Source organism: Mytilus californianus, unplaced genomic scaffold, assembly GCF_021869535.1.
Source record: "Mytilus californianus isolate M0D057914Y unplaced genomic scaffold, xbMytCali1.0.p SCAF_6, whole genome shotgun sequence".
In the NCBI taxonomy this organism is placed as follows: domain Eukaryota; kingdom Metazoa; phylum Mollusca; class Bivalvia; order Mytilida; family Mytilidae; genus Mytilus; species Mytilus californianus.
Window position 1 is genome coordinate 82,076,016 of NW_026262712.1, and position 122,708 is coordinate 82,198,723.

Genomic DNA, 122,708 nt, shown 5'->3' on the forward strand with positions numbered 1-122,708 from the left:
GTTAGGTGTACCAGAAAATCCTAATTTACCTAGCAAACGGAATGGTTCCAATTAATTCATGAATGGCAATAAAAATAGTCTTAGGTTGGGGCAGGTTTCAGAACTTACAATAATGTTAGATCTCACTACATTTAAGCCAGTCCCAAACCAAAAACCTGTAATCCAGTGGTTGTCGTTGGTTAATGTCTGCCATATTTGTTTTTGCGTTAATTGTTGAAGTATAAATAAGGTCGTTGTTTTTTTTTTTATTTTAAATATTTTCACTTTCTGTCATAACCAACACACAAGCAAACAGACACCCCATTTTGCAAGGGTTTTACTGACGGTCGTGACTTAGTAATCATAATAATTATATTCCCAAATCACTCTTGGCGTGTTCATATCTTGAATATGTTTGTTATTTGTCAACGTGAAATTATGAAATTCAAAAGATAAGCATGCTTATATCAAAATAGGAAGATGTGGTATGACTGCCAATGAGCCAACGCTCCACCAGAGACCAAATGACGAAGACGTTAACAACTATAGGTCACCGTACAGCCTTCAACAATGTGCAAAACCCATACCGCATAGTAAGCTCAATAAGGCCCTGAAATGACACATGTAAAACAATTTAATGAAAAAACAAACGGTCTGATTTATGTATAAAACAATAAACGAAAACCTTACATAATATACAGCAAAAAGCGACACCCACTGAATCACAACTCCTGACTTGGGACTGGCACATACAGAATCTGGCGAGGTTGAACATATTTGATGGTGGCAAACCTCCTCCTTATCTAGGACAGTGGTGTAACAGTACAACATATTAAGATCAATAATAATAATAAAAATCAGTTGAAAAGGGCTAAACTAATCAGATCGATACACAGCAAACAAAAAACATAAAAAAACAATACGAAACATAAAAGACACAAAGTACAGATCTGAGGGTACTCACAATTACTGACAGCTAGTTCAAAGTTAATAACAACTGATAAAAAATCTTTTATCTAATAGTAAAATCTATTAATTCAAATTTACATCATTCAGGAAAACGTTCAGTCACACGAAAAAGTGTTGAATTGATTACATGTAAATAAGAGGAGAAACGTCTAGCTGCCATCGAAACAAATTCCAACTACACAATGTCAAAGTCAACATACGTTTATTAACAAAAGACAAGTTTCTATATCCTATGTCGAACCTTAAATAGCAAAAATTCAACGGTTATAAATTAATTTTAAATGAGATTACCAAAGATATATGATCATAAACTAAAACTATCTTACGTGATAGCAACAAAAATAGCCATTGTATAGATTCCACACTAGAGACAGACCAATTAACATGTATCATTGTAATTTAGAGATTCCTGTAAGGCAATATTGTTTAACTTGTATCTTCGTAAAAATAAGGAAAGTGGTATGATTGCCAATTAGACAACAATCCTTTAGAGTCGTAATGGCGTGGATGTAAGCAAACTACTGTGAAGCTAGCTGGCGATAACTATAAGTCATCGTACGACCTTCAACAGTTTTAGAGGAAGAACAGATTTAACAACCTCAATCGTTAAAATTTTCATTTTAACCAATTTAAATGAACGTTTTCTTACAAGATATTCAACACACTAGGAAAATATGTCAACATATCTTTTGCATAAACATAAATCAGGGTTTTTGATTTAATAAATCACCGTTGAATTTCACGACAATAACCATGCGTGATTCTTGATATTAAAAACAAATGCACTACTATTCTACGTTCAAATGTGTTTCTAATACAACTATCTAAAAGGCTAAACATACAAATCGAATAAACGTATATTTTACAAAGTTCTCATTCCATTTTTTTAAATATAGCAATACCAGTTCTTGTTATATATAAAAGAAAGGGGGAGAAGATACCAGGAGTGATCGTAAACTATAAGACGAAAAAAAACAGCACTGTTACCAAAATATAAAAGATGGAAAACAAACAGCAATTCACGAGCAACAATAGATAAACTGAGGTGAACTCACCTGTTGGAAGTTAAAAAGAAGCAATTCGAAATAAGGACAGAAATGTCAAATATATTTCACAGTTAAATGAGTTAGTTATGGTCTGCAATAAACTCGTAACTTTCATAAAAAAAATACTAAATTGTTCACCATAAAACGTTTTGTTTAACGGCAGCAGCGATTCCAAAATCTTACCACTGCCATCATAATTTAAATTAATCATGCTGTGTTTGTAGACTGTTGTTGATCTTTTTGGTCATTTTGAGTTATTTTACACGGCATTGTCAGTCCTTTTTTCTACTTATCAGTTTGACTACCATGTTGCTATCTTTGGCCTTTCTCTGATTCTAAGTTTTTCATAATCAACAAATAGATTGTACTAAAAGTAATGTGTCAACTCCCGAAAGCAAAATAAAAGTAGCCTGTTTGTGCAGTTTTGTTAATGTCGTTTCGACTTTGTTGCTTTACCTGGAGGTGATTTGAAAAGGTACGGTAATTCAAAACTTGTTTTGCAATTCTTGTTTTCAAATAACGAATGAAATTCAAAAACCAATTTGTCAGTGCGCTCAACATTTGTTGCTACCCCCTCCCATACAACCAACACCACTACTATCACACTCTTAAATGTATGTACATACCGACGATTTCAGAGACACAATATTTACAGATGTTTTTCTTTGTCGTCAAAAATTACAAACAAAACACAAAATCGACTAAATTTACGCTTGATCAATATATGAAACTTGTAATACAAAGTATCTTGTCTTCTGGATAATTATAAATAATATCAGAAAATATATCAAATGAATTTTACAATGTCCTTATCTATATTTATTACTCATCATTTGCCGAAAGACAAAGGAACGCCGATCAGAGATAATTACTACACTTTAAGTATATTAAGATATAAACCTGAGGGAGCTAGCCCGACATAGTATACATCTAATTTTGAAGATAAATGCAAAATGATAGTTTTTAATAATTGAGACACGTTTCTTCTGGGGAAAAAAGTAAAATAACAAAAAAACAAAACTCCAAGGGAAATGCAAAACGGAAAGTCCTTTATAAAATGACAAAATCAAAAGCTCAAACACATCAAACGAATGGAAAAGAACTGGCATATTCCTGACTTGGAACAGGGATTGCAGGCATTCAGGAATATGACCTTATTTTACGTGGAATCATGCTAAATGCAGGATAAATACGGAATATCCAATGAGTACTAGTATGTAGGTTTGAATGAAGGTTTGGCATTTTATCAATAATATTATTCTATGCTAATCAGCATGTACTTCCTACTAAAATACTACACCTAGTATCAAGCTAGAGCTACAAAAAAAAAGTAAAATCACAAAAAATACCGAACTCTGAGGAAAATTCAATCGGAAAGTCCCTAATCACATGGCAAAATCAAATGACAAAACACATCAAACGAATGGACAACAACTGTCATATTCCTGACTTGGTACAGGCATTTTCAAATGTAGAAAATGGTGGATTGAACCTGGTTTTATAGCGCTAAACCTCTCACTTGTACGACAGTCTCATCAAATTCCGTTATATTTACAACGATGCGTGAACAAAACAGACATTATAAATAAAATAGTCAAAATATGGGCACAGCAGTCATCACTGTGTTACAATACCAAAACAAACAATTATTTACAACACAGACACAACAATGTTGTTGACATAGTACACAATCAACAGTTTCTTCTTTTTCCTATTCTTATCATTCTTCACAAAGTAAGTGTCCGTGTATAGCAATTTCGTTTATAACGAAACTATATGCCCTATAACAGATTCATATGTCGTTATATCCTTGAAAAATGTGTTTGATACATAAGTGAATGTATGAATAAATTATGAAAAATCTAACAATTTTGCTATGTTTAATTATTTCATATATTTAGGTTTTATATTTCGAGAGGAAAAAGACAGAAAATATACATTTCCACAATTTTTACAACTTTATCTTCCGGTTGTTCTGATCATGTTTGTTTTTCCAAATATATAAGAAATTGTTAGACAAAACACTAATTCATCGTTGTATGTCACTTTTCACGCATTGAATAATCTTTTGGGTTTGGGGGTATTTTTTTTTTTTTTTTATGTCTTAATCTATTTTCATTATCAAACTCTTTAGTCAGTTTATCGTGAGATTGGTTTGTATCTAGTCGTGACTACATGGTAGAAATGTATTTAAAAGATTGTTTTTGTAGAGAGTTTATCGGATTTTATAAATAGTTTAATTAATACTTCGATAATTAGGCTAGCAAAATTATCTTATGTCACGAATCTGAGTCTAAAAGGAAAAGGAAAGTCTGATTTTATATTTGAAGCTTTCTATCAAACGAAAAAAATCTCTGGAATTACACATTTTCATTTATTTAATATTTCAAATTCTGTTTTAAGATAGAAAAAAAACTCTTTCACCAAAATGACAATTGGTTAAAATTTCATGGTTGAACGAAATGTGCTTTACCTTATATCGTCATAAAAATGTGCTAACGAGTAAATATTGAAGACAGCTCTCCTTCAGGGCTGTAATTACAAAATATTAGTTTTTTTTTGTTTTAGGTCAACTTTGCTAATATAAATTTTCAATATATCCATATACTAGCAATTTAATCAAAAATATGTTCAGTGAAAAATCCCGCCGTACCTGATAGATAAACCACAACCTCCTGTCATTTAGTGTACTGATACTTCCAAACCACTTAAATGTTTTGTTCCTATCAACTGCAAACATTACTTGGACTTCGTTGATAACAGTGCTACAAAAATTGACATACATTGTGAGCAAGTTAGCGGAATAAGAAGACATTTTGTCTGAAATGGCAATAAGGTAAGCTTTAGTCGAAGACGAATCAATATGTTATCAAATGATTCGAGCAGTCAGAAGGTTCAGATATGTTAAATGTTGTAATTTTACATTTTTGAAATCTCGGATGATTTAAATAGGACATACATATAATTTTTGTTTTTGATATTTAGAAAATTAAGTGTGGTGTAGATCTTTGGTTGTTTTTGTTTTGTTTATTCACGTTTTTTTTTTTATAGACTCTGGCGGAGAATTAGAGCTTGACATACTATACAAACAACTGTCTGTTTAATGTTGGACTGAATAATCACCTCTAGTAGATGTTAGTAAGACAGTGTTTATGTCGTTGGATACTTTGTCTCATTGACGTATACCTCATATCGCTTTGTTAGACGTTAACCCCATATCGCTTTGTTAGACGTTAACCCCATATCTCTTTGTTAGACGTTAACCCCATATCTCTTTTTATTCATATTAATTCCAGTACAAACTGATTTTTTAAGAGTGGACAGGGTACTCATATTAAACGTAGGTCTCTTAAACGCTTTCAGAAACGTACGAGCAACAGCAGGAGTAGAAAGTTGAGTCTAAGTACCTAACTTAAATTTTGTACTAAACAACTGGTCTCACTTGTAAAACTATGGACTGTGCAAAAATCGTTTGTTTTTCAATTTGTAAGGTAAAAGACTAGATTTGTTGAATAAAAACCGGGAAAGTGTTCTCAATTACAATAGACATCGAAGGATTTTAAAATTTGAAAATCCCTCAGTTGAAATGGTCGAAAAATTTTGAGTTTTAAAAATAATTCATAGAGTTTCCAAGGGAGATATGGCAATTATAGCAAATTAAATTGTATTTAAAGGCAGTACATTTGTATTATGCCTTACAACCACATAATGGGACATCCTTCTCTTCACAAGTACATGAGTGTACAAATACCGTCTATTTGATATATTTAAAGTTTCATTGCAATTATTGCCTATCAAGACTAGTGTTAACCATGCTTACCCACCATTGATTATTGATGTAGCGATGCTAAATGACAAGGTAATGTGAGTTTCTGTCTTAAAATCTCATAAATGTTCCCTGTTGAGAAATCAGTTGTTCTGTTATTATTCTGAAGGATACTCGGTTGTTAACTTTACCACAGAACACATGTACTTAATTTTGAAAGAATATATACTTCTTTGTTAACGGTATTCTGTTCATTTGTCCAAACTGTGTAAAAAAAATCCCTCTTCCGTTGTGTTTTTTTTTTTTATTCGTTTTTTTTTCATGTTTTAAAGACTACAAAATGCCTGATTTAATAAATCAACGTTCACCCAGAAAAGATAGCTTATTGCGATTACGAATTATAGATACTGAACACACTTCATTAAAAACCTCTGATTATTTCTGCAATTGAAAAGAAGTAGGCCCGGAAAGACCCTTTTTTGCCCCAAAATATAGCAGTTTTACAAAATTGTTAAAATGTAACCTTTTAGCTATTTATTGGAAAGTAGAATATTTCTTCTACATAAATATAGGCAGTTTTTGACAATACAATGCATATATATCGGATACTAGCATCATTAAGTCATGCTAAATTACTGAAATCTTCACAATTTTAGCATTTGAGTTAAATTTTAGACGGTTTCCGTCTTAAATGGAAGTGTCCGCATTTGTGTTTATTCTTAGTATTTCAATGCAAGTTGTATTTGATGATAATACATAACATATATAAAGGTTGAGAGTGAACACGGATGCGGCAACTTTTATTTTTGACAAAAACCATCTAAAAAGTGACATATTATGGCATATTTTATAGATTTTTCATATTTAAGCTTGAACCTGAGCGTCTTTAATGATAAAATCAGTTCAAATCTGTCACATAAACTAATTGAATCGACTGAAGTATACACTTTAGTGTTTAAAAAGTGACCAAAATCTTTCATCAGATGAACCTGAAATTTGAGGCCAAAATCGGCCCTTACCGGACCTACTCCTTTCAATCAGTTTTTAATAACTTTCTTCTAAATATTTAATTTCATACAATTGGTAATGTTATACATTTAAAACATAATTTCAAACATTTCGAATAGAACCACGGGCTTTTTATTAACTTTCTAATTTGATAGTTTACGAAAAGTTCATGCTAAGAAGAAGTCATGAAGGTATATACTTCAAAATAAATGTTGTCTTCGAAATATATGAAAAAAATATAAAATCTACAACTTCTACAACAATCAATGTATAAATCACAATTATATGTTTTCTTTGAATCCATATTCAAGATATTTTTATCTAATAAATGGATCTATAGAAAACATAAAGAAGATAAAGAAGGTTTTAAATCTTATATAGAGTTCCACTGACTCCTGAACTCATGAACCTTTTAATGTTTTATTTTCATATATACACATGTTCAAAACATTTATTCCATTGATATTCCAAATATATCGAGAGAGAAAAGAAGACTAAAGACTAAAGAAAACCGCCGACAGATTAATAATTTAATAGTGATTTTTACAGCACTGGGTCGATACCTCTGCTAGTGGACTATCAGTCCCCGAGAATATCATCAGCTCAGTAGCCAGTACTTCGGTACAGACATGATTTATAACAAACCTTTCGAAAATTGTCCGATTATAGATTTTGAAATTTTAAAGAAACTGAGGTTTCAACTCCCTTAGTCAAAGTTGACTTTAGATGGATTTTGCTATTTTTACGAACCTTTTGGTCATATAGCTCTTTAATTGTTTCGGTTCTTAAACAGCATCGGCTTTCAAATATTCGGCTTTGAACGTTCCTGATGAAGGTAAATCCATAAAAGTGCAACGGACGCATGAAATAATAACATGATGTTCTTCTTTTTTACAGGATTGGGTCGATACCTCTGCTGGTGGACTATCAGTCACCGACGGTATCATTATTTCAGTAGTCAGTACTTTGGTGCTGACATGATTTATGTCAAACCTTTCTAAAATTGTCCGTTGATAAATTTTTAAATCATAAAGAAACTAAGGTTCAACTCCCTTAGCTTAGGCAAGGTTGACCTTAAATGGATTTGGCTATTTTTTAGGAACTTTTTGGTCATATAGCTTTTCAACTGTTTCGGTTCTTATACATCCTCGGCTTCCAAATATTCGGGTTTGAGCGTTCTTGATAAAGGCATTTTTTAGCATTTCTTTGTTGTTGATGGCTCTGTTAGAATTTAATTAGACGTTCCAGATGAATTTGTGTGAAATTCAATACATATTTGATAAAAGATTTGAAAAACCCGAAAACTCGATAGCTAGTGTACGTGTATGAGTTTTATCATTTTTTTCTACGTTTCCATGTCACAAAGGGAAACTATTCATACAATTTACATTTGATACTATGTATAGACGTTTAAGCTTAATTTACACGAAATTCCAAACATATCTTAACATATATTCTAAAACTAAATTACAATAGAACACTGTTTGTAACGTTCATTTTGATTGTTTATCTGAAATTGTGGGCGCAAACGCAACGTCAGGTAAAGGATGTTAAAATATAAGACTGAAACCGGATTTTGTTTAGTTGCATTAGAATAGTGATGACAATACTGTATTTTAAAACTTTGCAAATATCAGGTGAGGTGCTGAGCTAACCCGACGAACGTAAACTCAATTTACGAGTATCAAATAGCCAACTGATGTGAGGAAATCTTCAAACAATACTTTATTTTCTTATTATTTGAGTTAATCAATTGCTGACGAAACTGATGAATGATTATAAGTTGCTAGGTAATGCATTTATTGCTTAGTTAAGCCAGAAAACAAAACATGACAAAACAGAAAACCAAATATCCATAACAAATTAGCTGATGCATAATTCAAATTGATAACGTGTGGTATTACTATCGTAGGCAATCGTTACAAACGAGAGTGACATTTATTAAATATTGATTTTTTTTATGTTAAAAGGATTTGAATATAGCACCATTATTGTTTGGTCTGAAAAATATTAAATGATATGTAATGAGGAATATGATGATGCTTGTATTCTCATCTATCATTTGGGTCAATATCCCTAATGCGCCTCGAAATGAGGAACTCAAAAGTTGTGTGTGAACAAAAAATCTCTGTGTAGTGATATTGGACATGTTTCTATTTTTTACAAATGACTGAGCTTAACCATTTGTGGTGATTAGGAAAGTAGAGGAACATAGAACAAATGTGTAAAAACTATGGAGCTATTAAATGTGTTCAAAGTATTAAATTTTCAAAGAACTTATTGTGTTAAAAAAGGGAATTTTTACCACGAGGAGCCGCATCACGAAAGGATGTTCGGGGTATGCTAATTTACGGGAAAAGTAATCTCACTTCGTACCCCGAAAATTTAACCACATATGTGAAAATGACACAGCTTCGAAACGAGCTATCATACATATCCAAGTTTACGATATGGACTGAGCTACAGGAAAAAACGTTACCATTACCGCCTATGGAAAAGATATTGACCCATTCAGCAGATTTAGTTTTACATTAAAAATATATTGATAGTAGTTGGCTGCTTATATCTTTTAATTACTACGTTTTCTTCGTTAGCTCATTTTCTTCTGGGTAACAACATTATCATGCTTGAAACTTCATCAACATGTCCTCATATAATATCAAATTCGTCCGACTTTTCAGTGTTAACAAAGTTAGAAAACAACCCCTAAACATGTGTCTGTCCGAGGACTAGAACCTCAACAGTTGGCGTTATTATTTATATCTCGGTTTTTTTATCGGGTTCTTGTTTTTATTTGCTTATCATGTTATCATAGGAATTTGAAGTTGATGGAAAGTTTTTGATAGTTTTTGTTAAATGTATTCGCCCCTTTCCTATATATACTAGAGCTGATTATCAGATTGAGATACATGTATTGCATGACAAATAATTAATTCCTGAAAACCGTATCTATGCTAACATCAAGATTTCTTGTTATGTTTCGTTAGGATGCTACCTCAGTGACGTATCATTTATTCGTATTTTAGATCTTCTCGAAAAGGAATCGTGTCTTCCTTTAATCTTAAGTCGACCGTTGTTCCTCTGAGTAGATTTTATCTAAACACAGTGTTCAAAATAATAGTATGCACAAAATTAGAGTTCCATCAAAAAAACGAAATAAATGTAACATGGTTGTCCTGTTTCACATTCGATATAAATCAGACCAAAATGTACGCGATAATAGAACAAAAGTGGTTTCATTTAATTCTATAACAACTATTGGGATATTGTGCGAATGTATTATTCCGTTAGAGGGCTTTTTATAAAAATTAGTATTACACCCACTATGTACCTTGCTGTTTTATGCAAAGCAAACGAGTTTATAAATCGCCTTCAAATCTTTTGTTCGTCCTGAAGATGCATAAAACATTTCCCACTAGAAATAAGCTTGCAAAAATCAATGAGCCAATCATTGTTTCATCATTATTGTTTTGTTTTGTTTTTTGTTTTTTTTCTGGGGGGGGGGGTCCATTTTCTAAATAGCAGTACCAGTTCTTCTTAAATATGAATACAATGGGGGAGCTACTAGGAACGATCATGAACTATAATTCGAACAAAAAACTGACAACAACATTACCAAAATTTACAAAAAAGACGAAAAGACAAACAGCACTTTACGAACCACTACTAATAAACATGGCGTGATCTCAGCTGTTCTGTATGTTGAAAAAGACGTCATTCCAAATATAGACATCAAGGTAAAATACATTACGTTTTATCATTATGTGTGAAATTCGATTCATATTGAGCAAAAGCTTTTCAACAAGACCGAAAACAATTGGATATATAATGTTACAGTTTAAAAGTTCTCAAATTACGTATCCATTAGGACAAGCAAAATGGATATTTTTCAAACATTTTAAATTGAATACTACCAATTAATCACACAGACATTTTGTTTATTATTCAGTAAATTCCACGACATTCTTTTACCTTATATATGCTTTATCTGAAATTGTGGGGGCAAGCGTAAACGTCGTGTAAATAATGTTGAAATATATAATTCAACGATGATTTCTTTCAGTTGCATAATAGTTGTAATGATGCTACTGTATTTTTAAAATTTACAAACATCATTTTTGTATCTAATACTGTGGATTCATTATTATTCGTTGGATAATAATTTTCGCGGATTTCGTGAGTACAGACGAACCACGAAATCAAATCTTCAACGAATAACACGTTTTCAACAGATTTGTATGCAGATTTCGGAAAATCCACGAAATTAAATATCCACGAAATGAAAGTTTTCTTTAATCCACGAAAATTGGTCTCCACGAAAATAAATGAATCCACAGTAGTTGCAAGTATCCGGTTACTGGCTTTCCCAATTTATGAGCAGCATATCGCCTATTGATGCCCACAAATCTTCAAATAGAATTCTTTTATTTTGTCATTAATTGAATTAAGCAATTGCTGACGAAACCGATGATGAAATCATTTTAACTCACTAGATAATCCTTTCGTGACTAAGATAAGCGGGAAAACAAAAACAAGAGAAAACAGAAAAGCAAGAGAAAATAAACAAATATCCAAAACAAATTAGCTAAAACAGAACCATCATTTAATCTAAATTCAAGAGGTGCAATATCACTATCGCAGGCAAAAGTTACAAAAATAGAGCGACATTTGTTTAATATTGATTATTGAGATTTAAAAAGAATATGAATATCACACCATTATTGCTTAGTCTGAAAAATATCAAATGATATGTATCGAAATATTTAGGTTGCCTGTATTCTCATTTTTCATTTGAATATTTGTTACCTAAATAATACAGAAATAGCAATTTGATAATACAATGCCTTACAAATCTTTAAACCGACAATTAACTTTTGTCTGGGACATGCCATTTATATTAGGTCAGTTATTATTCCCATATATCAAGTAATATTGACTAATGAGAAATTGGAACAACTATCTAGAGACAACATAGCTATATATGAAAAGCAATATATATTTTTAAGTGTTATATTGATAGAAAATGTTGAGCCTCCAAATATGTTTGTATCAACTTGTACTAATGATCTTGCAGGAACGTTTTTGTCGTTATGAAGTAAACATAACAGTAAAAATACCAGAACGGCAATCAAAGATACATGTTATTTCCAATGTCAAAAGTTTTTTTTCTAAAGTTTCCTACTTTAACTAAATTCATTCTGAGTAACAACAAGTTATTATGATTTAAACATGTTTTCAACATTTCCTCGTTTGTAATATCAAATTCTTCCGAGTTTACAGTGTCAGCAGGCGTAAGCACACATATCATATTAGATTAATTTATACTCCCAAACATTAACACACACAATAAAATATACAAGTTATTTTCAATGTTAGAAGTGTTTTATACCTAAATTTATTCTTGGTTACAACAATTAACATGATTGGAAACTCGTTTGTAATATAAATTTTTACGATTTTCAACGTTAACAGGCGTACATGTAAGCACACAAATCATATTAGATTAATTTATACTCACAAACATTAACACATTCTTGTCTACATCAAACTTTTGTTTAATGGTCAAAATTATAAAGGTTGACGGAAGCGTCTCTCAAATGATTGTAGTCCTTTTACGTACTACTAGTTTTTATTTAATTATCCTTGTAGTCAAAAAGGTTAATTTGTTGATCAATAATAAATAAATTGGAAAATAATATATGATGATACTTGCTTTGTGAGGACTATATCAAGCTTTCATGTCTACTGTTATCATATCGAGGGTATCACCAGCCCAGTAGCCAGTAATTTGGTACTGGCATGAAAATACGAATTTTGTGTTATTCAAATTTGCTGTTACAACATTTTGGAAATTATTTTAAATCTATGAATATATCTCAGGCAAATTTCTGATTCCTTGCCCGATTATGGTAATACTTTTTTGTCCTTTTTGGTTTATAAGCCCTTCATTTGTAAATCATTTGGCCTCGAGCATCACTGTAAAAACATTTATTGTCAAAATGTGCAACTGGTGTAGAACAATTTGTACCGTCAATGTTAAAAAGGACTTGCCATAAGAAGGTTACTTAAATCCTGCATTTTTACTCAATATATTTTACTTACTTATTTATCTTAACTGTTCCTGCATTTTGATTTTGCTTTTTTACATGTGGTATGATTGCCAATGAAATAATGCTCCACTAGAAACCTGTTGACGTAGAAGTTAACAACTATAGGTCGCCATACGGCCTTCGAAAATGTGCAAAACCCATACCGAATAGTAAGCTACATAAGGCCCCGAAATGACACATGTAAAACAATTAGAATGAGAAAACTAACGGTCTGATTTATGTACAAACAATAAACGAAAAACTAATGTTATATACAGCAACAAGCAACAACCACTGAATTGCAGGCTCCTGACTTGGGACAGGCACATACAGAATGTGGTGGGGTTGAACATATTAGCTGGTGCCAAACGTCCCACTTATCTCGGACAGTGGTGTAACAATACAACATATTAAGAACAAACTATAAAAAGTTGAAAAGGACTTACCTAATCAGATCGATACAAAGCACACAAAAAAAAATTACAAAACACAAAAGACACAGAGTACTCATATTTACTAAAAGCTAGTTCAAAGTCAATAACAACTGATAAAAATCTTTTTATCTCAGAGTAAAATCTATAAATGTAAATTTACATCATTAACGAAGACGTTCAATTACACGAAAAGTTTTGAATTTATTACATGTAAATAAGAGGAGATACGTCTAGCTGCCATCGCATCAGATTCCAACTACACAATGTCAAAGTCAACATACGTTTATTAACAAAAGATAAATTTCTATATCCTATGTCGAGCCCTAAATCGCCTAGATTCAACATGTCATAAATTAATTTTAAATGAGATTACCAGAGATATATGATCATTAACTAAAGCTATCTTACGTGATAGCAACAAAAATAGCCATTGTAGAGGTTCCACACTAGAGACAGACCAATTAAAATGTAACATTGTAATTTAGAGATTCCTGTAAGGCAATATTGTTTTACTTGTATCTTCATAAAAATAAGGAAAGTGGTATGATTGCCAATTAGACAACAATCCTTTAGAGTCGTAATGGCGTGGATGTAAGCAAACTACTGTGAAGCTAGCTGGCGATAACTATAAGTCATCGTACGACCTTCAACAGTTTTAAGAAAAAGAACAGATTTAACAACCTCAATCGGTAAAGTTTTCTTCGTTACCAATTTACATAAACATTTTATTACAAGATATTTAACACACTAGGGAAATATGTCAACATATCTTTTGCTTAAAACATAAGTCAGGGTTTTTGATTTAATAAATCACCGTTGACTTCCACGACAATAACCATGCGTGATTCTTGATATTAAAAACAAATGCACTACTATTCTACGTTCAAATGTGTTTCTAATACAACTATTTAAAAGGCTAAACATATAAATCGAATAAACGTATATTTTACAAAGTTCTCATTCCATTATTTTTAAATATAGCAATACCAGTTCTTGTTATATATAAATGAAAGGGAGAGAGGATACCAGGAGTGATCGTAAACTATAAGTCGAAGAAAAACAGCACTATTACCAAAATAAAAAAGATGGAAAGACAAACAACAGTTCACGAGCAAAAAAAGATAAACTGAGGTGAACTCACCTGTTGGAAGTTAAAAAGAAGCAATTCGAAATAAGGACAGAAATGTCAAATATATTTCACAGTTAAATTAGTTCTTTATGGTATGCAATAAACTCGTAACTTTCATAAAAAAAAATACTAAATTGTTCACCATATAATGTTTTGTTTAACGGCTGCAGCGATTACAAAATCTTACCACTGCCGCTATTATCATAATTTAAATTAATCATGCTGTGTTTGTAGACTGTTGTTGATCTTTTTGGTCATTTTGAGTTATTTAACACAGCATTGCAGTCCTTTTTTCTACTTATCAGTTTGACTACCCTGTTGCTATCTTTGGCCTTTCTCTGATTCTAAGTTTTTCATAATCAACAATTAGATTGTACTAAAAGTAATGTGTCAATTCCCGAAAGCAAAATAAAAGTAGCCTGTTTATGCAGTTTTGTTAATGTCGTTTCGACTTTGGTGCTTTTGCTGGAGGTGATTTGAAAAGGTACGGTAACTCAAAACTTGTTTTGCAATTCTTGTTTTCAAATAACGAATGAAATTCAAAAACCAATTTGTCAGGACGCTCAACATTTGTTGCTACCCCTCCCATACAACCAACATCACTACTATCACACTCTTAAATGTATGTACATACTGACGATAACAATATTTACAGATGTTTTTCTTTGTCGTGAAAAAATAACAAACAAAACACAAAATCGACTAACTGTACGCTTGATCAATATATGAAACTTGTAATACAAAGTATTTTGTCTTCTGGGTAATTATAAATAATATCAGAAAATATATCAAATGAATTTTACAATGTCCTTATCTATATTTCTTACTCATCATTTGCCGAAAGACAAAGGAACGCCGATCAGAGATAATTACTACACATTAAGTATATTAAGATATAAACCTGAGGGAGCTAATCCAACATAGTATACATCTAATTTTGAAGATGAATGCAAAATGATAGTTTTTAATAATTGAGACACGTTTCTTCTGGGAAAAAAGTAAAATAACAGAAATACAGAACTCCAAGGGAAATGCAAAGCGGAAAGTCCTTTATAAAATGACAAAATCAAAAGCTCAAACACATCAAACGAATGGAAAAGAACTGGCATATTCCTGACTTGGAACAGGGATTGCAGGAATGCAGGAATGTGACCTTATTTTACGTGGAATCATGCTAAATGCAGGATAAATACGGGATATCTAATGAGTATGTAGGTTTGAATGAAGGTTTGACATTTTATGAATAATAATATTCTATGCTAATCAGTATGTACTTCCTACTAAAATAATACAACTAGTATCAAGCTAGAGCTACAACACAGTCACAAAAATGTTGTTGACATAGTACACAATCAACAGTTTCTTCTTTTCCCTATTCTTATTATTCTTCACAAAGTAAGTGTCCTTGTATAGCAATTTCGTTTATAATGAAACTATATGCCTTACAACAGATTCATATGTCGTTATTTTCTTACAAAATGTGTTTGCTACATAAGAACATGTTTGAATAAATTACGAAAAAATAACATTTGTGCTATGTTTAATTGAAATTTCATATATTTAGGTTTTTTATTTCGAGAGGAAAAATACAGAAAATATACATTTCCACAATTTTTACAACTTTATCTTCCGGTTGTTCTGATCATGTTTGTTTTTCCAAAATATATAAGAAATCGTTAAACAAAACACTAATTCATCGTTGTATGTCACTTTTCACGCATTGAATAATCTTTTGGGTTTGGGAGAATTTTTTTAATTTTTTTTTTGTCTTAATCTATTTTCATTATCAAACTCATTAGTCAGTTTATCGTGAGATTTGTGTGTATCTGGTCGTGACTACATGGTAGAAATGTATTTAAAAGATTGTTTTTGTAGAGAGTTTATCGGATTTTAAAAATAGTTTAATTATTACTTCCATAATAAGGCTGGCAAAATTATCTTATGTCACGAATCTGAGTCTAAAAGGAAAAAAAGAAAATCTAATTTTATATTTGAAGCTTTCTATGAAACGAACAAATCTCTGGAATTACACATTTTCATTTATTTAATATTTCAAATTCTGTTAAGTGAGAAAAAAAAACTCTTTCTGCAAAATGACAATTGGTTAAAATTGCATGGCTGAACGAAATGTGCTTTACCTTATATCGTCGTAAAAAAGTGCTAATGAGTAAATATTGGAGACAGCTCTCCTTCAGGGCTGTAATTATAAAATATATTTTTTTTCTTTTATATCCATATACTAGCAATTTAATCAAAAATATGTTCAGTGAAAAATCCCACTGTACCTGATAGATAAACCACAACCTCCTGTCATTTAGTGTACTGATACTTCCAAACCACTCAAATGTTTTGTTCCTATCAACTTCAAACATTACTTGGACTTCGTTGATAACAGTGCTACAAAAATTGACATACATTGTGAGCGAAATAAGAAAGCATTTTGTCTGAAATGGCAATAAAGTTAGCTTTTAAATTAGTCGAAGTCGAATCAATATGTTAACAAATGATTTAAGCAGTCAGAAGGTTTTTGATATATAGAAAATTAAGTGTAGTGCAGATCTTTGGTTGATTTTTTTTATTCATGTTTTTAATAGACTCTGGCGGAGATTTAGAGCTTGACATACTATACAAACAACTGTCTGTCTAATGTTGAAGACTGAATGATCACCTCTAGTAGATATTTTGTCTCATTGACGTATACCTCATATCGCTTTGTTAGACGTATACCCTGTATCTCTTTTTATTCATATTAATTCCAGTACAAACTGATTTTTAAGAGTTGACAGGGTACTTAAATTGAAGGTAGGTCCCTTAAACGCTTTCAGAAACGTACGAGCAACAGTAGGAGTAGAAAGCTGAGTCTACGTACCTAACTTAAATTTTGTACTAAACTGCTGATCTCACTTGTAAAACCGAGGACTGTGAAAAAATCGTTTGTTTTTCAATTTGTAAGGTAAAAGACTAGATTTGTTGAATAAAAACCGGGAAAGTGTTCTCAAATTACAATAGACATCGAAGGATTTTAAAATTTGAAAATCCCTCAGTTAAAATGGTCGAAAAATATAGAGTTATCAAAATAATTCATAGAGTTTCCAAGGAAGATATGACAATTCCTAAAAATTAAATTGTATTTAAAGGCAGTACATTTGTATTATGCCTTACAACCACATAATGGGACATCCTTCTCTTCACAACTACATGAGTGTACAAATACCGTCTATTCAATATATTTAAAGTTTCATTGCGATTATTGCCTATAAAGACTAGTGTTAACCATGCTTACCGACCATTGATTATTGAATACAATTCAAAGCTCACCAAAATGTGCCCAAATTTATAAACATAACTGCTAAACTTTAATGTAGTGATGCTAAATGACAAGGTAATGTGAGTTTCTGTCTTAAAATCTCATAAATGTTCCCTGTTGAGAAATCAGTTGTTCTGTTATTATTCTGAAGGATACTCGGTTGTTAACTTTACCACAGAACACATTTCGATGTACTTAATTTTGAAAGAATATATATTTCTTTGTTAACGGTATTCTGTTCATTTGTCCAAACTGTGTAATGAAAAAATCCCTCTTCCCGTTGTGTTTTTTTTTTTTTATTCATTTTTTTTTCATGTTTTAAAGACTACAAAATGCCTGATTTAATAAATCAATTTTCACTCAGAAAAGATAGCTCATTGCGATTACAAATTTTAGATACTGAACACACTTCATTAAAAACCTCTGATTATTTCCGCAATTTGAAATCGAAAATTTCAATCAGTTTTTAATATTTTTTTTTCAACATTTAATTCCATACAATTGCTAATGTTATACATTCAAAACATAATTTCAAACATTTTGAATAGAACCAAGGGCTTTTTATTAACTTTCTAATTTGATAGTTTACGAAAAGTTCATGCGAAGAAGAAGTCATGAAGGTATATACTTCAAAATAAATGTTGTCTTCGAAATATATGAAAAAAAATAAAGATCTACAAATTCTACAACAATCAATGTATGAATCACAATTATATGTATTCTTTAAATCCATATTTAAGATATTTTTATCTAATAAAAAGTAAAATCACAAAAATACTGAACTCCGAGGAAAATTCAAAAGAAAAGTCCTTAATTAAATGGCAAAATCAAATGATAAAACACATCAAACGAATTGACAAAAACTGTCATATTCCTGACTTGGTACAGGCATTTTCAAAAGGAGAAAATAGTGAATTGAACCTGGTTTTATAGCGCTAAACCTCTCACTTGTATAACAGTCGCATCAAATTCCGTTATAATTACAACGATGCGTGAACAAAACAGACATAATAGGTAACATTGTCAAAATATGGGTACAGCAGTCATCACTGTGTCACAATCTCAAAACAAACTACCATTTAACAAAGAAGCACAAAAAGCATCTATCAAACCTAACAACCACATTCATTGCTTACGTATATATGTATTTTAAATCAACCCATAAAGGATTGAAATATATTAAGTCCTGTGACTGCATTCACATCTACTCTTAGTGTAGAGTCGCGTGTTTGACGCCAGAAAATGTAAACGTCACACAGGAAGAAATATAAAATAATTTTGTCGTTCAAAGTATTTTCAAAATTATAATTTCACATGGGGAATGGTGGTATACAGGTTTGAAAAATCAAAAGTTCTTGTTAGAACTATTTTTCAGAAAAAGACCGAAAATGGATCTGTAGAACACATAAAGAAGATGTAATAGTACCCAAATAAATCAGGATTACGAATTTAACTACTGCATTGCAATTAAATTATGTTTACGTTCCATAGAAGCTGATTCTACACATGTACCGTCACTTATTTATAAGAATTGTCAACTAGAAGGGGAAAAGATGCACAAAAAAGCTGCAAACATGAAATCCTTGATTAAAATCTTATATAGAGTTCCACTGAATCCTGAACTTTGTAATATTTTATTTTCATATATAAACATGTTCAAAACAACTTTTATTCCATTGATATTCCAAATATATCGAGAGAAAAAGAACACTAAAGACTAAAGAAATCCGCCGACAGATTAATAATTTAATAGTGATTTTTTTACAGCACTGGGTCGATACCTCTGCTAGTGGACTATCAGTCCCCGAGGATATCATCAGCTCAGTAGCCAGTACTTCGGTACAGACATGATTTATAACAAACATTTCGAAAATTGTCCGTTTATAGATTTTGAAATTTTAAAGAAACTGAGGTTTCAACTCCCTTAGTCAAAGTTGACCTTAGATGGATTTGGCTATTTTACGAACTTTTTGGTCATATAGCTCTTTAATTGTTTCGGTTCTTAAACATCATCGACTTTCAAATATTCGGCTTTGAACGTTCCTGATGAAGGTAAATCCATAAAAGCGCCACAGACGCATGAAATTAATAACATGATGTTCTTCTTTTTTACAGTATTGGGTCGATACCTCTGCTGGTGGACTATCAGTCACCGAGGTTAACATCATTTCAGTAGTAAGTACTTTGGTGCTGACATGATTTATGTCAAACTTTTCTAAAATTGTCCGTTTATAGATTTTGAAATTATAAAGAAACTAAGGTTCAACTCCCTGAGGCAAGGTTGACCTTAGATGGATTTGGCTATTTTTTAGGAACTTTTTGGTCATATAGCTTTTCAACTGTTTCGGTTCTTATACATCCTCGGCTTCCAAATATTCGAGTTTGAGCGTTCTTGATAAAGGTAAATCCAGAAAAGCGAAATTAATTACGATTTGTTTTCATTTTGTTTAGCATTTCTTTGTTGTTGGTGGCTTTGTTAGAATTTAATTAGAAGTTCAAGATGAATTTGTGTGAAATTCAATACATATTTAACAAAAGCTTTGAAAAACCCGAAACTCGATAGCTAGTGTACATGTATGAGTTTTATCATTTTTGTCTTCGTTTCCAAGTCACAAAGGGAAACATTTATTCATACAATTTACATTTGATACTATGCATTGATCACACAGACGTTTAAGTTTAATTTACACGAAATTCCAAATATATCTTATGACTTAACATATATTCTAAAACTAAATTACAATAAAACTCTGTTTGTAACGTTAATTTTGATTGTTTATCTGAAATTGCTGGCGCAAACGCAACGTCATGTAAAGGATGTTAAAATATAAGATTGAAACGGGATTTTGTTTAGTTGCATTAGAATAGCGATGACAATACTGTATTTTAAAATTTTGCAAATATCAGGTGAGGTGCTGAGCTAACGCGACGAACGTAAACTCAATTTACGAGTATCAAATATCCAACTGATGTGAGGAAATCTTCAAACAATACTTTATTTTCTTATTATTTGAGTTAATCAATTGCTGACGAAACTGATGAATGATTATAAATTGCTAGGTAATGCATTCATTGCTTAGTTAAGCCAGAAAACAAAACAAGACAAAACAGAAAACCAAATATCCATAACAAATTAGCTAATGCATCATCCAAATTGATAACGTGTGGTATTACTATCGTAGGCAATCGTTACAAAACGAGAGTGACATTTATTAAGTATTGATTATTTTCATGTTAAGAGGATTTGAATATAGCACCATTACTGTTTGGTCTGATAAATTTTAAATGATATGTATTGAGAAATATGATGATGCTTGTATTCTCATCTATCATTTAGCAGATTTATTTTTACATTAAAAATATATTAATAGTAGTTGGCTGCTTATATCTTTTAATTACTACGTTTTCTTCGTTAGCTCATTTTATTCTGGGTAAAACATTATCATGATTAAAACTTTATCAACATGTCCTCATTTGTAATATCAAATTCGTTCGACTTTTCAGTGTTAACAGAGTTAGAAAAAAGAAATGAAAACAACCCCTAAACATGTGTCTGTCCGAGGACTAGAACCTCAACAGTTGGCGTAATTATTTATATCTCGTTTTTTTTCTCGGGTTCTTGTTTTTATTTGCTTATCATGTTATTATGGGAATTTGAAGTTGATGGAAAGTCTTTGATAGTTTTTGTTAAATGTATTCGCCCCTTTCCTATATATACTAGAGTTGATTAACAGATTGAGATACATGTATTGCATGACAACTAATTAATTGCTGAAAACCGTATCTGTGCTAACAACAAGATTTCTTGTTATGTTTCGTTAGGATGCTACCTCAGTGACGTATTATATATTCGTATTTTAGATCTTCTGGAAAAGGAATCGTGTCTTCCTTTAATCTTAAGTCGACCGTTGTTCCTATGAGTAGATTTTATCTAAACACAGTGTTCAAAATAAAAGTATGCACAAAATTAGAGTTCCATTAAAAAAAAAATAATAAATGTAACATGGTTGTCCTGTTTCACATTCGATATGAATCAGACAAAAAAAAAATGCGCGATAATAGCACAAAAGTGATTTAATTTAATTCTATAACAACTATTGGGATATTGTGCGAATGTATTATTCAGTTAGAGGGATTTTCATAAAAAGTAGTATTACACCCACCATGTAAATTGCTGTTGTATACAAAGCAAACGAGTTTATAAATCGCCTTCAAATCTTTTATTCCTCCTGAAGATGCATAAAATATTTCTCACTAGAAATAAAGCTTGCAAAAATCAATGAATCAATCATTGTTTTATTATCATTTTTTTTTTTTTTTTTTTTTTTGAAAAGGGGGGGGGGGGGGGGCGTTTCATAATCTAAATAGCAATACCATTTTTTCTTAAATATGAATAAGATAGGGGAGATACCAGTAACAATCATGAACTATAATTCGAACAAAAAACAGACAACAACATGATCAAAATAAAAAAAAAGAAAGGACAAACAGCAGTTTACAAACCACTACTAATAAACATGGCGTGATCTCAGCTGTTCTGCATGTTGAAAAAGATGCCATTCCAAATATAGACATAAATGTAAAATACATCCAGTTTTATCATTATGTGTGAAATTCGATTCATATTGAGCAAAAGCTTTTGAACAAGACCGAAAACAGTTGGATATCTAATGTTACAGTTTAAAAGTTCTCAAATTACGTATCCATTAGGACAAGCAAAATGGATATTTTTCAAACATTTTAAATTGAATACTACCAATTAATCACACAGACGTTTTGTTTATTATTCAGTAAATTCCACGACATTCTTTTACCTTATATATGCTTTATCTGAAATTGTGGGAGCAAGTGTAAACGTCGTGTAAATAATGTTGAAATATATAATTCAACGATGATTTCTTTCAGTTGCATAGTAGTTGTGATGATGCTCCTGTATTTTTAAAATTTACAAACATCATTTTTTTATTCAATAGTTGCAAGTATCCGGTTACTGGCTTTCTCAGTTTATGAGCAGTATATCGCCTATTGATGCCCACAAATCTTCAAATAGAATTCTTTTATTTTATCAATAGTTGAATTAAGCAATTGCTGACAAAACCGATGATGAAATAATTTTAACTCACTAGATAATCCTTTCGTGACTAAGATAAGCGGGAAAACAAAAACAAGAGAAAACATAAAAGCAATAGAAAACAAACAAATATCAAAAACAAATTAGCTAATGCAGAACCATCATTTAATCTAAATTAAAGAAGTGCAGTATTACTATTGCAGGCAAAAAGAGAGCAAAGTTTGTTTAAGATTGATTATTGAGTTTTAAAAGGATATGAATATCACACCATTATTGCTTAGTCTGAAAAATATCAAATGATATGTATCGAGAATTATAACGTTGCCTGTATTCTCATTTCTTATTTGAATATTTTTACATAAATAATACAGAAATAGCATTTTAATAATACAATGCCTTACAAATCTTTAAACCGACAATTAACTTTTGTCTGGGACATGCCATTTATATTAGGTCAGTTATTATTCCCATATATCAAGTAATATTGACTAATGAGAAATTGGAACAACTATCTAGAGACAACTTGGCTATATATAAAAAACAGTGTATATTTCTTTTATCTTATATCTTAATCAACATTTCTTCGTTTGTAATATCAAATTCTTCAGAGTTTACAGTGTTGGCAGGCGTAAGCAAACATATCATATTATATTAACTTATACTCATAAACATTAACACACACTATAAAAAATACAAGTTATTTTCAATGTCAAAAGTGTTTTATAACTAAATTTATTCTGGGTTCAACAATTAACATGATTGAAAACTCGTTTGTAAAATATTTTTTTACGATTTTCAACGTTAACAGGTGTAAGCACACAAATCATATTAGATTAATTTATACTCACAAACATTAACTCATTATTGTCTACATCAAACTTTTGTTTCATGGTCAAAATTATAAATGCTGACGGAAGCGCCTCTCAAATGATTGTAGTCCTTCTACGCACTACTAATTTTCATTTAATTATCCTTGTAGTCAAACAGGTTAATTTGTTGATCAATTTGAAAAATAGATATGATGATGCTTGCTTTGTGAGGAAGATGTCAAGCTTTCATGTCTACCGTTATCATATCGAGGGTATCACCAGCCCAGTAGCCAGTAATTTGGTACTGGCATAAAAATACAGATTTTGTGTTATTCAAATTTGCTGTTATAAAATTTTGGAAATAATTTTAAATCAAGAAATACATCTCAGGCAAATTTCTGATTCCTTGCCCGATAATGGTAATACTTTTCTGTCCATTTTGTTTTATAAGCCCTTCATTTTTTGGATTTGTACCGTCAATGTAAAACAGGACTTCCCATAAGAAGGTTACTCTAATCCTGCATTTTTACTCATTATTTTTTACTTGCGTATTTATCTTAACTGTTCCTGCATTTTGATTTTGCTTTTATACATGTGGTATGATTGCCAATGAAACAATGCTCCACTAGAGACCAGTTGACGTAGAAGTTAACAACTATAGGTCGCCATACGGCCTTCGAAAATGTGCAAAACCCATACCGCATAGTAAGCTACATAAGGCCCCGAAATGACACATGTAAAACAATTAGAATGAGAAAACTAATGGTCTGATTTATGTACAAAACAATAAACGAAAAACTAATGTTATATACAGCAACAAGCAACAACCACTGAATTACAGGCTCCTGACTTAGGACAGGCACATACAGAATGTGGTGGGGTTGAACATATTAGCTGGTGCCAAACGTCCCCCTTATCTGGGACAGTGGTGTAACAATACAACATATTAAGAACAAACTATAAAAAGTTGAAAAGGACTTACCTAATCAGATCGATACAAAGCACACAAAAAAAACATTACAAACACAAAAGACACAAAGTACAGATCTGAGAGTACTCATATTTACTAAAAGCTAATTCAAAGTCAATTACAACTGATAAAAATCTTTTATCTCAGAGGAAAATCTATTAATGCAAATTTAGATCATTCAAGATGAAGTTCAATCACACGAAAAGTGTTAAATTTATTACATATGAATAAGAAGAGATACGTCTAGATATCATTGAAACAAATTCCAACTACACAATGTCAAAGTCAACATACGTATATTAACAAAAGACACATTTCTATATCCTATGTCGAGCCCTAAATCGCCTAGATTCAACAGGTTATAAATCAATTTTAAATGAGATTACCAGAGATATATGATCATTAACTAAAGCTATCTTACGTGATAGCAACACAAATAGCCGTTATAGAGGTTCCACACTAGAGAAAGACCAATTAACATGTGACATTGTAATATAGAGATTTTTGTAAGAAGCCCGTAGTATTTTTTGACACTGTATAACGCAATATTGTTTTACTTGTATCTTCCTGAAAATAAGGAGACATGGTATGATTGCCAATTAGACAACAATCCTTTAGAGTCAAAATGGCGTAGATGTAAGCAAACTACTGTGAAGCTAGCCGACGATAACTTTACGTTACCGAACGACCTTCAACAGTTTTAGAGAAAGAACAGATTTAACAACCTCAATTGTTAAGATTTTCTTCGTTACCAATTTACATAAACGTTTTATTACAAGATATTCAACACACTAGGGAAATATGTGAACACATCTTTTACATAAAACATAAGTCGGGGTTTATGATTTAATAAATCACCGTTGAATTTCACGACAATAATGATGCGTGATTCTTGATATCGAAACCAAATGCACTACTATTCTATGTTCAAAAGTGTTTCTAATACAACTATTTAAAAGGCTAAGCATATAAATCCAATAAACGTATATCTTACATAGTTCTCATTTAATTTTTTTTTTTTTTAATTATTGCAAAACCATTTCTTGTTATATATTAAGAAAGGGGGGAAGATACCAGAAGTGATCATAAACTATAAGTCGAAGAAAACCAACACTATGACCAAAATAAAAAAGATGGAAAGACAAACAGCAGTTCACGAACAACAATAGATAAACCGAGGTGAAATCACCTGTTGGAAGTTAAAAAGAAGAAATTCGAAATAAGGAAAGAAATGTAAAAAATTTTTCACTGTTAATTTAGTTAGTTATAGTCTGCAATAAACTCGTAACTTTCATAAAAAATGATAAATTGTTCACTATAAAATGTTTTGTTTAACGGCTGCAGCGATTACAAAATCTTACCACTGTCGCTATTATCATAATTTAAATTACCCATGTTGTGTTTGTAGACTGTTGCTGCTCTTTTTGGTCGTTTTGAGTTATTTGCCATGGCATTGTCGGTCCTTTTTTCGACTTCTCAGTTTGACTACCCTGTTGCTATAATTGGCCTCTCTTTCTGATTCTAAGTTTTTCATAATTAACAATTAGATTGTACTAAAAGTAATGTGTCAACTCCCGAAAGCAAAATTCATTTTAGTAAAAGTAGCCCGTTTGTGCAGTTCTGTTAATGCCCTTTCGACTTTGGTGCTTCAACTGGAGGTGACTTGATGAATATTATTCACCCTTAAAGGTATGGTAACTCAAAACTTTGCAATTCTTGCTTTCAAAAAAACGACTGAAATTCTAAAACCAATTTGTCAGGACTCTCAACATTTGTTGCTACCTCTCCCATACAACCAATACCACTACTACCACACTCTTAGATGTATGTACGTACCGACGGTCTGGGAGACACTATATGTACAGATGTTTTTCTTTGTCATGAAAAAATAACAAACAAAACAAAAATAAACTAACTGTACGCGTGATCAATATTTGCAACTTTTAATACAAAGTATCTAGTCTTTTGGATAATTATAAATAATATCAGAAAATATATCAAATGAATTTTACAATGTCCTTATCTATACTTCTAACTCATAATTTGATGAAAGAAAAAAGAAACGCCAGTCAGAGATAATTACTACACATTAAGTATATTAAGATATAAACCTGAAGGAACTAGCCCGATATAGTACACAACTAATTTTGAAGATAAATGCAAAATGATAGTTTTTAATAAATGCAGAATATCCAATGATCATGTAGTTATCAATGAAGGAATTCTTCGAAGGCATTTTGACATTTTATCAATAAGTATATTCTATGCTAATCATCATGTACAACTAAAATACTATACCTCTAATCAAGCTAGAGCTACAACACAGTCACAACAATGTTGTTGACATGGTACACAATCAACAGTTTCTTCTTTTTCCTATTTTTATTATTCTTCACAAAGGAAGCGTCCTTGTTTAGCAATTTCGTTTATAAATGAAACTTACAACAGATTTATATGTCGTTCTTTCCGTTAAAATATGTTTGATACGTAAGTACAGATATGAATAAATTATGAAAAGAATAACAATAAGTCTTTATATCTAGATATTTTTTTATTTGACGATAATACATGACATATACAAATGTTGAGACTGAACACGAATGCGGCCACTTTCATTTTAGACGAAAACCATCTGAAAATTGACGTTTTATGGCATATTTGATAGATTTTTCATATTTAAGCTTGCATTTGAGCGTCTTTAATGACCAAATCAGTAAAAACCTTTTATATAAACTAATTGAATCGACTGAAGTAGACACTTGAGTGTTTAACAAATGTCAAAGATCTTTCATCCAATGTATTTCGAGTTTTAGGCAGAAATCAGCCCTTACCGGACCTTCTCCTTTATTAGAAATCGTAAGACAAAACATTAATCCATCATTGTATGTCACTTTTCACGCATTGAATATTCTTTCAGGTGTGTGGGTATTTTTTTTTTTTTTTTTTTAATTGTCTTAATCTATTTTCGTAACCAAACTCATTAGTCAGTTTATCGCGATATTGTTGTGTATCTGATCGTGACTACATTGTTGAAATGTATTTAGATTAGCTTTTATAGAGAGTTTATCGGATTTTTAAAGTTGTTAAATTAATACTTCGATCATAAGGCAAGCAAAATTATCTTATGTCACGAATCTGAGTCTAAAATGAAAAGGAAAGTCTAATTTTATATTTGAAGCTTTCTATAAAACGAAAACATCTCTGGAATCATACAATTTCCTTTTCAATATTTTTAATTCTGTTAAGTGAGAAAAAACTCTTTCTGCAAAATAATAATTGGTTAGAATTGCATGGTTGAACGATATGTTCTCTACCTTATATAGTCGTAAAAAGGTACTAATGAGTAAAGGAATTGAAGACAGCTCTCGTTCAGGGCTGCAATTACAAAATGTTAGGTTTTTTTTTTGTTTTAAGTCAACTTTTCTATATATCCATATACTAGCATTTTTATAAAAAAAAATATGTTCAGTGAAAAATCCCGCCGCACCTGATAGTTTAACCACAACCTCCTGTCATTTAGTGTACTGATACTTCCAAACCACCTGAATGTTTTTGTTCCTATCAACTGCAAACATTACTTGGACTTCGTTGATGACAGTGCTACAAACATTTAGATAAATTGTGACCTAGTTAGCGAAATAAGAAGACATTTTGTATGAAATGGCAGTAACATTAGCTTTAGTCGAAGACAAATCAATATGTTATCAAATGATTAAAACAGTGCAGAAGGTTCAGATATGTTAAATGTTGTACGTGATGTAATTTTAAATTTTTGAAATCTCGGATGATTTAAATAGGACATACATATAATTTTTGTTTTTGATATTTCGAAAATTAAGTGTGGTGCAGATCTTTGGTTGTTTTGGTTTTGTTTATTCACGTTTTTATAGACTCTGGCGGAGAATTAGAGCTTGACATACTATACAAACAACTGTCTGTCTAATGTTGAAGACTGAATGATCACCTCTAGTAGATGTTAATAAGACAGTGTTTATGTCGTTGGATACTTTGTCTCATTGACGTATACCCCATATCGCTTTGTTAGACGTATACCCCATATCTCTTTGTTAGACGTATACCTCATATCGCTTTGTTAGACGTATACCTCATATCGCTTTGTTAGACGTATACCTCATATCGCTTTGTTAGACGTATACCCCATATCTCTTTTTATTCATATTAATTCCAGTACAAACTGATTTTTTAGAGTGAACAGGGTACCTTACATTGAAGATAGGTCTCTTTAAAGTTTTCAGAAACGTACGAGCAACAGCAGGAGTAGAAAATTGAAACTAAGTACCTAACTTAGATTTTGAGCTTAACTGGTTTCACTAAGATTTCCATTTCTTTTTGTTAAGGCTTACTGGTCTCACCAAGATAACCCTTTTCCGTTCACATTGTTAAGGATAACTGGTCTCAGTAAGAAAACCCTTTACCTTTCACTTTGTAAGGTCTCACTAAATTTTTCTTTACAATTCACTTTGTAAGACCATGGACTGGTTTCAGTAAAATAATCATTTGTTTTTCAATTTGTTAGGTAATAGACTAGATTTGTTGAATAAAAACCCAAAAAAGTGTTATTAAATTACATAAGACATCGGAGGATTTTAAAGTTTGAAAATCATGCAGTTGAATTGGTAGACAAATTTGGAGTTTTCAAGGAAGATCTGAAAGTTCCAGAAATGTAAAGGCAGTACAGTTTCAAAGTTTACTTGCAAAAAGAGGGACGAAAGAAACCAGAGGGACAGTCAAACTCATAGATCGAAAACAAACTGACAACGTCATGGCCAAAAATAAAAAGACAAACAGACAAATAATAGTACAGATGACACAACATAGAAAACTAAAGACTAAGCAACACGAACCATTGGCTATCAAGACGAGTGTTTACCATGCTCATCCGCCATTGATTATTGAATACAATAAAAAAAATAACTTATCAAATGTGCCTAAAATTAAAAACATTATAGTAAAACTTAAGGTAAAGTGAGTTCCTGTCTTCAAACTTGAAAATGTTACCTGTTGAGAAATCCGTTCTTCTGGTTTTCCGTTGAAGTTTTCATTCAAAAATAAAAATTTCTAACATGTATCTTAATGTTAACGGTATACACATGAAAATCGGTTGTTAACTTTACCACAGAACATATTTCGATGTATTTAATATTTGAAAGAATATATTCTTTTCTTTTTCACTTGTTTTGTATATGCTTTACAGACTACAAATATTCATGATTTCCTTAATGAATTTTCTACCAGAATAGCTAACTGATTGTGATAATAAGTTGTATATATTTGACAAACTTGATTTGACACCCTTTATTATTTTCGTAATTTGAAATCTAAATTTTCAATCAGTTTTCTATTGAATTCCTTTTCAATATTTGGTTTCACACAATCGCTAATGTTATACATTGAAAACATCATTTCTATCATTTTAACTAGAACCACAGGCTGTTTGATGTGTCAACACCTTTCCAATTTGATAGCATTAGAAAAAGCATAATTCAAATGACGAAGGTAAAAGAGAGGCAAAAGATACCAAAAGGATATTCAAACTCATAAGTCGAAATAAAACTGACAACGAAAGAAAAAAGAAAAAGACAAACAGTACACAAAACTACACGAAAAAGTACACAAAACACAACATAGAAAGCTAAAGACTGAGCAACACAAACCTCACAACCAAAATCTGGGGGTAATCTCAGGTGCTCAGGAAGGGTAAGCAGATCCTGCTCCACATGTAACACCCGTGGTGTTGCTCATGTTAGTACAAACCCGGTGATAAGTCTAATGCGGAAGGTCCATTCGGGAAAAAGGCGATAATTGGAATCTAACCGTTGTCCCCTGTGAAACGGATATTCCAAAACGGTCAACCAACTCGTGATAGCGTCAGTAAAATGTACCAAGGAATAATTTTAACTTCACCGATTGAAACTCTTGGTCTAATAGCTTCTTTGTGAGCAGCAACCCTCAAAGAAATCATGATCAGGAAATACAAGCCCTGGAATATTGTATCATCTGGGAGATATATACTCCGTATGCAGGCGCTGCTGGAATGTTGCTATAAAAAATGGAAAGTTCACAATTGGGTAGCTGAAATCATCTCTTTTGTCGTAAAGTTTTGTTTTCAACCGACCCTCATTGTCAATTTCTAGATGTAAGTCAAGATATAAGGCATACTGTATATGTTGTATCCTCTATTCGATGAGATTAGATGCGTTCAACATAGTCACCAAATTTTAGATTATTTAGTGAGAAAACATTATCTTTATAGCGGAAAGTGAAGTTAAAGGATACTGATAACTTCTTTTCTTTCTTCCTAAGAAGTTTCTGTATGAAGTCAGCCTCATATGAATAAAGGAACAAGTGGACAAGAAGATGGGTACAGTTGGTTCCCATGTAAAAGTACCAAAATAAATTAGGAATACGTATTTAACTACTGAAATGCAAATAAATTATTTTTACATTCCATGGAAGCTGTTTCTACATATGCGATGGCTATTATTTATGACAATTGTAAACTAGAAGTGGAAAGGGTAAGCATTAAATTACAAATATGAAATCCTTTAGTAATAGTTTAGATAGAGTTCCACTGAATCCTATAGCTTGTCATGTTTTAATTCCATATATACACATGTTTCTTTAGAAACAGTGGTTTCATTGATATCCAAGAAATTACCGTAAAAAAATAGAAAGAACAAAAGACTAAAGAAAACTGGCAAAAGAAAATAACTTTTGAATTTATAATAATTTGATCATATCTTTGTTGTTGATTGCTTTGTTGGAATTTTTGTGAATTTCAATTCATATTTGGGAACAGCATTTGAAAAACCCGAATCCAATTAGATAGCTTATGTTAGAGTTTAATAATTCAAATTTACGTATCCAAAAAGACACAGAAAATGGACATTGTTTTTAACCGTAACATTAAATACTATATATTGATCACACAGTGGTTTTCATTTTAACAACTTAAATTCCACTCATGTCTTATGACTTCACATATCCTTCATTTTTATTGTTTATTTGAAATTGTAGGCTCAGGCGTAACGTCATGGAAATGATACTAGAATATAATTTGGATTGAAAGGTGATTTCTTTCAGTTGCATTAGCATTCTGATTACAGTACTGTATTTCAAAATTTGCCATAATTTTTTTTCTTTTTTTAATGTTTGCAAATATCCGGTTAGTGGCTAAGCTAAAGCGACGTAAATAAACTTAAATTACGAGCAGCTAATCGCCAATTGATTATATTTAAATCTTCTAATAATATACATTCCTGAGGGAGATATGAAGATTTGTTCACTCAATATGATTCATATTTCCAGAAGGCATTGATCTTGAAATATGATTTTTCGAGGGTACACTTATCTTCATATCTCCCTAAGCCAAGGGAAATAATTGTTTTATTCTCCTTTCTATACTTTTTTACTTCTGGAATACAAAATATTTAATTTACATACACTTTTCTGACCGGCTTGCTTTGATTTCTAAACTCAAAATAACATTTATAAACAGAACCGATATGTACATTTACCGCGCGTAACGTCGCACGAGGTAGTCCATGCCGATGTTCAGAGGAGATTAAATACTCAAAAGGGGAATATAAAGTTTTGTTCAATGTCACGTGGGATTGTCTGAACCAATTATTTGTTTATTTCGCTATCAATATTTACATACAGTGGAGTAAAGTACTTTTATTTTCTTATTATTTGAGTTAAGCAATTGCTGACGAAACCGACAATAAAGGAAATATAAATTGATAGGCAATGCATACATGGCTTAGTTAAGTCGGAAAACAAAAACAAGACAAAGCCAAAAAAATAAAGAAAACGAACCAAAAATCCATAACAAATTCGCTAATACAAAACCATCATTTGATTCAAATTAATGAGGTGTGATGTCACTATCGTAGGCAATGGTTACGAAACGAAAATGACATTTATTTAATATTGATTATTTAATGTTAAAAGGATTTGAATATAACACCATTATTTTTTGTCTGAAAAATATCAAATGATATCTTATGAGAAATATAACATTGCCTGTATTCTCATTTTACTTTTATCAGATTAAATTACATAACAATACAGTAATAGTAGTTGGCTGCTTATATCTTTGCAACTTCGATAAACCATGTCTATAAATCTTTACACCAACTATTAACTTTTGTCTGGGACATGCCATTTATATAAGGTCAATTATTATTCCCAGAGATCAAGTAATCTTGACTAATGAGTAATTGGAACAACTATCTAGGGATAACATGGCTATACATGATTTTTAATGTACGATTATTTTAAATCTTTTATTAATACATAATGTAGAGCCACTAAATACATTTTTGTTAACTTGTACTAATGAACTTGCAGGAAAGAATTGTCGTTTTGAAGCGATACATTGGTCAAATATAACAGTTAAAATTAAAGAAAGACAATTGAATATACATTTTATTTCCAATGTCAAAAGTTGGTTTATTAAGTTTTCTTCGTTAACTCAATTTGTTCTGGGTAACAACAATTATCATGATTGGAAACTTTATCAACATGTCCTCATTTGTAATATAAAATTCGTCCGACCTTTCAGTGTATACAGAGTTAGAAAAAAGAGATGAAAACAACCCCAAAATAATTTCTAGATCTTCAACTGGGGGCGTAATTATTTATGTGTCAGTGTTTTTAGCGGGTTCTTTTATTTCATCATGTTTTGGGAATCTGATCATGAAGTTGATGGAAAGTCTTTGATCGTTAAACTTGTTCACCCCTTTCTATATATACTATAGTTGATTTACAGATTGACATACATGTATTGCATTACAATTTATTTCTTATTGACGACCGTATCTATGTTGACATCAAGATTTCGTGTTATGTGTCGTTGTGATGCTGCCTCAGTGACCTTTCATTTATTCGTACATATCTACTGGAGAAGGAATGATGTCTTCTTTTATGATTAAGACGACCGTTGTTCTACCGAGTAGATTTTAGATAACACAATGATCAAAATAATAGTGTGCACAAAATTAAAATTCCATTTCAATAAAACGAAACAAAATTGAGCTGCGTCGGATAGAAATCGACCTTATGTCGGGTTGAAAGAAATCTCTATGCAAAGTCTGTAACTGTTTGAAAACTGAGGCGAAATTTATAAGAACCCTACAAAACAGACTAACATTTATCTTTTACTAGTATTTCGTATTTGAATTTTTCAAAATCAATCAAAGTCTTATCAATGTACATGGATACGTGTACTTACATAAGGTCGATTTCTATCCGACGCAGCTCATTAATGTTAAATGCTAGTCCTGTTTCACATTCAATATAAGTAAGACAAAATACAATACGCGATAACATCACAAAAGTAGTTTAATATAATTGTATTACGTGTATTGAGACATTGTGCGAAGGTAGAATCCATTAGCGGGAGTTCCATACAAAGTGTTATTACACCCATCATTTAAATTTAAAATCTATAAAGCAAACTAGTTTACAATTCTCCTTCAAATTTTTCGTCCGTCCTGAACATGTATGCAATATTTGCCAGTAGACGTTAAGCTAACAAAAATACGTAAATCAATCCAGTCTTTTTTTTTTTTTGGCTTAATAGACCTACTAATGATGTTATGGCCAATTTGTAATATCTGTATCCTTATTGTAAAAGATATAGTGAAATAGAAATTAAAAAACATTGATCTCTCGCATGAATATAATCCATATCTATCCAAATATTTAAAAAATATTATCCGTTTAATAGTATTTACAACTGAATCGTTAAAGTTTTCTTCGTTACAAATTTCCATTTTTTATCACAAGTTATTTTTTACATAAGGGAAATACGTTAACACATCTTTTGCATTAAAACATAAGTAAGAGTTTATGATATGATAAATCCCTGTTCAATTGCACTGTTGTTTACGACGATGAGCATGAGTGGTTCTTGATATATCAGGCGGCAGGTTATAAACAAATGTATTACTACTTTATGTTCAAATGTGTTACTAATACAATTATTTTTAAGTCAAAACATACAAACTTAATAAACGTATATTTGAAATGGTTTCCATTCCATTTTTCAAATAGCAATACCAGTTTTTCTTGAATATGAAAATGGGGGGACATACCAGGAACGATCATCAACTATAATATGAGGAAAAACAGACAACAACAAAACCAAAATAAAAAACAATTCAATAAAGACAAAGAACAGTTTACGAACCACTACAGACAAACCTGATGTGAACTCACCTGTTCTGGAAGTTGAAAAAGAGGTCATTTGAAACATTGACAGAAATATAAAATGCATTCAGTTATATTAGTATGTGTGAAATTCAATTGGGAAATCGAAGAAGAAGTAATTTTAAATCCCTTGGTAATGCCTTCGTGAATAAGATAAGCGGGAAACAAAAACTATAGAAAAACAAAAAAGCAAGAGAAAATAAACATAATATCCAAAATCAATTAGCTTATACAGAAACATAACTAAATCCAAATTAAGGAAGTGTGATATTACTCTGGCAGGCAAACGTTACAAAATGATAGCGGCATTTATTTAAAATTGGTTATTTTGTGTTAAAATGATATAAATATAATGCCATTAATGTTGGTCTGAAAATATTAAATTGTATGTATTGAGAAATATAACGTTGCCTGTATATACTGTATTTTTTCTTTTATAAGATTAAATGACATAAAAATACAATAATAGTAATTGGCTGCTAATATCTCTGAACTCTATTATATTATATATTAGGTTTAGGTCAGTTATTATTCCTAGAGACTTATGAGTAATCAGTACGTCTTTCTAAAGTGAAATGGCTATATATGTATAATAATGTATACCTGTTTTAATCTTTTAGTAATATACAATGTTGAACCACTAAATCTTTAAACTTATAACTAATGAACTTGCAAGAAAGTTGTTGTCGTTGTGAAGCGATATACTTGTTAAAAGATATAGAATGACAAACGAATATAGATGTTCTTTCCAATGTCAAAAGAATTTTTTCTAAAATGTCTCACGTTAAAATAATTTAATCTGGGTAACAACAATTATCGTGATTGAAACTTTTTTCAACTTTTCCTTATTTGTAATATTAAACTCGTCCGATTTTTCAGTGTTTACAGAGATAAAGACAACCCCGAAATATTTCAATGTGTCTGTCCGATGTCTGGAACCTCAACAGTGGGAAGACGCAATATTTACAGATGATTTTTATGTCGTAAAAAAGTAACAAACAAAACACAAAATAGACTAGGTGTACGCATAGTCAATATCTAAAACTTTTCATATACATTTGTGTCTGGTCTTCTGGGTAATTATAATTAATATCAGAAAATATATCAAATGAATTTTACAATGTCATTATCTATACTTCTGACTCATCATTTACTGAAAGAAAAAGGAATGGCGATCAGAGATAATTGCTAAAAATTAAGTATATTAAGATATAAACCTGAGGGAGTTAGCGCAAAATAGTATCTATTTTTGAAGATAAATGCAAAATGAAAGCTTTTAGTAATTTAGACATGTTCCTTCTGGGAATGTGACCTTATTCTAGGTGAAAACATGATAAATGAAGGATATCTTATGAACATGTAGTTTGGGATAACCGGAAGGAATTCTTCACAAGTATTTTGATATGTTATCAATGATTATTTTCTATGCTAAGCAGTGTATATTACTGATATACTACGCCTCTAAGCTAAATCTTTAACACAGTCACCTTACAGATGTTCACATAGTACACAATCAACAGTTTCTTCTTTTGCCAACCTGATTATTATTCGTCTTGGAACAGATTTTTGTGTCATTATTTCCCTAAAAATTCGTTTAATACATAATAAGTATGTTAAACTATGAAAAAATAACCCTTGTGTTAAAGCATATGTTAAATTTAATTTCAGGGATTTTAGGGATATTATTTCGAAAAGAAAAGACAAAGACTATATACATTTCCCCATCTTTGCAACTTTATCTTCCCGATGTTCTGATCATCCTTTGCCATAAAACATACGTATATAATAAAACGTTGACAGAATACCCATCCAACATTTTGTCACTTTCTTGTTTTTGTGTTTTGTTTGTTTGTTTGTTTGTTTGTTTTTGTTTTTGTTTTTGTCTTTATCTTTTTTCATAGCCTGACATACTCGCCAATTCTCCTCTTTGCGTCAGTACGAGCAATGAACCAGAATCTCAGGCTATCTATTTTCATAGCCACATTCATTAATCAGTTTATCGAGACGTTATTTTTATCTGATCGTGACTAGATGGTAGACATGTAAATTTATTTAGAAGTTTGCTTTTGTAGAGAGTTTATCAGATTTTTAAAATAGTTTTATTAATGCTTCGATCATAAGGCTAGCAAAATTATGTTATGTCACGAATCTGAATCTAAAAGGAAATTTTAATTTCATATTTAAAGCTCTCTATAAAACGAAGTGAGATGAATCTAACCCTGTCATTTATTGTAGCGACACTTTACATAGCGTTAATCCAAACCACCTGCATGTTCTTGTTCATCGTCTAAACATAAATATAGGCCTGTTGTGTATAATTCTAACATGCCCATAGACTGCAAAAATTGCTTGGACTTCGTTGAGGACTACGCTATAAAAATTGAAAACAAGCTAGTTAGCGAAAGTACGAGACATGTTGTCTAATTATCTTTATTCGAAGACAAATCCATATATTAAATGGTTCGATCAGTGCCTAATGTTCGGACATCTTAAATGCTATTCACGCTGTTTCATAAATATGTTGCTGATAACGTCTTTAACAATATTACTTATCTATCCAAAAATCAGTTCATCGAATTTTTCGATAAAGAACTTTAAATCAAAAATAGCATCTGGATATTTAATTGTATACATCTACATGTATAGCCAACTAAGGCTGAAATTTTAATAAATCTGTTATTTTCTCCTTTAGTAGATTTATTATAAAACATGATATAGGTCTTCCTTCAATCTATTGCATTCTTACATTGTATAAAATTACGCAAGAATCCATATAAAGAATCCTACGTTTTGGCATTTTCTAGATATGTCAGACTAAACCTATCTCCATTAAAAATAAAAGACAGTGTGGGGTATATGTCAAAAAGACAAAAACCAAAAAACACTAAATCAAAAGACTTTTAGAGGTCAAAATCCTATCTTAAAAAAAAATTATACTTTTTTCAGTACTTGTGTGATTTTGATTGGACATAAAAGAGTGGCGAAAGTTACCAAAGGGATATTCAAACTCATAAGTCAAAAACAAACTGACAACGCCATGGCTAAAAAAGAAAAGACAAACAGACAAACAACAGTTCACAAAACACAACATAGAAAAGACAAAAGACTGAGCATCACGAATCCCACCATAAACTTGGGGTGATCTCAGGTGCTCAGGAAGGGTCAGTAGATCCTGCTCTACATGTGGCACCCGTCGTGTTGCTCAGGTAGCAATACACAGTTAGGAGTGTGGTTTCGCATTTTGGCCCCTGTGGATTTTTCAAATATGAGAGTTATTGTGCAATAAAATTAATTTTTAGACAGCTGAGTACTAATTTAGCCTTCAAAGGAGGTTTATAAGAACATCAAGAGTACTTTTTACATGTTTTATGGGCTATTTTCTGTTTGACTGTCCGTATTTTCATAGCTAGACCGGCCGTAGGTCCAGAAATAGTGTAATGTTTACAAACACTTTTTTTCTACACGAAGTTTTTGACGCAATTTTACAAACAAATGAGAGTAAAGAAATATGATTTTTATTTGATTTCCTGATAGATATATGTCACCAGTTTCAGAAAAGGTATCACTCCAAGGGATTGAAATTCTACTTCTGGCCAAATTTTGGGGAAATATGTGACATCTTTACCCCCCTTTTTGCATTATTTTATAGAAAATAAATGCAGATTGTTGCCATGGATACACCAAAAAAGAAATTATATTTTACCATTTTAACTACTGGATATCAAATCTATAGAAGATACTGATTACAAACATATGCAAATGTATGACACAAACAGTAAGCTTAATTTGTAAGAAAGCAAGGAAAAGGGGATGGTAAAATTTATGAGAGTAAATTTTTAAATTGTTTCCTAACTGTGTATTGCTACCTTATGGCATACTAACAAAGCTCAGAATTGAATAATTTAAGACTTTTCATACCACAAATCTATTGATATTTAGATTCTAAATCAACTACTTAGGGGACAAAGTGTTTAAGAATGACAATACATGTTAATTTATTGTTTACAGTCCTTAGCAACCAAAACTAGACATTTTGACACAAAGCTTATATTTGTACTCTATTGGCTTAACCCTTGCTTCTGAAGGATTGCGCTGTATATAGTAGCCTAAGTATTGAAAGCTTTGTATTTTTTCTTGGGAATATATCAAATTATTATTTTTATCAAGATTTCATGTTACATTTTGGCATATATTAAATGTATAGTTGATTCAGCTGTTAGAAAACGATTCCCTATTTCCAAGTTTTTTAATTAAGGCTTTGGTATGCCACACATAAAGATTAACATTTTCATGCTTTAAATTGCTAAATTTTGTACAATTTTGCATCTTCAGAGATCTAATTAAGATTTTCAACATTGAAAAACTTACACAAGAGGTATAGTTTTTAAAATTTTACCAAAAATTGAGGTAGAAATGAGATTTAACACTTTTGACTTGGCACCTTTCTTTAAATCAGTTTTTGTCGCATTTCAGTGTCAACTGCTAGCCTTCATAAAATATTAATTACTCAACCAATTTTCAAAAATAAAAGGCCATTTTACTCGTTTGAGCAAGCAGAACATAGAAAATTATTTAAAAGGGAGAATTTGAAAAAAATATTTACTATTAAGGTAGCAATACACAGTTAGGAGTGTGGTTTCGCATTTTGGCCCCTGTGGATTTTTCAAATATGAAAGTTATTGTGCAATAAAATTCATTTTTAGACAGCTGAGTGCTAATTTAGCCTTCAAAGGAGGTTTATAAGAACATCAAGAGTACTTTTTACATGTTTTATGGGCTATTTGCTGTTTGACTGTCCGTATTTTCATAGCTAGACCGGCCGTAGGTCCAGAAATTAGTGTAATGTTTACAAACACTTTTTTTCACCACGAAGTTTTTGACGCAATCTTGCAAAAAAATGAGAGTAAAGACATATGATTTTTATTTGATTTCCTGATAGATATATGTCACCAGTTTCAGAAAAGGTATCACTCCAAAGGATTGAAATTCTACTTCTGGCCAAATTTTGGGGAAATATGTGACATCTTTACCCCCCTTTTTGCATTATTTTATAGAAAATAAATGCAGATTGTTGCCATGGATACACCAAAAAGAAATTATATTTTACCATTTTAACTACTGGATATCAAATCTATAGAAGATACTTATTACAAACATATGCACATGTATGACACAAACAGTAAGCTTAATTTGTAAGAAAGCAAGGAAAAGGGGATGGTAAAATTTATGAGAGTAAATTTTTAATTTTTTTCCTAACTGTGTATTGCTACCTCATGTTATTACAAACTCGGTAATAAGTCTTATTCGGGGAAAAAAGGGGGGACGGGATTGTAGTTACGACAATTGGAACATATTTGCTGTCATCTGTGAAACTGATATTCCATAACGTTCAACCAACTCGTGATGGCGTCCGTAAAATTTAAGAAGGGATCATTTCAACTTCTCCACCTGGAATTCTTGATTTAATAGCTTCCTTGTGAGCAGCAACCCTCTATCAAGGAAATCATAATAGGAAATACAAGCCCTGGAATATCGTATCAACTGGGAGATCTATACACCGTATACAGGCGCTGATGGAATGTTGCTACATAGAAATGGAAAGTTCACAATTGGTAAGCTGAAATCATCTCTCTTGTCGTAAAGTTTTGTTTTCAACCGATCCGCATTGTTAATTTCTAGATGTAATTCAAAATGTGAGACAGACTTAACTGTATCTGCTGTATCCTTTATCTCAAGATCGATGGGATTGATGCGTTCAACATAGTCGCCAAAGAGGTAGGACCAATTTCCCCTGAATTTTTTTCACAGAAGAGCCAATTTCAAAAAGTGCTGAAAGAATAAAATTTACGATAAAATCAGGGCATTTACAAACAAAATAAATATTGGTTTTGATAAACAAAAAAAAATCAATAGTCTTGGCCATGATTATTGTAGGAATACCTTTTCAAGGTATGAAAATAGATGATGTGACGTGTTTTCGTATACTATAATTAGTATCTATCGGGCTATTTAAAAACATGATTTACCTAGCTAATCAAATGAAGAAAAAAAATCACGGGAAAATGGCCCTACCTCTTTTAAATTATTTAATGAGAGAGCATTATTTATATAGGGGAAAGTAAAGTTAAAAGGATAATGTTAACTTCTTTTCTTTCTTCCTAAGAAGTTCCTGTATGAAGTCATCAGCCTCATATGAATAAAGGAACAAGTTGGCAAGAAGAGGAGCACAGTTGGTTCCCATGGGAATGCCGAAATTGATGTTTTTGTTATGTGTTGATGGCACATTTTTTATTCAAATCAAATCAAATCAAATCAAATAGTTTATTGTCGTATAAACTTTACAGTTTGTGACCAACATGTATTAACACAATAATAAAATTGAGAATGGAAATGGGGAATGTGTCAAAGAGACAACAACCCGACCATAGAGCAGACAACAGCAGAAGGCCACCAATGGGTCTTCAATACAGCGAGAAACTTCCGCAACCGGAGGCATCCTTCAGCTGGCCCCTAAACAAATATGTATACATATATACAAACATATCAAACATACACAATAAAAACAGCATCAAAATTTATAAAAACAAACAAGCTGTTAAGAGTCCCCTGCCCTCAGTTCTAATGACTTTTTCAAGAAGAATCCTAACTTATTTGTTTGTAACGGCGTTGATGGATTTAGTAAATAATGATTTTTTTCTTCTTCATTTAAATTATTAAAGTTATTATTTTCAGTACATATGTGTTCAAAAAAGGCATTTCTTAGTGTCTTATTATAATCACAATAGAGTAAAAATGTTTCTCATCCTCTAATATTTTACATTTATTGTTTCTGTTTGATTTATTCACAACATGTATAGACTCTGGTCGATTAAGAGTTTGTCATATTGTATAAACACCGATCAATTATTGAAGACTGCATATTGCACGCTAGATGTCTTTTAGTGTTTGTGTCGTCGGATACTTTGTTAAATTTCCATATACCCCACATCTCTTGTATTCATATTAATTCCAAAACGAACTGATTTCTATAGTGGATGGGGTTTCTCCATTGATCATAGGTCTCTTTAAACGTATATGACCATCAGTAGCAGTAGAAAGTTAAGTCGAAGTTCCTTAATTTTTCCATTAGTCCATTGATTTTGGATGTTTTAAATGGTTGTTACTTGTTTGATTCCTCTCGATCTCGTCTGATATTTAATACAGCTTTTTTTGTGTCGTATTGTAGGTGGTGATTTGTAACACCTCAATAAGTATAAAAAATACACATTTACAAATCAAAATGTTTATATCAAAATAAGAAGATGTGGTATGATCGCCAATGAGACAACTCTCCATAAGAGACCAAATGACACAGAAATTATGCACATTTTCGTTTAAATGTGGAAATACTTTTTTTATTATTATTAAAGTGTAAAATATAAATTAAGTTATTAAAATGTGTAGCAAAAAAATGCTTCCTGAGAACGATTTATTGATTGGATAATATCTATATATCTAATTTTGTAGATTTATATATTATATATTTCTGTTATATTTGTGTATATTACTAGTAAGCTGTAAATTGGAAGTAAGAAATAATAAAAAAAAAAAAAGTTAACAAAAATTGTATTTGCATCTGTTTGACTTAAACGATACATTTATAAATAATGGCATACATGTTATGTTGAATGATTGTACGTAAACAAGTATTATATAAGTCACAATAGGTGTAATTGTGTAAGTAATCATGGATACTAAAACTTGTTGAAAGCAGCAAAATGGATCATACACAAGTGCATCGTACCTATGAAGTCTTCTCCTGGATACTATTTTAACAATGATAATTATATTTGAGCATACACATGTGTATGCATACATTACATCGATATTTGATGAAACAACATTTAAAAAAAGAGTTTAGCCTCTTTAAAAAAACAATTTCAGGCATTCCCTTGTCACCATCTTATGGTGTTTATATGTCTCAACTTGTTCGATTCGCTCGTGTATGTAACAACGTATTTGATTTCAACGAAAGAAATCTCTCAGACTGTATTACTGAAAAATTATTACACCAGGGTTTTCGATATCACAAACTAATCAAAACATTTACTAAATTTTATCATCGGTACAAGGACATCATTCGTAAATATAAACCAACATGCAGACATCTTATACGTTCAGGTATTTCACATCCAATATTTTATGGTAATATTCTTTAAAAAGCACAAAAAAGTCGGCATTCACCTCAAAAGCTAACCAAACCTTTAAACAGACTTATTCGGAAAGGATAAAGTTACGATACTGTTGTCAGGTCATTAAGGATTGCATATTTTGGTATTAATATTGATTCACTCATAGGGTCTTTGCATCGGAAATAAACACATTTATTCTAATACCAGTTGTTGGCACGATACGGGTTATGTTCTTCTCATATATTTTATGATGGTATGATACTAAACCCATAACGGGAGGGATTGTACTTGATTTTCATATGATGAAGACATAATCTTTCAATCAGCTTAATTGAGGTCTGGAGCTGGCATGTCAGTAACTGCTAGTAGTCCTTTGTTAATTTATGTATCATTGTCATTTTGCTTAGTTTCTTTTGTTACCTATTCTGACATCGGACTCGGACTTCTTTTGAACTGAGTTTTACTGTGCGTATTGCTATGTGTTTCTTTATTCTACATTGGCTAGAGGTATGGGGGGAGGGGGGAGATCTCACAAAACATGTTTAACCCCGCCGCATTTTTGCGCCTGTCCCAAGTCAGGAGCCTCTGGCCTTTGTTAATTTTGTATGTTTTTTTAATTTTAGTTCATTTATATGTTTTGGAGTTTAGTGTGACGTCCATTTTCACTGAACTAGTACACAATTTTTATTTAGGGGCCAGCTGAGGACCACCTCCGGGTGCTGGATTTTCTCGATGCGTTGAAGACCCATTGGTGGCCTTCGGCTGTTGTCTGCTCTTTGGTGGGGTTGTTGTCTCTTTGACAAATTCCCCATTTCAATTCTCAATTTTATTACTTTTAAAAAAATAATCAGTTACTTTCATCTAAGTCATTTGGTCACTTGTGGATAGTTGTCTCATTGGCAATCACAACACATTTTTTTCCATTTTTTCATATTGAAGGAGGCGGATTGTACACAAGCACTTGTCTCTGAAAAAATATTAAGGTATATATGTATTGTTTTCAGAGACACAGATTGTACTAGAGTTTACTGCCCATAAATTCTCCCATATATAAAAGTCCTGTCGTACTATGATTTATCTGTATGAATCTTAGGCAAAAGCAAACAAGTACTTTAAGTTACAAGACTTATTATTCTGAATTCTATCAAATCTTAGAAAAGTGCCCCGCTATAATATCAATTGCATGAGTGGAAGAGAAAACGTATTGAAATTTGAATTTAAAATTAATGAATTTAACAACGTTCAACCTGTCATAGATGATATATAACGAAGTGTTGTTTGCAACGTACGTACACAGAGTTTGTAATTACCCCAGCACTTGACTTGGAATTAACTTCCGGACTTTGACCACACGTGGCTGTGTATTTATACATCCACCACAGTTAAACGAAATTCTCTTTATCAGAGAATGTTGTAAACTATGGTACTTTCACACAAAGAGACTGGAAAACTCTCTTATTATAGTTAACATCACCGGTTATACTGGGGATAAAATATATTCTTACATCCATGCGGGATCCTTTTTTTAGCTCCATTGTCATTGTGTGTTTACTTGACGGTTTTAATTCATTTCATTTGACTGAGTCTGATAGTTCTACACCAGATAAATGACAATTTGAAGCACTTTCAAGGTTGTGATCTATCATTCTACGGTCGAAAATTAAGGTGCCAGATATAATTATAAGGCATGTTGCTAGATGGAAGATAATCTGCCTTTGTCAGGACAATTTTATAATTTGGATACGTAACGTTCATAATGATCTGAGGACCATGTCTTGATCGTACACCTGTATTATTAGTGCACGGTTTAATCAATGTTATAGTATCATGTGCACGCACTCGCTGTTTACTAGTCTTTAGTCAAAGCACTGAAATTACAACGTTACCAATATTTCCGTAGACCCTAATCTTACTTAAGGGTCCCTGGTGTGGTATTGTGTCAAATGCTTTGGTAATATCTACCAAAAGCTTATCAAGAGGACCACTGATCTGACAACTGATTGTATTGTGCAAATCGGTATACAGTTTGCTTGTTGCTGTCTCTAATCCTCGTTAGATTACTAGTATATGTTCTCAAAATTTCAAAAATTCACGTTTTATAAATAATTGAGGCGTCAATGGCGATATATTGTGGTGTTCAGAAATTGAAACAATTAAGAATTTTGCTTTGAATAGTTGATTGAAAGAAAGTGTGCCTACTTTCGAGATGATTGACACATGTTGTCATTGGCTATATTGATAAAATAACCACTATTTAATTACCTCTACATGCTCTATGTATATTGAAAATTTACACTTCAAACAGGATTAATTAAATATTCAAATACAGAACAGAGACACCTTAGTTCGGTGATGGAATACATGACTTGTATGTAAATGACTGAATAATCGATCTGTCAACTACAAAGAAAGACAATTCAAAAGATAAATTGTAGAAGTTGATTAAAAAATTACTGGTAACTGGTAACTTCGAATTCGTTTCGTTTGTTTTTTTGATTGTTTGTTTGTTTGTTTGTGGGGTTTCCTTGTGTGTAATAACATCTGTTTTGCAGTGAAACAAAAGCATTTGTACTATATTTCAGTAACTGAAAGTAAACCCTCGATATTCATAAAGCATTTTTGTTCTTAACCTAATCTGGCGAGTTCTCGGTTAATTTTGATTATGTGTTGCGCGGTAATGGTGTTATAGCACTGTCAAAAGTTAAGGCGTGGATGGACCGCTCACAAATTGTATATGATTATTCCAACCATTTTATTAGCCTGGCCCGAGCCAGACGTCTGAATATTTTTATACATATATGTGTAGGACTCTAATGTGCGATGGTACTCTAAAGTGCGATAGTCACGCTAAAGTGCGATGGTATATGCTAAAGTGCGATGGTGTCAAACGCTAAAATGCGATGGACTGGTGTCAAACGCTAAAGTGCGATGGTATGACACGCTAAAGTGCGATAGTATAGCACGCTAAAGTGAGATGGTGTAACATGAATGGGGTTCATGCAATGGTTTTCGTTTGTTTCTGTGTTCCTATTAATGTAGTTTTTCGTTTATTGTTATGTTTATTAATCAAGCCGTTGTCTTTCTCTTCTTATTTGTTTTACAATGGACATTATGTGGCCCTATGTATATATAATATATAGATTGCTATGCGGCGTAGGCTAAGGCTCCACGTTAAAGGCCATAGTTATTAGTTGCATATATCAACGACATTTGGTCTTGGGTTTATATGTGTCTCATTTTTTTATTCAAAGTACGATAGTTGTCAAAAAAGTGTAATGGGTACATTGCAGTTGCTAGTATATACGTTCAAGTTAGAATACTCTACGGTGCCTACAAATGCTCCGCGTTAAAGGCCATGCGGTAACCTATAGTTGCTTACATTAATGACATTTGGTCTATCTGGTCGTTAGGTTACTGTCTAGTTGACGTATATCCATATTTTTAACAAAAATAACAAACCATATTGAAAAAAAAATGTTTCATAGAATGATTCCATTAGAAAGTAAAAAGAAGACTTTATTTCACGCAAGTTCATAACATCTGATTACAAACATAGAAGAAGCTGCTAAATTAAAATTGGACGAATTTAATTCCTCAACATCCAAGTGAGCCATCTCCAGAATCTCCTTTTCCTCTAGAGTTAAACTATATTTTGTAACCTTAACATGAACAGTAGAAATACTAAAATTATTTTAGAATAAATGATCAAATGATCATGCGTATGATCGTCCTGAAGCTGCTAAAGAAGCTGAAACACTAGCAGTTTCTGACATAGTATTTCCAAAACAAGATGTAAAAAAGGCAGCTAGAAATTCCGTTACAAAAAAATGGCAACGCAGATGGGAAAACAGCAATGCTGGACGTCATTATTTCAGATTTCATCCTAAAGTTAAAAATAAGAGTAAAAAAAGACTTCCCGTCAAAAAAAATGTACAACATAATCAACAGTTTACGAACAGGTTATTCCAAATTAAATGCATACCAATTAACAATAAACCAGCACATCAACTCTGAAACCTGTGATCACTGCAAACAAAAAGAAAATGTACAACACTACCTTTTTGAATGTGATCTGTATTCAGATGCTAGAGACAAATTATTTCATCAAATCTACTTCACAACAGGACATATTCCAACAGATTTATACAATTTATTAACAATCAATTTGCCAAATGCAGAAAATATCACTCAGCGGAGTACATAGAGGAAACAAACCGTTTTAGTGGATAATTTAATACATTTTTTTTTTTTTTATTTTTCATGTCATTTCAATAACCTGATTAACCATTTTTTTTCTTTTTTTTTTTTTTTTTTCTTAGTACATTTTTTCTTTAATATTTTTTAAAAGCACCACCTACAATATCAAAGTACAAAGGAGAAACTACATTAGTGATTATAATTTTACAAGAGAGGATTTACAAGAGAGTTTACCCTGTCATCACGACAAAGATTGAAGATTGAAGTCCAGTATATGCATGGGCTATTTGCCACTGTACGTTCAACAAGCAACAATAAGTTTATATTACTTTATCAATTAATTTTACCGAACTACTGAAAAATATGGTTTTCAAAGTGTTTCATACACATCGTCACTATTAAGGTAATCCGCTTTTTCATTTTTGTTGATTTCCATTGTTGTCGGGAAAACGCACTTTAACGTATTGAGCCATCGGACTTTAGCGTGTTCCATTTAATAACACAGACCATTGTACTTTAGCGTATCAGATCATCGCACTTTAGCGTAGACCATAGCGTTTTAGCGTCCCCCAAACTCCATACAGCGTTATCGTTCGGGTCATACTTCCCGTTCTCTACAAAGAAGCGTAGCCAGATGTCACCACTGTTTCGGAGTTTGAGCGTCCCCATCGCACTTTAGAGTCCTACATATGTATAGATATTTACTAACCTAAGCTGATAACAAAATTACAAGTTTGAAGAAGACGAAAACTGGACAAAACTTATTTAATCTGTATGACGACGAACTCAAAATATACAAGGCTCTAAACATCATGTATATGAAAGAAGATTAAAGAGACATCATTGTTTTCTATGACTATGTTTACTTTAGAAATTAATTATGATGATCCCAGATCAATTTGGTCAATAAAATGATAATAAATAGTTAATAAATAGATATATATATATATATATAGTGTCCCTTCTTATAAACAAGTTTATTGTTACATTCACTTTTGGCTAAATGTTTAAAAATGACAATTGGAGCTTTCGTCTATATATAATCTCGTCCGTATCTCTATGTTGCAGTCATAAATATTCCTGTCTCTTTCTAACTGTATCTTTTTTATATATAGATGTTGACGTCAAATTTCGTATTTTAATCTTATCATGCTAAAGGCTAAGTTGAAAATACAATGAACAGCAGAAAATTGAATGTCAATTTTTTAAACAATAAAATGAAAACATAAATAGATCATTTGCAAGACAAAACATCAACTAGTGTCGGAAGATATTTTTTGCACATTTTTTTTATCCTGACATTCTCTGATCGCAAAATAATTTTATGTGAACATTTTTCAGACTCTCAAATGATTGATGTATTTTGTCTGACATTTAAATGTTAATTCCGGCTTTACCTTGTTTTCATTATCCGTTCAAATAGGATTAATATCAGGAGATAGTGATGATCTTGGGGTTTTTTGTTGTTTCTTTTTTTTTTTTGCCAGTAACACATTTCTTTCTGAGATTAAAGTATGTTTTTATGACACGCAGTCTCAATTTGGAATAATAAAACCACATGACAAAAGACAACAACTGAAAATGTTCCTGACTTGAGACAAATGCGATTATAAACATCAATTAGTGGAATAACTATATGTACACGGAAAAAACTCAATAAAAATGAGTTCAGAAAAGGAAAATACTGATATAGAAGACAACTAACACACAATAAAAAGTAAAACAATGATATTGTATATCGTGTCAAAAATGCTCGATATTTCCTGGGACTATTATTATAGTTAGTATAATAGTCCCAGATATTTCTGACAGCAATTTCAAAGTTATTATTCTGCTGATATAAAATAATTCCGTCCTACCCTCTAATACTGGCGGTTGTAATACTAAATAGATTACGTAAAGAAACCTCATAAACATTCCAGGAAGATACTTTGTTTGTGTGTGCAGTGCCAGAAGATAATTTGAAGTTCCGTTACGGAATATCTGTTTCACAGGTGACGACGGATATGTCCCAATTGTCGAAACCACAATCAAGTCCTCTTTTCCTCGAATGTGATCGACCGAATTAGACTTATCACCGAGTTTGTGAGTTTGTGCTTATGTAAGCAACACAACGGGTGCCACATTTGGAGCAGGATCTGCTTACTCTTCCAGGGGACCCGAGTTCACCCCCGGTTTTTGGTGGAGTTCGTGTTTCTCAGTCTTTTGTTTTGTTTTATTTTATATACTGTTGTTTGTCTTTTGATCATTTTTCGTCTATTAAGAAAAATAAACTGTGGAAACACAGATATCTCTTGCCTGTATGTAATTTTTATAGAAAAATGCATATGTCGAAATTAAAACAGCAATACTTTGAACTTTAAAATATGCAAAATATTCAATTGAAAGTAAATGAATCATGACTGAAGGTACAGTGCCAAATAGTTTCTGTGGAAATAAGATATTCCAAAGCTTATACAACTGCATACCAAATATCATTGATTTATGATAAGTCAGCTCCCCTTAAACTGATCTAATCACAAACTTTAACATGTAAACTATGCTAAAGTTTCAAAGACCATGACTTAGATTACAGGGCCATGCAAATAATCCCCATTGAAATGAGATGTGCCAAAACTTGTACAGCTGCATACCAAATATAACTGACTTATCATTATTGGTTTCTTTAAAAACTGAACTAAACACAACCTTTAACATGTAAAGTATTCAAAGTCAATAGACCATGACTGCAGGGCTGGGACAAATAATCTCCATGACATTTAGATGTGCCAATGCTTATACAACTGCATACCAAATATCATTGATTTACCATAAGTGGTTCTCCCTAAACTGACCTAAACACAAATTTTAACAAATTGTTGATGACGCTGCCACCACCATAAACTGCATTCCTAAGTCTTGCTTTTTGACTCTGTCAAGGCGAGACAAAAATAAGGGCAATTACAAAACTTTCAAATTTTGTGAATAATGATACTGTAACAAGAGGCTCATAGTAGCCTGAAAGGCTCACCTAGTAAAAACATGCCATGTAGATATTTATTTTTCGCCTTTTCGAATATTCAGCTTTTTGAGTGCTCAAGTGTAGGCAAAGCCATTGAACTATTTTTGGTTTAAGGTTGGTTTTGTTTTGTTCAGAAGTTTAAGATTTGAAGATACTTGACCAAAAAAAATAATAGGTTCAAAAATTTTCTATTACTGCAATTACTTCAATAAATGGTAATTTGCTGTTTTGGTCATGTGACTTACATGTATTTATAAATTTTGCCTTGATGATTATTTTTGTTTTAAACAGTTTTTCTATGTAAATTTCAGTTTTCATAACAACAGAGAACTATGCCAAAATTAGTCAAAAACCAAAGTTTTTGTTACATTTTGTATATAGATCAGGCCATTAGTTTTCTCGTTTGAATTGTTTCACTATATCATTTCAGGGCCTTTTATAGCTGGCTATGAGGTATGGGTTTTGCTCATTGTTGAAGGTTGTAAGGTGGCCTATAGTTGCTACATCATTTGATCTTTGGTGGAGAGTTGTCTCATTGGCAATCATACCACATCTTCTTATTTTTACATAGTGTTACAGAATTTGCTCTCCCAAAAAATGTTCAGGGACAAGGAGTGAAAACCTACATCTTTTGACTTTAATAAAATTAGCTTTTATACATTATCATTCATTCTTTATTCTAGCTGATCATGTCTATACATCAAGTATACGGATTCATACAACAACTAAAATCTGAATATTATACAACTGTATAAATAATCTATATTTTCCTAACAATGACCAAGGTTGACCAAGGAGTTCAGTGCATTTTAGTTTAATATACTAAAGAATGGAAAACTGTGTTGAAATTTTGAATAATACAGAATAGTTGATGGTGACTTCCTACTTAGTATGAATTCATCATGTTCATATTCTGAAGTATTCTGTCGCTGTCTTTCAAACAGATGTCAAGGCTTAAAAAGTTCTCATTGCTGAACCTTAACAGTTTTATTTTTCAAAGCTTGACTTTTAAATAATTAGATCTTAAAGATTTGGAATCAAATAAATTCTGGTTATCATTCCCAATGGTGTACACCATGCAACAATGTTGTGTTTCATGAACTACATCCTAAACAATTTCCAACTAATAGCATAACACTGTTTTCATTTTGGTGTACAAAAAATAAAACTACCTTTAATTCTCTAAACTCTGAAACAGCCAATTAGTTGGTCTTGTTGTACACTTTGTGTTGTCTATTTAAGTTTATAATGCTATTTATTATATATTTGCATGCATAGATAAGATTTTTACAAATTCAAAAAATATCCTTTTTTTTGCAAACTTGTCATTATTGAGAATCAAATGTTATCATGGTTACACAAAAAAAAATATGGAATGTTTCAGACATAATATTATCTCACTCATCTAATGACTAACAGTTATCATGTTTTTAAAAAATCTGTTTATCTTATATTTGGATTTCCCTAATAAGTTTACCTATCTATACCTTTTACATACAACATAAACACTCTCACATACAAAATATATTTCTACATAAATCAACACATTAACTTTTGACTATATACAACTTCATGAAAGTATCAAGATGGAGAACACTTATAAAAGCTCTGCTTGTTTTATAAATTAGTTATTTTGTAGTACATCATGTATTTTATCTTATGCATATTCACTCCAATCTTTTCCTATTCATAATTCATTATATAGAAGTCATGTATATGTTTTTTTTTAAATATATCAATCAAAATTATCAGCTTTAATTTGTAAAGATCATTTTTTATCTAAAATAAATATCCTAGAATATTCTCCCAAATGTATGTTTTGCTATTTTCATGTATCATTCTAGTTCTGGAGATACATGTATGAACATGAAGAGAATTGGGTATAGTTGAATGAGATGGTAAACCAACAACAAAAAAAACAAAATAAAAGGAAACAGGACATTTACTGATGTTCAAATGTCATTTATTTATTTTGAAAATAAATACGAATCAAAACAAAAAAGGGGGTATTTGATTGAACCCCAAACATAGCAAGACTTTGAGAGTCTACAGGGGGAGCATTTCCTGCTCTACATGCATTACCATCTTGTGAATCTAGACTCAGATAAAATGTCAAGATAGGGAATAGGACACAGTCGGTAAATCAATATAATTATCAGACTACCAAATCATGAACATCTAAAGGTCACTTTATCATGTTTATGACCTTGAACAGTAAGCATCAATATACAGATCTTTCAACATTACAAAGTTTTAATTTATGACTTTGCAATGCAGTCAATTTTTAATCATGTAAACATGGTAAAGTTATAGGAGGAAATTCTGAAAGTATGATTTTTTAAGAGAACAGAATAAAAAAAATATCACGAATATTATTCACTTTTAAATATGATAAACATATATAATGAATTTCTGTGTAAAGATTAATAGGATTTTACAATGCTAAGAAGGTTACAAAATGTGTATTTTTTTACAACTACAATGTACATGTAAATGGTATAATTACTTATGACAATGTAATTTCAATGATACATGTCCAGCATCAAATTATTCATCATATATTTTCATTTGATCCTTTCTTATACTAGTTTCTTGGTGTCCATTATAAAGATCCATCCAATTGCTTATCAAGATTCATATTTTTAATTAATTATATTACTAGATCTAGCATTCATTCTTTGTTGAAAACAGGAAAAGAAAAAGAAGAGGACATATATCCCTGCAGCTATAAAACAGTTGAGCCCAGCTTGTTCATATTTCTCATGTAGATATGATTGTGTGTGGTTATGGTGTTCCCAGTCTTCTTCTGTTAATGGAATGTCTTCAAACAATGCAGGACTGTGTATTCTGAAGAATACACCTAACAAGGCCTGAAAGTATAAACACGCAAAATGACTAATAATTCAATACAATGAAAAGGAGATTATAATGGAATAATGTCTCTATGAGAAAGAGACCCCAAAGCATACATTCATCCAAATTAGACATCTAAATTAAAACCACTATACTTCATGGCTCATGTTCAACCAATGAAAAGTGTACAATATCTTAACAAGTGGTGAATGTATTAACAAAATTCACCAAGTTATTGATCAACACCTGTCACATGATTCCTTAACAGAATCAACCAAAGCACTTAAGGTTAAAGATTGGAGTGAATTAGCAGTGTAAGGCAATATTTGGAATTAGAGATATATTATTTTGTCCAAATATATACAATTGTAGTTGGTTCAAATATTCTACAAATATAGCCTTCGTATGAGGTCGATACGAGGATATATCGACCTGAAAGAAGTATATTGACTAGGGACGAAGTCCAAGGTCGATATATCCTCGTATCAACCTCACACAAAGGCTACAATTGTTATATTATAATTGTCAATAAGCCAGAAGTAGAACACCAATTCGTTTGATGGGTTGTTTTGAATGTGTCTAAAAATATAGCTAAACATGTAATAAAATTGAGAATGGAAATGGGGAATTTTTAAAAAAGACAACAACCTGACCAAAGAGCAGTAAACAGCCGAAGGCCACCAATGGGTCTTCAACACAGCGAGAAAATCCTGCACCCAGAGGCAGTCTTCAGTTAGCTATAGCCCCTAAACAAAAACGTGTACTAGTTCAGTGAAAATGGATGTCATACTAAACTCCAAAACACATGCATATATATATATGTGACTCTTTCTAAATAAATAAAATCAGTTGGAAATTGGAATGTACCATGTGTACACAATAATATTATAATTATATACAAATGGAGATAACTCCAATTTTAATATATAGCCTTTAATAGCTATTTTTAGAACAAAGAAATTCACTTCTGTCATTTTCAATAAAAGAATTTCTGCACAAGTATGGTTACATGTATACACATAAATACTTCTTGTACATCATTTTGTCATTTTATTCTGAGCATATTCATAAAATTTGCCTTGTACATGTACTTGTAACATAATTTTGAAGGACTTCAGAAGTATGGTGATTGCATTCAACTACAATTTAAAATCATGAAAATGATACAATGACTAACTATGGTCCTCCCATAATAATTGCAGGAACTGGTGACCGACTTGCATGTATTTCCAGAAATACCAAAAATAACATTTTTTGTTAACATGGTCAAATGGTTAAGGAATTAAGTTTATAATGTTACTACAATTATTTTGGGACTGCCAGCAATATTTAGGTGTGTTCAGTGTCTATAAATGATTTACATGATAAAGTAGACTTATCTTCAAAATAGTAAAATACATGTAAATCCCATTCAATGATCATGGTGATTTCTGCCTTTGGACATTGCATTATCAAATATTCAAATCGTGCATATATATCGAACATGTTGAAAACAACTTAGGTCATGTTGGTTGTGGCCTTGTCTGATTTTGAAGGTTTTAAGAGAAAAGTTGATACAAACAATTAATTTAATGACCTTTAAATGTTTTTGTACATTGCATTAACACTTTAATAAATTGCTTCGCTGAGCGCAGCTGGTTAAGACCGCAGAGGTCCAACCCTGAACAGTTGGGGCAAAAAATGGACACAATATTCGCGCTTGATACAGGTCTGAATTTGGATTGTAATTAAATATTTGACACATAAAAGGTTTCTGACACAGAATAACTGTAGTCAAAGAACTTAGAATTGGTTATATGATTTGAATTTATATTCAATTTTTTGCTGGTGTGAATTGACTCCCTCCCCCCATAAAAAAAAAAAAAATTTACCCCCCTTTTTTTTTTTGCTTTTGTGCAATACACTATGCTGTTGCATTCGCTCCCAATACACATTCGCACCCTACAAACCTATAAAAAGGGTGCGAACGGACCAAGGGTGCGAACGTGTGGGGTGCAAATGTGAAAGGGGGTGAATGTGAATGGGAGCGAATGTGATTATGGGCGAATGGACCCGGATTCGTACTGCCTTCAACAATGAGAAAAAATGCATATCGTATAGTCCGCTAAAAAGCATTGATTTCAAGATTCAAAAAGCCCAGAAATCTTAATCATGTGCAAAAAAAATTATACAGAAGTACTTCGAGAAATATCTAGTAGAAACAGACTATGATGTTGTTATTTATGTATTATTGTCACTTTGTTTATTTTCTTTTGTTTCCTATTCTGACATCGGACTCAGACTTCTCTTATACTGAGTTTTACTGTACGTACTGTTGTGCGTTTGTTTTTTCTACATTGGCTAGAGGTATAGGCATGATAGGGGAGGGTTGAGATCTCATAAAACATGTTTAACCCCGCCTCATTTTTGCGCCTGTCCCAAGTAAGGAGCCTCTAGCCTTTGTTAGTCTTGTATCATTTTTAATTTTAGTTTCCTGTGTATAATTTGGAGTTTAGTATGACGTCCATTATCACTGAACTAGTATACATATTTATTTAGGGGCCAGCTGAAGGACGCCTTCGGGTGCAGGAGTTTCTCGCTACATTGAAGACCCATTGGTGGCCTTCGGCTGTTGTCTGCTCTATGGTCGGGTTGTTGTCTCTTTGACACATTCCCCATTTCCATTCTCAATTTTATGAAAAAGTGTAAACATCCATTGATCGTAACAAAAGTGGTGTCAAGTTTGAACCTAAAGATCAGGATTGGGATTTTGTTCTGACTATTAAGCTGAAGGATAGATGGATAACGCAAAAATGGGTTGTTTGGTCAATGAAATGGACAGTCTACTGACAGTTGAGTTAAGGAAGATATATATGGCAGTCTGACAAGAAGATTATCCAGATATCCGTTTAACCAAGTTTACATTATTTTTATCTATTTTGATTAGCAATGATTTTACCCAAATACTTACCAACATCACAACACCCCAAATACTAAGTACTGTACAACAAATGGACAGCTTTGGTCCACAAATTGGACACGAAACCATTTTCAAGAAAGTTTGTCGATTATCATATGATTTTGATGGGCGTGATGATCCACATGCAAATCAATATATATTTATTTCTTTTAATGATAAAAAATATTTGATATATTCTTTGAATGATTTTGACATTCATAATGAACAAAAAATGTAAAGATCAATATATGCTATGATGATTTAGATGAAATCGAATAAAATTACTTCGAAAAATTTGTTTCATAATACTACTCAAACCTTATGACGGGTGTAGTTATGTCACTATTACGGAACGGATCTTTTAATTGACATATCTCGATCAGTTACAGAGATATTCACAATAGTATATTACTCCCTGGAACTCAACTGTTCAACGTGGTAGAATATCTTTTTTTTCTAAGTATGAAAAAAGAAATAAGTGATTTTTCTTTTATTTTCCGCTTTGATAGCTCTTCGTTATTTTCATTAAACGGAGTTGTTTACGGTTTATAGCTTATATCTTAGTCTTTACAAACATAAACGTTTATACCCAGAGACATATGATAATATCGTCAGTGGCGTAAAAGTAGACTGCAAAAAAGGGGTTAAATTACTAAAAGTGACAAGCGAAAAATCCAACTATACTAATAATAAACAAACAATTGCTTGCATTCACTTCATTTGAACTCTAGTGGATAGTTGTCTCCGATTGGCAATATAAATACCACATCTCCTTATTTTCATAAACCTGAGCTCTAATGATTTTCATTTCATATTTTCAATAAAATAATGTTTGCAAAAAAGTTTGGCGTGGGGCTATAAACATATAGTCCCCCTCCCCAATCTCACATGATACGCCAGTGATAGCATTAATACTATAATCTATTTCATCGGGGGGGGGGGGGGGGGGCATTTGTGCATACCATTAAAAGCTTTAATTTGTACCTGAAATAAATTCATATAAAGATAAGACTCTAATTGGTTTTTTTTATCTAATTAACGGTTGCTGGTTTTTTTCCGGCTGGGTCCCCTTTTCTAGAAACGTTAAATGGGATTCGAAACCACGACCACGGTTTGTACTGAATATTTGCATATCATATTAAGCAAACGACACATGCAGGGAACTCATTCCATAGTACATATTTTTCTACTATTATTTGTTTAATAAAATTTTGCATTTTGGTGGTTCATTATGGTGGAAAGTGTTAAAATTCATGCTTTTGTTAACGTTAAAACCTGAAAAAAGCTCAATCGCTGCAAATGTTCTGTATTCCCTATCCTTATGCGTCTTCAAAATCATAGAACGATTAGTCAACATCAAAAAAATATCTGTCGGTTTGATTTTTCTTTCTAATTAGGAGACGACTTGTGCAGATACTATAAGATTAGATACAGATAAGAAACAATAATCAAACCGATGTTCTCTACCACTTGATTCCCCAAAAGAACTAAATTCTTATGGAACCCCAGCTGTTGAGAGGACATTCGCCATTCACAAATTAATATTACTGATGGCTGGTTATAGATATATTTTGAAATGTCAATTTACAAAATAGGACATATAACAAATATACAATTTAAAGATTGTTATTATAGGTTAAATGGTTTTAACCTGATACGAATAAAGGAACAAGTCAGCAGCAAGAGGAGCACAGTTGCACATGAATACCGACTGCGTGCTGAAAATCACGTTCACCAAGTATAACGCTTTAATGTGTTGTCAACAACAACAAAAATAAACATATTGATATCAGTTTCAGAGAACTTTTAGTTTGAATCAGAGATAATTTTTAGAAAAGTTTGATGTGTCCCTTGCTATATAAAACAAGATATTTTAATATACAAAGGATATATTATTTAAATGATGAAAAAAAGTTACACAAATTGTCAAGTTCAATCTACTAATGGTGCATAGTACTTGGGATGGGAATATGTGATTGGTTGGGCGCAGATAGTCCTCACTTCATCCAGTCCGGAACGAACATAAATATTAAAATTCCTTGAAATGTCCATTTATAGTGTATATTTTGTTACAAGTTTTATTACTTAAAAGGAATTGTATCGACTACAAGACTATATTATATGTCACAGTCCGATTTACGGCCGAAATACAGTTTTATTGAATGGAAATTAAAATTTATGTTTGATATGATAATTATGTTGGCTTCAAATCAAATCAACTGAGAGTTCTAAATGGTCGAGTGCTGGGTGATCTCTTTTGCACCTTTATTTGGCATAATAGGTTTTTGTTGTTCTGTATAAGAAAGTATCCTTGACCAAATATTGTATAACCCTCAGATTTTATACCTGCTAAGTCTGATACTCATTGTAAATTAGAATTAGAACTGCTACATACTGTAACAAAAACGGCCGTTTAATAAAACTTGTTGCTATACACTAGAACATGCCATAAAAAGAAAGCCATGAAACAAACATATAGTACCATTACAAACAATATAGATTGGTACAGAATAAGTAAGAAAATGACACAAAGACAACCCACAACAATACTGGAAATTTACAAATGACTTGGAGTAATAGAGAAATATTCTGCCATAGATTCGTCTACATAGTTTTCTCACTTTCATAATCTGAATAATTTAAAGATAGATTCAAGACTCGATTGGAAGAATTGCAACAACAGCTAGATAATCTGGATAATTAAGAGAAAACAAAATGTTTTAACGATATAGATAAAATACACTGAAATATGTAAATCTTTAGCTTTGCTAGAACCTAACAAAAGTATTGGTATATATAACATCTCAAATGATATGTAAAACATGGACAGCCAGTACGGCTGAGAAAACTTTTTAAAACATATCTTGCCACTGGAATTAATCAAATCATGGACTATCACTGCCATTTTGTTTATTTTCTTTTGTTTCCTATTCTGACATCGGACTCGGACTTCTCTTATACTGAGTTTTACTGTGCGTACTGTTGTGTGTTTGTTTTTTCTACATTTGCTAGAGGTATAGGGGAAGGGTTGAGATCTTAAAAAACATGTTTAACCCCGCCGCATTTTTTGCGCCTGTCCCAAGTCAGGAGCCTCTGGCCTTTGTTAGTCTTGTATCATTTTTAATTTTAGTTTCCTGTGTATAATTTGGAATTTAGTATGGCGTCCATTATCACTGAACTAGTATACTTATTTGTTTAGGGGCCAGCTGAAAGACGCCTCCGGGTGCGGGAGTTTCTTGCTGCATTGAAGACCCATTGGTGGCCTTCGGCTGTTGTCTGCTCTATGGTCGGGTTGTTGTCTCTTTGACACATTCCCCATTTCCATTCTCAATTTTACTGTTGGTTTTATCTAAAAAAAAATCCCAGATCTACATGTATTTATATGATCCTAAAATATAAGAGATCATCGTGACCAGTGGCATAGGAAAAGTGTTTATTAGTGTCATATGTTTGATGATTTAGGTTTTTTTCTCTGAAAAAATACTTCATCACTATCAATAAGCCTTTACAAAAAAATCAAGTACTAAATCAACAGAATAATTGATAAAAAAAAGATTTCAATGCTACCTGTATGATTAATTTGATATTAAAATGAAACACAATAATTTGGAATCATAGGGAGGAGCAGTTATTCCAAGAGTCAGAACTTCCGGAAGTAAGTGCCAAGTATGGGTGGAAATGTTTTAGTTATAATGCTGCAACAATCTGGAATGATGCTGCCTAGCTATAAACATTGTCGTAGCAATAAAAAAAAATGATACGAAAATGGACCCAAATAATGGGTCATGATTAGTGAATTGCCTGCATAAAGTGCCTTAAAGCTTATTTAGTATTTCAATAGTTTACTTTCTAGTTGTTTTTTATGCTGCTTGCCTTTGTTTTCTATTTTAATTGCTCAGTATTGACATATCACGGCTAATTTTTTTTACCTTAAAATCATATATTTTATTTTGCGTGTATTTTCAAATTCTTTTTAAGGCAATATTGTTCAATTCTAAACTTTGACTTAAAACTGGGTATATTATACATGTTATATATATGTCTTATATTTATTATGTCCCAGGTTTTAACCAGAGACATGTATATATGTCTCTGTTTTAACTAAGCTTATACAATAAAATTGAGAATGGAAATGGGGAATGTGTCAAAGAGACAACAACCCGACCATAGAACAGACAACAGCAGAAGGTCACCAACAGGTCTTCAATGCAGCGGGAAATTCCCGCACCCGGAGGCGTCCCTCAGCTGGCCCCTAAACAAATATATATACTAGTTCAGTGATAATGAACGCCATACTAAACTTCAAATTGTACACAAGAAACTAAAATTAAAAATAATACAAGACTGACAAAGGCTAGAGGCTCCTGACTTGGGACAGGCGCAAAAATGCGGCGGGGTTAAACATGTTTATGAGACCTCAACCCTCCCCCTATACCTCTAGCCAATGTAGAAAAGTAAACGCATAACAATACGCACATTAAAATTCAGTTCAAGAGAAGTCCGAGTCTGATGTCAGAAGATGTAACCAAAGAAAATAAACAAAATGACAATAATACATAAATAACAACAGACTACTAGCAGTTAACTGACATGCCAGCTCCAGACTTCAATTAAACTGATTGAAAGATTATGTCTTCATTATATGAATATCAGGCACAATCCTTCCCGTTAGGGGTTTAGTATCATACCATCATAACATATATGAGAAGAACATAACCCGTGTCATGCCAACAACTGGTTGTTAAATAAATGTGTTTAGTGCCGATGCAAAGACCCTATAAGTGAATCAATATTAACGCCAAAATATGCAATCTTTAATGACCTGACAACAGTATCGTAACTATATCCCTTCTTAATAAGTCTATTTAAAGGTTTTGTTAGCTTCAGAGGTAATTACTGACATTTTTGTGCTTTATAAAGAATATTTCCATAAAAAATTGGATGTGAAATACCTGAACGTATAAGAAGTCTGCATGTTGAGCTATATTTACGAATGATGTCCTTATACCGATGATAAAATTTAGTAAATGTTTTGACTAGTTTATGATATCGAAAACCCTGGTGTAATAATTTTTCAGTAATACATAAATTTCTCTCGTTAAAATCTTAAACATTGTTACATACACGAGCGAATCGTACAAGTTGAGATATATAAACACCGTAAGATGGTGACAAGGGAACGTCACCATCTAAAAATGGATAATTAACGATAGGAAATGAAAAATCATCTCTTTTATCATATATTTTAGTATTAAGCTTTCCGTTAATGATATAGATATCAAGATCGAGGAAAGGGCAGTGGTCATTGTTAGTATAAGCTTTATTTAAAGTAAGTTCAACAGGATAAATTTCTTTAGTATACATACTGAAGTCGTCATTATTGAGAGCCAAAATATCATCCAAATATCTAAAAGTATTATTAAATTTGTGTATCAGATGTTGTTTCGATGGGTCTTTGCTGATTTTTGTCATAAATTGTAACTCATAGCAATACAAAAAAAGGTCCGCAATAAGTGGTGCACAGTTAGTCCCCATTGGAATTCCGATAACCTGACAATATACGGAATCTCCAAAGCGAACAAAAATGTTATCTAGTATAAATTCAAGGGCATATATAGTATCAAAGCATGTCCAATTGACATAGTTTTTTGTTTATTGCTACTAAAAAATGACCTAAAAGAGTTTGAACATATATATTCACATTCTGACTTTTTAAATGCCCATTTAATTAGGTGTGTGAATTTTTTCTTAATGAGAATGTGAGGCAATGTGGTATATAGGGTAGAAAAATCAAAACTTTGAACAGATTCAAAATCACCAATATATGCATGCAATTTATCAAGTACTTCCAACGAGTTCTTGACACTCCAAAAGTAATTAATTCCACTATTTTCGAAGGCCTTATTTGAACAATTTATTATCAGGTTTTTGATTGTACCAAGTGTACTGGTAAGAAGAATAGACAATTTAGTAGTGGAACAATGGCTTGAAGACGAAATGAATCTATATTTGTAAGGTGTTTTGTGTAGCTTCGGAAGCCAATACATAGTTGGGACTTTCATTGTATTTGGTTCTGCTTGTAAAGCGGTAGCTAAAAGTTTATGTTTGTTACAGATGTCGTTTTCTGAAAATGGAGTCAGTTGGAATGTTGGTGAATTGGTGATTTCTTTTTTCAGAACCTCAATGTAAAATTTACGTCAAACAATAATAATATTATTAGCAGCTTTATCGGCCGGGACAAAAACAAATTCCTTGGCTAGTTCTTTTAGTTTATGTTTGATACGAGAAATAGGTATACAAGCATACAAGCATATATTTAACATTTATTTGACATTTATCTTCGTACCATCCATTACACATGTATAGATTCAAATTCTGTTTTATAAACCTTATCACAGGCATATGAATTATTACAGATTTGAAAGGCTCACTACAACTTGTTTACTAAATACCGACTCAGTCCGAGAAATTTTCCGAATTTTCTGTATTCTCTCTCCCGTCGATTGACTTTATTTTAGTCGCCACGATAGATTTTTCACGTGTTGCACATCGCAGTGCTGTCATTTGTCAACATGGTAGACCGATTGGGTGGGTTGCTACTTAGAAAATATTGCTCACTGTTATTCAGAAGTCCGGAAGAATCATAAATTGATTGTTAGGAGCAGTTTTGTTCAAGTTTTTAAATTCGCGATGATGAATTGGCATAGAATAATAAGATATACAATGATTTTCACATAATTTTAACAGTAAAGTCTAAAGAGTTTAGTTTCACTATAGTCTATATATAGCTATATGTAAGACGGTAGGTCTTTTCACCACCGAACACCACCGCACACCGCCGAACACATCCGAACACATTAAAATACCATATAACACACCTAAATATATTGTTTTCATCTTTATTTATATATTTGACTTGCCTTCTGAACGAGGATGAATATGTTTATACATATATATATACACAAATTAATAAGAAATAATAACAATAGAACCAAAAAGAACACAGTCTTGCAGGGCTTTTGTCAGAAGTTGAGAACAGTACACTTTCAAGTCTTAACATTTTTTTAAAATATAATTATTGTGATAATTTCACATAAAATAAAATGTTTTATTTTATTTGAACGATTTATTTCTAATAATTGAAAAGTAAAGACCATAAGATAATATACAATGAACTACAGACAATGTAAATTGTAAATCCGGAAAAAATATTGCTGGATCCGGAAGCGTTTTTTTTTAATTTTGATTCTCAACTTTAACATCACTTATGCACATAAAAAATTGAAAAACATGACAATAGGATAAAATTTTACATAATTTAATCGATGTTATTGTTTAATTGTGTAACATTACTGTTTTTCTAAAGAGTTAGTGGTCTTTTTGGGTGTGCGGTGGTGTTCGGTGGTGAAAAGACTGACCCATATGTAAGATAAACGCACCGATCAGAGACTCCAGACTATAAATACGGCAGCATTTTTAAGGGATCTGCATAGATTTTTTTCATCATCTGATTTGTTTTCTATGTATGGCATACACACAGACTGTGTACATTACTTGCACATTTTTATAGAAGTAAGCTGAGTAAAATGAACAATACATAGATAAAATCTAGACTTACAAGGAAGGAATGTTTTAAAACTGTTCTAGGAAATACATGTATTAATTTCAGTTTCCGTATAGTTACCTTCCCATTAAAATCTTAAATATTATAATAGTATGATTCAAAGTGTATCTCTGTCAGCCACTGGAATTTGGAACACTTAATCATGTTAAAGTGGAGCATTCATGCAATGAAAACTAAGGAAACAAGTAGGATTTTCCTTTTTTTAAACCATTTTAAATAAGTTTCTTCAACTCAAACGTTTGTGAAATTTGAATTTTGTCTTGCATATTGACATTAGCATGATTAGGGCTTTAAACTTTTTACATTTAGGGCAAAACAGCAAACACTGTCAAAATAATCATGTTAGTCTAATTTTGAGATGTAGTCATTAATTTTTGGAAGTCTTTCCTAAGGCACCGTCCTCCAAAACAAAAAGTAGCACAGGTTAGCTACTAAATCTATAAAATATGTACACACTGAAATATAGTTCCCCATAATTTTCATGTCTGTGTAAATATGCACATATGAAAGTTCTGTGAAAAATTTGTGTTATATCTTTTTGAGCAGTTCATTGAAGTATGTATGTCTTTAAGTTTTGTCAATTTGCAGGCTATTTTTTGTCATTTTAATTAAGGGTAATGATACAATACCAGTATGATTGACAACTGCCATGATACCAAACAATCAGAGAAAAGGTGGGGCCTTAATTACAATGTCCCACCTCCTAAAATGCGAATCATATTGACAAAATTACTAATCATCCTCAGTCTTACATAATTAAACAGACAATTCATCTCAATACACAAATACTTGACCTCATTATTGAATACACAAATGTATATATATAAAATGATAGATTTATTTATTGCCTATTATTTTTGATCTATACTACATAAAGTGATTCTATAAATTATGTCTGAAAGAAAAATGATTTAGGATAAACAAGATTTTTTCAAAAGAAAAGACAAATATGAAATCTAGATATAAAAAAGGTATTCAAGTATTAAAGGTCTATATAATACTTGATAAATCTGTGCAATCCTCATCTGTAATAAATAATATAGGTTACACTTATCAGAATTGGCAATAAAATAAGTTTTTGTCGAGCCTGCGACTTTTGTCGCAGAAAGCTCGACATAGGGATAGCGATCCGGCGGCGGCGGCTACGGCGGCGGCGTTAGCTAACTTCTTAAAAGCTTTATATTTTAGAAGATGGAAGACCTGGATGCTTCATACTTTGTATATGGATGCCTCATGTTACGAAGTTTCCGTCAGTCACATGTCCAATGTCCTTGACCTCATTTTCATGGTTCAGTGACTACTTGAAAAAAAAGTTCAGATTTTTTGTAATGTTAAATTCTCTCTTATTATAAGTAATAGGATAACTATATTTGGTATGTGCGTACCTTGCAAGGTCCTCATGCCCGTCAGACAGTTTTCACTTGACCTCGACCTCATTTCATGGATCAGTGAACAAGGTTAAGTTTTCGTGGTCAAGTCCATATCTCAGATACTATAAGCAATAGGTCTAGTATATTCGGTGTATGGAAGGACTGTAAGGTGTACATGTCCAACTGGCAGGTGTCATCTGACCTTGACCTCATTTTCATGGTTCAGTGGTTATAGTTAAGTTTTTGTGTTTTGGTCTGTTTTTCTTATACTGTATGCAATAGGTCTACTATATTTGGTGTATGGAATGATTGTAAGGTGTACATGTCTAGCTGGCAGGTGTCATCTGACCTTGACCTCATTTTCATGGTTCAGTGGTCAAAGTTAAGTTTTTGAGTTTTGGTCTTTCTTTCTAATACTGCATGCAATAGGTCAGCTATATTTGGTGTATGGAATGATTGTAAGGTGTACATGTCTAGCTGGCAGGTGTCATCTTACCTTGACCTCATTTTCATGGTTCAGTGGTCAAAGTTAAGTTTTTGAGTTTTGGTCTTTTTTTCTAATACTATATGCAATAGTTCAACTATATTTGGTGTATGGAAATATTTTATGATCTATATGTCAGTCACACAGGTTTTATTTGACCTTGACCTCATTTTCAAGGTTCATTGCTCAGTGTTAAGTTTTTGTGTTTTCGTCTGTTTTTCTTAAACTATAAGCAATAGGTCAACTATATTTGTTGTATGGAAGAATTGTTAGCTAGCATGGTTCATCTGACCTTGACCTCATTTTCATGGTTCATTGGTCAATGTTTAGTTTACTTGGTTAATGTTAAGTTTATGTGACAGTTGTAATAAAGCTTTATATTTAGGACTATCAACATAATATCAATGATTAGTAAAGAAGGCTAGACATTTCAGCGTGTGCACTCTTGTTTAATTTGTTTATGTAGAAAAAAAATCATTTTCTATGCCATTTTCTGGAAAATATTAAACATGTTAAATGATAAATATGATAAATTGAATTAAAATACACTCTTCAACTTTTAATCTTCAGTGTCAAATAATCATGTTGATTGTTTTCAAACTCAATAAGCAATTTTAGAGGTGAAATGTATACCTATATTTCAACTTACATGCCCCCAAAACAACCTTTATAGATTAATTTTTGGAGGTAATATAATTCTTAGTTAGCTGGTGGTCCCATGTCCTATAGGATAACGGATAAACTTTATTAGAAGAATCCTTATTTGGTAATTTCTTCTGTTTCTAAAGATAAAATGTAAAAGGTGAAACATGTATCAGGAAATATTATTTGGGTAGGATATGAAATTGCAATTTAAACAAATTGTTGTGCAAATTAAGGGACCCACTATCATTGATTCACATTTAGCTCATTTTATGTACTGAAAAAAGTGCTTATCTTTCTAAAGAGCTGCAGTTAATGCAATTGTCAGCAATAGTGCTATATTATTGGTTTTTTTTTACCATCCATTACCTAAAAATAATTTGAAATTATTCAAACTACTCTTCCAATCTTTCCATGAGAGATTTCCATCACTTTGATTAGATATGAGCAACAGCTTTACCCCAAAAAATATTTGGCTACAAATTATATTTGGCTCATAGCTTTTAAACGAAACCTATGTGAAATGGCAATTTTACATGTTTTAGGTTGAATACATACATGTAAATTTTGACATGTTAATGACTTCATAGTGAAAACACAAGGGACTTTTCTGAACTTAATAGTCCAGATTATATTAACATGATTAACTTGTTCATTTATCAATAACATGAAAACAAGTCCATATTCAGATATTTCTGTCAAAACTAGAAAACTAAAATGTCAGCAAAGACCCTCCTTGCTTTCATTTTTTAGTGTAAAGCACATAGTCTTTGCTGACATTTTAGTTTTCTAGTTTTTACAGAAATATCTGAATATGCACTAGTTTTCAACAGCATTATTTTAAAGCATTCTGTCTGAACTATGTATAGGTTTTGGGTATACTAAATTTGTTTTTCACTTTACATTTTTAAGGTTTTTTGGTATAACACATGTATAATTTTCATGCAAATTTGACAAGAATTCTGTAATGACCTTTTACTTTGAATTTGAGATTTATATGAAATATTAGAGACATAAAACACCTGTGATTAAACATCTCAGAAAATGTATCATGTCATTATGTGTAATGCAAAATTTTCAACTGAGGAAACACATTTAGCCCTTGTGTTTTTGTACATGTTGAGTATATGATACATTTTTTACATTCAATGGTCGCTTAAATAATACAATGTAAAAATGATATTTTTTTTTAAATTGTTACTGGTATATATACATTTGTACACATGAAATTGATAAGATCTGTATATTCTATTTGCATAGGCATTTGTAGCACTTTTCGTCATTTAATTTTCTTTTTCTTATGTCTGATAGGATCAGGTAGTGGGAAATACATGTACTTATACAAGTAGTTTTTTTAATTTTTATATACATGTACTTGAAGATGTAAATAACATGATTTATATTTCCTTGTTTAAGTAATTGTGTAAGATTTTGATTTTGTTTAAACATGTGTAAGGTTTGAATAATCAACATGATCAATTGTTTTGCTTCTCCAAAAAATTAATAATACAAGTAATTTTTTCACCACCCCTGAAAATTTCCCAAGTTTTAGGAAGTCTAAACGTGCCTCAAACCTTTTTTTCTGGTTTGCTTACAACATTTTTACAATGCTTTTTATTAGTCCAACCTTTCATCTCAAGAACTAACCATAGAAATTAGCTACACATGTACACAGATGCTAAGTCACTGTGTAATACATTCAAAAATTGTTCCCTGGAGGCCTACATTGTAAAAAGGCAGTATTTTGAAAATAACCAACAAATGAGATTTGAATTTTCCTTGAAATTATATTTTTATAAGGACAACTATTAAAGACAAGTAAACATTCTATCAGACATATGTTAGAGCAAAGTAATGAAGAAAATTCAAGAAAAGAAGAAAATATGACTCTCATACTTATTCATTTATGAAAGAACTAAACTAAAAATCACCTTCTTTTGCAGCTTGAAACATTTCTGTAAATTTCTTTAAATGAAATACCTTACTGGGACTATTCCTGAGTATACCTATTTCATCACAAAATTCAAATGTAAATAGAAATTTGATGAATGTAACAATTAAGGTGGATAGGGGTCTTCATTAATATCCATAGAATTTTTAATAATTTGTGAAAATGTAGTTTATATCATGCTTTTTTCAAAAATATAATAAAAAGTATGGGTCACCAGGCTTTTTTTCACACTTCAGGTTGTGCAAAATTGTCAGATTTTATATAGATTATGCATGGAAAACACAATTTTGTGTGATAAAAAAAGAAAACTACACCATAGAATTGTAAGATAAAGTATAGAAGATAGCTCTAATAATATGCTTTCAGATAAGAAAAAGAAAAAATGTGGTCACTGGACTCGTTTTCTTGCTACATAATAAAATAGGTAAATTCACAACGTTAACACATTCTATTACAAAAGTTACTTTATCTGAGTTATCTCCCCTTATGTCGCAAAGTTGAAAAAAAAATTAATCAAACAAAAATATTCTTTTTTTTGTATAATACAGGCGTACATATGATAAAACACATAATTTTCTATAGTTACACGAAAAGTCTTACACATGAATTACATATTACTCTCGAAATTTGCACATTTCATTAAAGATATAGACCGATTGTTATCTGCTATTTCAAAATCCAAGATGGAGGAAAACACCCCAGCTACCTTAACTTCCAACCGTGTGAGGGCTGAACAGCCAGTCAAGGTCGTTAAACATTTCCAGTAGCTACCTTAAGATATATATCCCGAAAATATATATTTTTGAGTAATTTATAATATACCAGTAAACTTGTTGAACAAGATTTTGCTTCTTTAGTTATAAAATTCATTCAACAATTAGATACAGTTTTATTTAGAAATTATTTTGTCTTGTTTGCTTTTAAGAATAATTAACAATGTTTATTATCATTATTTTATTCCGTTCAATGCACATTCACAATAAGGAAGAGAAACCAACAGCTGGAAATTCTTTAGCTATTAAAAGTAAACTTTGACCTAAATAATAACAATTATTTTTATAAGAGTAATGTCCCTTGGAAATATTAATTATTTGGAAAATTGCATTGTAAGCCCTATCAGTTATTGTCCTGTAAGCATGGTAAGAATCAATATTGTCCAATCATGGCATGTCCTAAACTAATTTAAACATCATTTGAACATGGTACATGTAGACATAAATATTTTTTTTTTTTTATTTTACACATTTCTCGGTCATGTCGGTGTAAGGATAAAATGCCATCCCATGTAAAAAAAATTATTTTAGAATGTGCAATTTTTAGAGCATGGCACAAAAACTATTTCTTGGACTGATCTGAAAATTTTATTTATCATGTTTATAAACTATCTAAACATGCTAAAAGTTCCAAGTTATTTTATACATTGTTATATGTTACACATGTTTTGGGGTTCTAAATTATAAAAATAATCTTTATAATTTGGTGCACTTTTCTGGATATATCTTCACTTCTTCATCAGATACATGTACACTTAATCTAACATTTGGAAGCCACTGATGTAAAAATACATTGCCACATTAGGAGCTATATAATCAAAAGTAACATAAAAATAATACCCAAATTCACCTAAAGTAAACTTTGCCTGAGGGAGTTGGAACCTTAGTTTCTAAATGATATCTTAATTTATCAACTGGGAATTTATGAAAAGTATGTTGTAAATCATGTCAATACTGGAGCACTGACTGCTGAGCTGATGATACTCTTAGCCACCAACAGTCTACTAGCAGAGGTACAGTGTATCGACCCAGTGCTACTAAGAATAAGACTATTGTAATTTTGTGTGTCCAACCTTTACAAGTCTCATTTGGCATGTAGTATTTTTTTAAGCTGTTGAGCATGATGTGGGGAAATTATTGTAACACATGATTTGAAGGATACGTAACAAAACTGATCATTTTGAAAAATGAAAAATGAAATATATTCTAATTGAATGTTTTTTAGTGAACAGTGAGGCGAATTGCAGAAGAATAGGCTTTATAGAACAATGCTTTGGAGCTTCAGGACAGGTACGTCATACAAACAGTCAATGTACATATAAATATCTATACAAAATTTTGACTACCGGTATTGTGGATTCATTGTTATTCGTTGGATACCAATTTTCATGGATTTCATGGTTAAATGTTCAATGAAGTACAAGTTTTTTATAAACTTATATATGGGGACTTATACAAAACCACCATATCAAATATCCACAAAAAACAAGGTATTAAATAAAACTGGAAATCAACATCAAGTTTAGAAAACCTCCATTTCTTCTTACTGCTTAATTTCATGATGTTAGTTAGATTATTTTTTAATTTGATGTAAATATCATGTTTGTCCTTTTAGTAGATTTTTTTCAAATGCAACCTATTTATTATGATTTAAAGACATATTGTGCATTATAACTTACCTTAAGGAATAAATTGCAAACAATTGATAGTATGACTAAACCTTTTCATGTTATGTAAACATGAAAACTTTGGAACTAAGCTTATTCCATGCATGCATGGACGAAGGCAACTAACGTTAACGAAGTCCATGCTTGTAGGGACTAACACAATAGACTTAGTCCATGCATGCATGAGCTAAACTAACTTTGTATAGAAATTTGAAATTATTCAATTATTCAAGCAGACTTAGTCCGTTAACATTAGTTGCCTTTGTCCATGCAAGCATGGAATAAGCTTAGTTCCAAAGTTTTCATGTTTAAATAACAAGAAAAGGTTTAGTCATACTATCAATTGTTTGCAATTTATTTCTTAAGGTAAGTTATAATGCACAATATGTCTTTAAATCATGATAAATAGGTTGAATATGAAAAAATCAACTAAGAAGAAAAAAATGATAGTAACATCAAATTAAAAAATAATCTAACTAACATCATGAAATTAAGCGGTAAGGAGAAATGGAGGTTTTCTAAACTTGATGTTGATTTCCAGTTTTATTTAATACCTTGTTAAAAGTACAATCTTCATTCAATCCACAAAATTGGTACTCACGAAAATAAATGAACCCACAGTAGTACAAACAAATAGATACAACTAATTCTATAAATAATTCCAATTATTGCAATGAACATGATGAATAGACTCTGCCAAAAATAAACAAAATTGTTGGTTGTTTGTGTTGTGTTGAAATCAAAGTAAAACTTTCCTGATTTACTGCATTCAGTGCACAGCTTTACTTAAATCATCTTTTTGAGTGGTTATTAAGAAATTCGCTATAAGTTTGAGATTTTGTATTTATACTCTGAAGAAAGATCAAACTACAGGTTAAAATTTTGAGCACATTTACTAAAATCTACTGTTGTTTTTAGCCCCTAGCATTGCCAGGAAGAGCATTAGTAGGAGAGGGTGTTTTAACAAAGATGTGCAGAAAGAAACCAAAACCTAGACAATTCTTCTTATTCAATGATGTTTTAGTTTATGGTTCCATTATAATCAGTAAGAAAAAGGTAAGTTGGTTTGGCCTTCAAATTTGAAGTGAACATTTTTATATTTTTAAGATCATTATATTAGACTTGACAATACATCAGAATTGGAAATGACAGAAATAAAGATATACAATAGAAAGAAAAGAAATGTACAAGCAAACACCAGTTAACTTATCACTCGAGAGAAAAATTAAAAGGGAATTTAAAATTTGGTGGACACATTTTCACCCATGCAAATTGAATAGGAATACCCAGTATCTACTTTCCAAAACATTATTTGACACCTTCAACAAGTTACAGTGTTAGTTTTTAGTGCCTACCTATTCCAGATCTTCCGATACAGTTTGTTTCTGGAATGGATAACAATTGATCTGAGAGCATGGTAGTAATGCTTAGATCATCAGAAACATTAACATCATGTTCCATGATGTTGTGATGAAAATATGTGACTAATATAAAAATCAGAAGATATGGATTGATTGCCAGTGAGACAGCTCTCTACCAGAGACCAAATGATATTGAAGTTTACAACTATAGGTCACTGTACGGTCTTAAACAATGAGCTAAACCCATACTGCATAGTCAGCTATGAAAGGCCTGAAATGACAAATGTAAAACAATTCACCAGTGTAATCACAAAACCACATCTTGTACATATTGGGCATTCCAACACTAAAAATGTAATTTTATCTTTTTCACTTAAAGAAAGTTTGATAAAGGTTTTTGTCTTGCCTGCGACTTTGTCGCAGTATGTGAGACATAGGTATTACTATATGGCGGTGGTGGCGTACACTATTTGTTTAAAGCTTTATATTTAAGAAGGTAGATGACCTTGAATCTTCATACATTGTATGCAGATACCTTATGTTACAAAGTTTCCGACTGTCATATGTCCAAAGTCCTTGACCTCATTTTCATGGTTCAGTGACTGCTTGAAAAAAAGTTTCATAGTCTACATGTCCATCAGACATGGTTCACCTGACCTTGACCTCATTTAATGGATCAGTGATCAAGGTTAAAGTTACATGATTAGGTCTGTTTCTCAAATACTATAAGCAGTAGGTCAACTATACTTTGTGTATGGAATGACTGTATGGGTACATGTCAGTCTGGCAGGTTTCATCTGACCTTGACCTCATTTTCATGGTTCATTGGTCAATGTTAAGTTTTTTGTGGTTTGGTCTGTTTTTCAAGTACTGTAAGCAATAGGTCAACTATATTTGGTGTATGGAATGGTTGTAAGGTGTATATGTCTGTCTGACAGGTATCATCTGACCTTGACCCCATTTTCATGGTTCATTGGTCAATGTTAAGTTTTTTTGTTTTGGTCTGTTTTTCAATTATCATAAGTTATAGGTCAATTATATTTTGTGTATAAAAAAATTGTAAGGTGTATATGTCTGTCTGACAGCATTTATCTGACCTGAGTTTCTGTGATGTGTTTAGTTAAACCTTTATCTTTAAGACTTTCAACATAAAATCAATGGTCAGTAAAGCAGGCGAGACATTTCAGTGTGTGCACTCTTGTTAAATTGACTGCAAAAAATTGCGGCCGTATAATGGTATGGCGATGTATATGTCGATTTTGTCCAAAGACATTTGGTTTCCAGACAATAACTTTGGTATAAGTGTATGGATCTCTATGAAATTGTACCACAAGGTTTCATACCACAAAAGAAAGGATGGGATTGATTTTCGGGGCAAACCTTTTTCTGGTTTCTGGACAATAACTTGAGTACAAAAATGTATAAGTGTATGGATTTGTAAGAAATTGTACCACAAGGTTCCGTATCACAAAAGGAAGGTTGGATTGAATTGTTACAATTGACCTATAGTTATGGCTGTAACCATTAGGAATTAAAAGCCAAAAAAGGGTAAAAAACAAACAACTTTTTAAACTTTGTTTGAATTGCTTATTTCTGAACAATTTTAATGGGGTTTAAATAATCCTTGAATATTGGGGTGCTTTGATATGCTTAATCTAACCGTGTATTTAAAATTTTGATTTTGGGCCGTGTTTTCAATTGGGTTCTAATAAGGGTGCAAAATTAAACTTTGATTGATTTAAATATGTTGAATCTGATAATGTATTTAGATTTTGGATTTTGGGCCCATAATTCTAATTGGTCCACATCAGGGTCCAAAGGGTCTGAAATTAAACTTTGTTTGATTTCAACAAATATATCAATCCACTTCAATAATAGTTTAAACATTTCCTACATATACTTAAAACAATTTCCCCCATATTGACATTTCTGTTCAAAGGGAAATAACTCAAACCTCAATTTAATGATAATCCACTCTAAAGCACACAATATTAATGTCACCTTTTGATATAACTTTTCATAACAATTTTAACCACAAATTCACAAATATAATCAAACAGTCCAACCACTTAGAATTACAATTCCATAAACCACAATTACCAATTCATGCCCATTTTCATGCCACAATTTTTATGCCCTACCTACGCAATATTATGTTTTTCGATCTGTGCATCCATTCGTCCATCTGTTCGTCTGTCCGGCTTAAGGTTAAAGTTTTTGGTCAAGGTAGTTTTTGATAAAGTTGAAGTCCAATCAACTTGAAACTTAGTACACATGTTCCCTATGATATGATCTTTCTAATTTTAATGACAAATTAGAGTTTTGACCCCAATTTCACGGCCCACTGAACATAGTAAATGATAGTGCGAGTTGGGCATACATGTACTATGGATACATTCTTGTTTCCCATACTATTATCCTATTTTGCAAAATAATTAAAAAAATCTTCAGTTCATTATAATATAATTTTATCATCCTTTTATTTTAGATATAGTTTTATTCTCCATTTCATTTCCACTACATCATCCATTCCTTACACTGCTAAATCATCAATATTAATTCTAAATGATAACAGTTTAACAATGTCAAGAAAAATTGAATTTCCTTACCTTTCCAATCATCCAAAGTCAGTATGTTTATTCAATCATTACCTGATGAAAAATAAACCTCAACTACCATACACATCTATCTGTACACCACTTGTAGCAATATTCAAACACAAAAAAATATTACAATTACAGCTTAGACTAAATTCCTTTATGGAGCATTTTAAAAACTTAACTAGTATTGTATTCTGTAACAGCAATTCTTTAAGCAAGTGTTGGTTGCACCTAAACAGATCATGAAAAATTGGTCAGCAATGGAATATTAGAGATGTTAATTTGTAGTGGGGACGGAACACTTTTTTCATAGTTGTTTAATGTTGATTTGTTCCATAATTGGCATTTATAAGGCAGTCATTATTTGGACAAGTGGTTTTACCTTTTGTACAAGTGAAATTACATTGACACTTGAATGAAGGGACAATTTGGTTAAAAAATTAAATGTCCATTCCTGAAGTTAAAACTGAGTACAAGGAACTTGAGCATTTTTTAGGAATCAACAAATTGATATTGACTTACATGTTTAATACATATAATTTTTTTATGTATTATTTTTGAATAATAGTAACTGCAGTATTTAAAAGAAAGCATGACATTTATTTTTAGATTTTCGATGTATAATAGGTGTTTGTCCTATCTTATTAAAATTGAAGCTTTTAAATGCCTCTTTCTGATATGTCATGCATGCATCAAGGCAATCTGATTAGAATTTAATCCTTTTATTGCTTATGTATTATTATTTTCAGTATAACAGACAACATTTGATATCACTAGAAGATGTTAAATTAGAAAATGTAGATGATGAAATGTGTAAGTTTAATACAATTAATTAATGTACCTCTAGTCAGAAGGAAAGGGGTATACTGATTTACGTCTTTCTGTCTGTCAGTCCATGTGTCTGTCCCTTAAAACTTTGTTTGCATTTTTCTGAGGAACCAAAAATCAGAGCTTCCTGAAATTTGGTATCAATATTCATATGAGCACAGTATACTGTATGATGCATTTTCAGATTCATTGCTCATCAAATTCCTTTAAATGAAAAACTTATATATTCTCAGACATAGTCACCATATATGAAATCATCTTCAAAAACCATGAGTATGGAATTTGGTTCACAGCAAATAATTATAGAATATTATCTTTTCTGATTCTATTAATTTACCAGGAAATTGTCTTAAATTCCCATTTAAATTGTTAAGTATATCAGTGAGCCCATTACAAAGTTTTGAATTAATTTAGTGGTAAAATTGTTAAACTTTTCTTCAAGGTAGGTCATACACAACGTCAGGAACAGGTATTTGTTATTTGGTGTGTTTTATGTATAGTGTGCTGTTAACATCCTTTTGTTACTTGTTTGTGTGTAGTGTAGTGTGTTATTCTGTTAACAGTTACATGTACTTCAAATATTTAAAGAACTGTTCAATTTAAAAAACATTATTGAATTTGCAATTGGATATTTCCTTTAACTGTTACATTACTATATGATTTGAGTTGATCATTGAAGCATTTATATTCTTTGTTATTTTTAAGATAAAAAAGTTTTAATTTCAAAAAACTTTCTTTTCAATATAAGGATTACAGACTGAAGCTTGGTAGCTGTACTTCTAAAAGTCAACAGATGCAAATGAACAATTTACTAGTTGAGTGACATTTAAAAAATAAATGTTAGTCAAGAGCTTTACAAGTTGAGTGACATTTAAAAAAAAATGTTGGTCAAGAGCTTTAATGCAGGCTCCTAGAATAAAATTATAGTATATACCATTCAAAAGCTCAATATCTGTTAATTATGGCTTGCCCTGGTCATCAAAAAGTTGTACTAGGCAATTTCTGTTAAATTAAGGTTATACATTCCTAAATTTTGCATCCGTAATGTGCCAGTTAACCATGTTAACTTCATTTAATTAAACAAGACAACATACAGGCACTGAAGATACATAGGTTTTGCCACAGTACCCCGGGTTGGCATTGACTATTATATTTATCAACTTGAGATACTGATAATTTTATACATCTTGTAATAATGTTATATAATAATCCAGTCATTTAACCGTGTACAATGGTGATGCAGTTGAAAAAAATCTAAAATACAATAAAGTTCTCCAATGTGTTTAGAGAATTTTATTTTTTATAATGTTTTTTTTTTACTATCTTTATAAATTCAAATTGAAAAGGTTCTCTATTTCTTTAATTACCTCTTTCATTTGACTTTATAACTAAAAGCAGGATTCCAATTTGTGTTATCTCCTATGTGTCACTTTTGGGACATGTATTTTTGCATTTTTGAAATCTTATTTGACTAAACATGCTAAATACAAGTTTATTTTAGCAAAGACCAGTTAAAAATTTCTCTTTTGCAGATATTGGTATTTTGGGCAATTGTATGAATTTTTATTTGCTGTTTTCATAACAATTTGTGTGATTGTATTAAATAACTGATTTCCTTAAAATACCATTAAATAAAGGATTCTATATTGTTTGAGGTGGTTAACAAATGTATCACAAAGGAATTTTTTTTCTCTTTACTGGATTTTCTTCAATCTTTAAGGCATTTTTTTTATCTAAAAAGATAGTATTAATATTTTAAAGTACATTTGCTTCTTGACAGTCAACCTCTGTTCTAAAAGTTTTCTGATATTATTTTATTATTTAGAAGACAGAATATTTAAAACTGCTGATATCTTGTAAAATAAGAAATTGTCTCTTCTTGAACTTTGACCTTAACTTGATTTTACAGAAATTGCACAGTATGATTATTTGACAACCATTCAAAAAAGATAGTACAGATAATATGGTTTCAAATTGTATTTATGATGTGGAAGTATGTTAGATGAGTGCATTCAAACTGAAATTATGTGACTATTGTTAATTGACTGTCCAGACCAAAAACAAATAAATTGAACAAGCCTAACACTTGAAAGCTCAAAAATAGCATGCAGATTGAGTATATTCTGATATTATCTTTTTAATATGTACGTTAATGTTATAAAATGTAGACAACTTGTTGAGAATTTGGGCAAGAGCAAGCCTAATTAGTTTACATGAACAGTGATGAATAACTGAAATGTGTTTAGTTATTTACAGGAAGGGATAGTTGATGCATATGTGCACCACACTGTTTGAATTTTTTTTTTAGGATTCTTATATAAAAAAAACTGTTCTGTGAAGAACATGAAATTAACATGATTAAAACGAAATTCATGAAATGTGTATGCTATTTTTGAATTGTTATAGTTTTCTGTTTTATCAACATTTCTGTAGTTCTGTGATATTCATTTCCATCCTTTTCAATTAATCATGGTTACTCAGGTTCTTTGAAAGGAAGGCCTGTTTTCAAAGAATATTGTAACTTTAATTCTCACTCTGTACAAGATTCTATCACACATATTGAAATAACAAATAGATACAAGAAATAGATGTAACCTTTTTAGCAGCTTCCTCATGATTATAACATACATGAAAAGTCCGGATAACTGCCGTTCTTATTAACTGTGTAGTAGTTCCATACTTAACATTTTGCATCAGTAATGTCTTAGTTAACTTCATGTAATTAAATAAGACAATGTACAGGTTTTGAAGATTTATATATTTTACCACAGAACCCTGGGTTGGAGTTGACTATAATATAACTTGAGATAGTGTTTCTTTCCTGGAAAAAGGAAAGTTTATTTCCTGGAAATGCTTGTTGGAATGATTGATTTCTAAATAATTTGGTGATTTTATGTTTCAATTTTAATTCAAGGATCTTTATGGTAATTTCTTAAACATTTTTGTTTAATATATTTTCTAGAAAGACCTTGAATAACGACTTGTCCTCCAAGTCATTGAATTACTTTAACAAAGTTGAATGCATAACATTTTATTTCCAGCATTTGCAAAGAATATAAAGTCAGAAATTACATAAATGTTTTTACTTATGCTCCGAAAAATCAATAGGATGAATATTCATGATATTGTAATTTTTTAAACTTGCTCTATAATTTTTACTAGTAATATTCTATGTCACTTTTTCCTAGTAACATTCTACTTCATGTACAGGAGTTGTATTGATCAAATTATCATTATTGTCTCTTGTTGAAAATTCACAGTAAAAATGCACTTATTTAATTCTGAATTTCGATAGATGAAGGTTTCAAATTGCATTGAATTTCTTATTTTATGTAATTATATTTTTAACATGTTTTTTCTTATGCTGCCAGACGTTAAGCAAGCAGCAATCAATCAACCTTTTCCACCTTGAATAGTTATATTTTCATTGTATTTCCAGCATTAAGGAATGGCTGGAAGATTATCAGTCCAAGTAAATCCTTTGTGGTTTATGCAGCTACAGCAACAGAAAAGTCTCAGTGGATGTCCCATATAAGGAAATGTGTTAATGATTTGTTACTTAAACGTGAGTTCATTATGGAATAAGGTGAAGTCTTTATTTAGACAGCAACCCTTTAAGCACAACATGACAAGAAGTGTAACATTTCATGGTCAGTGTACAGTTTTTAACAGTCTGTATTTTAGGTTTGAAATGGATTGAAAACAATTGTTAAAAAATACACTTACTTTATTGAATTGAACAATGGGTTTCAGTTTTAAAACATGTTTTTAATTTTTTGATTTGACACAACATTTTTATAGAAAATCACTTTTTAAAAGTTGTAAAAAATGTACAAAATTGTAAACTATGAACTGTGAATGACATGTCAGGGGAAAATGAAATGACAAAATTAATAATTTATGTATGCCTTTCAAAATGACATAGTTTGTTAGTCAAAAAAGGTGTATTTTTATATATACCATGTAAATTTGAAGTAATATACACTACATTTCTTTTTTACCGTTCTTTTTGATGTTGATATAATTTCAAAAAACATGTGAATTAATCGAAAATACAATCTTAATTAAAATTAAATCCTGCAATTTATATAATTAGAGACTGTAGTGCTATCTTTAAAGGGAAAGTTTATTAAGATATCATTTGGAAATTATTTTTTTGTTATTGAACTGGGTTGCTGTCTCATTAACACAACTGCAGATCTCCTCTAGATGCTTTTTATACGCCCGTCAATTTTTGACGGGACGTATTATCGTATACAAATGTCTGGTGTCCGTCTGTCTGTCTGTCCGGCGTAAACATGTTGCACCGTAACCTGAGAATGACTTATCCAAATTTCATGAAACTTAACATAGTTGTTTCTTATGATGGTCAAACGATCTGTATACTTTTTGGTGAAAATAAGATTAAAACTTTTTGAGTTACGGGACTTAGTAACTAAAACAGGTGTGTGTTTTTTTGCACATGTCGCGCCGTATCTCAAAAACAATTTATGATTATTGCTTAAAACTTTGCACACTTCTTAGTTATATTAATCTTAAGATCTGTATACTTTTTGGTGATGATTCAAAATTTTATTTTAGAGATATTGAGTATTTTGTTAAAAAAGGGGAGGGGTTTTTCCCATGTTGCGCCGTATCTCAAAAACAGTTTATGATTATTGCTTAAAACTTTACACACTTCTTAGTTATATTAACCTTAAGATCTGTATACTTTTTGGTGATGATTCAAAATTTTAATTTTGAGTTATTGAGTATTTTGTAAAAAAAGGGGGAGGGGTTTTTCACATGTCGTGCCATATCTCAAAAACGATTTATGATTATTGCTTAAAATTTTACACACTTCTTAGTTATTTTAATCTTAAGATCTGTATACTTTTTGGTTTTGATTCAAAATTTTATTTTTAAGATATTGATTTTTTTTTTTTTAAAGGGGGGTTTCACATGTCGCGCTGTATCTCAAAAACTATTTATGATTATTGCTTAAAATTTTACACACTTCTTAGTTATATTAATCTAAAGATCTGTATACTTTTTGGTTTTGATTCAAAATTTTTTTTTAGAGATATTGAGTTTTTTGTAAAAAAAAAGGGGGGTTTTTCGCATGTCACGCTGTATGTCAGAAACTATTTATGCTTATTGCATAAAAATTCACACACAAGACGACGGGCGTATCATGCGCTCATGACGCAGCTGTTTATTGTTTATTTATGTTGTTGGGTTCCTGTCTTATTGGTGTTTACCCTATATCTCCTTTTATTCATAGTTATGAAAGAAAAATTCTGCAAAATCTTTATAAGTCACTTAATGATGTTAATGGGTTTTTTTTTCATAAAAAGGGGGAATAACACAGAACTCAGAGAATGATTCACCAGTTTGGGTACCAGATTCAGATGCTTCTACTTGTATGCACTGCAAGAAATCACAGTTTTCATTGATCAATAGAAAGGTAGGCTTGGTGTCTATAAATGCTAAAATAGTTAGTTTTATCCTTAAAAATGAATACTATCTAAAAATTACACATATTGCTTAGACAAGACATTGAAATTGTAGGATTAGGGCAAATTGTTTTTAAACTTGTTGAATTAATCAGCTGAAATTAGGTATATAATGCTTTTTTTTATGACAACTTAAAAAAGAGTTAATAACTAATTAAACAAGAGATCTTTGCTAGTTCCAAATACTGTTTATCATTTTTTTGTTATAAAAATAACACTTCTAAATATGGTGCAAATTTTTTTTTTATCATTTACCTTTGTCATGTTCATTAAGAATGCCTAAACCCCAAAAATTGAAAGCCAGGGATTTATAAGTATTTAAAAAAAATTAGCTACAAGTTTAAAAAGGACCTTAAGAGGGGTACCCAACACTAGATAGATTTGGCTCATTTAATTTCCATAAAATTAAAAAAAAATTACTTTGACCTATTTACAAAAATATAAATTTCCGAGAAATTTGAACAACACAATTTACATGAATAATTTCATTAGACATATAGCAGTTTGACAAACACTAATATTGATCATTGAGAAGCTTGATTTCTCTTTTCTTATGGTATGTGATTAAAACGTTCAGCCGTTGCAGAGAGAATTGGAACCTTAGTTTCTTAATAATTTCTAAATTTATCAACAAATAATTTAAGAAAAGTATGTTATAAATCATATCAGTACTGAATCAATGACTACTGAGCTAATGATATCATCAGGGACTAAAAGTCCACCAGCAGTGGCATCTACTCTGAGGTAGAAAATAAAAATAACACTTTATAAATTTGGTATGTCGTAAGCCCGTTTCTGGATTTACCTTTACCAGGAAGGCTCTAACAACAAAATTGTAAGCCAGGGATTTATAAGTACTTAAAAAAGTGATGAGCTATATGTCTGAAATAGACCTAGAATAACCAAATCCATTTAAGGTCTGCTTTGTCCAAGGGAGTTGGAACCATAATTTCTTAATAATTTCTAAATTTATTGATAGACAAGATAAAACTGTATGTTGTAAATGTTATGGTTGAAGTAAAATTGGTTGACAATTGTTTATTTTACAGCACCACTGTAGGAAATGTGGCATGGTTGTTTGTAATGCCTGCTCCAATCAAAAATGGTTGCTTCCCCAGCAGTCATCACATCCTCTGAGAGTATGCCTTACTTGTTACATGCAGCTTACAAAATCTAAAAATATGACAGGTATGCACTAAACAAGATAAATTATACAATCTTTACAACAGCCTAGGTGAATGCCTTTGATAATTTTATTGCAAAGATATGAAAACTCTTGATAAATATGGTCATAACTAAAAAAAAAAAAAAAAAAATTAATAATTTTGTTTGTTTGAATTTATATTAAATTGTATTCTACCTGTATAATCCTTATTGGTACATAATCCGCACACCTTTTTTCACCATGTGAATTCCTATAGTCAGGACCAGAAGAATTATCATCCACATCTATCATCTAGTATGATAATAACTGCAGCTTGGTTACCATTCTCTTTGGCTTAGGTTATGGATTACAGTTCAAGGCAACAGTATAACTCTTTTTAGGTGTCATTTTGGAAACTGATTTTATCTACCAAAATGGGGACATTTTATAATGAATGCCTGCTTGGGTTGGAAATTTACGTATCTGCCATAAATTAATTTTGATTTGAACAAGGAAGATCGTCCAAATATTGTTTTATTATTGTCGAGCCTGTGAAATTTATTTTGCGAAAGTGAGACAGCGATCCTAGATTCCGTTGTCATTGTCGGCGTCAACATTTAGGTTCAGTCTGTGGTTAAAGTTTTTTTACAAATATTTTCTAAAGTATTTAAAGACATTCGTGTGTAAAGGAATTATTGACCATTTACTATCTGTATAGGAGTAAACTTGTCACTGTACCATTTAATAGAGGATATTTCCATTCTTAAAACACTACACATATATATCATATGACTTTTTTTTGATAATTTAATGCCTAGAGTAAGTCTCTATCTGTAGTTATAGGAGTGGCATTTGCCACTTGTACATGATGAGACATTAATGACTGTGGATTCATTTATTTCTGTGCATGGGTACCAATTTTCATGAATTGAGGAAGAATTGTACTTTCGTGGATTCTTGATTTCATGGTTTTGCTAAAGTCTGAATACAAGCCTTCCGTCTGTTTCAGGAGTGACACCTACCCCTGTACATGATGATACATCAGGAGAAGATACGTCTGATGAGGAGGATGATGATAGAACAGATGGAGCAACAGGAGAGGCACAAGATGATGTAAGTTTGTATACAGTTAAAGTCACATACTGTTAAGATGGTTTTTTTTCCCTGAAGTTTAAATTTGGCAATATCTTATGCAGAATTTATTCACAAGGTTTTACTTTCGTGTTTTTCTTGTTTTGTATCTGATTTTCCTTTAACATTCAAATTAATATGAAGGAAATGTTTTCTGCCATTTTAACTTGATTGCCCAATAAGCATAAAAATACACCTGTGGCCAAAATTTCCCATTTTACTGTAGTTAGAATAGTGTTGAATAGGATAAAAATGGGTAACCAATGAGTATATTGGGAAACAGTTAACTCAGCTAACAGCAGTGATAAAATATTCTTTGCATTTTATTCTCAAGAATCCTATAATCTCAGGTTAAAGAAAGATGGTGAATGTATCTCTTCCATATTATGCTCATTGAGTAGAAAATGGTTGGTTTTTTGTCTCACCTTGACGGAGTCAAAAAGTGAGACATAGGTATGCTGTTTCCGGCGACAGTGTCAACAATGTATTAGTTTGTGATTAGGTCTAGTTCATGGTGAACCACTAGTGGTAGGTCAATGATATTTGGTATGCAGTTGTATTAGCATTGGCACATCTCATTTCCATGGAGATTATTTTGCCCTGCCCCTTCAGTCAAGGTCTATTGACTTTGAAACTTTGCTTAGTTTACATGTATAAGTTTGTGATTAGGTCAGCTTAGGGGGAACCACTAGTGGTAGGTCAATGATATTTGGTATGCAGTTGTATAAGCATTGGCATATCTCATTTCCATAGAGATCATTCATGGTCTATTGACTTTGAAACTTTTGCCTAGTTTTCATGTATTAGTTTGTGATTAGGTCAGTTTAAGGGGGACTGTTAGTGGTAGGGCAATGTTAATTAGTATGCAGTTGTATAAGCATTAGCACATCTTATTTCCATGGAGAATATTTGACCCCACCCCCTCAGTCATGGTCTATTGACTTTGAAACTTTTGCTTAGTTTACATATGTATTAGTTTGTGATTAGGTTCGTTTAAGATGAACCACTAATGTTAAGTCAATGATATTTTGTATGCAAATGTATTGGCATTTGTAAGTTTCATTTCCATGGAGATTATATAACCCCACCCCCTCATTATGGTTCATTGACTTTGAAACTTTTGCATAGTTTACAAGTTAATGTTTGTATTTAGGTTTGTTTAAAGGGAACAACTTATGAAAAGTCAATGGTATTTGGTATGCAGTTGTATTAGCATTGGCACATCTCATTTCCATGGAGATTGTTTAGCCCTGTACCTTCAGTCATGGTTCATTGACTTTGAATATTTGCATAACTTACATGTTAAAGTATTGCTATTTTAATTTCAACATTTGCATTATCAAAATAACAAAAAGGTGAGACATATCTCTGTGTTAACAGTTTATTTAAGTAAGGAAAGGATATCTTGACACTTTAAAATTAGTTGATTATTGAGCCTCCCTGTAATCTATCTATATTTTATGTTATTATATCTCAGTATGTTTTCTCCATATAAAAAAGAATGAAGTATTTGTGCTATTTCATTCCATAATCATCTCACAGATCATTCACCAGTCAAGGACTATTAACAACCAGTCGATAATTTCAAAGACTATAAACCAGGTTTTGTGTTTTACAACCATATGTCCTGAATTGTTTTACATTTGATTGAAATGACTTTATTGACTATTCCTGTTGCTTGAACTTATTCACATGGTAAGATAAAACACTGAAATAACTGATAACTGTGTCTGCCATTGACATTTTGTAAGTCTGTTTTCAAATTCATAAATTACTTAGCAGGAGCAATGTTTGAAAAAAGATAAAAAATCTACATGAAAAATTACATTTTTATACAACTTAAACATAATGAATGTATGGTATGGGTATGTTGTCCTCCTCATCTATGAATTATTTGTTTTTACAGATGTATATGTTTAGTTACCAGCAATGATATGCATGGAAGTTTTAGCACAATGATCCCTGCTTTTGATTACTGTAAATTAAATACATACAAGTAACACAAAAGCAAAAAACTACTTTCTGTTTGTGCATCACGTGCATGTATATATATATATGTGTGCGCTTTTTCCAAGTGCGGTATTTTGGATTTCTTTGAAAATTTGTGTTTTTCTGTATAATAAAACATTTAAGGACTGCTTAGGAGGATAATGGAAAGTTTGTTGTCCCTTCAGTACCATATATTACCCTCATCTTCAACTCAAGCAATAGTTGATATATTATGACCAACAAGCTTGCTATTACAAAATGATGTGTATTTGTATAACCATAATTGTCATGTAAATTACATAAATTGTGCATTGTGCATGAATCTGGTATTTGTAATGTCATTGTTAAAGTAATATTTTGATTTGGAGTTATCTTCCTTTATACACAATCAACTATATCTCCAATTCATAGTATTACCTTCCAATCCTTACTAAATTGCAATGTTTTATTTTCAGTTTCCACCGCAAAATAAATAACGCAATCTTAACCCTTCAGTGCTCACAAGCATTTTGATTCTCAATAGTTAATGGACTCTTCTTTATCTTTTCAGACTTTTACAGCATACGATGTGATAAACTGAAATGAAATCATCTCAACTGATACAAGACCACCGAAGAACACAGATAGAATAATCAGGAATTATTTTGTATATGAATAACAGTCTTATAACTCTGTCTGAGACATGTGGATTCATTTTGTATTGCTTTATGGAATTTATAAGTGCTAAAAAACTCCAATGCAATGAATGAAAACAAATACCATAACTCAAACAATTTGTATGGTGTTGTTTTTAATAAATTATACAATTTTCTTGTGAAGTAAAGTTTAAGTAGTTGATTGTGACTTATCTTTTAACTTGATTAAGTGCCGGTCTTTGTATGAATAAGACAATTTAGAAGAATTTCAAAGCATGGCTGAAAAAAACCCACTGATCTAACCATCCTATTTTGAAGTTAGCTGCTCTCAATTGTTAATTGCTGGTGCATTTCAACCAAATTATATCTTGAAATACCAGAACAGGAAAAGAAAACAAATGCTATATTTGTGCACCATTATACATTTTGAACTTGAGCAGGTTTTTGTTTGTCATGTTTTCACCACTGCCTGATTCTTAGGTAGATTTGCACTTAAGTTCTGACGTTTCCTGATCTTTTGCTATCATATATTTACCAATTATATGTAAATTACCCACTTGTCTCAGCAGAATTATGTTTATACACAGTATTGAACAGTACTGATATAAGTTAATGTTATCATGTAAGTATCTTTGAAGTTAGATAAACTGTCTTTTGAATTGAATATAAAAGAGTAGTTCAATGCAAAGTTTTGTAGAACAATGTAGAAGATGTCTTTTAACAAGAACCCATATTTATTTTTTGCTTTTTAATCAATATGTTATGTAAAGTGACATGTTTTTTTTTATTCAATTACTGAAAATATTTTAATGAGCACCTTCATTTGCTTGAAAAAATATACACCTGTAAATTAAAAAAAAATGCGATGTTTGTAATATTGTGAAAATAACGATGGGATAGGTTTCCCAAAAATAAAGGTTTTCCTTTTAAATTTTAATAGCATTATTTGTATGCAGAATTATCTTAAATTTTAATAATTTATGTCGCATTTGTGTCCATTGATCAACAATCCCAGTAATAAATGCATGCAAACATTTTTGAATTCACAGTACTGAGGATTCATTTATTTTTGTGGGTACCAATTTTCGTGGACATTTGATTTCTTTGATTTGCCAAAGTCGGTAAACAACCTTATAGAAAATGTGTAATTCGTTGAACATTTAAATTTGTGGTTTACCTGTACTCACAAAATCCATGAAAATTTGTATCCCACGAATAATAATGAATCTACAGTACCTGAAATTTCATAATTTTTTTATGTTCTTAGTTCAGATTGTTGAGGAGTTCTACATACATTTAACATGTTTAACTGTTCTTGTGTAAAATCATCTTTTCTATTGATAATTTAATTTTGTTTTTTTCTAGAATGTTTAGAAATCTATCTTTTAAATCAATCAATAAGAACTCTACTGCTTTGTGTAACTAGCTTTTACTGCAGTGAAAATATACAATTTTGCTAGAAAAGTTATTGTTAGCAGTTCTTCATGAAATTTAATTTTGTCAAACTATTTCTTTTATAGTTCTCTTAACTTTATGGGGGAAAATAGGGGAACAAAGGATAAATGCTTATACACACAATCAACAGTGCCTAATGATAATTAATGATACGTTGTGGTAAACATCAACCTATTTTTTTTGAAATGGTAAATATTAAGCTTGTCTTTTGCATCCTACAGACTTAATTCCAAGTACTTGTACAAGTCATATTTTTATGTGAATACATATTTTTCTGTGACTACACAATATTTATATGGCTTCATCCAAATAAAGTTTCCTTATTTAGGTACATTAAATGACCAAGAAAAGTGAAATTGTTATGTTAAAACAATACCCTTCAAATGTCTGTAGATATCGTAAGTAGCAAAAACAGGCTGCATAATTTTCTTCAAACGAAAGGTAACAGCATTAAAAAATTATCGATGGAGGATCATTAGTCCCTATTATTATCACAAGCTACAAATTCAAGCTGGACAATTTTTGTAAATGGTTAAATAATTGTATGAACAATTATTCTATTTGGACAATGAACAATTTAAATCTTCTGGATGAGTTATCATAAGCCGCAAAGGTAGGCTGGATAATTTCTTCAAACAGATAAATAAATACATAAATAATTACCCAACAAAGATAATTAACCCCTATAATTATTACAAATTATACTCAAGCTGGAAAATTATTTTTAAAGTGTTCTGAAAACCATGGGAATTTCTTTTTTTATGTTTACTCTATATCTATATATTTTACAAACCTTCTCTTTCAACTTTATTGATGTATAAATGTCTCCCCTCATGATGCCATTAACTGAGTGATGTTAACTTATGATGAATGTGGTCTGTGGTAATGGGCCAGATTACAAAGAAAGTTCCATTTTTCATGAATGCTAAATATAAGGAAAAATAAGAGAAGTGTCTGATTTTTATAATGATTTTCTAACAAGGGACTATTGTGTATATAAAGTCAGACTAAATTCCAGTAATCTTAATTTCTGTTTTTAAAAGCTCCACTGCTTTAATGGCAAATAATTTGGTTAACAGTATACATGGTATAAAGAATTATTTGAAATTAGTACACTTAGCCTACTGGACTAATTATTGAGAGGACTAAAAAATATAAATAGATATTTTTCAAACTTAGATCAAAACCTATCTGGTGAAATTTCAGAAGATTTTCACTGATTATATACATTCAATATTGGAAAGTCAGTTTGTAGAAAATGGTTATGGGTAGAAGTATATATATATATATAAGCAATGTCATGAACTTGAACTCATTGTAAGTAGTGCTATCAATTTCTGTTTTTGTCTTTATTTAAATTTTGATTAAATCTGTATGTTGTTACATTATTTTAATGAGAACATCATATACGTAAGCAAACCCATTTGTATGCTCCAGTTGGAGTTAAAAGATCATTTCTTATCCTCAGTTACTATACATGATCCATTTTAGGTCATTAATATTTTGTCAGATATATAACATTGACCTCATTGCTATGCTCCAGTAGCCAGGTATTAGTTTTTGTATACATGATTGATTTAAAACTAGTTTGTATGTTATATTGTTAATTTAAGAAGTATCATGAGTTCACCCCTGACTTTTTTTGTAGGATCGTATTGTCGTTTTCTGTTTTGGCTGGGTTTTGTGTGGCTTTTTTTTTGGGGGTGGGGGGGGGGGGGGTGGGGAGGGTGTAATGGCAATTTTGGTTACTGTTTTTATTAAACTGAACTTAAAATTTCCTCTTAGAATCAGAACCAATGGATATTTATTCTTTCTATAAAATATCCCATTAATTTTTGAGTGTCTGATGCAGCAGTTTTTGAAAACCAGACAATTTTTGTCATATCATGTGACATTGTGACATTACAGTTAAAAAGCTTTTATACTCAAAATGACAGATAGATATAATTTTAATAATGTTTTTGTGCATAAACAGTAAAAATTGAAATTTGATCCATTCATAAAACATGTAAATGTAAAGAAGTGGATAGAAGACATCTTTCTCTTTGGTAAGTTATAATTGTGCAAAGTTAAATGATTTTTTAAAGAATATTTATAGGGAATTGATGTATTTTATGTAATTCTCATTTGTTATCCTTTGATGTTTAGATATTTACAGTTGCACTTGCATAAAAAGAAATTTGTATAGAGTATTTGCTTTTTTTGCTTTCAAATGAATTTTTTAAGTTCTCGCTTCAATTTTTTAAATGAATATTTTTAGTTCTCTCACTTCATTTCATTTTATAAATTATGAATCATATTTTGCCAAATATATTTTTTCTTTACAATAAATAATTACAAAGGAAAACTATTCATTCACTAGAAATGCATATCATGAAACCAGTTTTTCACCCAGGACTTAGTAGATCTCTTTACCATATTTAAAAGAAATGAAGATTGTTTTTGTTTAATTTAATGAATTAAAGAGATGTGTTATCAAATATGAAACAGTATCAAAAGAAAACATCCCCATGTGTCTTTCAGAGATGTACAAGCAGAAACATACATACTACAGATCTATATTAAATATTTTTTTTTACACTATTTATACTTTAATTTAACAAGACAAATACTGTGGATTAAAAATTTAGTGTGTGCATTATTAAATTTGCATTAATATAAAAGTAGTGTAAATCTTAACACAAATAACAGTAATGGAAAATGTCCATATTAATTTTCATGTAAAAGAATATTGTGATCCTTGGGCTGAAGAAATAAGAATGTATTGGCCTTGAATTAACTTTAAAAGTTGTATATTAGAGAAATATTGTTTGTTTGCTGAAAAAAATATATTCTCTTAAAAAAGGCAGAATTAATTATCACACATCGCATTGTAGCCAGATGATCATTTTTACTTTTTTCATTAAAAAAGGCATATTGCATTAAATTTTGAATCTACAGTCTTTATCTTCGCAGGGCATTTTATCTTAAGGGTTGTTTATACAATAAAGTTTATTAGAATAAATGTTATTTCAGGAAATTCTAACAAATATTATGTAAAACTTACTAACAGTTAAATGCATCAGAATCAGGGTTAACATAGTTCTAATAATTACAATGGTATAGAGAATAACATTCCTTGCTTATAGTGATATAGAAGAAACTAAACAATTTGTTATTTCAGAATCTTAAAGATTATTGTCAATTCTATTTTGGTATATCAAAATAAAAACAGCATTACACTATTCATTAAAACTTGACAAATGGAGTATTAAATACTATGCCCAACCAGAAAGTTTTATTTATGTTCTTTTTAGAAATAATGGTTTTGAAGGTTTGGATTCTGAAGCATCAAATTAAGTGTTCATTCCTGTTATTTGTCCATCTTGTTTGTAATATATGGTTCAGAAGTAATTTATGAAAGTCATAGTTATATATTTTGTACATACTATAGCATAATGTATTTTGTTCATTTCTTTTTGTCATTTTAATTCATGCGGTTAGACAGGGCTAATAGTTAACAAATGTATCCATACAAAACCTAGGAAATATATCGTCTGAGATAATTATTTATAACAGTATACATAAAAGCAAATTTTTTACTTATTTGTTAGTCTGAAAATGATAATGCGTCTAGCTAATTATCCTCTTTGTTATATTGTAATGCATCTGATTAACCTCCTGGTATGTTCGACAAAGTGTTTAAAATGAACAAACTTTTCTAAAATCAGTGGGAATGCATCTTTGAATTACCTTGTTTGTCTGTCTGTCTGCCTTTTTTCCGTATTTTATGTCATGGTCATATTTTTATAGTGCTTTCTTCGATCAAAGTGAAACATGACACATTTTGGTTATAAGCAAAAAATAAAGTGATTTTTAAGCCTCAATATATTTTTTTTTGTACAATCCGCACTTAGTGAGCTGTCAGGGGATAGATGTGGTAATATAGATATAGTTTAAATTTCTGATTGCATTTAGTACAATATTAAAGAAAACTAAATTGATTTATGCTTATTCGGTTTTGGTACTTTAGTCAACTCTGAAAGTTGATTTAACTGAGATAAATTTTGTATTGCAAACTATTATTGATTCGTTTATAATACATGTATATTTTTTTTAGTGTTCATCTATTTAGAATATAAGAAAAGTGCATTTATTGCATAATAAATAAAATGATCTTAATATATAATCACCCAGCCTTTTTCTAGTGTTCAATTAAATTTTTACAAGATACTTGCCTTCGAAAAGAAATTAACTAACAATCAATCTAGAATTGAATGAGGAATTTTATTTCTGTACATTATTCTTCTCCGACTGGGTAAGAGATAATAGTAGACAGGTTGTTGTGTTGGCTGACTGTGCTCATGATCTTTACTATTTTTTATACCTAGACCAATTATATTTTGTTAATAATCAATATAAACATAATAAAATATGCACAATAAATTTGATTTCTCAATTAAAAACTGTTTTTTGTTGATTAGTAAACATTTTTGTATGCATAATGTATGTAACAAAAGATCAAAAGATCAGTTAACAGAAATGTCAAAGATCATTAATGCTACTGAAATAATCAATTATCACAAGTTTTCTCCCTTCCTATACTGCATATAGTAAAATAATTGAAGTTGTATATTGCCACTATATTCCTCTGTCCCATTGTCTGTACACGGTTTAAAATTTCATCTTTTGAATGTAACCTAACATCGTCATTCCCAAAACAGTTTTAATTACAAGGTGTCAAATTAAATTAAACTCCTTTTCTCAATAATTCCAAATCAGCTGATAGCTCTTTCAAACAAAATTGTTAACTGTGTTTTTTTTTAAACTGTTAAGGTGCGTTTACATGATACAATTTTCCGTTCGATTTTCAATCCGATGTAATACCATCGACCAGGTAAATTGTGCTTTCTGTTGCAGAAGCTAGATAAGATAGTCAAGCTATTGGTTAAATACAATAAAAACCAAAAAAATCAGCAACAATAGTTGTAACAGGGATCTTGGAGTTAATTTTTTAGAGGCCAATAAAGATCGTCTGACCATTGCAAAAAAGAAACATTTTAACTGAATTAGAAAGTATATCAAGCCTGTATACACAGTTAGGCCATTAAAACTTTCCCTTGTTTAAATATGTGTTGTTTCAATGTTTAAGTTATATTTACGTCATTACAATATAAAAGAGAGGCGAAAGATACCAAAGAGACATTCAAACTGATAAATCAAAAATAAACTGACAACGCCACGGCAAAAAAAAAAGGAAAATAACCAAAAGACAAACAACAGTATACAAAACAACATAGAAAACTAAAGACTGAACAACACGAACCTTGCCAAAAACCTGAGGTAAACCCAGGTGCTCCAGAAGGATAAGCAGATCCTGCTCCACATATGGCATCCGTCATGTTCATGTAAGAACAAATCCGGTAATAAGTTTAATTCGTTCGGTAGGTCACATTGATGAAAAAGGGGACGGGATTGTGGTTACGACAATAAGAACATATCCGTCGTCATCTGTGAAACAGATATTCCATAACGGTCATCCAACCAGTAATGGCATCCGTAAAATTTTCGAAAGGGATGATTTTAACCTGACCACTCGGAACTATATGGAGGATACGATGATGATAATGACTGTAAAAAAAAATTAAAAGTATTCAAAATCTGTGGTATCTATATCCCTGTGAAAGTAACAAGTTTTCATTTAAAACAAAAGAATCCAACATTATCCTCTTTATTCACGTACCGCTATACAGATTATGTCCTTTCGTTGAACAATTTAAAGTGTTATGCCTTTGTTGAACGCATCAATCCCATTGAACTTGTAATAAAGGATACACCAGATACAGTTATATCTGCTTCATATGATTTGGTATGGTGTATATATTTCCCAGTTGATACGATGTTCCATATCTTGAGTTTCCTTATTGTGATTTATTTGATAGTGGATTGCTACATCCAAGAAAGCTATTGAACCAAGGGTCTCATGTGATGAAATTGAAATTATCCCTTCGAAAGTTTAACGGATGCCATCTATCGCGTTCTCTTGTCCTCACTTGCGACAACACTGAAAGAGACTTATCGTCGGATTTGTACTTGCATGAGCTACACGACGGGTGCCACATGTAGAGTAGGAACTACTTACGGATCACATGAGTTAACCCCCGGTTTTGGGACGGGTTCGTGTTGCTCAACCTATAGTTTTTTGTGTAGTTTTTTTATGGATTTGTTTGTCTTTTCGTTTTTTCTATTTTTACCATGGCGATGTCAGTTTTTGTTTTCAACTTTATGAGTTTAATGTCCCCTTGTTGTCTTTTGCCTTTTTTTTGAAAAAACACAAATCATAAGATATTTTAAATGCAATGATCAACACTACGTACATGCCCATAACGGTGCAATAACTAGTTACATATTCGAACCACCTGATTTCATCACCGGGTTAAGTCTGGATTTATATTGCTCACTCGGTGAATTTCTGTGCAGTGTTTTATGGACTTTTTTGTCTGTTTGGCATTTTGTTTTTTTCATAATGCTGTCTTTTTTTTTTTAAATGAAAAAATTGATTTACCTCTTGTTATCTTATGATCCCTTTTTGCTCAAATGGTCAACTGTGTTACTTTAAGGTATTTGCAATGAGAAAACCCAACAGTGATAGTAAGTATGTGCCTATGTTTTACAAAAAAATTATAATACGTGACAAACGGGTGCACTTATATAATTTTACATATTAATATCGAGAAAGATATAAATAAAAATTCAAAAACAAATTAAAATGCAAAAGTCATATAATAAATAAAGGCTACAGTAGTATACCGGTGTTCAAAAGTCATAAATCGATTGAGAGAAAACAAATCCGGGTTACAAACTAAAACCGAGGGAAACACATCAACTATAAGAGGAAAACAAAGGAACAACAGGAACACTGAAGTGCAACAAAAACAAACGCCAACATACATAGAAACGAACTATTTGATAACAACTGCCATATTCTTGACTTGGTACAAGACATTTTAAGAAAAAATGGTGGGTTGAACCTGGCTAGCCAAACCTCCCGCTTATATGACAATGTTAAAAAACATCGCTAAAATGACAAAACTACGTACGTGACAGAAATACAGCACAGACACACGTAAGAACACTCATCACAGAGAAACGCACAAACAAATAATATACATGTAATAGTCGACACAACATGCAAACTGCAGAACAACAACGAACATCTTCCATCAACGACAGACACCACAGGACATCACAAACAGGGACGCACTTACGTAACGAACATGCAATCTCGAACTTTATACAATTATTTTTACGTTACCAGTCCAAATATTTTCATGGCAATGATGGTATTGAAAGGCAATTTTATAATTATTTGGACTACACACGTTAAGACATAACACATTATCAAACCGAAACCCTAACAGAAACATCAAAAATCAGTACATGTATGTTGGATGTACAAAATACCGAGACACGTCGTATAACAATGCAAATTCACACTCGGTATAACAGTCATATTCGGGAATAGGTCACGTTCGGTACTTAGCAGACAGACGACATAGATGTTAAACCACAATCTAAGACAAGGTAAAAATGTCATTAGTTAGTTTAGAAACAGACACATCGTATAGATCAACTAATTCGTGATGGTGTCCATAAAATTTACGGAGTGTCATTTTTATTCTTTCCTCCTCATAACTCTGTTGGAGCAGTTTCTGCGTAAGGAGCAACTCCTGTATATGAAGTCAGTATAGTGGGAACATGCACGAGCATAACGTATCAATTGAGATATGTAAACATCATACGACAGAGCAGAGGGTATATTACTGCTGAGAAATGGGAAATTGATAATTGGGAATTTGAAATCATCCCGTTTGTCATAGATTTTAGTGTGAAGTCGTCCATCCGTGTCGGTATATTTATAAGTTAAGCATATAATTATAAAGTAAAATAACAAAAATACCAAACTCCAAGGAAAATTCAAAATGGCAAGTCCCTTATGGAATGGTAAAATCAAAAGCTCAAACACATCAAACGAATGGAAAACAACTGTTATATTCCTTATGTAGAAAATGGTGGGTTAAACATGGTTTTATAGCTAGCTAATTCTCTCACTTGTATGACAGTCGCATACAATTCCATTATATTGAAAATAATGTGTTATTAAAGGATTAACACGTGATGTTGTCTCATCATCCGCTTGTTGTAGAACAGTTTGAAAAAAATCACAAGTCACCACTATACACATTGGATTGGCAACATCTGTCTCTAAAAAGATGGAATGAAAAATAATACATCTTTGAACTTTCCTTATGTCACTTCGAATTTTTTTTTTCTTTAAAATATGGTTAACGAAGATTGAATAATCGTTCTTAGCTCCTTGTTCAATTAACTGTTACATAAATATTTTCCCAAGACAGTTTACACTACATTTGTACCTATGGTGTTTTAACTTATTCATTTTATTTGTATATTTATAAATTGTATCACCGCATTTAGAATTGTATTGTGATTTCAAAAATGATTTCATTTAAATACAGAAATGATATTCTTTTATTGTATATTCATTTATTTAAAAACATCTATTTTTTATCTAATTGTAGAGGAAAAGAGATAATGATATCAAAGGGTAAATCAAAATCTGCTAGCCAATTTAAACGAATTTGATTTAAGAGATATGTATCTCAGATGATGGAATATGAATCATTATAAATTTCTGAATTGTGAATTTAGATATTTTCTATAAAACAATAACATGTAAATGATGAGCTCATTTTTCTTTCAAACTATATTCAGGTCAAACTTCGTCCTGAAATAATATTCAAATTGCTAATCACACGTTTTCCTCTTTTCACATTAGTGTGTTTTGCCTGTATAACATAATCATTAAAAAAAGAAAATCTGTATTCAGCGTGCATTGTCGGATTCAGGAGACAGCGCTTTGTGCCGAAAAAAAATATCCTTTTTGGGCTTAAAATCGTCAAAATAACTTTTGCATTGCTATTCTTGGCTGTCTTTTTAGCTATTTTTTACTATTACGCTTTCCTTACTCCGAACTCTTAGATTTGCCCCCTGGCATGTATATAGCTTGAAAAGTGATCAAAACGCAGTTTAGTTTTAAAATTGCAGAATGAAAACATCTATTAACTATGTACAGTATGAAAAATCGTCTGAAGAACTTAGTACAATGTATCCTAGAAGATATAAGGGTTTAATTACGATTTCAAAACATTACTTTATAAATTCATAAGAACAACTAAAGGACGATATTTATTACACCGAAGTTATATATGCGACTGGTTCCTGAAAGCCAAATATTTGCACACTTACATCAACTTTCGGAACCAACAAAAATACCATTTTTTAAAGTATCCAAGGCCGTAACAATCAAACAGTAAATGACCAATCCATCATAATCGAAGTTGATGTGTATTCTATGGTCCATGACATTGATTTAAATTTCGAAAAATTAAAACAAGCGGTATAATCATGATCATCTGGAAACAGATGAAAAGCCAACGGTTAAAGTAAGAAAGTGGCATAAATAAATGCAACAGTAGTATACCGCTGTTCAATAGTCATAAATCGATTTAACTGAAACAAATCCGGATCAAATCTGTCCTATCATCAAACATTGTTTTAGTTATGAAATAATCAAACGCCTAGGGATAATAGCTTTTAATTTTAAAAAAAATATATGCAGATGGTTGATCAAAAACAAATACAATGTACAACACCTAATGGAAGTAATAAGTTAAATAAAAGAAACAACAAAACTGGTTATCTTGTCAGGGATTATTGCTACCTTCAAATAACACCTTGTTTTCCTAGGCTCAAACATCTTGACTAATGCGTGACAAATCTAACCTATGTTTTCAGTATTTTAAATGAAATAAAAAAAATCATGAATGATATGCTTTGTCTATAAGCAAATAAAATACAACATACTTTAAAAATAAACAAATATGTTAAAAAAATTACTATAAGCAACATTTTCATCTAAAGTGAATACTACATTTTTGTAGATATTGTTAACTGTCAGTCATTTATGGTTGGCGTTTGATTATCTGAGCATCCCACCATGTCATTCCATGGTTAACCACTATTCAAAACAGGAGGGTTAAACACATAATTCGTTGAAATCAATCCTTTAATCGTCTAATTATGTAATATACCAATCAACAGTCATAAGTTTGGTGTTTCAGGAGAATGTCTGAACGAAAACCCCATAGATAATCCTAGAATTCCTCCAAGCAAGGTCAATAGTAAGATTATGTTTAAGCATTGCTTACAGTTTACTCTTCTGACAGACTCCATCTTTGATTAGTCTCTTTGTATTGTATTTCCATTAACAGGTGACTACATTTACTCACGCATTTCATATAACCTACCTCTACATACCATTTATTTTGTCCTCTTAATCGATAACCACTTCGTCATATATAGTTCAAACGCCAGACGATTTGTCAAGACTGTCTTGTAAGTGACATTTGGTCTTTACTTTTTTTTACAATATTTAATTATTTCCATCTTACTAGCTGATTTGTTCTGCAATTTTTCATAAATCATCAGGATTAGATACTATATAAAATGTGTACCGACCGTTGAAGACATACTGCTGCTTTATATATATCTTATTGTAGGCATAACGTTTTTTCTTATATATAGTATTAGCAACATTCCAGCAGCGCATGCATATGGCGTATATATCTCCAAGTTGTTGATACGATATTCCAGAGATTGCATGATATCTTTGATTGAAGTTGCCGCTTACAAGGAAGCTATCAAACCAAAGAGTTCCTAATGATGAGGTTGAAGTCATCCCTTCGCAAATATTTTAAGATCGCCATCACGAGTTGGTTGACCGTTGTGGAATATCTCTTTCACAGATGACGACAGATATGTCCTAATTGTAACAACCACAACCCTGTCCTCTTTTCCTCGAATGTAAGTAATCACTGAGTTCGCACTTATTTGAGCAACTCGACGGGTGCCACATGTGAAGCAAATTCTGCCTATCCTTCCGTAGTACCTGAGATCACCATAGTGTTGGTAGGGTGCGTGTTCCTCAGTCTTTAGTTTTTTCTGTTTTGTTTTGTATACAAATGTTTCTATTTTTGTTGTGTTTTGTATTTTGCAAAAATATCACTTTGATATTTTCCTACTCTTATTTTTAGCGATTCTGTAGCAGACGACAAGTATCCATTGTAGTCATCAATGATATATAATGATAGTTGTCTTTTTGTAAAAATTGTCATCTTCTATAACCAATTTTTATTAACTCATGACAAAATTTTTTTTTTTAGATTTGATATTCGTATATTTATGTATCCACAATTGATTTTCGTTAATACAAGTGAGAATTGAAACTTTGTAGGAGGTTTAGCTAGCTGTAAAACCAAGTTCAACCCACCATTTTCTTCGAAAAATGCATGTTCCAAGTCATGAATATGACAGTAGTTTTCCATCCTTCCTGTTGGTTGATAATAAAGTCTAAAGTTTGATTTTGTCAGTTTTGAATTTACCTTGTAGTTCGGTATTTTTGCTATACTTTTTTCATACGTGAAAATTAAATTGCAGGAATATTTAGCTATACGAGAGAAAATGGGAGACTACCGACAGGAAGCAGGAACTAAACCTGAAAAATTCAGGTATGGTTTTATATTTTCAAAGAGTAGTCTAATCGTACACCACGTATCATAGACAGACAAATGTCACATCCGCTCTCTAGTAGGCATCCGATCAGTTGAAAATTACCAGGACACTGATGCCTATATTACACTGACAGCATGTTGTCAAAATAAAGTCGACACAATCCAGAAAAATCTACAAGATCACGGCATTGCCTTGACAGGTGCGATGGCAATCAAACATTGATTTTAAAGCCCCAAGAAGAAAAAGGAGACCAGAAAATGCAATCGAAGATTGACGACTAGCTTCAAGTCTCTAAAAAATCCGTCGTCTCATATACTATAATATCAATGTTTTTATTTTAGAATAACCAAAGATATTATCATCTATTGCATTTTCAAGATAAGATAATGTGTTACCCTTAATTTGTACGTTCTGAGTTCACAAACATCTGATACCAACAAATAAGCCAATTAAGATACCCACGTTGGCGGCCAATTTAACAGTGTCGATAATCCATAAGTTTTCAATAAGATATACAAATATATATAACGTGCATAACAAAAATTGATATATAAGACGGAAATATAAATGTCTTTACTAAGTATTTATTTATTTTAGAATAAAAAGACAATAATCAAACTGTGATCTCAGTGTTTAATATATTTTCTGTGACTTCTCGACTTTCTTCAGACAATGCCGATTTGCTGAGTTCATAAGTGACAACAACACAAAGAGCGTGTGAAAACAAATTGGCAATAGATCTACATCTGTCTCTGAAATTTAAAATTTATATAAACATATAGTATAAGTATAAAACATTTATCTGGAAAAGAAGACCTCAATTGTGTACAACAATTGATATTGTTATAAATATAATCAAATGTATTTAATTTGTATTGAATATTTGCTGCATTTTACAGCACTTTACACAGAGATCGTTTACACTGTGTGGCATGTGAAAGGCTGTAGATTTATTCTATTGGAACGTTATCTAAATGGATATTTCATTCGCTGTTTTCTTCGCTTTTATTTTGACCATAATGGAATAAATGACATCATGTCCAAATACTCAATAGATCATTACTTTGTTACTTAGTTCCAAACCCATTTATGAGAAAATTTACTTCATGCAAGGTTTTGAATATTTGGCTATATATAAGAAAATTGTTGTGCATAAACAAGACTTAAGTTGGTATGTTAAAAGATTGATTTTTCTGAAAGTTTTTTCTCGTTCGATTTTTTGGGGGTTTGTGCGTTTTATATCTTTCTATCGTTTTGTCTTCCTTACACCGAGTAATTTCCAAATTTGTGTGTGCAAGTGTAAATACTTACAATCAATTTATATATGCATAAGTCATATACACTAAAGCCAATGTAGACCAATTTTGAAATTTCACTATTGTCTTTGCAAATGTTGAGCAAAAGATGATAGACCAATTAAAAAAATCCAAAATAATGACGTCACAACATGTAACACCATTTCTTAAATGATAATTTGAAAATAAAGAAGATTCTATTCGAAAGATAATGGTTAATTGAACAAATGATTGCAACTTCTGGAGTTGGTAAATCTATCGTTATCTGAAAATTCATTTACTTCATTATGATAAATAAATAAAACAACAACAGGGCGATTGTTTGCTCACACAAATATCTAACTCCGTCCCATTATTTATGTGTCTTTCTCAAGTCAGGAGACTGTGACACAATGACTGTCGTCGGTTGCGGTTTGTCAAATAATATATTTGTTGTAGCATGTATCAGGCGGTTAGTTTCTATATTGAATTGTTTGACATTATGTTATGCCGGAGTCATTTATAATTTACTATATGGTTTTCATTTTTAAAGGCTGTACGACGATCTATCTGTAGTTGTTCACATCATTTCCCTTTGGTGGTTGATAGTTTTCTCATTGGCAGTTGTACTGTTTATCCTTATTTCTATACAAGTATGTTACTTACAATAGCCAATCAAATGCATATAATAAGGAAGCAGCCTCCGGTGGTATATCTAATGCCGTTAGTATAATGATAATATTGACTAGACTGGCACCAGTAACTGGTGGGTTAGCTAATGCTGATATCGTTGATAAAATACTACAATTAAAGATATCAAACATAACAGATTAATGAATGAATTTAATAACATTTTATAAATGTTTTTGATTTAAGATAAAAAAAAATCCTCAACAGCTACAATTGTAATAGTCCAATGCTGATTTTAAACAATACTGTAACCAGACATATTCTATTCATGATTAATATTTGAACATCGGAAAACTACTGTTGCATTTTATAATCGTTTCATTTCAGGATATTATAATAGCTTTAAACATTTGTAAACAGTAAGTGGAGAGACCAAATGAATTAGCTGCAAAATTCAGTTTGACGACCGATATCTAAAATAGTTAAGTTATCACTAATATTCATTCGCTTGCTGGGATGGAGTTCCACAGATTCCATGTCTTATTAATTCATCTCCTCAGACAAACCTTTATACAAAAACACTCCAAAATACATTATCGTGATTGGATTGTCATTAAGATAGGAGATGATATGTATGATTTCCAAACACCATTTATAAACTCTGTCAAATGGTAGTAACCTTTCTGGTGGTAAAATGGACATTTAAAAAAAATATAACTGAATTTGGTTTTTTTTATCTGTGCATAAGTGCATTGCAATTTTGCTTTACAATATCTTACATTACTTACCATACTAGGACAATTCTTGTAAAGGTTAGTTCCATTCCGACCAACTGAACAACAAACAAACATGATATGTTGATATAAAGACACGTGCCACTCCTACCTATAGAGGCTGACAACGGCACGACAAACCTGGTAACTCTTTTGTCTAGTTTGTTTATCACTTCTAAGCTGTGTAATGTTTCTGGCATAGCAATGGCTCTAAAACAAGAACAGATACATTAGCTTTGGATTCTGTTTTTTCCTGTGTTGACAGATACAGTTTAAAATATAATGCCTTTATTCGTCTTTATAATTGATTTGTAAAATATTAGATTTAATAATTGATTGATTGTTGTTTGTCATAGACAACCTTGTTACAAAAATTCCGGGCATAAACAATTAAAACCGGGGTCGACCGAATTGATAGTGGACAATTTGAACAGTCAATAAAAAAGAGAATGATATGGAGAGGGACGGACATTTTAAAAAACTACCTAAAACACATTTCAAAATTCTATAACGGGCTATTTATTCCAATTCCTGACATCTGATTAATCGTTTCCCTTCAGACCGGATGTAACTGTATATTTATAAATCCCATACATCTGTACGTACAACCCTCAGCATGATTGCCTGTCGGGAAAAGTCAGTTTTACCCTATTTATATACTCCAGTCACCTTTCGTGTGTACCAAAATATTTCTGAATCAGTTCAACACATTTAAGGGTTTGTGTACTCTGGAACTTCACCTGAACGGGTAGCAGATCATTTTTATTTCTTAAACATTTTCTTTCTCTATCAGTATACATTACATGCACAATGGTTTCTTGTGACCAAATATTCGGAGTCAGTATGCATAGCTTTAAAACAAGAAAAGTTCTAACAATGCATAGTATATTGGTTAAGCAACCTACGGACTAGTTCTAGTTCATCAGATCTAATTTTTATTTAGAGTTTGAAAGTTTTCATTAGATTTATCTAATATATTGATGTTTTTATATGAATCTACTTTTTATTGAGATCCAAATTAACAGTCTCTATGATCAACTATCTTCCGAATATTGGGACAAATAGTAACTACGTAGCAATAACTGTTAATTCAAAACATACAGAAACAATTGCTAATGCAAAGCGTAGGGAAAACATACTAATGGAAAGCGAAGGAAAAAAACAAAGGGATTACAAAAAATAATGCTTGTAAAGCGAATGTTCTGATATAAACAAGATATTATATAAAACTGGAAATCAACATCAAGTTTAGAAAACCTGCATTACTTCTTACCGTTTAATTTCATGATGTTAGTTAGATTATTTTTTTAATTTAGAGTCACTTTCATTTTTTTCTTTTTAATTTCAAATTTCTATACAAAGTTAGTTTAGCTCATGCGTGCATGGACTAAGTCTATTGTGTTAGTCCATGCATGCATGGACTACGTTAACGTTAGTTGCCTTCGTCCATGCATGCATGGAATAAGTCTATTGTGTTAGTCCATGCATGCATGGACTACGTTAACGTTAGTTGCCTTCGTCTATGCATGCATGGAATAAGTATATTGTGTTAGTCTACGTTAACATTAGTTGCCTTCGTCCATGCATGCATGGAATACGCTAAGTTCCAAAGTTTTTATGTTTACATAACATGAAAAGGTTTAGTCATACTATCAATTGTTTGCAATTTATTTCTTAAGGTAAGTTATAATGCACAATATGTCTTTAAATCATAATAAATAGGTTGCATTTGAAAAAAATCAACTAAAAGGAAAAAAATGATATTTACATCAAATTAAAAAGTAATCTAACTAACATCATGAAATTAAGCGGTAAGAAGAAATGGAGGTTTTTAAACTTGATGTTGATTTCAAGTTTTATTTAATACCTTGTTTATAGCTGATCCAAATTAAAGTCACTTGGACAAACGTAATATCGTATATGATTACTGCATGTGAGACGTCCGCTGAAATCGTAAAAAAGTTCTTTACATTGTTGAATTACTAACTATTAATAAAAGTAGATGTCAATATTTGTCGGATATATATCGGACCGTAAGGCAGAGACACAAAAATATCCCAAAATATATTTAGTGTCTACTGTCACAATATTTACAACGACATTTGAATCTTTATATGAAAAAGGCCAGTTGAGTAAATCTCAAAAGGAGAGGGCTCTTGTCCTGGTTTCTTTCTAAGACACCAAAGCAGATGACCAGTACTTTCATATTATCCTTTAATCTGATAGAAATTCTCCTGTATTTAATGTAAATGTGACTTCAGGTAAAACAAATATTTTAACAAAGGGAAACTCCTTTGTTTATGGCCTTCTTTAAAGTACAGATTACGAACTTTGCATTGATATTTGTATCAAATCATCTTAATTGGCTGAATAATATGAAAATCTAACACATACAGGAGTTTATGTCTCATTTTATACCCATTTATATGCAATTATGACAATACACAGTTAGAAGGTACATGTATGTCTTTCTTTTTGTCAAACAGTGTTTTATTTAGGAAATAATATAGCGCCTAAGGAAAGGAGCTTTTGAAGTTTTGATGAAGTAAATATGCAGATGGTTGTTTACAAACAGATATAGCACACAAAGAAAGTGATAAATTAAATGACAGAAATAAATTTAGCTTTTAATACGTAATAACATTTTTATCTACGTTTGAAACGTTAAAATACACATGAAATAATGAGACTAAATATTTTAAAATTTTAAATCATATCCGGGTTTACTGATACCTTGATCATAACTGGTGAAAAAGATTCAAATGACACTTTTTATATTTGCACTAGATACAGCCTCTGTCATCTACCATGCTAAAGTGATATGTATATACTTACGTACTACTTGTCGCAAACGTTATTAAGACTGGTTCAACCAATGTGAAGAGAAAACGGAATGGATTTGTTCTGTATATGATAAAATAAACTAATGGGACAACTGCTAACGACCATAAGGCAAATCCTAGTAAGACTGTAGCTATAAACATGCCAAGGTGCTTGAACTCATCACTAGTATCGGCCGAGCTTGCTAGTGTCCTTGCAAGAAGACTAGCTACTCCAACAGGTGTAAACCTTCATACAAAATGAAAATTTTGACTAACAACTTTACATTGCATATATATTTGGTACCATCTGCATCAATCATTATTATAAATCATGTCAGCATAATATTGAGCATTATCATGCATTCAGCTATTCTACATTACATAATCAGCGCTATGGAAACTACTAAAGATATCAAAGTTTAAAAAAAATGTCATATCCTTAGTACAATTTAATTTTTTTTTTTTTTTGCATTATCATTTGATAAATTTTGTTTTAACAAACGTTTCTGTACTTTTCTAAATAAAAAAACTAGATCACATATGTTCGTTTTCTTCCTGTTCGTTATAGTTACTGTGAATATGAGTAATTGTATTTGAAATCGACTTCCAAACTTTCCGCATACAAATGAATTATGATTTTACTCACAAACAAGGCTATGTCTAGACTTTAAATATTCAGATAAAATATGCTTTTTAAAACTTACTATATGGTATGGGTTTGATCATTGATAAAGTTCATACGGTAACCAGCACTTATTCACATCTTTGTTCTTTGACCTTTGATTGGCCGTTGTGTCATTTGCAATCATACCACATATGCTTATGTTTATACTCAACATAAAAACGTGTAGCCGTTTTAAATATTGAGTGATTTTACAGAAAACCTGTCAGATGGTAATTCAGTATTTCGCAATCCAGTAACTGTTCAGTATACCTTATTAGACAATACAGTATTTATGATTTTACAAAGTATAAATGACATCTACTGATCTTTCTGCACAAACACTGAACAGTTCTTGATCAGCCTTGAGCAGTATGGTAAAAAAAGTACCGAATATACAGCAATTAATATGCTAAAAATGACTGAACAGTTGGCCACAACAATAGTATAATAGTTAATTGGTTAGTCTTTTAACTTCGATTACCATCAAGATTATTCGCGGTTTCAGTTCAAAATCTATCATTTATAAATGAACAATAAAATTTCATAGGCATAACATTTATTTATTTTTGAGATCTGTAAAAACAAAGAAGATAAGATTAAAATGCATGTTAAACTGAGTAGAAAAGTGTTACCCCTTACTTTATTTACCAGGTTAACCATACATGTATAATAATGAATTAAACACGTACTTTCCAAATTATGATAAATAAATGTGTGATTTTCAAGCACTTCCAAATGGAATAACATCTGAAAAATTGCATGTTCATATGTCCATTGTTTGAAATTCCAGAAATGTAACACAATTATGAACGAGAAAGGCGTTGTAGCAATAAATTGAAGATTATAACGACAAACAACTTCCTGAAGATTCAAAGATTCATGGATATCTCTAACCTGAATAACGTTTACATTAATAACCTCTAAGTTTTAATTTCCATTTACAAAAAGTCATATTACCAAATAAGCCATCGCAACATCTGCAGAATGACACACGTAGCTGATGTAAAGAAGTTATAGAAGGCTTTTCCGTGTTCCTTTGTTGCACTGGTTGCCATTCCAAATATGCTGCTTGCTATTATCAAACCTATATTTATATATTTTCAGTTTTAACGGTTGTTATTTGTTTAAATGAATGTGTCTGTTCCACTTAGAATTCAGAGTGGTTAATTTACAGTTGTAAGAGTAAAACGAAAAACGATTTCTAAATCAGCAGATAAATTTCTTCAAAGTAACGTTGCTTTCAGTAAATTTGAGAATTCAATAGTACGTTTTTATCTTGATGTATTTGATCGACTGTGTGTTCGTCGTCTGTAAAATGCTATATGATTTTTTTCTTGGTTGATTTTCACTGCCCGTTTTTCAATGGAATCTGTACCATTCATTATTTTAGCGATCAAAAATATTTAAGCAAAATAATCCAATAATTAAACGATAATTATATGACCCAAGTCAGGAACCTTGTATTTTCTTTTTGTGTCTCATTTTGTCATATACGTCCTAACGTTCTTTGGAAAATGTCTGTATGAAGTCAGGAATACGACAGTTGTTTTACACTGGTTTCATGTATTGATTATGTTTGATTTTGTCAGGTTTTATGGACCTTTTAGAATTTACCTTTAAGTTCGGTATTTTTGTTATACTTTTTATACTAATTCATACATCCCTGACGCTCCTTTTGAAGCACCCGGTCTGTCTGATGCTCCTTTTGAAACACCCGGTCTCATTTATTTCATATGTTTGGGTTCGAGCGTTCTCAATGAAGGTAAATCCATAAACGCACGAAATTGTAATAGTTTATGTCCGTGTTTGTCCTTGTCTCTGATAATCACACGGTTTTATTCTAGCATGATGTTAAGTTTCTTTTAAAGATCGACACTGATAAAGGTCATTTGTTATGCGGATATATTTATGTTTCATTTATTACAATATATTATAATATGATACTTTTATCTCATTATGATGTGTTCAAAGTTTTTTGTAGATTTGTTTCCTGTTTGTACAATATCTTCATGTCTTATATATTTATACTGACATACTCAGGAGAGCTTCAATTCAAATCAAAATATAAAAAAAAGATTAAGATATATATATACTAACCAATTATATTTGTACCATGAGCAGACCCTAGTATCTTTTCTTTTTCTTTTATTATTGTTATAAAGCTTGATTCATTTTTGACTAGACTAAGATTTCTTTCAGCTATTCTGTATTTTGTATGTGCCTTCGAAATGCAGAAAGAAAAACAAAAGTACGATAATAGACTAATCCGATACAGTATGATGTTTTATAAAGGATAGGAATCATCAACGAATTTTAAAAGGAGTTTCTCAGAGGCAACAGAGTTCTCCAACGTTATTCATTTATTGTTTTGTTTTTGGTTTGTTTTTTGCGTTTCGTGGGGTTTTTTTTAAAAAAAAAAATTTTTTTTTGGGGGGGGGCGGTAGAGATGATGTTTGTCCTGAGTTTTGATATCTGTTGCTTGTCCGTTCGTCCCTTTTCGTCACGTCATTGCATCGACATTCTTACTACCACTTATTGGTTTTCATCCCCCATTTTATTGATTTTTGATCAAGGAAGAGATGTGATCACTTTTAAAAAATAACAAAAATAAGTTGTTATATAATTTTGGTTTCAATTTAGGTATATCGCAGTATAATTGTTTGACATTTTCAATATAATCGGAAACTTTTAAACATTTTCTTTGGCGATAAAGTAGCAAATTTGGTTTTATTTTGAAGCTGCGGTAAATACACACAATGCAATCAACATAAACAATATATAATAGTACAAATGTATCAGTTCATACAAATTACGCTTAAAATTACACGCCAAAAATTTTGCAATTTCACAATGATGCAAGGAGCTTTAATGTATTGTCAACTCATTTATTCCTATTTTGATTAGAGCCGGTATTCATTGTACATTTCGAAATAAATACAAAATTACTATTTTACACAGCTCATTTCAACGAAAACTTTGTCTTCTGCGCTTCATTCAAAAACGACAAAGTGTTTCGCTATAATATTCGATATTTATTTTGTGCAGTGTTTTGTTGTTCAAGGTCACAACTTCCAAGGGAAAGTAGACCGTGGGCGTTTCGAATGTTATGTTTGTTTTTTTTATATTATTTTATGCTTTCAAGCATTTTAGTTTTGTTTTTCCACATTTTGTCAACTTTAATGATGAAGGCACATAATTCATCACGTATGCAAGTACATATACCTCCTTGGCTTTCAATTTTTTATGTTTGAGCGTTCCTAATGTAAATAAAACCAGTAAAGCGCTTAGGACAACCCACATTTATAGAGTTTTTTTCATTTTATTCCACTAACACGTGGCATGCTCTCAAAAACTGGTATCATACATAGTTTATTTCCCCATCATCAGATGCTACTACCTCGTAATCAAGCAAAACATGTCACAAAGAGACATGACAGTTGATTTGTATCTGTTTTAAATACTAGTGTAGTTAGCCAGTTGCGTATATCAAGAAGTTGTCTAGTGTTCTTAGTGCACACTCAAAAAGCATTCGAATGAAGCATGAAAATATTATTACAAACAATATATTTATTAAAATGTCTCACCTGTTCAAATGTCGATACAATTAGATTATCAGGAAACACATTTCTGTATCAAAGTAAAAAAAATATATTAGTATATGAAATAAACAAAATAAACAAAAAATGACGAAAATATGAATTTGGAACACATATTGATCCTTTTGACATTTCAAATATTCTGGACTTAGTAAAGTTAATTTACCTTAAAAGATCGGCAAATATATCCTGTGTTTCTGTACTTTTATCGGGGACAGATGTAAATTCCTTTGATATATGGACACTTTTACCTATAATATATGATACAATTCATTCATTTGAGTATTATATCTTACACTACTATTTTGTATGTTTGTGTTCTCTACTTCCCCCTTCTACTTAAGTTACAACTACTACAGGGCATATCTATTGTATTTATTGTTAATTTGTTCTCGTCCTGAACATGCATGAAATATTTCCCGCTGGACAAAGAAAAATCATTTCATCAATATATTACACCTATCACTACTTTTACTACTACTGTACAACTATTACTACTAATAGTAGTAATACAGCTGCTATATACCTCTACTACTTTTACTTCTACTGCTACGGTTATATTAGAGCTTTCTTACATTTTGACGAAAGGTACGAACGAACGTAAAGGGAGCATGTATTATTACTATTTATCCGGTAAAACAACATTCTTTTCTGAATCAAACGTATCTTTAAAATGTTAAGCATATCACAAATAAAACACGCTTTTAATATCTGAAAATAAAGAAAAATAGTTTCAAATACACTTACGTCCGATACGTTACTTATGTTAACCACGATTGCACACATTTGCGCGGGGATTGTTCAAGCATGCGTTTCACCATTAACATTTTTAAATTAATGAAATTATTGAAGTATGATACTCTAAATTTAACGACAAGATTCACAATTATGTTTATTTCTAATGAGTATGCTATCATCAAATTGTCAACTTGGATCATCGAGATTTGCAAGACAAGGATGCTACAATGTTTTGAAAAAGTAATGTGAAATAAATCTTGTAAAAAAAAGATTTTGCGATAAAAAAAATTCTATTAATGGTAAGGTTAAATGTGATAAAAAAAAACGTAATGTGACTCTTGCGATCGCAGGAAACAAATGTGAAACGGAAAAAATACTATAGCCACCTGGTCTGTTTTTCAACTAGTAATATCTTCAGGTAATGCTATTTACGCAACTGATTTGGGATCATTCTTTTACGCGTCGTTAATTTGTTTAAATCCACTGATAATTGTGGACCAATCGGTGGTGCATTTAGCATTTGCATGCAGAGGATGTTAACACGAGCGAACATGTGAAATCCAGTGTCAATTCCAAGGGGAGGGGGACAATAAACACACACACCCACCCTCACAAACAGTTTTGATTTAACTACTATTAGTTAGATATAGTAAAATTGTCCACGAGACAACAGCCAACCAACAAATAGATGATCATCAACATCAATGCAAATAAAGTTTAATATGAACGCTACATAGTTCACACTGTATAACAAGCATTAAATGGTAAAAAAAGAAGAAAAACAAACAGGTTACACTGAAAGAAAAAACGGAAAACTTGGGTGTTTTGGAAAATTAAACCGTCTCTGTCTCTGACTTAGCTGTATATAATAATTATACCAAGGTAAAGATTTAGAATAGGAGGCTAGGAATGTGTCTGCACTCGGGTGCGCCTCACTGCTAAATCCGCCCTTGAGATCTAATTATAGATCAACTTATTATATATGATTATTGGTGGCTTAACGTCCAGTGGCAAATATTTCATTAATGTTCAGGACGAAAACACAATTATACGCTGAAAGAACGGTTCCATAGTTGAGCCTAACTCTGGTGTATGGACACATCATAAGGCGACAATTGGTAGTTCCCAGGGAGGTGCAGGAAATCACTGCAAGTTACTAAACGAGCTCCGGCTTTATATGTTTTGGAGGTAATTGTTTTTTTCATTTTATCATTTTTGGGGTTGCAAATTTTTGACCTCAATCTTTTATTTTTAGGGGTTTTTTTTCTTCTGACGAGCCTATATATTTAGGAAATTTTGTAGACTTATATCCTTCCCTCTGGTGGTATTATATTTTCACCTTTCGTACTTCCCGAAATTCCTATATCTCACGAAAAATCAAGTTTAACACTGGTAATTGCATGCAGTGCAATGGTCCTTAATAGGCAAACATTAAGGTGAAACGCCATCAAAGTTCCATGACGCTTCGATTAAGATTACATAAATATGTCTAAATAAAGGATCCCTAAAACGAGTCTTATGTATGATTCGTCAAACGTACGCACCTTTCGTCAAATTGTAAGAAAGCTCTATTACTACTATAATATTGCACTAATCATATGGACTACTTATACATGTGTATCTGTAGTAGAATACGGTTTTACCACAGGTTGGTTCCCTCCGTAAAATATTCACTTCGGTATTGTCAAACTTGCCAAATAACGGGCGGGTACCAGTGTAGGTTTACTACTACTAAAATACTCCTACTATTACCATAACTACAACCACCACTACTACTTCTACCATTGATCTGAGTGACTCGTTTGTACTTCTGTCCACATAGAGTCCCCATTGTTCACTCGAAATCTTTAACATTAGTTATGATTCCGTCTGAACTTTTTGTCAAACAGAGGCGCGAGAGGAGAGTCTATAATCAATCAACATTCTCATTTTCAAAATGTTAACTTCCATATGGACTGATTGTTATTGTAACAAATTAGAGCAGCTACAGCTTGAGGCAGCCATAATTGTAACTGGTCTTCCTATTTTTACTAGTAGTAGAATTATTTATGATGAGATTGGTTGGGAAACTCTAGCTGAACGAGGAGAAAGGAGGAGGTTACAATTATTTTATAATATTCAACATAATAATGCACCAGCCTATCTTTGCAATTTAATTCCACCAACAATCCAAAGTACAGCTGTTTACCCCCGTACAAAATGGGAATGATATAATATACCCTTTCTGTTGACTTTCATTGACCCAATATTCCTTCATATCTTCAACTATACGACTGTGGAATAACCTTAATGTGGTGACCCGCAGCATTGACTCTTTAGGTAAATTAAAACCGAATTAAAAAATCTTAAAACTGAATTTAAAAGCCCAAGTACCTAAACATAATGAATTTGGCAATCGTAAACTCAACATCATTTTGACTCAACTTAGATGCTCAGCTCTTTTTTGAATTATGATCTTAACAGAGTCAATATCATTTCAGATCCGTCTTGTAGCTGTGGTGCTAAGCGTGAAGATTAATATCACTTCTTTTTTTAAAGTCCTAATTATACGAATATAAGAATCAAACTATCTAATAATCTGAACTGGTTACCAGAGAACTCTCCACTAAACTTGAATATCTTAACTAATGATGAAAATGAAAGAATTTTAAAGAATGTATATGAATTTATTTAAGAGTCAAAGAGGTTTCTAATTGTGTAATATAGCACACTAACGTGCATATACATGTATATTGTGTACAACCATTCACATCATCACACATCTTCTTTTTACATATCCAATATATATATAATGTATTGTGTGCATGCATGCTTTGTAAAAATTCTCTTGTTATAAATTGTTCATGGGAGAAGACTTTATAAGTTTTATTAACTTGTGTCTCATCCCTTTTGCATATTTAAGCAAATAAAATATGTTTAAACTAAACCAGCCTTCACAAACGAGAAACCACAATGACAGACAAATGCAAAATGAAAACGAGTGGGCAAAGTTCAAGAATATTCAACCTGAACGCATTGATCGTACCATACTTTAATTAATATGAAAACAGTTTATGCCGATACTTTATCTATTTCCCAAAATATGTCACTTTTAGGCGAGTGACAATTTTCAAAAAGACGCTTAGTTAACGACTTTAATGCACCCACCTAACATACGGCTATATTATATATCATTCGAAAGCTTATTACCTGTACTTTCATTTTTGCTCGGTCGTCAATAATTCGTACGGTGCAATTTTCGTTAAATCAAGGTCAAAAGTCTAAACTGAGCATTCCAAATGTTTGCTATAATTACACAAAATGCCATTTTCAGGTACTTGTATGGCATTTTATTCCCTAAAATTGATCTAAACCTTATAAAACAAATTACCATGATTTCAAATCAAGTGCAAACTTAAATGTTGATTGCGCTATATTAACAAAAAATTGCATTTCTTGAAAAAACTTCAAAAATGAAAAAAATTGCAATAAAATCTAAATGTTTTCTGAAATTTGAATATTTGTATGTCAAAAATAGAATAGATTTATTGTTTATGGACCGAGGGATTTTTTTCATCATTTTAAACTGCAATTAATATGATGTAGGTCCAGATGGAGCCTTCTAATGAAGCTTTTGTAGTTGCCCCAAGAGACACCATCTGCAAATGGGGATCATTTAGCTTTTTGTTTGCTAGATAATATTGCTAATATCGGCAGATAATGATCAACCATATTTAAAAAAAAGGTTATGGAAGAATTTTAAGGAACAAAAGAAGTATATTTGGTAAAAATTAGTTTCCCGATGTGGAAAGACATGTTACGAAGATTATGCTCGTTCAATGTTCGAAAGAAAACTGTCTGTACCATGCGCTTTTCAATGTCAAATTGGGCGAATTCCTTTTAATGTTAACCCATTATGATATACTTTGTTAGTTGTTTTATTAAATATGACTGAAAATTAATAATTCAGATTAATTAAGATTGAATAACCTTCATGAACAACTGTAATCACCATACTGGTTTATGTATTGTTCACACAATTCGGTATTTTGAGAAGATTTGTTTGTCTGTCCTAATTTTTCGACATGGTCATGCTGTCATATGTTTTTCGTCGACCATGGTTTGAGAATGCCTCCATATTATTTTATCCCTTCTTTCATTCAAAGAAAAGAAAACCATAAATTTCCAAGCTGAGCGAAAAAAGACAACAGAACTTAAAACTCAGATATTGATGCAAAAAATAAGTTAGTAAAACAACATAAATTACCGAACTCCAAGTGAAATTTCAAAACAGAAAGTCTCTTATCACATATCAAAGCCAAAAGCTGAAACACATCAAACGATTGGAAAACAGTTGTGATAAACCTCGTAGTTCTCTCTCCATCTCTATCTATCTTTATATGATATAGCGGAAATGTAGGAATCATCTTGTCCTTACGTCCTTTTTTCTTTTGTTCTTTCCATTCACATATCCATATGTTAGTCTCAAAATTGTAATGAGCAATATTCCTTCGACATTGCTTGGCAGAATTATGGAAGTTCAAAGTGCACATATGGAGGTTATACGTGAAGGGATTTGTTTCATAATAGACATATTCAAATAGCGCTAAAAACAGTAATCGCTTTAAATTTACCAGAACATACCTGCTTTCAAGCTATCTCATTAAGTTAAACCTAACCTTATTAAAATGTAGTTCTCTGATTTCGTTATTCTCATGCAATATATGAGCAGGCGAGTCGTGATTGATCTTAATTTTAGTCAGATTGTTTTAACCCATGTTTTTAACACTTATACATACAATGTAACATTTTGTACGGTTTTTTCATGTCAACTTATATCACTTATTATTGTTGTGAGATCTTCGCACCATTAGAAACTTGAACCAAAAAATATGAAAATAAAGTGAGAAAATCGCAAAAAGTCGCTGTCAGATCAATAACAGAGGGCTCAGTGCACAATAAATATCCACGAACATAATTTAAGATCAGATGACATAAAACCAATTAAAAAAACTGGATAAATTCAACCACATTTTTTTTATTTCTCACAATTGTATAGATATTTTAGAATAAAATAACTTCATTTTAACCATATGTATTCTTAATATACATTTACTATCTTTAATATGCCAATGATCAACCAATGCTAAATAGATGATCTACTTAAATAGTAGATCGTGCTCTTCTTTTTAAATGCATAAAATGAAAGTATTATGTGGCAAATCTACATTGAAATTTTAATGCAAAATCATGGCCAATTAAATTTGAAATAAAAGTGGTTCAAATGCATTTATATTTTTGTTTCTATTAAGAAACTTTACTTGTAACATTTAGCTGAAGTAAACATCAACATTAACACTGCTGTGTTTGGTAAGAGGTTGCCTACTTTTACAAAAGGTGAGCAATGCTGATTGGTATATTTGTGTTGTGACACCTACACAGTAACTTCGTCCTTGATACTAATAGCTATAACTAATGTATTGTTGATGGAGATTGCCAGTTTTCCTTCCGAAGGTCGGTGGTTCCTTGGGCATTCCATGGGCCTAAACCATTTAAAACTGATCGCCGCAAAATACTTTAGAAGCCAAAAGTGCTAAACCGAAAATTGCGTCAAACACCAACAATCAATCAATCATCTTTATATTAAAATGTGTTTATATGTAAACTATTCAGGGAGTAAATTAATTGTAAATGTATGTATTGTTATTGCGAATTGCTAGATTTCCCAATTCAAAAATTAATGTTAGTAAATATAATTGCAAGGGTCTCAATTTATTTACAATAAATTACGTAGTTGGATAGGATAAAACATATTGGCCAGGCATGAAGAACATTTCTGTGGCTAGCTTATAATAGTTTTCACTTCCTCATTCAATGCAAGATGCAGTATAAACAACCAAGAAAACATACAAATATTGAAATTTTGAAATATCAAAGTTTCGCCCACAAACTTTTCACTAAAATGCAAGAATTTTCTGTGTATTCTATCCTTTAACATTTTTGCACTTTTAAAATTTGTGTTTTTCAACATAATATCGACTACATACAAATTGTTTTAACAAAGAACAGCTAAAAAAGCTATTTTCTTGTAGATGGCGGTATTTCGGGCAACTGCATGGTTGTTTATAATTGGCTGTTTAATTAACAAGATGCGTAATTGCAGTAATTTAATGATGTCGAAAACATCCTTAGCACTAAATAAAATATGTTATTTGGTTTTATGGTGAATAACAGTTGAATCACAGACATAAAATTTGATTTTCATGCATTTTTGTCATTTTCAATTGAATTTCTGGAAAACAGCGCTATTTATTAAAAATCCGACATTAATATTTCAAAGTGCTTTTGATTAGTTACTATTAACATCTTTTCTAACAGATTTCCATATGTCCATACAAAATATCATTATTCAGAAGACAGAATATGCAAACAATGCTGACTTCTTGTAAAATTAGAAGTTGTCCGTCCTTGACCTTTCGTTGTGATTTGACAGAAACTGCACCATACGAATTTTTGACGACCGGGCAAAAAAGGTAGTGCAGATAATGTGCTTTCGAATGGTATATGATTTAGCCGTATGCTAGGTGGGTGCATTAAAAATAAAATTTTATGGTTAATGTCACTCGTCTATTTCATGTCCTTGATTATTTATCAAATTCGTATACATAAAATGTGTAGCTCCTCCATATGTGCACATTATGTTACATTTGTAATACTTAATCAAATTATAAATAATAAATTTTTGTTTTCAAATTGAGAATATAATCATACTTATTTTTTTCATTACTGTTTTCGGAGACTGACTATTTGGTTACTCACTATTTGTGAAAAACTGTCAGGTTGAAGTTGCTTGACTCCCTATTTACATGTATTAGCTATCAAAAATTGTCGAGATTACGTCAATAAGGATTTGATTCAATTAATATTTCTTTTATAACTAACGAAAAGGCAATGAAAACTTGTTTATTAATCTTTTTTCTTTTCTTATTTGTACATTTACTTCACTAACCTGGCTCTATTATTACACAAAGGATGCAACCTAAAATACTGGGTAGAAAATTACACACCATTGTATATACCAAACATACCACACTTATTTTACCATTTGCTTTCAAGTCGAGGGAGGCTGTTGCTAAAAATGAAAAAAAAACAAATAATGAAAAATAATAACGATATAAATTCTTATCTTTTCTTACTAGTTCGATAATCCTTATACGATTGTTAAATTGCTACAGGCTACCGAAGTAAAACTTATCTGTAAATGTGTATAAAAATTTAACTGCAATTATCACATCATGTGCATAAACTACAAACCAGTAAAAGTCTGAAATGGCCTATATTTGTACTAGACTTTACTGATTTTTACTCGACCAGTCTGAATTGGTCTGAAATTTACTTGATAATATTCGACTGTAGTCTGAACCAAACTTAACAGTCTGAACTTGTACTCGACCTTTACTCGACCAGTACTTAACCATTTTATTTTCGTCTGAACCATGATCGACCTAGTCTGAACCATGCTCGACCTAGTCTGAACCATACTCGACCTAGTCTGAACCATACTCGACCTGGTCTGAACCATACTCGACCTAGTCTGAACCATACTCGACTAAGTCTTAACCAACCTAGACCTAATTTTTCAACGGTATCTATCTATTGTATTTCATCAATTTAGGAACTGTTTTTAACAGCTATTTCCCCTGGCTAGAAATTTGAACAACAATTTGAAATTTAAAATGCATTCAATATGGCATTGAAACCAAAATTTCACAATAAACATAATATAGATTTAACACCATTTTTATCAACACTTACATATATATATCACCTTTAAAATTAAAATAAAACAAGCTGATCAAATAATCTCAAATCTGAATTGTGACTAATATTTTCAATGTTATTCAAATTTTTTTTGAATGTTTCAGATATATTTTATGGTTACTGGACAATTTTCACCATTTACTTAAGCCTTGTATAGATTTATGGTGTCAGTTGAGTTTAGTTAATAATGCAGTGAACATTTTTTTTATTAAAATATATTTAAAATAGTATATAAAGCAATTTAATAAATTTTAAAAATCACGTCTTTGTTTTGTAAAACCAAGAATTTAATATAATCATGATAATAGAACTTCCATAGCAATCCTTGATAACCATTTAAAAAAGGAAATGTGTTCCAAAGTTGCAGAAAAAATTTATTTCAATTTAATTTAAATAACTTTTGTCAAAATTAAAGACATGGCATACAAGAAGCACTTTAATAAGGTTTATTTACCTCAGTACATGTGTGTTTTACAGGTAAAAAGAAAGCACTTGTTTTTCTTAAACTCGTGTATTACTTATCTAGTGAATTCAAAAGGCCTTGCGATTTATTAAAGATTCACAGGATGTTTCAATTTTTAATGAATGTTAATTAGAAATTAATACTCTCTGACCAGGTGTGATCTTTTTAATGAGTTTGCCCCCAAGCAGGAGGTATTACTTTATACTTTACCACTAATCAGAAGAAAATTTTTATCTATTTCTTTAATTTTTTTATCCCTTTTTGATATATATTATCCCAAATTATAATAAGAATAGATATATTTCTAATATAAGGTTAAACAATTCCAGTGATTTTTTGTCTGTTGTTACCTCATTAAAAAGATAATTATATAACTATTGTATGTAACCATGAAACCTATTTAGTTTTTCTTTAGGAATTTAGGAAAATTAAGTTTAAAAAAAAAAAAAAAAAAAAAAAAAACACATGCCAAACAAGAAGCACCTTAATAAGGTTTTATTACCCTCAGTAAAGGTGTGGTTTTTAGTTAAAAGAAAATCTTTTTTTTAACAAAACTCTAAAACTTTAATATTAATATATAAGATAATTATTATATAAGATAATTTAATTTAACTATCTCTATTTGATAAATCTGAGAATCATGTAAGGATGTAAAAATATGTTTTTATATATATCTTTATTTTATTGTGGCTGTTGTCATGTCAGAAAAAAAGAAATTAATTTTAACAGCTAAATAAAAAAAAGTATAGGTTTTTTGGTCAAGTATGGTTCAGACTGGTCGAGTATTGTTCAGACCTTTGGTCGAGTATGGTTTAGACTGAAAAAAATGGTCGAGTACAGGTCGAGAATGGGTTAAGACTGTTTCAGACTGGTCGAGCAATAGTTCAGACTATTTTCAATGGCAAAGATAAGGGTCAAGTACAAATCAGTATGGTCGAGTATGGTTGAGACTGGGGTCGAGTAATGTCGAGTAAAATTCAGACCATTTCAGACTGGTCGAGTAAAAATCAGTACAGTCGAGTACAGATATAGGCCATTTCAGACTTTTACTGGTTTGTAGTGATATCATCAAGAGCTACTTGTAATGTAACATTGAGTTAGATTATGTAAATATAACAATGCTCAATGATAAATATAATAGAAAAAAATAACAGAATTTTTTTAAGTATCAAGGGTAAAAACGAGTTCCATTTATTTATATACTAGTACATGTAAATCAGTTAAACCATCAAATTCTTTAGAGATATTATACCACAAAAATATATATTGATGTAGCAACCTGAAATCATGTATACGGTACAATTTGTCTCAACCGAACCCATGGTGCACTAAAATCTTGTTTGGATAAGACTGATATTCGATTAAAACGTTGAATAACTTTACGAATATTCATGACTTAACTTTCTTTATAAGCATGATCAAAAGACAGGTTTCTAATTAACTGAGGGTTTGGTTAAGACATATATATATGGTTAACTCAGGGTTTAGTTTAGACAGGTTTACTGAAGGGTTCGGTTTTGACAGGTTTAGAGTTTACTTAGGGTGAGGTAAAGATAGACTAAGGTGTCTGGTTTACGCAGGGTTAGGGTTCGGTTCAGACAGGTTTTAGGATTGCCCAAGATTCGGTTTATGCACGGTTCTGTTTTGACAGGATTTTTCGTTTTCAAGGTACTCGCTTTTGACATGTTTCTCGTTAACTCAAGGTTCGGTAAAGACAAATTTCTAGTTAACTCCGAGTTCGATTTAAACTGATTTACGCTCAGGTTTCGGTTCAGACATGCTTTATGTCTTCTGAAGGTTTGGTTAATCAGATTTCTAGTTTTCTCAGCGTTATGTGTAGACAGGCTTCTCGTTTACTCATGGTTCGGTTTAGACATGCTAATGGTTTACTCGGAGTTTGGTTTAGACTGGTTTCACTATACATGTACTAGCATTAAGTCAATCACAAGGTGTCATCAAGATACTATCTTTAGGAGGAAATGGTAGTTCAGATAAATGTTGAAATGAATTAATTGTTTTGGTTCATGAGATCCTTATGTTTTTTTGGTTTTTTTTGCAAATGTAATGAACGAAGTGTCATCATGTTGTGTTTCTATTGTGTTAACTCAAATGAATCCATTTTCTAAGTTAGCGTTTTCTGAGTAATGTTTTGTGGACTGGTGCTTGTCCTTCATCTTTAAGCGAGAATGTTGTGTTGTCTCTCTGTCTTCTACTCATGCACGGTTTTCATTGCCCTTTGTGTGATATTCTTACTTTTTAAGCAGATGAACACATGAAATCATAAATGATTATGTACCTGTAATTATTGAGGAAACCATCAAAGGAACAATCATCATTTTCAGCATTCGAATATACATTTCTCCGAGTATTCCTGAAATGAGGCATATATATATTTATATATAAATAAATCATAAAATTATTATAAAAAAATATTATTTATTAGTCATAATGGTACAAAAAAAGTATACCGTAAAATCCAGAATAGATTTTTAAGACAGTATAATAGGTTTACTTAATAACGAATGTCAGGAAAAATGCTGTGTTTCAAATTGTTTGAAAGAATTAAGTAAATAAACTATTAAGTAGTGTACATGCAGCAGATGTTTTGATCACGTATAAATACTAGCACACTTCTAAGCCACATTGTTTATATTTATCTTTAATCAAATATATTAAGCATTCAAAAAAAGGATAACACGAATTACCAAAATCCAAACATCGAGTAACACATTGTTCAGATTGTATGTGTTGGAAGAGGCACACCATGTAGTGGGGTTAAACAGTTTGCATGCGCCACCCGTCCCCCTATTTGTCTTTTGAGACCACATGTCGTAACAAAAAGCACAACACAAACCGTAATACAGCCGAGCGTAGCGAGGTGAAGTTTATAAAAGACGATTTTATGCTTAAAAATTATATATTTTCAAATCAATGTGGGGGACGCCCTATACGTCCCCAACCCCTTTGCCATTGCAGGATAATTTGCCGACAATAAAATATATTAAGTAATAACCCTTGTTTACAGACTATGTATAATTATAATAAACACACATAACATACATAGAAGTGTTTCCATATATAAACCGTACACACAATTTGATTTAAATATCAGGGTCATGGACAAAGGAAATTTCTTCTCCACGTACTTAACGGTAATATGATACAACACCTTTACGTTATCAAGAAACGTTATATTCTATATAACATGTATAATATAGTACCCGAACACATGTAGAACTCGTGCCTATGCACAACTTATAAATGAAATAATTTCCTTTTTCTTTTCGGCATTAATTATCCATAGAATGTGTCTTACAATTAGTATTTACTATTTAAAACATTCTCTGAAAATTAATTCACAGTGACTGTACAATCAGAAAAGACAAATATAATCAAATATTATAATACTTATAACATGTATTTACCTATCCATAGCAGAGTATCTTTCGTTAATGTCCACTTCCTTAAAGAAAATCCCACAGATAAACCAACAGCTCCACCAAGTAATGTTAGAATTACTAATAAATTAGTATTCAAGCATTGCTTACAACTTTGTGCCATCTTAGTCAACGGATATCAACATATCTTAATTACACAATATGCACTACACGCGAAAGCTAAAAATAAACAATAACGACGCTGTGTGTTAAAAATAAAAAATGTATGTATTGATCTGACAAACAATAACATAATCTAAAATTGTTTTATAAATCAATATTTACATTTAATTGGAATAATATGTCGTACGTTATCCAGAGATCGATGATCGTATCTCCCTCTCTTTCTAATGTCAAATTGATTTATTTTCATTTTGTTGTTATTTATATTATTATCATTCAATGCATATGGTATTTTGCGGCGTTTGCGCATTGTATTGTATACTATATACATATTTACATATGAATTCTAATAATGCACGACGTTATTATCCGATTTTCTGTAGGAAGAGGGACAATTCCTAATTCACTTCTTACGCCGCATTATGCATGTTATGCACGTTTGTAGAATATTAATTCTGCTTTTTGGTTTTCTCTATTAACATGATTAATATGAGCAAGGAATATTATAGTACTAAACAAATCCTTGATATGAGCATTATTTCTTTCATTTATTCATAAAAGAAAGTTATAAAGATATATGCATTCGTCATATTATAGTGTTTGTGCAAAGGAGAAGTGTATTTCAAAAACTCGATCTACAAATGTTTGGTGCTCTCAACTTTCATGACTATTGAATGATATGATGATAGTATTAAGAGTTAATTGTTATCAAGCCATACATAAAAGAGCTTGACGAAGATTTTTCTTCTTTCTGAGTTGCTAAATATACTCCAAATGCTGCTGTGATATATAACACAGTACCTATCTTTTCCAAAACAATGGCAATATACAATACGACTTTAATGCCGATTGAACAAATTAAATATTTAGTTCTATTAAATTAGGTTTTCATATGGGCAGGTAAAATGAGTAGAAACCACAGGAGTATAAAAAAATGGAACTTTTTATGTAAGGAAACCCTTTTATGAGTAAATGTTGAATATTGGGTAACATTAAAGGACATACTGATGCTAACTCAGTTGTTAATATATTTACCATCATATAAGTAAATATATGTTGTTCAGTGGGAATAAATATAATCGGTTTACAGTAACAGAGAGCCCAATCTGATTAACATTCAGATCTATCGGAACTCGCTTGTTCCGTCGAAGAGGGGATCTATATTTTAATTAGATACAGAAAGCCCTGCAAGGCAAATATTGAAGTTGTTAATTAATTGATTCAATGTACATTGAGTCTGAGACTACTGAAATGTCAACGTTTGTTTGTTCCGCCTATCAGAAGTTCCCCTGGAAAGTTTGTTATAAACAGTGCCATAATATTTGTTCCTGTTGGAACAAATATCCTTTACCCTTTATTCCGTTAGGAACTACTGTAATATTTGTGCCAGTGGAAATAATATCACAGATTATTTCTTTTATTTGGAACTTATATAAGAAGAAACTTCTATTTGACAGAATAATTTCATATTTACATACACATTACATGTATATATAACATCAAACGATGTTACATTGTATTATTTGAACTTTTTCAAAAAAAAACAACCTTTTGACGGAAACTATAAATGTTTATATCAGACACATCAAGTTTATCTTTTTGAGAATGTGTATACAGTTTTTGCTTAAGATAAAT

The 122,708-nt window shown here is 31.2% G+C and overlaps 3 protein-coding genes across 6 annotated transcripts; 1 reads left to right on the top strand and 2 right to left on the bottom strand.

Annotated features, from left to right (window-relative positions):
• Window positions 1-52,824: 52,824 nt before the first annotated feature.
• LOC127706638 (ribonuclease kappa-A-like) lies at window positions 52,825-56,063 on the bottom strand. The gene is made up of 2 exons (XM_052211292.1): window positions 55,986-56,063; window positions 52,825-53,052 (listed from the first exon to the last, which is right to left on the bottom strand). Exons 1-2 carry the CDS (start codon window positions 56,061-56,063, stop codon window positions 52,825-52,827), a joined length of 306 nt encoding a protein of 101 aa, XP_052067252.1.
• Window positions 56,064-62,524: 6,461 nt separating this feature from the next.
• LOC127705849 (pleckstrin homology domain-containing family F member 2-like) lies at window positions 62,525-87,219 on the top strand. Of its 3 annotated transcripts, none has more exons than XM_052210200.1 (10): window positions 62,525-62,561; window positions 70,043-70,107; window positions 71,403-71,540; window positions 75,195-75,258; window positions 75,716-75,742; window positions 78,713-78,838; window positions 80,610-80,719; window positions 81,818-81,956; window positions 82,922-83,025; window positions 85,583-87,219. In XM_052210200.1, the coding sequence occupies exons 1-10, from the start codon at window positions 62,546-62,548 to the stop codon at window positions 85,610-85,612; spliced, it is 819 nt and encodes a 272-aa protein (XP_052066160.1). In that variant the 5' UTR covers window positions 62,525-62,545; the 3' UTR covers window positions 85,613-87,219. The 3 variants fall into 3 exon arrangements, with proteins under 3 accessions (XP_052066160.1, XP_052066162.1, XP_052066161.1); XM_052210201.1 differs by lacking the exon at window positions 62,525-62,561 and adding an exon at window positions 62,580-62,733; XM_052210202.1 differs by lacking the exon at window positions 75,716-75,742.
• A 12,104-nt stretch (window positions 87,220-99,323) lies between these two features.
• On the bottom strand, window positions 99,324-121,359 carry LOC127705845 (excitatory amino acid transporter 1-like). Of its 2 annotated transcripts, none has more exons than XR_007984065.1 (11): window positions 120,939-121,358; window positions 119,810-119,884; window positions 116,318-116,361; window positions 108,679-108,763; window positions 108,501-108,543; window positions 107,014-107,137; window positions 105,874-106,000; window positions 104,266-104,499; window positions 101,446-101,640; window positions 100,694-100,828; window positions 99,324-99,505 (listed from the first exon to the last, which is right to left on the bottom strand). XR_007984065.1 is itself a non-coding variant. In XM_052210197.1 (11 exons), the coding sequence occupies exons 1-11, from the start codon at window positions 121,072-121,074 to the stop codon at window positions 99,367-99,369; spliced, it is 1,416 nt and encodes a 471-aa protein (XP_052066157.1). In that variant the 5' UTR covers window positions 121,075-121,359; the 3' UTR covers window positions 99,324-99,366. The 2 variants fall into 2 exon arrangements, 1 of the variants encoding a protein (XP_052066157.1); XM_052210197.1 differs by having other exon boundaries at window positions 116,239-116,361; window positions 120,939-121,359.
• Between the last annotated feature and the right edge of the window lie 1,349 nt (window positions 121,360-122,708).

What these genes read in the sequence shown, in the direction of transcription:
- LOC127706638 (XM_052211292.1), bottom strand. Translation starts at nt 56,063, where the DNA reads ATGGTTTCGTGTCCAATTTGTGGACCAAAGCTGTCCATTTGTTGTACA. An exon ending in TTTGGGGTGTTGTGATGTTG is followed by an intron (nt 53,053 to 55,985) that starts GTAAGTATTTGG and finishes TTATACTTTCAG; the next exon opens with GCCTTGTTAGGTGTATTCTT.
- LOC127705849 (XM_052210200.1), top strand. An exon ending in ATACACAACGTCAGGAACAG is followed by an intron (nt 75,743 to 78,712) that starts GTATTTGTTATT and finishes TTGTATTTCCAG; the next exon opens with CATTAAGGAATGGCTGGAAG. An exon ending in TAATGATTTGTTACTTAAAC is followed by an intron (nt 78,839 to 80,609) that starts GTGAGTTCATTA and finishes TTTCATAAAAAG; the next exon opens with GGGGAATAACACAGAACTCA.
- LOC127705845 (XM_052210197.1), bottom strand. Translation starts at nt 121,074, where the DNA reads ATGGCACAAAGTTGTAAGCAATGCTTGAATACTAATTTATTAGTAATT. An exon ending in TTGTATCGACATTTGAACAG is followed by an intron (nt 107,138 to 108,500) that starts GTGAGACATTTT and finishes TGCATTTCGAAG; the next exon opens with GCACATACAAAATACAGAAT. An exon ending in TCATGGTACAAATATAATTG is followed by an intron (nt 106,001 to 107,013) that starts GTTAGTATATAT and finishes ATATAAATATAG; the next exon opens with GTTTGATAATAGCAAGCAGC.